At 37.9% G+C, this 144,179-nt stretch overlaps 4 protein-coding genes across 8 annotated transcripts; 2 read left to right on the forward strand and 2 right to left on the reverse strand.

Moving 5' to 3' along the window:
- Positions 1 to 5,185: 5,185 nt before the first annotated feature.
- LOC104593933 (cullin-associated and neddylation dissociated) lies at positions 5,186 to 84,408 on the reverse strand. Of its 4 annotated transcripts, none has more exons than XM_010254032.3 (30): positions 84,233 to 84,408; positions 83,239 to 83,388; positions 82,292 to 82,398; positions 82,006 to 82,175; positions 80,545 to 80,755; positions 74,744 to 74,909; positions 74,442 to 74,571; positions 67,575 to 67,689; positions 67,311 to 67,468; positions 67,093 to 67,216; positions 66,671 to 66,721; positions 66,502 to 66,584; positions 64,411 to 64,495; positions 64,229 to 64,330; positions 64,039 to 64,137; positions 60,409 to 60,519; positions 60,246 to 60,329; positions 60,036 to 60,176; positions 50,368 to 50,460; positions 50,119 to 50,240; positions 49,826 to 49,988; positions 49,510 to 49,749; positions 31,511 to 31,759; positions 31,250 to 31,435; positions 30,992 to 31,138; positions 30,716 to 30,832; positions 21,987 to 22,155; positions 11,203 to 11,280; positions 10,972 to 11,110; positions 5,186 to 5,763 (listed from the first exon to the last, which is right to left on the reverse strand). In XM_010254032.3, the coding sequence occupies exons 3-30, from the start codon at positions 82,325 to 82,327 to the stop codon at positions 5,667 to 5,669; spliced, it is 3,666 nt and encodes a 1,221-aa protein (XP_010252334.1). In that variant the 5' UTR covers positions 82,328 to 82,398; positions 83,239 to 83,388; positions 84,233 to 84,408; the 3' UTR covers positions 5,186 to 5,666. The 4 variants fall into 4 exon arrangements, with proteins under 4 accessions (XP_010252334.1, XP_010252335.1, XP_088743352.1 ...); XM_010254033.3 differs by having other exon boundaries at positions 84,238 to 84,378; XM_088887226.1 differs by having other exon boundaries at positions 83,239 to 83,343; positions 84,233 to 84,258.
- Positions 14,982 to 18,423, forward strand: LOC148791908 (glycerate dehydrogenase-like). Its single transcript, XM_088889063.1, has 3 exons — positions 14,982 to 15,538; positions 15,651 to 15,734; positions 15,851 to 18,423. Exons 1-3 carry the CDS (start codon positions 15,416 to 15,418, stop codon positions 16,004 to 16,006), a joined length of 363 nt encoding a protein of 120 aa, XP_088745189.1. The 5' UTR covers positions 14,982 to 15,415; the 3' UTR covers positions 16,007 to 18,423.
- A 34,576-nt stretch (positions 84,409 to 118,984) lies between the features above and the next one.
- Positions 118,985 to 121,276, forward strand: LOC104593932 (dehydrodolichyl diphosphate synthase CPT3-like). 2 transcript variants are annotated; one of them, XM_010254030.3, is made up of 3 exons: positions 118,985 to 119,181; positions 119,779 to 119,967; positions 120,093 to 121,276. In XM_010254030.3, exons 2-3 carry the CDS (start codon positions 119,965 to 119,967, stop codon positions 120,990 to 120,992), a joined length of 903 nt encoding a protein of 300 aa, XP_010252332.1. In that variant the 5' UTR covers positions 118,985 to 119,181; positions 119,779 to 119,964; the 3' UTR covers positions 120,993 to 121,276. The 2 variants fall into 2 exon arrangements, with proteins under 2 accessions (XP_010252332.1, XP_010252333.1); XM_010254031.2 differs by having other exon boundaries at positions 119,160 to 119,288.
- A 17,361-nt stretch (positions 121,277 to 138,637) lies between these two features.
- Positions 138,638 to 140,752, reverse strand: LOC148791909 (zinc finger BED domain-containing protein RICESLEEPER 2-like). The gene is made up of 3 exons (XM_088888324.1): positions 140,506 to 140,752; positions 139,668 to 139,767; positions 138,638 to 139,607 (listed from the first exon to the last, which is right to left on the reverse strand). The coding sequence occupies exons 1-3, from the start codon at positions 140,750 to 140,752 to the stop codon at positions 138,638 to 138,640; spliced, it is 1,317 nt and encodes a 438-aa protein (XP_088744450.1).
- Between the last annotated feature and the right edge of the window lie 3,427 nt (positions 140,753 to 144,179).

The raw sequence follows: 144,179 nt of genomic DNA on the forward strand, positions 1-144,179 counted from the left end.
GATGAACTGAAGCGAACAAAACAAGTAGATTTTTTATTAGAAAATCAAACTAAAAAGTTCTGTAATGGCTAATGGCTCTCATCCTAAACAAAACAAACATATCGCCATCTTCCTTTCTTTCTTTTTTCTAATATAACCAACTCTTTTAGTCATTTGTGAGTCAAAAGAAGATGTGCGTGGAGGCAGATATTGGTTTTTGTTTCTCTTAACCGATTCAATTCCTATAAATATAAATTAAAACTTTGAAAGATGTTGATGAAATGTTCAATTTTTTTTTTATCCGGTGACCGGTCCATAGCCGGGGATGCGAGCTCAGACGTTTAAGCTCTTGGATTCCATGGGTTAGGCCTATATCCCCCGTGGGATCTCCGCTTGAGGAAAACTCAAACTGGTCCTTGGGTGTGGCAAGAACAAAGGTGTAGTGATGATATTGGTACCGTATCACCACCACTAGCACTGCTTGGACGATGATGACCTCTAAACTCGTTCATATGGAAGTGAGGAATAAATAATGCCTTAACTTGTCTCACTAATATTGCTGAGTGGTAACAGATATCGATTGTTGGAGACTTGGAGTGGTAACAGTTAAAGAGAGCCCTTCTTGCTTCAGAGTTCAGATACCCAAGAGCTGACAACTCATTTTGCCCTCTTATTATTATAGTTGGGTTTTGTTTTGAAATTTTAAATAACAATAATAATAGAGGACAAAATTAATCATAAAAGGGTATTTTTGGAATTAAGAATTATATATAACGTGGCATCACATCCCAACAGATTGTAATTAGACATGTTCATGGGCCAGGCTTTCACTCTGTATTAACAGAATTTTCTAAGGCCCGAGCCTGGCCCTCATAAAAAGCCCGAAGCCCGGGCCTGGGCCCGAGCCCAAAATTTAGCCCATACTTACAGCGGCTGAATAGAGAGAGAGAGATTATAAAGAAAATAATAAAAAATGTATATATTATATTATTTATATATTTTATATAATATATAAAATATATAATGCTGAGTCAGACCGGGCTTTTTTGACAAATCCCAAGCCCGGCCCAAAACACAGTCAGACGTACTGTGTTAGGCCCGAGATCAGGCCCGCAGGCCTAATTACATGACCAAGCCCGACCAGGGTGCTGGCTGAGCCATCAGGCTACCCGGCCCGTGAACATTTCTATTTGTTAACTACACACTAATGGTGGCTGGTGGGGGAGGATTTTATTTGAGTCTGAATTTAGTGGACCCCTAGGTTTACGAGGGGACGCGTGAACCCTCAAATAGGAGGTGTACACGTCGACTTCTTTGAACCAACCTTAATATAACCGGCGTTTAACATTAACTTCTATCCATCCCATCCGGCATTAAACGATACTGAGAAGACCACCGGCGGCGTTCAAAACAGAGGCAACCCTGTTTTGACCACCGGCGCTAAAAGAAGAAAACGACAGTGAGAAGACCAACGCGTTGGCCACCTGTTCAAAATGAGGTTCAAACTGTTATATTTGCCTTTGTTTTTTATGTTTTAAAAGTTTTTTATGTACATCAAACTAGACAATCGATCAAAAAGCTAAAAGAAGAAAACGACGGTGGTCTTCTCACCGTCGAGGCCACCGGCGACGTTCAAATCTTCTTCTCATTATCGTTTTGAACAGGTGGCCAAATTAAAATTTCATCAATAAGGACAGATAATGAGGATGCTCTCATTGTAGAGAACACAACTGAAGCAGTCAGGACACCGGAGATAATGAGGGTGCTCCCATTTATATATTAATATATTATATTATTGTATTATAGTGAAATTCAATTTCATAAGGTTATAATATATAATATTTTATATATATTAATTAAATTCAGTTTTTAACTGAAATAAATAAGAACTGAATCGAAAATTTTGGTTTCGGTTATTTTGGTTTTTTTTTGTAATTCGGTTTCGGTTCGGTTTTCAATTTTTTATTTTGGTTTTTAAAATTTCGGTTTATTCGGTTCAGTTTTTAACCAAATAAGTTGAATGCTCACCCCTACTCCTGTCTCAATCTCATGTGCTATTGTCTCAAAAGAGTCTTCAGAGAATTTTCTATTTTTTTGTTGTAGTTTTTCACCCAATGTTCTATTGTATCTTGGAAATGAATTTACCAATAACCCAATAGCAAATTCGATAAATTGAACGAGGAAAAATAACATTTTAAATACAATGTCTTTATATTTGGCTTAGAGCTTCTATTTTTTTTGTTGGTTGAATGTTTCACCGCCAAAGGTCAGTGAATCAGTGAGGATGTCGTTGGTGTCCCTGGCTCGGGTAACAATGGGGGGAGAGAGGGAGTTCAAACGAAGGATTACTCTCAAGTCTCGAATGGTTTTTGTTTTCTTCCCGCCCAGTTGATCCCGTTAACGGGTACTTAACGTAACGGCGACGAGGGATTCGAGTTGAGTCTCGAAGGGACAATGTACACGCCTTCTATTGGAGGGTTCATGCGCCCCATGAACCCAAGGGACCACTGAATCCGGACTGGATTTTATCCATTGTCAAAAAACTAAAAGATGGTAATTCTCCATTTGCTGTAGTTTATGTATTTAACCCAAGAACACATCTCAATGACTAAGAACAAACAATCTTGGATCAAGGTTTTAAAACGACTAAGCATAGTCTATGTGTAGTGGCACAAGTGTAGCAAGGTGTAAAAAATTAGGAAAAATTAATTAAAAAATATAAATGATAAAAAATAACATATTATATACTAAGTTAGAAGTATAGAGGTACACATATCAATAAAATGGAAGTATAGAGGTACACATATCAATAAAATGGAAGTATAGCAAGCAGTTGTAGGGTTTTTGCATTCAAAAACATCGTAATTCACCAACTAATAATCATAAACCATTTACATTTCAAATTTCCAAAACCAAAGTTCTTAAGTTGTTAAACTGACCAATCATAATGTTTTAGTTTATAAAAAAATCTCCATCATCAAAATTGTTTTTACTAAGGCTCAGTTTGGAAGCAATACAAATGCAAATATGTACAGAGTAAATACACACAAAATAATATAAAATATAAGATTTTGCATTCTACATATTTGCATTTTGTACTCCTTCCAAATTCAGCCTAATGGGATTATAAGATGAATCACCGAAAGCAACTTTAGTTGATTTGATCTATGTAAAATAACAAAAACAATAAAAAAAATATAATGGTTAAGAAGAGAAAAAAGAAATAGAAAAAACAACAAAACTTGGAACGTCAGACTTCTAATTAACCAAAAGTTTAAAATAATGAAAGAAAAAAAAAGTCCCACTTCATTTCACCAAGAACCAAAAGAATATGTTCTTCCTCCTAATTAAGAAGTATGAACTTTATTTGAAAGAAAATTACCGAAGTACCCCTCATTTATTTTACAATATGGAACCTAAAGACATGAGATGTATGCCTTGTGGCAAGACAGAGAGATTTTGCCTTGAGACCAAGGCCTCGTGACTTTGATGTGATACTTAGACCCTTTCTCAGAAAGAGGTGTTTCTTGACGTATTGAAAGGTGGAAGCCTCAATAACTAAGGACCCTCCTCCTACCCAAGGTTTGATAGTATTGGCCCGTATCATTCGTATCATTCGATATGTATTGTATTGAGAGCTTCTTGATATATATTTACAAAGGATGTATCAGGGTTTTGACTGGTTCAGGGGGTGGACGGGACCTTAAACCGGCCCCTCTAAATTAGATTTGAAAAAAAAAAAAAAAACTATTGATACAGCCCGATACACCTTTACCGGCATAACAGGCATATCGATATTTTGAACCTTGCTCCTACCTGGCTACCTCCATTCTCTCGCATATAAAGTGGGATCATACCATTTTACTATTCACAAACAACAAAGGCAAGGTTAAATCTGAAGCAAAAGTAAACCAAAATTTACACTTTGCACTCCATTGTGTTTACACCGATGCAAATGAAAATTGCACTTCGACCAAAAGCAGCCTTGGTGCAGCTAGCCAAGTAACTGCAAGGTTTAAAAAACCACAATGTATCGGCTGATACGTATTATTCTAGGCTTCCAACAACATCCTAGTACACGGAGCGCTATAAATCCAATAGTTTTGTTCCTTGTCGTCTATCGGATCGATATGGACCCATGTCGGGTCATTTCGGGTCTGTATCAACCGATATAGGACCGATATTTTGAATGTATAAACCGATACATATTGTAATATTAATATTGGATTCTCTCTCTCTCTCTCACATAAAAAATCCTCTTTAATAATTTTGTCTCTCTAATAACTCCTAATCCCCTATAATTATTACCTCTCTCTTAATAACTTTGTTTCTCTCTTAATTAATAATTAATTACTATATTTATGACAATATTCAAATTCAAATTTTAATTTGACCCACCATTAAAGCAACAAATTCGAAGTTCACTTGTCTTTAAACCAACATATTTAAAATTACAAATAAGAAAGATACGAAGAATTGAACACTAATAATTTGATTGTAATAAACATAAACAAACCATTACACCATATTCATTTGTTGATTATAATTGTATGTATTATTATTCTCAAGCGAATATTTTTTTCTTAATAAGTGCCCATTAATTAATGTTAAAATTGATTATTAATTGTAAGTATTATTATTACTCTTAAACAAATTTTATATAAGCTATTGAAGTATGGGTTTGTATGTTTAACTAACTTATTTTCTTTATAAGTGTTTAAATAACCTTTTAAGGTCATATAAAATTTATATCTATTGTTATTAATATATTTTTTTAAGATTTATATAAATTTACTAATGTATCCATGCGTATCTTGATTTTTTGTTTGTATCCAAAACGCATCTTGAAACACTTCTTAAAAATATCTTTCCGCTACACCTTACATTTCCGAAATTTTGAACCTTGGTTAACCGTAAATCACAAAGACGGTAAAGAAAATATTTTTGGTGTAATTACTTTCAAAACAAGTAGTAAACAACTAGACAAGTAAATCACAAATTTAGCACAAGGCCCCTTGCTATTTTGCTATAAATGAAGGGTAAAGAAGTGGAAACGAGGAAAACGAAATCAAAACTAAAATCCATTAATAAAAAAACGAGCAATATCGGATGATTGGCCTGCAGCATCCATATCACAAGTAATTATAACAATGGATTAAATACTTTACAACGGAATGCCAAAACAAAATTCATGTAGCCAATCCCATTGGAACAAGCCAACATGGCTTAGATGATAAAATTGTTATTTGATGTGGCAATTAGCAACAATTATCCGAGACAATAAAAATATACAAACAAGAATTATTATCATGTCAAATACGTGCAAAAATAGTGCATTACAAAATCAGTTCAAATGAAAAATGGCAGGTTAAAAAGAAAAAGATCCAGCCATGTAGAGACAAAATTACACCAATAATTGTTGTACGACAAAACTAGGCTCTCATTTCTTGGTTCTTTCCATTGAAGCTGAATATCAATTTTACATTTTTCTTGTATGCTTATGTATATACCCGTAAGCTGTAACATGGATGAGCAGCAAGAGGCCTACACCAGTAAATTGTGAGCATTGTACAAACTCACACTGAAAAGAAGCCTCTCCGGAAAGCATTTAATTTCATAAAACAAAAGCACATTTTCTTTTCTTGCCAAGCAAAGCAAAGGTGACGGTCATAATCCAAAACGTCATCTCACTCATTGCGGATGGAATTGTACTTCTCTGAAAGCGTTGATGATTTCATTATTTCATTCATCAGGCTCTTGAACCTAAGGCTGCATTCTCCTCCACTGAAAACACAAATTTCAGGGTAAAAATTTCAGAAGAAATTAATAGATTACTACCATAAACCATCCTTTTTGACACCTACTTGATATAATCAACTAAAGGCATGCTTTTGATAAAGTGGCAAAACCAAACCAGGTTGTTACTGGACATTTAAAAGAGATGGATGTGAGGAGTTTTTGGATTATCAAATATTATTTCTGGGGGTGTGTTGGGAATGCGAAATTCTAATCCTCATATGGTATTTCTTTCGTTCAAAACTCTTTTTTTCCATGCAGGGTTCCCCCACCCTCCTGGTGCTTGGGCTTCGCAAGTAAAAGGCACCTTACTGCAAAGATGATTCTCCTTCCTACTCCTGTAGTTCTCCTTGGCTGATGTTGTGGAAGTGCCATTGCATCCCAAAGAAAGAAGTACCGAGGGAAGTCAATGGGTGTTCTCATGAATATCAATCTACAACGTTCAATTATTTATTTAATTTTTTGATACTCTGTTAGTGGTCATAGGGTCGATTGTAAGGCTTTCCAATGGCCTGGTTCATGGACCCATTAGCTTAAAAAATACTAACATATTAGCAAAACTTTAACAAAATAAAAACTTACAACATCCAACTAAAATTCAATGCAACAATATAAATAACAACTCCAGGCTTTAATTGAAAAGATACTTCAAATTCCTATCTAGATGAAATAACAGTAAAGTTTCTAATTCCTGCATTAACATAAACGTAGAAGAATATGTATTTTCACCATTACTCTAGAATTACATCCACCATTCCAACTCATCTAAGAAGGATTACATTCATATTATATGATCAGAACACATGAAATTCGTGTTAGAATAAAAGAGATATTCAATATTAGTAATATCTGGCATGTTATAGTCATGTTTTTCTCCTGAGAATGGAAGAAAAAAATATTAGAATCTTTGGAAGAATAATAATGGAGTACACATGAATGATGACTGGATGAGATGGTTGAGAGACTGACTAGTTTATTAGAGCTGTAACTTGGGCAGACCGCAGGCTCAGATTGAGTATTTGCTAAAATTTGAATGAGCCCAGTCTGATGCTGTGTCAATTCTTTTAGTCGGATACCTGACTTTCAGGTACCACCTATGATGGAAACCACCTGAGAAGTAGGGACAGTTGAGACTCAGCTGCACCACCTATTGTGCAAACCACCTGAGAAGTAGGGACAATTGAGATTCAGATGCACCACCTATTGTGCAAACCACCTGAGAAGTAAGGACAGTTGAGACTCAGTTGCACCACCTATGGTGCAAACCACCTCAGAAGTAGGGGCAAATTGAGACTCAGCTGCACCACCTATGATGCAAACCACCTGAGAAGCATGCTATTACAGCAAGTGGCTGGAGAAGTAGGGAGCCTAGGAAGCAAGGCAGTTTAGCCAGCCCACTTTGCGTTGCAACAGAACAAGCCAACAGACAAATAAGTAGACTGTGATGCATCTTTCCTTGATCAGCAAACAGAAGAGGCAATGGATCTTATTAGACAAGGTGGAACAAACAACCCCACCTAGATGGTCACCACTGCACCACTATAGATAACTATATAAAAGAATTGGTCAGGGTAAAGGCAAAATAATCAGGGTAATGACCTCTTTCTTCCTGGCCTGAACATAGTCAATATTATTCTCTCTTTTCAAGCAGCTTGGCAAAGATATTCATACACAATGACATCCTAAGAAGGCCAGGAAACTACTATTCTTGTTGTTATTGCTTTTGCACGAAGTGTCTACTCTTAGACTCAAACTAGCATTCTCATGCTTGTCATCCCTCAATTTTGGTGCCGTTTGGCAAGTCTTTTTCAGTGTTTTCAACCTTCCGTTGACCCAAATGGTTGAACCATTCGAACCATCACCCGGCCAAGATTCTGGGTACGGTTTGGGTTAAATCCAGGATTTGGTCAAAACCCGTTGACTTAGTCAAAAACCATCCAACCCAGGTGGTTGAACTATTGACCCATTCAACCTAGTCATCGGGTCATGGGATTCACAATCAATGTATGTGCAATTTTATGGAGGTCACAACTTTGCGCTCGGATACCCTTTCAACCCCGCTATTTTCGCCAAAAAAACCTTTTTTGGCCTCAAATTGCATTTTTATCACTTTTTACAAATAAAAAAAATTAACAACTGAATTAAAAAATATAAAATAATGCATACATACATAAATATATGTTACATCGACCTCTGGGTCAGTTTTTAAAACATTGGCTTCTTTAGGAGGATCTTCTAACAGAGACAGACTAGATGGCCAAAAGATGTAATGATCTACCTGTCTTTAAAGATCTAGACCATGTTTTGGGGTATTGTCTTTAAAGATCTAGACCGTTTGCTAAGTGTCCTAGTATATGATGATCCATAGAGCTGTTAAACGAAAAGATATTAGGTGCAGAAAGCTTCCAGATTTTTGGCCAATTTGGGCTTCCATGAGTTTTTAGAGCATAGGTCTGGCTTCCTGTCTTTCATTGCCAAATAGAGAAAGACCAAAATTTGGTCTTCCAAGCTTTGAAAAGCCTGAAACCACACAAAAGACTTGCCAAACGCCTCCTTTATCATTTCACCAAGCAATCTATACATAGTACATACACACATCCAATGTTTTAAAACCCGGACTGGATAAAACCAGAATGCTTCTCAGGTCACGGGTGAAACAGTTTGGTCGTGATTCACATATTTAATATAACTTTTTGAAAAATATAACACGTCTTACGCATGGGTAGGATGGTTATATACATAGTACATACATACATTTATTAATATATATATATATATTAGAAAAACAAATTCAAGTGCAAACAACAAGATGGATTAATGATAATAAGCTAACTTAGCTAAATGATAAGTTATGAGTTCGAATCTTGAGACTTGCATCTTAATTTTCAGCACATTTACCAACCCAGGCAGGCCATTAAAACCGGTTAAATCGTCAAAATCCGACCAGTTTTAAACGGTTCTGTTGGGTTTTGATCAGTTCTACTGGTTTTTCAGAAATTTATAATCCGGGGTTCTAAAAAGCTGGAATGGTCTCCGGTTCCCAGGTCTAACAGTCCAACCGTCTGGTCAGGTCTGGGTTTTAGAGCGTAGGTTTGCTAGTTAAGTAATTTAGTGAGCTTTCTTCTATGGCCTAGGTATCTTCCACATGGAAAAGTAATTTAGTGAGCTTTCCTCTATGGACTATGGGATTCTATACATGGAAGAGATTTGCCACCAAATTCCGCATTTGGTACTGGAGCTAAAATAGAGTTGGTGTAGGACATAGGAGAAAAGTCCAACTGGAGTTAATGTGGTGGGTAAAGCAAGGGAATTTATAAATGCTTGACAATTAACTTAGGGAATTGGTGGCTATAGGATGAGAAAAAAGTGATTTTTTAAGACATTTAATTAAGGGAATTGGCTGTGGTGCAATCTTCAGTAGCAAAAGGTGAAATATGAAATAGCTCTATAAGTTACAAAGTATAGCAGAGAGAAGCACAGGGTGTGATTACAGTACACCCTTATGATGTCTTATGATGTATTATTTATAAAGCTCTAGGAAGGTTAGCCCAGTGTTTTAAAAGCAAAAGGCACAAAAAAGCGGCAAGGGCCATTTTGCGCCTGAGGCGCAAGGAGCAAGGCGAGGTGCGCGCCTTTTTGAGGTGTGGCGCGTGCCCTTTTTGAGGCAAGGCACACAATTAAAAAAAAAAAAGCTAAAAAATCAAAACAAAATGTCAAAAAATTAAGAAAAATGCCAAAAAAATCATAAAAATGCAAAAAAATAAAAAAAATTATAAAACATAATATTAATTAAAATATAAACTTAAGTTTTCAAATAAATGTCTTAAAAAACCTATTATCTAGAATTAAAATACATAAACATAATATGTAAAGCATATTCAAATGAGAATTTAAAAATGAAATCAAACATATAAAACCCACAATCTCTTTTTCCCAATTACATTACTTCAAGTAGCTAATGTGACATATTATATTCCTAATTCTATGAGCTGCCTTTGTGCCACGCCCCTCGAGGCAAGCTCAAACAAGTCCATGTTAGGATCTTAAAATCTTAGTTTTCACACAAAAAAATAATGATTTTATAGTTTTATTTGCTTTTAAGAAGATATTTTATTAGGATGAATGAATGGACTTGTTTGGGCTGGCCTCGTGGGGCATGGCACGGGGGTCCGAGGGTAGAGCCCCCAGCCCAGCTGCTAGACTCAAGAAAAGGAAAAAGACATCAAAATTTCAAAAGGCACACACTTGGGCTAAGGTGCAAGGCGCACCAGGTGCACACCTAGGCGCACCAGGCGTGCGCCTTTTGAATGGGCTGCGCCTAGGACCTGGGCGAGGTGCCTACCCTAAAATGCGCCTAGGCGTGCCTTTTAAATCACTGGTTTAGCGCTAGGCTTTCCTTAACAAACTCAAATACCAAATGCTCAAAATATTCTAACCTCAAAAAACACTTTACAACAACTAATATCCACTAGCTTAATCAAAATAGTCAGAAATTACAAAAAATAGTAAATGATAATTTTACAATAAGTACTAAAGTAGTAAAATAATGCTAGGGAACTTTTCTTGGCAAAAAATTTTGATTACTTATCAAAAAATAGAAAAAGGACAGCTCAGTGCATGAGGTTCCTATTACTGTGGGGTTTGGGGAGGGACAAATATAGTTATATATAAATTACAAAATAGTTGCTTCTCCTATAATGTTTTGCATATACCCATAGACCTTATAATCTATATTTGTTTGGACTTACAAAAATTGATAAGTTGGCTAGTTAATTGAACCAATAATTAATGAATTGGGAACCTATCTGGGTCAACTATCAGTTTGTATTTATGACTACAGGACAAACTTCAAACAGTGTTGACACACACTTCTATAGATAGTGATTCAGGTAGATCAGTTCTGGATGAAAGCTCTCTGTGCAAGAGATAAGAAAGCCCATGGGTCTTTGTCCTGGTCAATCTGTGTTATGAGGAAAGCCCTTACAGTGTTGGCACACTCTTGGAAGTTGGAACAATCATAATTAGAACTTCTACCAATTGCATTAACTTCGGTCCTTGTCCTGGTCAATCTGTTTTATGAGGAAAGCCCTTGAGAGCAAGGGTAAGTAGGGTAGTTTGTGGTGCTTGTGTGTGTGTGTGTGTGAGAGAGAGAGAGAGAGAGAGAGGGAGGACAAAAAGAAATAAGAAGTATATGACCTTATACGGTTCAAGGAAGCAATTGCTCTAAGTGCACTTCGGATCATATCTTCATTGCGATCCACTTCTTGCTTCACAGCATCTTGCTTTGGCTTGTGATTAATTGTTTTTAGCAGGGGATCAACCAAAGAGTCCAACACTGTAATTGAAAAAATTCAATATAAATTGAAAACTGGATGCAATTGAGGACAATAATAAAATAAACATGAATTCTTAAAAAACTATACAAACCGGCAAGTACAGCAGAAGGACACTTGTCCGCAAGTTTTGAGAGGATAAGATGGCAAGGCATTTTTACATCATAGTGATCTGTAAGGAGCAGAAAGATCAAAATTATTTTGAATTTTATACTGGAAAATCATATATCATTAAATCCTTCACGAAACCTAATAGTTTGTGACAAACTGAAGAGCATTAAGAGTAATGTCTAATCAGTTAGTAACTAAATACCTATGCAAGAGATTGCAAATCACTTTCTAAGTTTATATCTCCACATAGAAAAACGTGTACAACATCCATTTTCAAAATTTTGTAATCTCATGCTGGGCAATTGATTGGTGACATTGCTGTAATCTCATGCTCATAAATGTAAAAAAAATGCATGCATGAGAGTGACCATTTCAGTGTTTTAAGAGCGCAAGGCGCAAAAAAGGCACAGGGGTCAATTTGTGCCTGAGGCGCATGGCAAGGCGCATGCCCTTTTAAGCAAGGCGCAAAAATAAAAACAAAGACTAAAAAAACAAAAAAAAAAGCCAAAAAAATTCAAAAAAGGCAAAAAAACAAAAAATTATTAAACATAATATTAATAAAAATATAAACTTTAATTTTGAAATATTTTTTTTTTAAAACCTATTATCTAATATTAAAATACATATATATAAAATGTAAAGCATATTCAAATGAGAATTTAAAAATAAAATCAAATATATAAAACATTTTCAAGTATATAAAACCCACACTCTCTTTTTCTCTAAATTGCATTACTTCAAGTAGCTAATGTGATGTAAAACATATTACATTCCTGATTCTACGAGCCGCCTTTGTACCACGCCCCTTTAGGCAAGCCCAAACAAGTTCACGTTAGGTCTTAAATTCTTAGTTCTCACACAAAAAATAATGATTTTATAGTTTTAATTGCTTTTTATGAAGACATTTTATTAGGATGAATGAATGAACAACATTGCCTTGACGGGCATGGCACGAGGGTCCAAGGGTGGCACCCCCAGCCCAGCCACTAGACACAAAAAAAAAGCAAAAAAAAACATCAAAGTTTCATAAGGCGCACGCATGGGCCGAGGCGCAAGGCACACCAGGCATGGGATGGCCAGCAACTGCACTTGCTAATGGCCTTATAGACACATCCCACTTTTGATAAAGGGAGCACACCTCCACTATGAGTACAATAAATACATGCTGTAAGAAGGCAGATACAACCTCGGGTATTCACTTTATCCTTATAAATCAGGGACAGGACTTGACAATCCATTGTAAATGGACAGTGTACCCCATTTACAAAAACGGAACATGCTTAAAATGACAAATAAACATCTTTCGTTGGGTGGGTAGGAGTTGACTAGAAATCCATCATAAACTGATTTCTAAATAAGAAACACATTAACAAGTGATCATATTTGAGTACAGAGACCACCGCTTGACCACATGCATACACAGAAGGGAGGTAAAACTGATGCCGTCAGACCTGGATTAGACGTGACAATCAAGGGCAGATGGGTGCGGGAGTATTTGTGTGTTTTTGTAGTAGGATTCCAAATTGTTGTTTTTGAGTTGCTTTGTTGACAGTTTTGGCCCAGGAGTATTTTCATCATTTATAATTCAGACTCTGGTCAAGGGCAGATGGGTGCACATCTGTTGGGTCTTTTTGCAACATAAGCTATATTTTGGGGGCTAATGTGAAGTTAGTTTTGTTCTTAAGGAGTTGCTTGTGAGAGGGAAACATTCTAGGGGTTTAGGTGTAAATATTTTAATTGGCCTCTCAAGCAAGCCATTGGGTCTTATAAAAGAAAAGGGGGCTGTTTCTGTAGGAGTCTTTTGGTTCTTTGTCTCTTGTTTGAGCTGTAGCTCAGCCCCAGTTAAGGTTTTCAAATATTGGGAGCTTGGATTTTGAGGAGTCAACCCATTTTAGCACCTTCCAATCCCTATATTGCTTCGCGTCCGCGCGGGAAGCCAACTTAGTGTCATTATTACTGTAGCAGAACAGTTCCAAGAGGAGTTCTACTCCAGGTTCAGGTTTGATATCCCTAAAAATCCAACTTGTTTTGGTGTTTTTAGCTTGATATTTCTTGTGCTTATTGCTATATATGTGAAGTACTGCATGTAATTTGTTTTGTTGTCCACATCAAGTGGTATTAGAGCAAGTTCTTTCCTTGGGTTTGCTTCAAATTTCGGTGGTAGAAGACCACAACATGTCAGTGTAGAGGTTTCCAAGAGACTATAAGGGGGCTAGGAAAAAATAGACAAGCTCCTAGAGTTATTAGTGAAGAAGACATTGAGCAACCTGAAGGTGATCAGCATGAAAGGAATAACTGTTAGACAGTGTATGCCCTTAGCTCCAATCAGATTGATGTACATTATAGCATTTATTGTAAATGAATAAAGTACATATTTGATTCATGTTATAGCGGTGTGTTTCTGTGTAATAGCCTTAAACTGGACACTTATGAGACTCGTGTTAGTTTAGAATGTTCACAGCCGTTGGATAAGTCTGGGGATATTTATCCTGCTAAGGCTGACACTGATGTGCCACCAAGTGTTGGGGTGACCTGTCTCAGCTGCTAGGGTGAGACCCGAGGTACATGCAGTGTAGATTTACTTGAAACCCTGAACCGGACCAGATTTCCAGCATTGCCCTGGACCTTGGTGACTAGTGGGCATAACTGGAAAGTTACACCTGACCCCAAGACTCTATTATGATACTGCACTAGGTGTCAGATTGGGCTGTCTTTGATATGCCAATCAGTGAGATCCTTAGCAGGGGTCAAAACCTGGGTATGTTGGGACAGTCCGAGAATTCATCTGAGTGGGTGATCATAGTGACAGGATCAGCCCCTTTGTCGGGCAAAGGTAATGATCGGGGATGCACTCTCTCTGATGGAAACCAAGACTGCAGGCAGCCGATTTCAATCGTTGAAATTTGTTTTGCAAAATATATTTTATATACGGATATAAAATATATATATATATATATATATATTATGGTTTCAAAATGTTTGCAAAAGGTTTTAATTCTCAGGATCCATGCGAGTAGAGAGTGCAGCACTGTTCTTGCAGCCGAGGGAGAGGTCATCTCTTGTCGGGCAGTGTTTGATCATTATGGGCTGAGAGGTTAAGCGTAAGACCATTGAGGGTAATACCTGATGGGCTAATCTTGCATCTGCCCACAGTCCCTGGGTTTTTATAAGATGGCTTGGCCCAGGGACCACTTAGTGTAAGTGTTGGGCCCATTAGGAGTCCATGTGATGGGCTTCAGGGGGTTCACTGTCTTTTCAGTGAATTCGGCCAGGCCTTGTAACAAAGGTTGGACTGAACCCATGTGGCTGATGTGTAGATCAATGTTTGGGTCCCACACCATACAAAGAAGCCCAACTGGGCAGCAGGTTGGAAGCAGTTTGAGCACTTAGACTTAATGGGCCTAAAGCCCATTTCGAACTGGCCTAATTTGATTAGTTAAACAAGGGGGCGGATCTATGAATAAATCAGCAGATAGGATAGGGTCTTACCCTATCCACTCAGAGAGTCCGGATCTGAATTCAGATCTAGAAACCTCCTAATGAGATTAGGAGAGAGCTGATCTAATCTGTAGATAAGATAAGGGCTTATCCTTATCTCTTAAAGAGAACTCCTTATCCAAATACAGATTTGGATTAGGAAACTCCTAATGAGATTAGGAGCTCTCTTTAAGGCTATAAAAGGAGGAGGGGGCGAACCATTCTAGCCATCCCAAGCATCCAGAGATCAGATCTCTAGTAGGGCTGTTCATAAGAAGGCCCAACCCAACCAAACCGACCAACCCGAATCGGTCGGGTTTTCATCAGCACCGATCGGTTTCGGGTTGGGAAAATTTATAAACCGAAATATCGGGTCGGTTTCGGTTTCCTTGTGTAAAAACCGAAACCGACCAGGACTTATTGTTCATCAACAGGAGCTATCTTATTAAATTTCTCTCAGACATGACTCAACAGTGATCATCAAAATAACGACAAAATGACTACTTGGTTTTTAACTTCTGCCATGAACTCTCTTCTACCACTGCTTGTATCTATCACAAAATCCCGTCTTTCAACTTGTCTCGGTAGCCCGTAGCGCATAGAGTCGAGCTTACTTTTGAGAAACGAAGTTTGAAATAGCTTGCTTCCTTAGCCAGTAGCAGCTTCTCACTTTCTCAGTGCTCCCAGTCCCACTCTCCAGTACTGAAACCGAGCTTTTCATGGCGACGCCAATTTCTATGGAGGTTTGGAACCCAAATGGAAAATACAGAGTCGCCAGCACCAAACCCATGCCTGGGACCCGGTGGATTCGTCTCTTGACCGATCAAGATTGTCGGGTGGAAGTAAGTAATCTACTTCCTCTTCGTGTCGGATGACTCGGATCAATAAATTTCATCAATCCATCTATTATTTTCCGATGCGACTTCTAATCTATTTATGTTATTGCTTCTATAGATATGCACCCAGAGGAAAACCATCTTGTCTGTGGATGACATTCTCGCTCTCATAGGTGACAAGTGCGACGGTGTGATCCGGCAGGTTAGTTTCCTTTTTTGTTTTCTAAGTCCTTTGTATCGACAGAAGAGGAGGGGTTTTTAAGAACTCTTTTGAGGTTTAAATTATTTGATTCTTCTGTTTATTGGTTTTGGTTTCAGTTGACAGAAGACTGGGGAGAGGTGTTATTCTCTGGACTTACCAGAGCAGGCGGGAGAGCTTTCGGTAACATGGTTGTTGGCTACAACAGCGTCGACGTTAATGCAGCCACTAAGTATGGCGTTGCCGTTGGCAACACTCCTGTAAGTTTTTCTTAATTTAATTCCTTTCTACTTTAGTCGAAACTCGGAAGGTTTATAAGATAACTGCATACTAGATTCAAAAAATTCAGTTTTAAGTCTCAGCAGAAACACGTTCACACAGATTTGTTGAACTTGCATGGCTGCTCTCTCAGATTCAATATCTAGTAGTTCGAAGAACCAAGCCTTTGTTTCTTTTTGGGAGATATGTTGATTTGTATACTTGAAATGAACAATAAATTCTGAACTTTTGGATCACCCCTCTTGTCTGTTTGCTAGGGTGTACTTACAGAGACAACAACAGACTGCTAGCTCTGTGCTGATGAAAATCGAAACCGACCCAACAGCAGACTTCCACCTCAAGTTTCAGAAATAAGGTTTGACTACAGGAGCAAAACCGAAACCGACCGAAACCAACCCAACCCGACTCAAACCGACCAGGTCGATTTTGCCTATCAGTGGGTCGGTTTCAATTTCCACCTCAGGTAACCCGACCAAGTCGGGTTGGTTGGGAAAACCCCAGTAAACCAACCCAACCCGACCCGTGTACAGCCCTAATCTCTAGAACACCCAGAGAGAAGACAACAACAGTGTGACTGCACCATCTTCTCCCTGCGTTTCCCCGAGTTGCCGCCACACTACCAGTTCGATCTCCATCCTTTGTAGGAGCGATCAAGAAGTGTCTTGATATCAGTCTTTGGAGAAAGGCTGATCAGAAGTCGTGCTCACTGCCTCCAGCAAGAATTCGGTTCGTTGGACGGACCCTGCTGATTCTGCTCCACCATTCACTGTGTCATCTTCAGTGGGAGCAATCTTTGGAGTCTTTCTTTGGGCGTGAACACCTTCGTTGGGAGATATTGCATCTTCGTATCAGGTATATCCCTCTCCTACTGTTTTGATTCAGATATGGTTCGGTTCTTGGTTCAATATTGATCCTTGAAAAATGCAGTTTTTATAAAACAGGGAATGTGATTCCCACATGGGAGAGAGAAATTTTTGAAATTTCGCCCTACCTTCCTCCAGGGTTCGGCCATCCATATGATGGATCTCTCATTCCTTCAATAACAACCAATGATGGGAAGACCGAATAGTACAAGCTTTACAATCGAATCGAGGTCATGGTGTTCAACTTCATATTAACGATTTTGATGGTGAGTTAGAACCTGAAGAGTTTCTAGATTGATTGGACAGCATTGAAAATTATTTTGATTGGAAGGAAATAAATGAAGAAAGAAAAGCGTAGCTTGTAAGAACAAAGATGTGTGGGACAGCCTTGGATTGGTGGAAAAGTTACCAAAGGGACAAAGAAAGGAAGGGGAAAAGAAAGGTTAGTTCTTGGGGAAGAATGAAAGAGAAGCTGAATTCACAATTCATACCACTAGATTATGTGCAAACTCTTTACCAAAAGTTGCAGAATTTAAGGCAATGGGAAAAGAATGTAGAGTACATGAAAGAGTTTAATAGGTTAACTCTTCGAAGTAGTATAACAGAAACTGAACAAAAAAAAGTTAGTAGATATATCAATGGTTTGAAGTTTCCAATACAAGATCAAGTCAGCCTACAATGCCCATATAAGGTAAATGAGGCAATATCAACTAGCTTTAAAGGTTGAAGCTGAATTGAGTCAGAGCTCAAGGTGGAAACTAAGTGCTGTCCAAGGTACATCTTCATCAATAGGTCGAAGTGTTGGGGCTAGTAGGTGTCATGTGATCAACCAAACACAACCTACAGTCTAAGGGACCTCAAATGCAAGAACAATCAAAGGCAGCCTACTGTTAGATCTTTCAGGCGTACGAAGTTGGGATATCATTCCAATGAATGTCCTAAGAGAAAGGATTGAAGGGAAAACACATCTGGTTGATGGTGTCATTGATAAACAACAAGATGATATAGGCCATGTTTAGGATAGACAAGTGGTTGAAACTACTGAAGCTAATGCTTTAGAGGAAGAAAACTTAGATGGGGACATTGTGGGTAAAGCTCTAGTGATACGGCACTCCATAGTTGCACCTCAAGAATCACTACCAAGGGACTGGTTGAGAAAGAACATCTTCAGAACACATTGTACAGCTGGTAGAAAGTTGCGTAACCTGATTATTGGCAGCGGGAGTAGTGAGAATCTTGTTTCTCAAGAAACGGTGGATAAGTTGCAGCTCAAGACTGAGCAACAAAGGAAATGAGGTAAGAGTTTCTTCTAAATGCTTAGATAATTTCTCTATTGATAATACATTTGAAGAATCGGTATAGTGTGATGTTGTCCCAATGGATATATGCCATTTTCTTTTTTGACGCTCATGGCAATATGACCGTAAGACTATTCATTATGAGGACAAGAACAGTAGAACACATACAACTTTGTTAAAGACAATAAGAAGATAACTCTTAAATCAATGCAACCTGAACCATTTCCAAAGAAGGATACCAAGTCCACCACTACTCTCTCTTCACCTCAAATAAATTGGCTCAAGAAGATGGAAAATTGGATGTTGCTTATGTTCTGGTTACAAAAGAAGTCAGCAAAGAAACACATGTTCCATAGATGGCGAAGAAGCTACTTCATGAGTATGCCGATGTTATGCTTGAGGAATTACCCAATGGCCTTCCTCCCCTAAGCAATGTACAATATCATATAGATTTAGTGTCGGGAGCAGCATTGCCTAACTTACCCCACTATAGAATGAACCCTAAGGAGCATGAGGAGTTCCAAAGACAAGTAATAGAGTTGTTGAAGAAGAGGCCGATCTGTGAGAGCCAATGTTTTAAAACGTGGAGGCGTGACGCGAGGCGTTCCACTACCTAGAGGCGTGAGGCGTAATTCAAAACGCAAGAGGCATAAGCCTTCTTAAGAGGAGGGGGTTAGGAGGATGAAAAGGAAGGGGGGATCTCATTTTTTCTTTATTTTTAATCAAAATCTTTTATATTAAGAAGAATAAAGATGCATAACAGTATTTCAAAGGGGGGGGGGGGTTCTTGTCGAAGCGAAGAAGCCCCCCAGCCGAAGGGGTAGGGAGCAAACCATTTTCTTTCCCCTTATCTTTTCTTCCCTTCCCTTTCCTTTTCTTTTCTTTTCTTTCCATTTCTCTTTTTTTCTTCTCTTTCCTTTCCTTTCCTTTCCTTTCCTTTTTTTCTTTTTTCTTTCTTTTTTCCTGTATTTTCATATCAGGCGTGCATGAGGTGCAAGAGGCGTACGCCTCTAGCACGCCTCATGAAAAAAGCGCAAGAGGCGTATACCTCTTGCACCTGAGGCGTACGCCTCAAAGGTATCAGCGCCTCTGGCATACGCCTCAGGGCGTTTTGGGAGCACCTTGCATGGCGCCTCCAAGCGTATGTCTCCCATGCCTTTTAAAACATTGGTGAGAGCTTAAGCCCATGTGTTGTACCAACTTTGTTCACGCCAAAGAAAGATGGTAGTTGGCATATGTGTGTTGACAACCGTGTTATTAACAACATTATAGTTAAATATAGGTTTCCCATACCTCGCCTTGATGACATGCTAGACACATGGCTGGCTCACAAATGTTTTCAAAGATAGATTTGAAGAGTGGGTACCATCAAATTCGTATATGAGAGGGGATTAGTGGAAGACTGCATTCAAGACTAAGGGAGGTCTTTATGAATGGCTGGTTATGCCATTCAGGTTGTCTAATGCTCCTAGTACCTTTATGAGGTTCATGAGCCAATTTCTAAAGCCATTTATGGGGAAGTTCGTGGTAGTTTGTTTTGATTACATACTCATCCACAACAAAGATCATGACAGCCACTTAGAACACTTGAGAGCAATCTTGCATGTCTTGAGGCAAAATCAACTATATATATGAAAAAGTGTAATTTTATGACAGATCAGTTGGTGTTTTTGAGGTATGTTGTTTCAGTCAAGGGGATTGAAGTAGATCAAGAAAAGGTTGAAGCTATTCAAAGAGTGGTCAACACCGTAAACCTTAACTGAAATTCGTAGTTTCCATGGGCTAGTAACATTTTATCGTCGATTTATAAAGAATTTCAGCACTATTGTGGCACCCATTACTAAATGCTTGAAAGGAAGTAGGTTTACTTGGACTCTCACAGTTGAGAAAAGCTTCCAAGAGCTAAATATGTTGATGACCAAGAAGAACTAAGGGTTGGGGTTGCTATGGACTGATATTACTATGGATTTTGTGTTGTGATTGCCAAAAACGACTAGGGGCAATGATTTTGTTTTTGTTGTGGTTGATCGTTTCTCTAAAATGGCCCATTTTATTGGTTGCCAAAAGACTTTTGATGCTTCTCATGTAGTACACTTGCTTTTCAAATAAGTTGTTTGGTTGCATGAATTGCTAAGATCTATCACATCAGGTCGTGGCACAAGATTCCTTAGCCACTTCTGGAGAACTTTATGGAAACGTATGATTACTACCCTACAATACAGCAGTACATTTCACCCACAAACAGATGAACAAACTAAAGTGGTTAACCGAAGCTTGGGCAACATGTCGAGGAGTTTAGTTGGAGACTACTTGAAGCAGTGGAATCTCATCCTACCGCAAACTAAGTCGCCTAAAGGTGTTGTTGATCTAGTCCCCATAACAAGGTTGCGGTGAATTATTGATGATGCCAAGGCTTTAGCTGACTCCATTCAAGAGGTTCAAGAAAATGTACGACAGAAATTGAAAGAAAGCAACCAAAGGTATAAAGAAGCTTAGGATAAGCATCATCAGGTGAAAGAGTTTCATGAGGGTGATCTAGTCATGGTTTATTTGTGGCTTGAGAGGTTTCCTGTTGGGACTTATCATAAGTTGAAACAGAAAAAGATTGGACCATGTCAAGTGTTGAGATGGTGTATGCACATGAAATTGAGACGCCAACAAATGGTCGGTCACCCATTTTTAATGTGGCAGGCCTCTTAGATTACCACGAAGAGCTAGAACCAACAACCAAGGTTGAGCAAGGACAAACACAAAGGGCCAAAAGTTCTAATGAGGTTTGAACAAGTAGGTGTAGAAGATGTTCGGGTCACCAACACTCGAAATGGGGCCTATTTTAGGTTCTTGGTCAAGTGGAAAGGGAAACCATCAATTGAGGACTCTTAGATTAGTGAAGAAGAGTTTATGAAGCTAAATAGAGACATGTGCAAGGCTGCTAAAATTGATGCTCGCATGGGGTTGAGCTCTTTTTAACCCGACAAAAATGACGAGGCCAAAAAAAGAAGAGAAAAAAGAAAAAAAAAATGTGAGTGTATTCTGTATAATATGTTTTTGTAATAGGATCCCAAATTGTTGTTTTTGAGTAGCTTTGTTGACAGTTTGTGTCCAGGGGCATTTTCGTCATTTTATAATTCAGATTCTGATCAAGGGCAGATGGGTGCACATGTGTTGTGTTTTGGTCTCTTGGGTCTTTTTGCAACAAAAGTTATCTTTTAGGGGTTCAGCCCCGACTAGTTTTGTTCTTAAGGAGTTGCTTGTGAGAGGGAACCATTCTAGGGGCTTATGTGTAAATATCTTAATTGGCTGGTTCAGCCCCGACTAGTTTTGTTCTTAAGGAGATGCTTGTGAGAGGGAACCATTCTAGGGCCTTGTGTGTAAATATCTTAATTGGCTTCTCTTGTTTGAGCTGTAGCCCAGCCCCAGTTAGGGTTTTGAGGAGTCAACCCATTTTGTCACATTCCAATCCCTCTATTGCTGCGTGTTCGCGCGGGAGGCCAATCTGATGCCATTGTTTTTAGCTTGATATTTCTTGTGCTTATTGCTGTACACTTGAAGATCTGCATGTAATTTGTTTTTCTATCCACATCAAGGATTAACAATATATATAAAGACCTAAAAGGTGTCAACACCATTGCTGTAACAGGTTGCAGTATTTGTCAACAGACATATCCACACACCTAAATAGACCTACAGATGTATCTTTATCTTTGAGGGAGGAATATATATAAAATAGCTTTCAGTGCATATGATAAAATGTTCAGATAAACAAGACGTTAAATGTCAAAATGAATCATTGGCTCACAGGTTTGAAAGCTTACCATCCAAGCCAGATTTAAGGTAAGGAACAATGAAAGATGAAGGGTTCACTTGATCAAGGCAACTATCCAGCAAAGTGTCTACACATTCAAAAGCTGCTTTTCTCAGCTCAAGGCCATCATCCACAACATGCTTGAAAGGACCAAGATCAACTGTCCTTATTAATTCTTGCTGCACCGGAAAAAAAGTAGCTATTAAAAAACATGGCCAACTGAGAGTAATGAACAAATATTCAAAAAATTAAATATGGTGTTATTGCACAAGATACTTATACAACTTCAAATTTATTTGTATGACATTTTTCTGTCATGTTACAGTAGCCACATTCAAATATCAAACTTTTGTCATAAAAGTTAAAGTCAGGCACATGTTACATCCTATTCAGGCTCTCCACAAATTCCTCTAAAGGCATGGATTTCACCTACCATTGACTCCACTGAGCTTAATATCAATGGATATTTACAGGGTAATTTGGTTCCATCAGGCGCTGGTGCTGTCTCCCGAGCAGTTGTACTCATCAGGCTTAGTGCACACTATATATATACCAAATTCAACGGTGGATACTGCACGCACATTTTTACAGTGTACTTTAAAGCACCAACACTACTTGTATTTTTTGATTGGTAACGCTTTTGATATATTCAAAATGGTACCTTTTCAAAAAAATCCTTTACGCATCATTCAATTAAATTTGGGAAGATAAAACTATTGAGCAATTATAACATATATGTATAATACCCATACCCGTAAATTTGGAAAGCATGATACAAGCATATTAAACAGGATACCCATACCCGTAACGGTGTGAATCATAGGAAATGGAGAGTCGTATCCCTGTTTCCTGCATTTGTGTCCATTCTAGTAACCATAACTAGGAATCGTAACTTCAGAGATTGTGAAGGGAGAATCATAAAAGTTAACTTTGGAACAGTTGGATAGGGGCTGAGGTTCTCAATAGCATTTATCTCTATTGAGAAGCCTTCAGTTGATACATGCTATAGTGTACCCCAAAGTTGAGATCAGGGGGATTCTCAGGTTCTGATCAGATAGATGGAGAAGGGCCAGAAGGGCCTTGGGTGTAACACCATTGTATCAGAGGCAAGATCATTTTGTGCCAGAGGGAAGATGTCATTCAACTCATGGTTTCAATGTTGGAAATGTCACAAGATCCACCTACAGAAACCTCGAGGTAAATTGTAAATTCCAAAAATGCAATAAATCAGTCAAATGCCACATTATTTTGGTTACTACCAAAAAAAGTTGGTATTAACACACTAAATGATAAAACATTTTGAGAAGGATGAAACATTATAAGAATAAAAAGGTTTCTTTATAACAGACAAGAATCAGCTTTCTTGTTATCATAAATCATAATTCCTTTTCATTTTCCTCAAACCGAAAGGGATTCTGCTAGAAGGGGAGATCCATGAATGAACTAGCTGACTGCCTTGCTAAAAGAGTGGAGAGGGGGGATACGAAAAGTGTCTTATGCTGGGGCTATAGCCTACCCAGACAGATATAGGGGGAGTATGACACAGCTACCAGCCTATGACTTTCTTTTTCTATTTCCTCTTTTGTACTTCCTAATGTCTGGTCCTCCCTATTTAAAAGAAAAAGATTGAATGGACTAGAAGAACTAGGGGAAGAACGAAAAGCACATGGGTTGAAGTAGTAGCAAATGACTTAAGTGCTCATAATTTAACAATGGGTATGCCACTGAACAGAGCAGAATGACAATCAGGATTCATGTAGCCAAGCTCACATAGTTGGACAAGGATTAGATGATGATGATTGATTGACTAATTGATTGCTACTAAAAAACATATCAAGATTCTAACTTAAAATTTCTCTGATTTTGATTAGCCCCAATACTCAGGATCAGCAGGACTTCTACACCTATAGGTCAGGAGATCCTCTCAAATACTTGATTTGATCCCCAGTAACATGTGCTACATGATAGCTCAGATACATATAGGTCAGAAGTTCTGAAACTTAAAATGCCTCACATCATAAATTGTTCACAAATGGATCAAATGAATAGGACTGCTAGAGCTTCTACTTGTAAGGTGTAAGAGATTCTCTTAAATCAAACATATAAAACATTTTCAAGCATGTAAACCCCACAATCTCTTTTTTACTTAAATTGCATTACTTCAAATAGCTAATGTGATGTAAAACATATTACATTCCTAATTCTACAAGTCGCCTTTATGCCACGCCCTTCGAGGCAAGCCCAAACAAGTCCATGTTAGGGTCTTTAGTTCTTAATTCTCACACAAAAATAATAATTTTATAATTTTATTTGCCTTTAAGAAGATATTTTATTAAGATGAATGAACGAACAACACTAGCAAACAAGTCCAGCCGCTAGGTTCAAAAAAAAGCAAAAAAGCGTACAATTTTCAAAAGGCACACGCCTGGGCCAAGGCACACCAGGCGTGCACCTTTTGAAAGTGTTGCGCCTAGGACCTGAGCAAGGTGCCTACCCTAAAATGTGCCTCACTTGTGTGAGGCGTGCCTTTTAAACCACTGATAAACACAAGGCCCTTGTATCAGCTAAAAGTCTCAATCATATGATGCAGACATGAAGCACCAACAATGAGAATCATAAACAAAAAGACAGATTGAGGCAAAGTAATAAAGTGTTGGAAATGTGATTTCTGTATGCTTATTTAAAATCATTCTAATGTAATTCTTTAAACTAGGTTACTTGAAGCTGCATCTCATGTCAATTTACCTCTATACTTTTAAACAAGATTATAAATATTAAAACTATTTCCTCTAAGAGACAATTTCTTATAATAATTGCATTTATTGTATGACTGGAAGATCCTCAGGTAATATTGAAAGGTACTAGGTGTTGAGTGAGACTCTACCAAAGGAGATAATAAAGACAGTTCCTCATAGTCTAGAAACACTGTAAAAGTGGGGCAAGATGACACATGTACATGCTTGGCACTTGGCACAAACATGGATACCATATATGGGGTTGTAAAACCACATAAATGGTCTGTGCAGGACATATACTGATATTATCAAACTGAATGGTTCATTGAAGCTCTCAAAGACATAGGGTTTATTTCAAACATTTTAATATATCAAAGCTGAAGTTACATTGAGCAATATTCTTGATAAGTTGAATGATTGGAAGCGATTCTAACTTCTAAGCTTCTAAGAATGCTCAAAAACAAATTCATACCATCAAAGAAGAGAAGAGTGTCACAACCACTAAAACTCCTGTATTTATTCTTCGAAAAGTAGAACGAGTGCAATAAGATTTACTATCTGCAATGAAACCCAGAACGTTTCCTATTTGACTAGGAAAGCTCATAGAAGTGCCCTGACATTATCAACACTCTAGGAGGGAACTTGTACAAAAATATTTTTCCCAAACATCCCAATGGTATAAAGATCCATACATAAAATCCATGCTATGGTGATTAAATCAGATGGTGATACCTAGTGGTTTGTTTTCTTTTTTTTTTTGATAAGTAAAAGATCATTAAATTTCATTTAAATCCATTATGATAGGCATCGTTACAAGAACCCCAAAGGGAGGCACGAGATGCAGCCTCATTGTTAGAACAGAGCTAGTACAGAATTACAATTGCGCCCAATACAACTGAACCCTAATTACCCCTTGCTTAGCTAATGAATCAGCCAATGCTTTAGCCTCCCTCCCCACCCATTGTATACATAGATTCATCTGCTGTGTTAACCACTGAAACTTTTTCATTTCATTTCTATAACACCAAATCATTGAGTCCAGATCTCTTAGCCAACCTACCACCACCTTGGAGCCCCCTTCAATTACCAGGTTCTCCAAGTTCAAGTCTTTTGCAATCTCAACACCTTGTAAGATTGCAAACAGTTCAGCCTTTAAAGAATCTTAAATCCCCACCGGTCCTGAATAAAGTGCTAGTATGATCCCTTCTTTATTTCTAATGACTCCTCCAATTCCCAAAGGACCCGGGTTGCCTTGACAGCTCCCAATCAGAGTATTGTCACATGGAAGGATTGAGTAGCCACTGAATTTTATACATGCAAGGGTTTTATATGACCTAGGAGTTTAATAGTAGCACTTATAGGAATCATAGTATAATTCATATTCATGTAGCCAACCCCATATAGTTGGGACAAGGTTTAGATGATGATGACTCTGATTCTAACCGTAGATCAGAGAAAACAGAATAAACATTCCAATCTGGGTGCTAAGATATAGTATAAAAAAAAAGGCCAATAACAAATGTTGGTCCCAGCTATCTGGAATCTTGGGAGGGGTAGATTTGATAAAATCCTAACCTTTTTCATAGCCCGAGATTGTACCATTATACCAAGTACTGGCCCCTAATTGGATGGAATATCTTAAGCTAAATCCTAACCCAATGTATATGGAAACTCTACTTGCATCTGACACCCCATGGGTGATTCAGTGTTTTAAAAGCGCAAGACGCAAGGGCCATTTTGTGCCTGAGGCGCAAAGCGAGGCACGCACCTTTTTGAGGCAAGGCGCACAATTTTAAAAAAAAAAAAACTAAAAATTCAAAAAAAAATTGCAAAAAAATCAAAAAAAATTATAAAACACAATATTAATAAAAATATAAACTCAAGATTTAAAATAAATGTTTTAAAAAACCTATTATCTAAAATTAAAATACATAAATATAATCTGTAAAGCATATTCAAATGAGAATTTAAAAATGAAATCAAACATATAAAACATTTTCAAGCATATAAAACCCACAATCTCTTTTTTTTCTCAATTGCATCACGTAGCTAATGTGACATATTACATTCCTAATTCTACGAGCTGCCTTTGTGCCACGCCCCTCGAGGCAAGCCCAAACAAGTCCATGTTAGGGTCTTAAATTCTTAGTTTTCACACAAAAAATAATGATTTTATAGTTTTATTTACTTTGAAGAAGATATTTTATTAGGATGAATGAATGGACCTATTTGGGCTGGCCTCAAGGGCGTGGCATGGGGGTCCGAGGGCAGAGCCCCCGGCCCAGCCGCCAAACTCAAAAAAAAAAAGGAAAAAGCGGCAAATTTTGAAAAGGCACACGCCTGGGCTAAGGCACAAGGCGCACCAGGCGCACGCCTAGGCGCACCAAGCATGCACCTTTTGAATGGGCTGCTCCTAGGACTTGGGCGAGGCGCCTACCCTAAAATGCGCCTCGCCTGTGCGCCTAGGCGCACCTTTTAAATCACTGGGGTGATTTGAGACTTTAAATAAAAAATTGCAGCCCCTTAAAATAACTTTTAATGAAGAAAGAAAATGCAAAACGCAAATCTATAAAGAACCTACCAAGTACTGATGAGACATTGCTTTGGGAGCTAAAGCTAAAAATTGCAAGGAAAAGTAGGACTACCAGGACAGTTCAAAGTTTGGTATTTCTGCATGAATATTGATTTTTCACGTCTGATTGAGTCATGAAATGGTACAATAAGCTGTACACATATGAGAAAATCTGCATAAAGTTAAAACAACACAAATATCATGGATATCTTGGCATGATGGTGCAAAACTAGTTTATTTTCTATTCTATTTTCTGGTCACCATCCTTGTACTATGTATTATAAAATACTTTTTTATTCTTTATTTTTTGACATTATAATTATAAAATAGGCACTATTAACTGGATGGCAAGGAGTGAAGTCTATGGTCATGGCACCACCCAATGAATGGCAAGGAGTGCCAGTGCCATATCCAACTGGATAGCACTTCTTCCATGTCACTCTCCTCATAACTTACCATGCCCAACAAAAGCAAGGCTTCAAACTAAAATAAGTCTTTTCGGTTGTTGAAAAATGGCTAATCATTCATATGCAGAAGTAAAATTCAGAGTAACCCCTTAACTTGTGTGGGAGCAAAGTGCCTTAATTCTAGACGAGTCTGCACTATGAACTTTGTGATACTTGATGGTCCCATTCAAAGGCAATGTTTCATGAGTCCCACCACATTCCCTTCAATATATCATCATCCCTCTTCTATTGATAGATAGACCTCAAACTTCTAAATCACAAATGCTAACAAAAAGTAAAAATGTAAAATCTCTTAAAAATAAGTAGCCATTACCCAGCAACCTCAAGATCACCACCTATATAGAAAAGCTCCCATCTATCTACAATTTTCAACTCATCCACGCCTGCAGTCATCAATGACAAGCTTATTATCTTACCATAGTTCTCTTGGATCCCCATCGCTGGCTTGTATCAAAATCAAAAGAAACTTCCTCATGCAATAAACAGTTACACTATCTAACATAAGCCAGGTACTTCACTGCACCAAACAACATATACTACAGAAAAAAAAAATAATAACTATCATGAATGTTGTCAAAGGCACATAGCCACATGCACAACATACACCATAGTGGCATGGCATGATGGGCTGCATGGATCAGGTGCCACTCTACACCTGTGGCAAGGTTTCATCTCATGACCGTACCCAGATGTCACTGTTTGCTTTGATGAGCAGAGGTGAGTTCCACCTTGAAAAATAATTACTTAATTTGTTTTTATACAAAAATTGTTTATGATGCAGTTTTGTTTTCGTTTCAGCAACAAGAATCAATTAACAATAAAATATAAAAATAAAAACAAAAACTCTTACATTCCATAACGAAAAGCAGGGCTTAAATTGACAGCTGATAAAACAAAAAAAAAAATAACGAAAAAACAAAACTAAGTAGAACAAAGCATCCACTTTCCAGACTGCTCTACGAATGCACCAAGCACCACATCCCCCATAGTATTGGTGCTTCCTCAAGTGAAACTGGTCCTTTAAATTAAAATAACATAATAGAAAAAAGAACAGGGCTCACACTGGATACATAATATAAGCTTTAGGGCGGAAACTAGACCCATTCATAGAAGATGTTACAAGTAACAGCAGAGGTTCTAGACCTGTGCCACATTGAAGATTTCAAAGTCAATTTGATCTGATTTGCCCCAAGGAATCAAGTTTGAGGTGGATCAGACAAGGAAGTCATAATTTTTTGGGGATAAAGCAGACAAGGAAGTCATATTTCAATGAGATTGAAATAGCTCAGAAGTTGTAGACAGGAGGGTGAAACAGAGAAGTTTATCCATGAGCAGATACAGAGAATCCCAATTTCTTTTAAATTTTTATTGATAATTTAATAAGCAGCTTCAGATGTTTCGTTTTGGGGTAATGGAAGGGCTAAACAGTAATTCATGATGTTAGAGCAGAGGGATCACAAAGAGAAGAATAAGGCAGAGGTTCTGCCAACTGGAGAACAACCTAGTGGTCGATTCCCAGATGAGAATTAAAGAGGAAATTAAAAATGATTGACGAACCTAACAAGAGAATCGAAAAGGAACAATGTACGGGATGGAATAAAGCAATGATCTAGAAGCTTAGTGGTATTGGATTCAAGCAGAAGCTCGTTGATTTAGGTGGTTTCCCTGCTGTGGGGAATGGGAGGTGGTTGATGGCTACTCATGGAGAATATTCACTCTTATATCCTTTTCCTTTTTCCTTTTTATTTTCCTTTGGGAAATATTGGCATTAAACAGAATGAAACAGAATGAAATGGCAAAACAGTATTCACGAAGCCGACCTATATAGTTGGGATAAGGCTTAGATGATGATTGGTTTTGTTTTTCCTTAATTCTCTCTTTCTTCTCTTGGAGCTATGGAGAAATCGGTATTTTGGTGATTGGTGAACATATAAGGATTTTTGGGGTCCAGGTATACCCAACAGAACAACGCTATCCTATATTAAGGTATTCATGAGGCCGATCTATATATAAAAACTCAAATACTTATATATTTGTATACACACACAATCAATTCAGATCTTAATCCAGTCAGAACCAGTTGACCCAATCCTGACATTTATAATCAGGATTCAATATACAAACCCAGATCCTATGTAATAGGTTGGATAGCTTTGGTCTTTTGGGTATACCTGGACCATTGACAAACAATGCTCCACTTAAAAAGATGTGCACCTTGCCCTCACCTAGGCACAAACCTTTTATAAGTTGCCCCGTTTTGTACTTTTTATACATTCTTTGTGATAGTATATTAACTTCTAAGACACATTTTATTGGTGTTATTGCACTAATATCTGGATAGGATCTCAGATAGCAAAATTTCCACTAAAGAAACAACAAAAAGACAATTAATCTCTGATCCATAAAACTAAAATAGAATGAACTGCAACCAAAATATAAAAAAACACCCTTAGACATACAAGCCAAAAATTTAGGTTTGGGGTGCTTCCCAAGAGCCCCCAACCTAAAAGGATTATGAATGGCAAGACATATCACACTAGCCACTTGAAGTAATGCAACTAGGATACAGATACGTCGACAGTTTTACATTATTGAATTGTCAAGTTCTTAAGTACCTTGGTACAGACCACATTTGTTTGCTTTTACAATTTTACTTTCACTTTGAATTTGTCATGAGTGTTATGCTTATGCATTTTGATTTCAGCCAATATGATTTTTAAAACATCTTTATGTTTTAATGTTTTTTTTTTCAATATTTTTTTAAAAACACGTGCCTTGCTTTGTCCAGGCACATGTCTCGTCTTGTACCAAGCACCTTAGGAACTACAAGTCTTGAATGTCCTTGTACTTTTTCTTGTGCAACTCGCTTTTAATAACACTGCATGCATCAGCAAGTAACAAGTTCATATCTACAATACGTAGGTCTAACTCTATGTAACATTGCAAGCTTTTCCTATACTTCTACCTTAACAACTGTTTGGTCATAAAGAAGTGGAAGTAACTCTGGGAGAAGCCCCTTGATGAGATTTGGCTTATTGTGAGCTGCTGTGCTCAAAGCTAGGACAGCTGCACGCCTAACATGCTGTAAAACAATCAAAGAAACAAAACAACGTATTAATAATACATAACAAGCAATGGAACACAGAAAATAAATACGAGAGAAATACAATTGTTAATGCCAGCCTATATGGGTTCCATAAGTACAAATAATTATCTTCAAAGCACTAAGAAGGCAACTTACCCGGTCATGATCCTTAATAAGCATAAGGAATGAGGAGATCTCCGGGTATATAATCTCATCTATCTGTTCTGGACGCTCAACAATTGAATATTTTACAGCAATGACAACAGTCGCCCTAGTGAAAGCAGCAGGACCGGTTGTCCTTATCTGCAATAATATAATCAAATAGAAGAATCATGTCAAGCAGCAGAGTATATTAGAAACCATAAATCAGCATTACAAATGCAAGAGATAAACTTGGATCCAACTGAAAGATACCTTAAGTGCAGGAACAAGCTTTGCAGGCTCTATAAGTGCAATTTTACCAAGACACTCTGCAACTACATTGCGAACACCCTCCTCCTCACTTTCACAGTGATTAAACAGTAATTTCAATATCTTCTCAACACTAGTATCCTGAAACTCAGCCTGACCAGCTTTGTTTAAAGACTGCCTTGCAATAACCTGCAACATGGAAAGTCAATCCGGAAAAAATAATAATAATCATTGAAACCAGACTTCTGCCTCTAGCATTCACACCTCTTTCAAAGAGTGAAGCAATAAATACTGCTTCTTCTGTTGGTTATCAATTTGATCCAGGATGAAAGGCAGGTACTTCGATAGATTTCCAACAGCTATATTTCCCAAAGCATAAGAGGCAGCAGATTTTATTTCCTCAAAAGGAGACTGGAAAGACTCAATGACAATGTTTTCTATGTGTGCATGTGAGCTGAGATCCTTCCTTCGTCCAATTTCCCCCAAACAAAGCAAGGCAAGGTGCTGTTTAGCCTAAGAAAACGAAATGACAAGTTTCAAATATGGAATTAAAGCATAACAATTATTTCATCAAAACAACAGAAAAGTAGTTGCACAAAATTTGTTCTGGTTGTAAAAACCACAACTAATGAGAGCAAACAAAGAAATGTGTTAACACGAGGTAAAAGGTGCAAGGATGTCACATCATAACACTTGAACCAAGATTCAACTTTAATTCAAACAACTACAAATCATTAGCTCTATAAAATCTGTAAATCATGCCAAATTAGTAAGGTTGTAGAGAAAGACCAACATTAAAGTCACCAATCTGTAACTAGCAGTATGCTAGTAAGTAGTAACCTATGTTATTTTCTTAGAGGTTGTAATTTTATAAATTGCTGCAGCAAAATCCTTAGTCTTGTTATCCTACAAAAACCTTTGAAATCTTTCCTGGAAAACAAAATAGTGATATTATAAATAGTAATTGTATTAAGATATGACAACAATCCTAAGTTGATGAAGGGAGAGTAATCTCTTTAAACTCAATTAGACTGATTTGCATCAACAAACAGGTTAAGTAATTCATCTTTCACAATTTACTTACTTTACATAGTTTTTGATTTGCAGTTGAAACCACGTAAAACAGCCCATATCCCTAAGAAACCAGTCCCATCTTAACCATCCGTGAAACTAGCATGGACTCTAATCAGGTTCCAAATTCTATCCTTACCCAAGTTCCTTAACTCGTCTTATAATAGATTGAATAAGAAGCTTATTAACAATGGAGCTCATTAACCTCTGTCTACTCTAGCTTCCATAAACCAAGTAACTTCAATAACTGCACACCCTGTTTTTGTGAAAGAAGATTGACTGACAAAATCACTTGATAAATGTTAACAAAGTGACTACTTATAAAAAAAAAAATGTTAACAAAGTGATAACCCTACTGTGACATTGTATTTGATCAGGATTTTGAAATATTTGTGTATTGTGTAACGTGACATTGCTCTTTCCATTGAAACTTGATTTGTGAATAACCCATCACAAAATACTTGAGTTGTGTACAAACCCAATTACAAAACAGTCTTATTGTGTGGCATAGCAACTATTGGTCCACTGTATATCTAAGGGAAATGATACATTAGCATGAAACATTTGTAAGTTTTTAGAAAAAAAGAAAAAAAAACATTGTATTAGTATGTGTCAGTGAGCAGCGTTGTTAGGTACAAAGCCCCATTAGTCACGACAGAAGACAATACAAAAACGTGATGCAAGCCAAGGCCCTCAAGCAGAGGTTCGTGGTATAAAAAGAAACCCTCAGATCAGTTTGAAAATTCCTGAAATAGATGACCCCAAAAATATCAACCACATAAAATACATCTAACAGAGATAACCTTTCAATAAGGTAACACTGTCTGCTAGGACCACTGGACCTATCCCTATTCCTCATCCATAGATCCACCCTATACGTCCACTCAATAAATAGCCTACATACTCAAGCCCCAAATTGCAAAAAGAGCTCAGCTCTTACTGAACCCATTATCCAACTGGACTACCACTGTTGCCATTTATGAAAATAGTTTCACTTCCACAGGAAGCTGGTTGCCTAGAGAACAAATCAACTAACTATAAGCACTGTTGTAAGACTTCAACCAGACACAGAACCGGAAAGCTTGCCAGGTCACGTGTCGAATGGTTTGCTATAAACAATTAAAGTATGGTTTTCATGTTTAAATAAATTAGTTAAAAACATATAAATTTTATGTTTATTGTTGTTAATATATTTTTTCTAAGGATTTATTAGGATTTCATAGCGTATTCATGTCATATCTTAATTTTTAGGATAAAATATAAAAACCTCCCCAAAGCTTTTGAAAAAATGAACAAATGCCTTCCCTCTGCTACTTTTCCTAATGGAAAATGTATTAATCTTTTAAAATACCAGTTATATATACCCTTATGAGGATTTTGTAAAACAACAGTAGTGGCGACCAGCGACTGAAGCACAACATCGAGAGTGATAACATGTCATGTTTCGACCTAGTTTTGACCTATGGAACAGTGGCTAGCGACGATCTAAGTCCCATATATAGAGGTTATCAACTACTGTTTAAAAAAGGGAGCTTTAGCTCAATGACAAACCAATTGAACCCTTTCGTCTGCTATTGTAATCGTAGCATACCAGTCTATTTTCATAAGAAACAAATGAAGAAACAGGAGAATGGGAAGAAGATGAAATTGGTTTGGGTATGGATGTTGATTTCTCATGGTAGATCCAGTGTTTTAAAAGTGCAAGGCGCAAAAAAATCGCAAGGGCCAAATGGAATCCAACATCCAACTCCAAGGATTTTTTTGATGAAGATGGTGTGGTGGTGCATGTAATAGGCTTGCCATTCCATCTATGGAAACAAGAAATAGCAGAGTCTATAGCTGTGTTGTGTGGAGGAATCTTGAAAGGTGCTTTCTGGGGCGATCTCTATTCAGTAGCAATCTTGCTAAGTGGTGTGAAGCCAGAAGAAATTCCACGAAAGGTAGAGGTACGAATAGAGGGGAGCTTTGTCTCTATGTGGTTAGCTTCCTCCATTGAAGCAGGGCTGTGGAAGGAGGCTCGGTTGGTAGGAGGGGAGAAGGAGGAAGAAGAAGCACTACGTGGACTAGTGAGATTGGGTAATTCAAATGGGAAGGGATGTTTCACTAAAAAGGGCCAACATATTCTGGGAAGCCAAAAAGCTTTGGGGCAGTTGGAAGGTCAAACCTGGAGAAAGCAAGAAGAGGGTATGACAAATGGCAGATCCTTTGCGCAGGTGGTGTCAGGGGAAAAAGACAAAAAGCTTCTACTGTCGAAAGGGAGAAGGCTGAACCAGCAATCTCAAACAGGGAAGGTTACTGGTTCGACCATTAAAATAGGGGGGCGTGACTCTTTAAATGGTCACGTGGGACGAAAAGAAGGACCCAATCGAGTGGATCCCTATTATGGTGGGCCAGAGAAGGCTTTTCAAAAAAAGGACTTAAAGTTGGGCTCCTATAGTCTTGAGCCCAAGGCCCATTATAAGACAGATGGGCCGAGGGACTTGTTAAGTAAGCACGTGACTAGGAGGAGGGATGAGTTGATAGACGAGATAAAGCGTCTATCTTCTTCAACCCCGAACCCTTCCTCTCGACCGAACAGTTCAGGCGCAAAAAAGTCTCAAGACTCGCAGTCTCAAGGCTCTCTACAGTGGGTCCCATCCAACCTGGCGACTCACAAGATAGGCGCAACCTGAGATACATGAAGCCTAGTGATGAGAATAGAACAGGGCTTGAAGATTGGTTGAGTGAACAAAAGAGTAACAACGATTCTGATAGAGACGAAACGCTAAATCTGGGAAGTTTATCTCCGAAAAGCAACAATGATCTTCTTGAAACAGAAAGTTTGCATACAGAGTTGTTCTTAGAGGAAGAGACTGAAGAGGCAGGAGGCGGGAAGACTAGGAATGGTGAAGAAATTAGTTCTAAAGCTGTGAAAACTCCTCCTCCCTTCGTCGAGGGAGCTGACCCTGAGTCCAATGAATTACAGGATGTTGGTGGAGAGGGACAAGAATCGGCCGTGAGGATGGATGCGGGTATTCCAATGTCGGAAACACAAAGAAAGGTTTTCCAAGTGGGTAGGTTGTCAGGAAGTGATTCTTTCACCATGTCTACTTCCCAACCTTGTCCAAAAAGGGGAAAGGCCTTAAAACCATGTGCCGCCTGTCAGCAAGTCATTTTCAGTGATTCTAGTCCTACCCCCGTTCTATCAGGTATGGGTGGCAATTCTGTTTTAGGTACTGACTTGTTTGCTATGCCTATAACAGATATCCCAGCTTCCCATCCAGGAGTTTCTGATGCAAGAGAGAGGGTGATAGTGGAAGGAGGAGAGAGGGTGTTGGAAGGAAGTAGTAAGGGGGAGGCGGATAGAATTTGGGAGTTGATCTGTACAATGATGGAGGAACAAAATAAAAAGGAAGGACTCGTAGAAAGATGTTGTAGCAAAAATAAGTGTGAGAAGGGTAAAATTCTTTCTCAAACATTGGCTAGAAAGGATGGAGAAATTGGGAAGGGGGGGAAAAGAGGAACAAATAAGAAAAAAAGATCTGAAGTGGAAACGCTAATCTCAGACATTGGGGGGGATTTAGAATTCAGTGGTAGAGGGGATAGGAGGAAGGGCCTAAAATGACGAGAATATGGCCTCTTTTTGGGTCCTTTGCTATTTTGTATCGATGAAAATTATTAGCTGGAATGTAAGAGGGTTTGGGAGTGCAAGAAAGAGAAGGGCGATCAAAGACCTACTCCGAAGGGAAAAACCTAATATTGTGTTGTTACAAGAATCCAAACTGATGGAATTAGATGGGAGAAGGGTGAGGAGTTTTTGGAGGTCTAGAGGTTTAGGTTGGAGCTCGTCTCCTTCTTGGGGAGCCTCGGGGGGGATTGTAACACTATGGAGGGAGGATGTGGTGGAAGTAGTGGAAGAATTGATAGGCAGATTCTCAGTTTCCATTAAGTGCAAGAATGTAGAAAATGGGTGTGTATGGGTCTTAACCAATGTTTATGGCCCTAATTCCTATAGAGAGAGGAATGAGATGTGGGAGGAACTATATGCAATTAAGGGGCTATGGGATGGTCCTTGGTGCCTGGGCGGGGATTTTAACGTCATTAGATTCTCTGATGAAACCAGTAATCCCCAACAGGTAATCTTAACAAGCATGAGGAAATTTAATGGTTTTATTGAAGATTGTGAACTGAAGGAAATACCTCTACTGCAAGCCAGTTACACTTGGTCCAACCTTCAGGAAACCCCTTTGTGCTCGAAGTTGGATAGATTCCTTTTTAACCTTGCCTGGGAGAATAGTTTGGAAAACTTGGTTGCTAGGGCATTACCCAGGGTCACCTCTGATCACTGTCCTATCCAAATAGGAACTGAGTCTTTTCCTATAGGACCCAAACCTTTTAGATTCGAAAATATGTGGCTTACCCATCCAGATTTTGTGAAAAAAGTGAAGGAGTGGTGGGGTGAGGAGGAGAGGGGGATAAGATGGAAAGGGATCAAGTTCCACAAGAAATTAAAAAGGTTGAGAGCCAAAATAAAAGAGTGGAATAGAGATCAGTTTGGTAGAATTGAGGAGCAAAAATTGGGCCTAATCTCTCGAATAGAGAATTTGGATGTAAAGGAATCTCACAATGGGCTGACCGAGAAGGACAAAGTGTTAAGGAGACAATTAAAAAAGGAGTTGGAAGAAGTGTTATTGAGGGAAGAAATCAGTTGGAGACAAAAATCTAGACACAAGTGGATTAAGGAAGGCAATGGGAACACTAGATTCTTCCATGATTTGGCCAATGGGAGACGAAGAAAGAATTTTGTGACCAAACTAGAGATAGGAGAGGAGGTGATTACAAACCAGGATGACATAGCCAGAAAATTTGTGGACCACTTCAAATCGATTTATAGAAGGCCTTTGAGTGAGAGAACAGTTATGGAAATGGTGGATTGGCCAAGGATTGATGAAGGAGTGGCAAGGTGGCTGGAAAGGGATTTCGAGGAAGAAGAGATTAAGAAAGTTGTCATTCTAATGGATAGATCCAAGGCTCCGGGTCCAGATGGCTTTACAATGGATTTTTATCAAGACTGTTGGGAGGTGTTGAAAGAGGATCTAGCTGAAGTCTTTAAGGAATTTGCAGACAATCACACTATGAGCCCTAGAATTAATGCCACCTTTTTGGCCTTGATACCTAAGAAGAATGATGCCAACCACCCAAAAGATTATAGACCTATTAGTCTGGTGACAAGCATCTATAAAATTCTTGCTAAAGTGCTCTCATTGAGAATCAAAACAATCCTCCCTACCATCATTAGTGAAACTCAGGGGGCTTTCATTCAAGGGCGACAAATAACAGATCAGATCTTAATTGCGAATGAGTGTGTGGAGGAAATGAAAAGGTCTAGTAGGAAAGGATTCATTTGTAAATTGGATCTTGAAAAGGCCTATGAATTGGTGGACTGGGAGTTTCTATTAGAGGTTATGCGGAATGGTGGTTTTGGGGACAAGTGGTGTAGTTGGATCTTAGGGTGTATCAATACTTGTCACTACTCTATTCTGGTAAATGGTACGGTGAGGGATTTTTTTCCAGCTTGCAGGGGTGTCAGGCAAGGGGATCCACTTTCACCATTCCTTTTTACCATAGTAGCTGATGTGATTAGTAGGATCATTACTAAGGCTGACAGCGAAGATGCCATCAGGGGTTGGAGAATAGGGAGACACCAAGTCCCCGTCACCCACCTTCAGTTTGCAGACGACCTAATGATTTTTTGTGAAGGAGGTCTTAGTGAAAAGGTAGCAAACCTAAAGGAGCTAATAAAAGGATTTGAAAGTGTCTCTAATTTGAGAATAAATCTGGAAAAGAGTTGCATAGCAGGTATAAATTTGGAGGTAGGGGAGGTCGAGGCTATTGCGGAGTGTCTTGAGTGTTCCACCTCTACTTGGCCTATGTCATATTTAGGGCTTCCTTTAGGGGCAAATCCTAGGGAGAGTAGATTTTGGACTCCAGTGTTAGAAAAATTTGAGAAGAGATTAGTCTCTTGGAAGAGGAACTATATCTCTTTAGGAGGAAGAATTACCCTAATAAGAGCTACCTTGGCTAACTTACCTACTTATTATTTGTCTGTCTTTAGGATACCAGTTAGGGAAGCTAGGAAGCTGGAGAAGTTGATGAGAGACTTCTTATGGGAGTCGGGACAAGAGAAAAATGATCACTTGGTTAATTGGGAAATTGTGTGCAGAAGTAAAGAAGAGGGGGGTTTGGGAATTGGGAGGGTAAATAAAAAGAATCAAGCTCTGTTAGGGAAATGGTTGTGGAGATGGCCTTTGGAAAGAGAGAGATTGTAGCATGAGGTGGTGGGAAGCACTCATGGGAGGTTAGAGAATTGATGGGATGCTGGTGTATCGAGGCAAGCTAACCTAGCAGCACCTTGGAAGGCTATTCACAACACCCTTCCTCAATTCCTCATTTTATCAGGTATGAAGTTTGTTCTGGCAACTCTATCCTTTTTTGGGAGGATATTTGGGTAGGAGACTCACCGTTAAAGGATTTGTTCCCCTCGCTTTTTTCTATTTCTTTGTACAAAAAAGAGGTGGTCTCAAAATTTGTCTCACCCTTGGGAACACCCTTAGATCCTACTTGGGATTTTGGTTTTCGTAGAGGACTTAGGGATGCTGAAATTGAGTCTTTCTTTTTTGCTTGGGTGTCTTAATAAGGTTTGTTTGGATCCCTCCAAGCCAGATAAGAGGGTTTGGACTCCTAGACCCAATGGAACCTTCACTTGTGCTTCTTTTTTCAAGTCCATCTCTCAACTTTCTACTCACCAACCCTTTCCGTCAAAAGAAATTTGGTGTAGGCCAATCTCCCCAAAAATTATGGCTTTTTGTTGGGAAGTTTTCCATGGGAAAGTAAACACTTTAGACAACCTACAAAAGAGAAAACCTTTTCTCTGTATTTCTCCTAATTGGTGTATCCTCTATAGAGCTCACGGTGAGGATTGTTACCATCTATTAGTATCTTGTCCCTTTTCTGCAGACCTTTGAGCTTGGCTACTTTCGTTGTTTGGGGATAGTTGGAGTCTACCAGCAGAAGTTCACATGCTCTTCAACCATTCTACCTTTTATTGGCCTACAAAAATAGGGAGAATTATGTGGAGATGTGCTCGTGTTGCCTTGACTTGGACTCTTTGGGAAGAAAGGAATCTCAGAATTTTTCAAGATAAGGAAAGGAACAGCCAAGATTTGAAAGACTGTGTGTTAAATAGGGCAATACATTGGCTGAAGACCTTGGAAATCTTTCGTCAATTCTCCTTTAATGACATTTGGAGAAATTGGTTAGCAGTAGCAAGGTGCTCATCTTTAAAGGCCAAATCAATTACAAGCTGGTCTCCTCCACCCGAAGGCTCAATTAAGTTGAACTTTGATGGAAGCAGCATGGGTAATCCAGGATTATCCGGAATGGGGGGTGCTTTGAGAAATGAGAAGGGAGAGATTTTGTTGCTCTACTCAGGTCCTTTGGAAATTGGGAATTCCATCAGGGCTGAACTTTTAGCTGTTGCACAAGGGGTCCAATTTGCAAACCAGCTGGGGGTACAACAACTAATAATCGAGGGGGATTCCAAAGTGGTGGTGGGTTGGTTGAAAAATTCTGAAGAGGCTATGTGGCAATACAAGAATGAAATGAAGAAATTTAGTTGGTTGACAAGGAATATGTTGGTCATTGTACAGTGGGTGGGGAGATCAGCAAATACCTTGTCAGATGTGTTAGCTAAGCAAGGGGTAAATAGGGAAGAACTATTTTGGGCTCAGTTGTGATTCTTGTTTTTCTTTCCTAGTTTACTTGTAAGTTTCAAGGAGGAGCTGCAGCTCACACCTCTCACTGGGATGATGTATGAACTCACTCTAATTTGCTTCTAAATCAATAAACTTATTATTATTCATCAAAAAAAAAAGCGCAAGGGCCAATTTGCGCCTGAGGCGCAAGGCACAAGGCGAGGCACGTGCCTTTTTAAGAAAGGAGCAAAATTACAAAAAAAAAAGTCAGAAAATTCAAAAAAAAAATTCAAAATTCAAAAGATATTAAACATAATGTTAATAAAAAATATAAACTTAAATTTTAAAATAAATTATTTAAAAGACCTAGTATCTAAAATTAAAATACATAAACATAACATGTAAAGTGTATTCAGATGAAAATTTAAAAATAAAAGCAAACATATAAAGCATTTTCAAGCATGTAAAACCCACAATCTCTTTTATTCCTTAATTGCATTGCTTCAAGCAGTTAATGTGATGTAAAACATATTGCATCCTTGTTTCTATGAGTCGCCTTTGCACCACGCCCCTCAAGGCAAGCCCGAACAAGCCTATGTTAGGGTCTGAAATTCTTATTTTTCACAAAAATAATGATTTTATAACTTTCATTGCCTTTTAAGAAGATATTTTATTGCAATGAATGAATGAACAACATTAGCAAATAGGGGGTTCTCAGAGCGCATGCCTGGGCTGAGGCGGAAGGCATATCAGGCGCACGCCTAGGCGCACCAGGCGCACACCTTTTGAAAGGGGTGTGCCTAGGACTTGGGCAAGGCACATACCCCAAAATGCGCCTCGCCAGTGTGCCTAGGCACACCTTTTAAATCACTGGGTAGATCTCTTACAAAGGCATATATGAGAGTTAACAAATCGAACCTTGTTGTCTGCTACTGTAATCGTAGCATACTAGACTATTTTGATAGGAAATGGATGTAAAAACAAGGGAACAGGAAGAAGATGAAGTTGGTTTAGGAATGGATGTCAGTTTCTCGTGGCAGATTTCTCCCATTGACATCTTTCGTTAAAATTCCTGTTCTCAAAACTCTAGAGATTAAAATAAAAACACACTAAATGGAGAATCCCAAGACCCCATAGTAGGAACATTATGAAATTAGATTGTACCAGAACTCATCTGCAATCCTTTCCTTATTTCTTGGACTCTCGTCTCCAAAACAAAAGAAAGGAAAACCCATTTTGCATTTTACAATCTCTGTTTTGAAGGAAAAATGAAGCTCTTGCAACTCCTTTCTCCTTGAAATAATTACAGATGGGAAGGAAGTACAAAAGACCTTCCTTGTTCAATGTCGTGAAAAATAAATTGTCACGGCACTCCGCTCACAGTGTCATCTTGGAACAAATGTGTTGAGCTTTTCAAATACCACATGAAGCAAAGTTGTTTTTGTGTACTATCAAATTCCATTTGACAATGATCCTGTGAATCAATAATTTGCAGATCTTGTAAAAGCCCAATTTATTTATTTCAAGCACGAGATTTGTATGCCCTGTGAGAGAGTGCGACAACTCATCAAGTTTGTGTTGCGAAATATAGAGGGAGAAAAGAAGAAGATTTTCTTTATTGATGATGAAAACATATTGAGCATACACCTTAAATAAGAAAAGATAGGAAAGACAAAACCCCTAGAATTTCTCTCAATCAGGATTGACTAAATCTTTCCCTTAATCCTAGGATATGACTTTCCTAAATTTATTCAAATCTAATCTTTTCTAAATTTATTCAAATCATATCTTTCTTAATTTGCCGCAAATCCTGTCTTTCTTAATTTGCCAACACTTCCCCTCAAGTTGGTGCAACGATATCTATCATGCCCAACTTGCTAACTTGAAGTTCAATTGGCTATCTCAACAAGCCCTTAGTCAAAACATCTGAAACTTGTTGCGTGGTTGGTACAAACGGAGTGCAGATTATTCCTTCTTCAAGCTTCTCCTTTATAAAGTGTCTGTCAATCTCAACATGTTTAGTCCTGTCATGTAGAACCGGATTATAAGCAATGCTGATAGCTGCCTTGTTATCACAATACATCGAAAAGCTCACTGGTATCTTAAGATCTGCTAGCACCCTCTTTAGCCAAAGAACCTCACACACTCCTTGAGCCATTGATCTGAATTCAGCCTCAGCACTACTTCTAGCAACTACACTTTGCTTCTTGCTTCTCCAAGTAACTAAATTGCCCCAAAGAAACGTGCAGTACCCCTAAGTTGATCTTCTATTGGAGATCAAGCCTACCTAGTCCGCATCTGTATACACCTCAACCCCTCTCTTCTCATTTTTCTTGAAGAAGAGTCCTTTTCCTGGTGTGCCTTTTAGGTACTTAAGAATTCGATACACAGCTTCAAGATGTGCTTCGTACGGGGAGTGCATAAATTGCCTAACCATACTCACAGCGAAGGCAATATCAGGACGTGTATGTGACAAGTAAATCAATCTTCCTACCAGCCTTTGGTATCTTCCTATATCTACTAGAACCCCATCTTTAACTTCTCCAAGTTTAGTATTAACTTCTATCGGAGTGTCTGAAGGTTTGCATCCACTCACTCCAGTTTCTTTCAAGAGATATAAAATATATTTTTGTTGCAAAACCACAATGCCCTTCTTTGATCTTGCCAATTCCATTCCAAGAAAGTACCTTAGCTGGCCTAAGTCTTTAATCGTGAATTCCTTGGCTAAGCTTTGCTTTAGTCTGCTCATCTCTACAATATCATCTCCAGTCAAGATTATGTCATCAACATAGACAATCAGAACCGAAACCTTATCTTTGGTGGATCTTTTTGTGAAAAGAGTATGATCAGATTGTGCTTGACTATATCCTTGACTTTTAACGAACCTTGTGAATCTTTCAAACCAGGCTCTAGGAGACTGTTTAAGTCCATATAGAGATTTTTTTAGCTTGCATACCTTAGTTCCAAACTTCTCAGTGAAACCAGGTGGAGGCTCCATATATACTTCTTCTTCCAAGTCTCCATTCAAAAAGGCATTCTTCACATCCAGCTGATTCAGTGGCCAGTCAAGATTAGCTGCAACAGATAAGAGTACTCGAACTGTATTTAGCTTCGCCACTAGAGAAAAGGTCTCAGAGTAGTCTACTCCATATGTCTGAGTAAAGCCTTTGGCTACTAAGCGAACCTTGTATCTCTCAAGGGATCCATCTGAGTTGTACTTCAGAGTGAACACCCATTTACAACCAACATCTGTCTTTCCATCTGGCAGGTCCACTTTCTCCCAAGTAGCATTCTTTTCCAAAGCTCTCATCTCCTAAAAAACAGCTTCTTTCCACTCGGGAACATTTAGAGCCTCCTGGATACTGTTAGGAATGAATACACTAGACACTTGTGAAATAAAGGCACAATATGAAGGTGAAATATTTTTGTAAGATACAAAATTTGACAGAGGATGTTTTGTACAAGACCTAACACCTTTCCTAAGAGCAATGGGAAGATCAAGCTGACTAGAAGAATTAGAATTACCTGGAGGAATATTTTCAGTGATTTTTGGAGAATTATCATGAATTTCATGATCCAACCTCAGATCAGATTCTTGTTGATGCTGCGGAATAGTGCTTCTCCTTTTCTGTGCTAGATATTCCCTTGAATAAACAAGGCCTTTACACTGTTTTGCACACATCTCTGTTGTTTCAGCTTTTTCATTTTAATCTGAGTCTGAAATTGTGTTTGAACCATGTTATAGAAATTTTTGAACACAGTTTCAGCTTCGGATTTCTCTTTTAAAAGGAAAACCCAAGTTACCCTAGTATGATCATCAATAAAAGTAATGAACCAACGTTTTCCAGAAAGAGTTGTTACTCTAGAAGGGCCCCAAACATCACTATGAATCATGGTAAATGGTTTTGATTTTTTATATGGTTGAGACTGAAAAACAGCACGATGATGTTTTAATAGTTCACAAGATTCACACTTGAAAACTGAATGATTTTTATTCATGAATAACTTGGGAAATAGATGTTTTAAATATTGAAAGCTAGGATGTCCTAATCGATAATGCCATAACAAAATTTCACTGTCACTAGAAACAGAGATAGAGCTGAAACAAGTCTGTCGGTCTTGCCTTCCAAAGGTAGATCATTTATTAAAGAGGTAGAGACCACCATCCTGTTTAGCACCCCAATCATCTTCCCTGAGGTTAAATCCTGAAATTCACAACAAGAAGACCAAAAATTAACTCGACAATAATGATCAAGGGTTAGTTTGCTGACTGATAAGAGATTGTATGATAGGTTAAGAACATGCAGAACATCTTTGAGGTTTAGAGAAGGAGAAATAGATATAGTTCTTTCCCAGCAACAGTAGCAAAGGAACCATCTGCAGTCTTAACCTTTTGATTCCCTGCACAGGGTGTATATGAAGAAAAGAATTGCGAAGTGCCGATCATATGATCAGTGACACCTGAATCTAGTATCCAGGAGCCATTAGATTTGGTACAAGCAATGGCAGCAGTGAAAAAATTACCTGATTGAGCTAGAGAACAAGATGGGTTAGAATTTCTTAACGATTGAGATTGAAACATTTTATATAAGTGTTCTATTTGTTCCTTTGTGAAAGGAAGAGACTCTAAGGATGATTGCTGCCCTGGATCCGAGTTGCTTACTTGAAGTGCGCAGACATCTCCCCCTGACTTGTTGTCACTGCTTGATTTTTTCTTCCAACCCACCGGTTTCCCGTGCAGCTTCCAGCAAGTTTTCCGAGTATGCCATGGCTTTTTACAATGATCACACCAAGGCCTCTGCTTTCCTCCTTGTTTCTCTCCATCCAAGTCTACACCTCGGGCCACAAGAGCGGACCCTTCATTCTCTGTTTTTATTTCACTAACATTCTTCAACATCACTTGCCACCATGCTTCTTCTCTACGCACTTCTGAAAAAACCTCTCTTATAGTAGGCAAGGGCTTTCGTCCTAAGATACGTCCCCGAACCTCATCAAGTTCTTTGTTCAAACCAGCCAAGAAGACAAAAACTCGGCCTCTTTCTATCTTCTTTTTGTATCGAGCACCGTCACTGGGACTTTCCCATTCTTCTTCTTCAAATAAATCCAACTCCTGCCAAACAGCCATCATCTCATTATAATAAGTTGTTACTTCACGGTCACCTTGTTGCATCTTCCACATTCGGGTATTCAGTTCGAACAGTTGTGAACGATTGTCCAAATCTAAATAGGTTTCCCTAACAGCTTCCCACACATCACGAGCCGTCGACAGAAACATGAATGGTTTTCCAACCACAGGATCCATAGAGTTGATCAACCAGGCGGTAACCATAGAATTTTCAGAACGCCACTGCCTGTACTTTGGATCATCAGTGACTGGCGGTTTCACTTCGCCATTCAAATAGCCGAGTTTCCCTTTGTCGTCAATCACCAACCGCACGGACTAAGACCACTCAAGATAAATTTTTTCATTCAATTTGTGAATGGTAATCTTAAGGTAATTCTCAGAAAAAGAAATAGCAGCTGGCTGAATACCTCCCTCCGAAGACGTCACACCACTGGTAGCATCCGAAGATGCTGAACCTGAGCCAACCATGGCGGCTTTAAAGTTCATGGTCGAACCCTAAAGCTCTGATACCATGTTGCGAAATATAGAGGGAGAAAAGAAGAAGATTTTCTTTATTGATGATGAAAACATATTGAGCATACACCTTAAATAAGAAAAGATAGGAAAGACAAAACCCCTAGAATTTCTCTCAATCAGAGATTGACTAAATCTTTCCCTTAATCCTAGGATATGACTTTCCTAAATTTATTCAAATCTAATCTTTCCTAAATTTATTCAAATCAAATCATATCTTTCTTAATTTGCCGTAAATCTTGTCTTTCCTAATTTGCCGACAATTTGAGCTCAGACATGTACGTAAGCCTCACCACAACAACCACACTATGGAGAGGCAACTATGCAGTATGCACATCAGCTTATGCTTGTATTTGGAGAGCCACTGCTCACCCAAGAGATTGCAGTGGCAATTCATCCAAATCCGAAGGAGTTTAAACCAATTAGCTTGGTAAACAGCTTGTAATAAAATCATTGCTAAGGTGCTCTAGAGGAGATTCAGAATTGTTCTCACTCACATCATTTCACAAAATCAAGGAGCTTTTGTAAGGGATAGGCAGATAACTGACCAGATCTTAATTGCCAATGAGAGTGTGGAAGATTTGAGAATAAGTGGAAGGAAATGCTTGGTGTGTAAACTGGACTTGGAGAAGACCTATGATTTGGTGGATTGGTCCTTATTGTTGCAGGTAATGGAGAGCTTTGGTTTTGGGGCAAAGTGGTGCAAATGGATAAAGGGTTGCTTAGTAACTTGCCACTACCCCATTCTGGTTAATGGGGCAGTGGTAGATCATTTCCCCACATCTAGAGGGATTAGACAAGGAGACCCCCTCTCTCCTTTCTTGTTTACCCTAATAGTTGAAGTGTTGGCTCTAAGAACCTAGTGAGGGTAGGTAGAATTAGGGTCCCACTCACTCACTTACAGTTTGTTGATGATACAATTTTGTTCTGTGAGGGTGAGGAGATTAGTTGGGTTAGGAATTTAAAGTTGGTGATTCGACTCTTTGAAAAAAATGTCCAACTTAAGAGTAAGCCTTGACAAGTGTTGTGTGGTGGGGATCAATAGGGAGAAGGCAGAAAGGGTGGAAATTTTGGGTTGTATAATTTCCGAATGGCCTCTTAGCTACTTGGACCTAGATTGGGTGAAATTTTGGGAACATAATTGGGTGGGGGATATCTGTTTGAAAGAGGAATTCCCCTCTTTGTATTCCCTGTATTCCTTTAAAGATGAGTCGGTGTCCACTTTTCTTGTTCCTTCAGATTCTGGCTCTGGGTTTGATTGGAACTTGGGTTTTAGAAGGGACCTTAGGGATTCTAAAATCCTTTCTGCCTCAACTCTAACTCAGACCTTGGGTGGGTTTTTTTTGGATCCAGGACGGGGGGGCGGGGGGAGGGGGGGTTAATAGGATTTGGACTTTGACCTCCTCTAGGATGTTTTCTTGTGCCTTTTTCAAAGCCTTAAATGCAGCCTTTTGATAGCCTAGGGGTTAACTTTCCTGTTCTTGAAGTTTGGGGTAAACCGACTCCTAGGATTGGGGCTTTTTGTTGGGAAGCCTTTCTGGGCAGGTGTAACACTTGTGACTTGCTCCAAAGAAAAAGGCCTAATTGGTGCTTATCCCCCAACTGTTGTGTCCTCTGTAAGGCTAATGGTGAAAACTGCTATCACCTATTAATTTCCTACCCTTTTGTTTCAGATATTTGGCTTTGGTTTTTCTCCTTGTTTGATTGCTGATGGACGCCCCCTCGGGATGTACGAAGCTTATTTTGCCTCGTCTTTTTTCAGATGGCCAAAGAAGAGGGATATGACTCTATGGAGATGTGTTAAGGCTGCCATTTGTTGGACTGTTTGGGAAGAAAGGAATTCAAGAATATTCTCTAATAAGGAAAGGAGTAAGGAAGTTGTCATTGAGGCAGTCACTATTAGAGTGGTACAGTGGGTGCAGTCCCTGAAATTGTTTGAAGGTATCTCCGCCAACATGATAAGAAGGAATTGGAACGAGGGGGTAGATTCAGCCCCAGCAAAGACCAGAATTGTTTCCCTTTGGTCTCCACCAGCCAATGGGTTTGTCAACCACTCAAACTGAGTTTGGATGGCAGTAGTGAAGGTAATCCAAGGCCTTCGGGCATAGGTGGAGACCTTTAGGGATGAAGAAGGAAAAGTCATTGCTTTATATTCTGGTCCTATTGGTGTTGGAGACTCTCTCTGGGCTGAGGTCTTGGCAGTGATGGAAGGCATGAAGAAGGCTAAGGATCTGAACTCGCAATCATATTGTTGAAGGGGATTCAAATCCGGTTATTGGATGGCTGCAAAAAGAAGATAGTGGTCTATGGAAGTTTGCAAATGAAAAAAGATTGTTTAATCAGTTAGCACAAGGCTTGGAACTTCAGATAAAATTGGTAAAGAGAAGTGCCAATTCCTTTGCGGATACTGTTGTACTTATTTCCCTAGGGGAGGGTGGGAAGGGATCAATTGTTTTGGGCTATGTTGTAATTTGTTTGTTGTTTTCCCTAGGGGAGGGTTAAGAGATTTTACCTCTCCCCATCTTCTTTGTACTTATTTCTCTAATCTTTAAAGAAAGTTCTATGTTATTCATCAAAAAAAAAGGTTTCTAGAAGAGATTGCATTACGGCTCTTTTGCACTGTTCTTTCTTTTTCTAATTGAGTGAATGATTTTTTGTTGTATAGATACCTCCTAAGCTATTTAGGTCTTCTGCACCAACACGGGACTGTTCATACTCGCTAGTGCCATGGAATAAGAGAAAGAGGGAAAGAAGAGATGGGGAAAAATGGGCAAAGAAAAGAAAAATGGAGTAATTTAACAATGAAAGAGCAATTTATTAACTTCAACGTTTCTGTTAGTGGAAATTTGAAAAAAGGGAGGTATTTATATCTTTTTTCAAAAGTTTAGGGGAGATTTTTATTAGGGTCAAAACACAGGGGAGGTTTATAAGATTGTCAGAAAATTCAGGGAGACTTTTATATTTTACCCTAATTTTTGTGTATCAACACATATCCAAAGCGTATCCCGATACATCTCTTAAAATTGCCTTTCCAATACACCTTGCATTTCCAATATTTTGAACTTTGATAAATAATAAACTCTGTTATTTATATCACGTCTAAGAGGCAAAGAGATGTTTAAGGTGCAGTTTTTTTATACAACTGTCTAGGCTCAAGTCTTGCAAAATGAGCACAAAAGGTGACATGGACTAATGGTATCATAGTAACAGCAATGTTTTAAAACACGGAGGCGTGACATGAGGCGTTCTGCTACCTGGAGTCGTGAGGTGTAGTTCAGAATGTAAGAGGCGTAAGCCTCCCAAACACAAGGAGGGGGAAGAGGAGGAAGAAGAAGGAGGATCTGCCTCCCTCCCTCCTTCTCTATGAAAGATGTCTTGTACTAAGAAGAACAAAGACGCATAACAATATCCCCCAAACTTTCTTTCCCCTTCTCTTTCTCTTTCCTTCCCTTTCCTTTTCTTTCTTTTTTCTTTGACCAATTTGACCAGATATCTGGGAATCTGGAAAACTGGGTTTTAAAAAACCAGAATGGCCTCTGGTTCCCAGGTCTGATGGTCTGACTGGCCAGTCTGGTTCAACTTTTACAACACTTACTGAAGTATTAGGCTCAGTGAGATTTCCACTAAAATTGGCTAGAAATATAAACAAGCTTACTTCTGAAAGAAAGTAATCAACTTTTTATTCTTAAGCAAGAGGCTTTTTTCCTTAACCAAATGCACTTATTTAGCAAGTTAGGATATAAAACAGTATCTTAGCATTCTATCATAACCATAAATACCCTTAAAGTGAAAGAAACAAGCGATTTAGAAGGAAGTCATACCGAATTGGTACTACTATCATCCCTCAAGATTCTTGTCAGCATTTCTACAGTAGATGCACATTTCTGATCACCCGCAGCAAGGCAGAGAACAGCTACACATTGTGCAACAGAATACAAGGCCTGCTTTGCAAGACCACCAGACTGGGGAGATGGTTTAGCACTTGAAAGAAGAGAATCTAGTAAGTCATCAAAGCTTGTATTTGCTGAATGGACTAAGGCAGCAAAAAAGTTCTGCAGGGCCTGCATTATTCAGAAAAATATTTTCAATAATACACTCTAAATTAATATACAAAGTGAACAAGGTTGAGGACAGTACCTGGAGGGCTTGTCCCTGCAACAATGAGCTCTTGATTAATGTTAAAGCTTGAGGAAGAACCTTGCTTCTGACAGTTAATCCAACATTTGGAATTGACTTCCTGTCTGCCATCAATGTGCAGCAAAGTTCTAATGCCAGAGCAGTCATATGCAAATCTGAATCACTGAAAAATAGAAAATTTCATAAAAACAAAGTCTTTATAACCATACTATACAAAGCTATATTCAACCATAAGTTGATTATACGAGGGAAGAACTAAATAAATAAGCATTGCACAAGTCGGAAGGATGAACCTTATGAGAGTTGAAAGTTCCACAATAATAACTTCATAAGCGGATGACCCAATTCGATCACCATATGCAACAATTAGGGAATTCAGTGTTCCCAGTGTTGCCTGCCTTAATGCCCGGTTGGCCTATATGGCAGGGAAACAAACCGAAGAAGAATATTTTCAGATAATGCACTCCAAGTTACCAATTAGGAAAATAAACCACAGTAGTTCAAGAGTCTTTTCATTAAATGGGAAAATGTGATGCATATACCTTCCGCAAGAAAGCTGTTAATTCTGCAATAACATGACCCAGAACACATGACAGATCTATCTTCAGTGGAGAAGCAGCAATGACAGCAAATGCCTGGAAGCCACCACTTAAACTTTAAAAAAGGTTTAAGTGAAAGGTTGAAACAACAAAAAGCAGAACCATCCATGACATGATATTCAGTATCCATGTGGAAACATAATGGTCATTTCTTCATGCCATAGAAAGAGTGCAACAGCCATAAAATCTTTTTTTTTTTTTGAAAGTACAGCCATAGAACCATAATAACTGCACAGTTCATAGACGAACGCATGCTCTCAACAAACTTCCTACTTTTTTGGCAGGTAACCATAAATGTTGTTAATAGAGAGGAAAAACAAGAAATACACATATGAACATCATAGACATTATGAAATTAACCTATGTGACAAGGTGGATGGTTTATGCATTTGGGATCAAAAAAGACTGTTGAAGACCACAAGGGAATCAACCAAATAGCTGCTCACCTACTATATAAAATTGAAAGCACAGCTTCAACTTGAACAGAACAACAGCAATCAATGAGGTAACAGGAGCTCTGCTCCTTTTTTATAACTTGTTGCTTCTTTCTCTTGGACTGAAACATTTTTCCAGTTATTTTTTCACTTACTCTATTTCTTTTTCTTGGACTGAAACAGGAGCTGCACACCCCCCCCCTTCTTTGATTCTGCATTTTTATCATCTAGTACTACTACTACTAACTCTGTTTTCATCATTCTTGAAGTAGAAACATGCTGAAATAGCAATAAAACATGTAAGGGACTGAGAGGTGAGCCATAAGGAAAACTAGAGAAAAGAATTGCATGAGTGACAGTGAGAAACTTTTGCATAAATCTGATTATGTTTAGTGTTTATGCATCAGTTAGGAAAATTTCCACGAAAATTGCATTTAATTTGCTTATATAATACTATTAATTTGCAATTTTTGCATGAATACGTTTATTGATTTGATTCTTTTACCTATTCTTTCCTTGATATTTTTTAATTGCTTTCTTTACATTTTTTCATTTGCTATGTAAAAAAAATTAAGTACAATATATTTGACATTTTTGCACAATTAAAAATTACATGGTTCTTTTTTAATTAGTAACTGCAGATTTCATTAATACTAAGATTGAAAGAGAGTACAAAAAAGAGAGTCAATGAGAGATAACCTCTCTCATCTCTCCACAAATATCTGGTTCTTCCCTACCCCTTGTTTATCTAGAACATCTGCCATGGCGTTTTTACTCCTTTTGACCCATTATATCCTTACTTCCATGTCCTTTTATATTTCAACAACTTTGCCTCTTCATTTTGTAATCATGCAACAGCCAATTTGGAATCGCCTTCAATAATCATCTTTCTAATGTTCAAGTTTTTGCCCTTTGCACCCTTGCTTACAACAGCTACTATACTGTCCATGTTTGTAGTATTTGGCATAAAAAATTCTTCTATTCCTCTCCTTCCAGATGTTCCAACAAATTGCAAATGGAATGCAGATCCAAATCACCTTAGCCTTCTTAGAACATCTTAAATTTGGCCAAGCAGAAAAATTTTCTGAAGCTGAGTTTGGAAGAAAATCAGATACTCCAAACATTTTGGTGAACAGACTCCAAAGGAAGTCAGCAAACTTGCAGTTGAAAAACAGATGTCTGACATTCTCCTCCTATTCCTCACATAGACAGCATCTGTTAGCCATACTGAAACCTCTTGATTTTAGATGATCCACTGTTGGAATACTGTCCACCACTAGCTAAGCAAAAGCTTCTACCCTTGGGGGAACCAGATTTCCCCAAACTCCTAACTGATTTGATTGATTCTGAAATACTTCTGCTGAGAGCTAGATGACAGGATTTCACTGAGAATTTTCTGTTTGGACATTCCTTCCACCAAAGTTCATCCCTCATTTGAGAAGAGATCTTCACCTCCTCTACCTTCCCTAACAGCAATAGTACATTCTTCCACCTCAATATCCAGCAAAGGTCTCCTGAATTTTGAACTCCAAACCAACTGTTCTATTCTTTCATAGGAGTATCCAGCAAAGGTCTCCTGAATTTTGAACTCCAAACCAACTGTTCTATTCTTTCATAGGAGCTACTGATAGTAATTTCAGCCTCAGCCAGCTTATACAGTCTTGGGCATATAACTCCTTCAACTTGCCAACCCCACTCCAATTATCCTCCAAAAACCTGATTCTTGATCCATCTCCTACTGAAAAGCTTGTTAGGCTTCTGAATCCCCTACTAAAAAACTCATGATCCCCTTTCACACACTCACCCCATATGAAGACTTTACTTCTCTAGGCTCCCAACCAAACCTTACCACCCCATACTTCCCCATCACCACCCTCTTCCACAAAGAATCCTCCTCTCCCTAGCCCAAACCTCCATAACCACTTCCCCAACAAGGCCCTGTTAAAAACTTTCACTCTTCTAATCCCTAGCCCTCCTTTCTTTGGTCTGAAAACTCTTATTCCTGATGGTCCCGGATTCCATAAACTACTTCCACCGAAATTTAATTTCATAAATTCTGCAGTTCTTAGATGTTTAAAATTTTAATTTTGATTAATGGAGGGGAGCTCTAATCTATGCTATTTGGAATTTTCATGCACTCTTTTCTAGTAAAATATCAATGGAGGAATAAAAAGAATAAACATTTAGAGATGCTATTAAATGCCATAAAACAAGTACAAGTGATTTACAAGGAGATGTAAAAGCACATGCAAAAGAATAAGAGCAAAAAGAAGGAAAAAAACATAAGGTGAATTTCAGTTGAAGACAAGTACTGTGGGAAAGATTATTTCTAAAAGGAAGTCTCAGAATCAAATAACCCACCTATGGAAATAGATGGTTTCAATTCAAAGTGATAGAAGTACCCCAACTTCAAATCCTCTTTTTCACACGCAAAAAAAAAAAAAGTAAGGAAAGCATTAAAGAATCCAAGGGTACTTTTGCACGACCATGTCCAGAAAAAGTTATGTAAGCAAGGCATAGGGGGAAGTTCGTACAAACAAGTACAGAGAGCTGATTAAAAAAGGATGAAAGGAAAAAAATATATAAATGAATATGTAGCAAAATGATTTTTTTCAAGCTGAGATAGCCTTCTAAACTATGCTTTTTATAGGGTTTTATAAGAATGTAGAATTGTTATCTTAATTGCACAACCAACTGTGGAAGTTTAAAACTAGGTTGATGATGATGATGAAAACTTTGCAATGTGTTACCTTTATAATACAATATGCGCAAATGCAATAGAGAAAATAAAATAAGATTTAGGTGAGAATGAGATTATTTTAGTGAGAACGACGAATATGAAGTAACATCCATATCACCTAGCTAGTTTTTTTTTCTCAATCTAGCCATATTATTATAAAACTAAAGCCAAATAAAAAGCATCAGTTGAAAAGTCTGAAATAGGCTTTTATTCAGTGCATGGAGAGGATGGTCAGTGATAGTGACCTTCAAGACAAAATCCCTCATCAAATGGAGCAGTATAAGCACACTTCGAGTGCTTTCTCTAAAGAATTGACATTTTTTCTATTTTGATAATTAAAAATGATTTCATTAATCAAGAGAAATAAAACTTTACAAGAATCCCTTGGAGAGGCATGAGATGCAGCCTCCCCTAAACATTACAAGAGATAAGAAATAAAGATTACAATGCTGCCCAAAATAAGCGATCCCTAGTAGACCCCAGTTTAGCAAGATAATCAGCCAAGGCATTTGCCTCCCTACCCACCCACTGTTATCTACATGTTATGTGCCTTGTTAAACATTTAACTTTTTTGATAAGATCCCCATGACTCCAAACAACTGAGTCTCGATTTGACAGCCAGCCCACAATCACCTATGATCTCCTTCAATTAATAGGTTCTCCACTCCTAGTTGATTAGCAATCTGAACTCTTGTAGAGTCCCATATCCCTACCGGGCCTAAAAATAAGGATATGATGTTGTCATTCTCATTCCTCAATACTCCTCCAATGCCAAATGGTCTTGGGTTACCTTGACTGCTTCCATCAAAATTCAGTTTAAAAAATCCATCTGGAGGAGTTACCCAAACTGTAGTGGCTCTGGCTTTCCCAACCGAAGTGTGTGCAACTATGGCCCAATCCCTCCAAATGTCATCAAATGAAAAAGAACTGAAAGTAGCCAAGGATTTCAGTAAATGGATAGCCCCAGTTAAGATACATTCCTTCACTTCTATAAAGGACCAGTCTTTATCTTGGAAGATTCTAGCATATCTTTCTTCCCAAATTGTCCATAAGGTGGCAGCTCTGAAACATCTCCACATACTCCTCCCGCTTTCTACTGGGCAAGCAAAGGTAGTCAATGAGAATTAAAATTTTACCTCTACTAGTTGATTTTACCTACATCCAAACAAAACAAACATCCAATCCCAAAGAGTTGCAATAAAGAAACAAGTAACCAGTAAGTGGTAACAGTCCTCACTATGAGATTTGCACAAGCAGCACAACACACCAGTTTGGGGATAAACAAATGAAAGGCTTTTTCTTTTGTAAGTTCTCCAAAGTATTAATCTTCCAAGGTACACTTCCCAACAAAAGACAATAATTTTGGGGGGCACAGGCTTTGTCCACACTTCTTTCACTAGGAAAGGCTCATGTGAAGTACTCAAACAAAGGGACTTGAAGAAAGATGCACAAGTGAAGGAACCTGTTGGGATAGGGGTCCACACCCTTTTATCAGGAGAAGAGGGGTCCAAACAAACACCCTCTAAAATGGATAGAAGTTCAGTAACAGAAGCAAGCTCATCCTCCCTTAAGCACCTACGAAAACCAAAGTCCCAGTTCAAGGATAAAGGTAAAACTAGAGGGGGAAGAAAGACGGAGATAACCTCCTTTTTATAAAGAGAAAAAGCATACAGAAAAGGAAATAGGTCTTTTAGAGGTTGATTACCCACCCAAGTGTCTTCCCAAAACAGAACCAAATTTCCGGAGCAAGTGTCATACCTTACAAATTGAAGGAAATTGGAGAAGACGCCATGTATTGCCTTACAAGATGTTGTTTGCGTAGCCTAATGAGATACCCCAACATCCCAACCAGAGACAGAACAGCCATGAATACTAAGCACAACCCTATGCCACTAACTTTCTCTTTCCAGAGCCCATCTCCATAGCCACTTCCCCAATAAAGCTTCATTTTTGAGGACCAAATTCCCTAATCCTAGAGCCCCTGCCTCTTTACTTCGACAAATTATCTCCCAATTAACTAAGTGATCCTTTTTCTCCTCCCCTGGGTCTGAAAAAAAAATCTCTCATCAATTTTTCTAATTTCCAAGCCTCCCTACAGGGGATCCTAGACACAGAGAGATAATAGACTAGTAAATTGGCAAGTGTAGCCTTAATCAAGGTTACCCTTCCACCCATAGTGATATTATTCTTTTTCCAACCTGTCGATTTGCTTTCAAATTTCTCAACAACTGGGTACCAAAATCTGCTTTCCCTAGGATTCTCACTTCCCTCACAAAAAAAAATGATAATGTCATCGCAAACTGGAGATGAGTTACAGAGACATTATTCCTTCCAATCTTCCAACCATCTATTATTCCCTCCCTATCTGCTTTTGATATGAATCTACTCAGCACATCCGCCACCAAAGTAAACAGAAAAGGAGAAAGAAAATCACCCTATCTTAACCCTCTGTGGACTGGAAAGAAATCCTTTACCATTCCATTCACTAGCATAGAGTAATGAACAAAAGTGAGGCAACCAATCATCCACGAGCACCAACTTTACCCAAACCCACAAGTCCTAAGTATCTCCAAGAGGAAACTCCAGTCCACCATATTGCACGCCTTCTCAAGGTCTAGTTTACAACCAAAGCCTTGGCCTCCTAATTTCCTCATTCGTCCACACCGCCTCCAAAACATAGGTGTATTGTGCTACGCTTTTTTTTTGTTATCTTACAATGTTATGCATATCAACTCACACATGTATGTCTTCTTTTGCTTTCAGAATGTAAACAATGATTATGAGATTGCTAAATGGAAAAAACAGCACAGACTGTTTCGAAGCGTCCTTGCAAGACACATTTCCATGGTGTGGGGGTAAAAGAATATTTGCAACCAATATTCTTTTAGCCAAAAAAAGAAGCAAGGGACTATGTAGTGAAATGTTTGGTGTGGAGGAAACTCCCATACATCCCTGGCTGTTTTTCATACACATCCAAAGTTCGCCAATCATAAGACACTCAATGATCTTACCGTTCTTCAAGACAATCAATGATTCAATGTCCTGAAGTGAGGTTATTGACAAGACATGCAAACCCTAGAAGATATGACCTGATCTACTTTGATGAATTAGATGAGAGTAGAAAATGGTTGACTGGGAAAGACCCATCAGATAGCATGGTTCATAGAGGGAGTGATCTTATATGGAGTCAAGTTAATTTAGCATTAGGGGAATCTGAAATCCATGAAGAGTCTAATAGGTCAAGGAGAAGTTTATATGGATGTAGTGCCACAGTGGTTGTGGTGCAAACAGAGTTAGAGGTCACCATGAAAGAGGCAATGCTGGAAAGCAAAAATGTTGTGCAAGAAGAAGATTAAAACACAATGTCAAACAAAAATATTGAGGAAAATGAGATAAAGTAGAATTTGATGTTCCAGATGATGATGAAAATGTTGATTGTGGTGATTATGTAGGTGCATTTAGTGGAGGGGTTGCTGCCGCTTCTTAAGCCTTTGAAGTAAATTAGAGAATTCTTGTTTAATTAAATGATGGTTTGTATTGGATTCTTTCATATTTTATATCCTTTTTATTTTTTGTAGAGTGTAGGCATGTTTTATTATACATTAATTAGTTCGTAACTTTGTATCAAGTATTAGATAAATCGATTCTTTTCATGTCAAACTACTGGCTTCATTTGGAACCTCTTTAAAGCAATCTTTGAAGTTGGAACCTTCCAACCAAGATCATCTGCAGAGATTTTTTCATTATGGCCAAGAATAATAGGTGGTAAGTTGGCCAATATAATCTGGAGGTGTCTTCCATTTGCCATTTGCTGGAATATATGGAAGAAAAAAAATAGAAGACTTTTTGAAGACAAGGAATGGAAATTGGACAAGTTAGTGGTGGCTGTTGGCAAATCAGTGGCATATTGGGTTTTAATATGCCTGAATTTTCTCAAGTCAAGAAAAAATCAAGCTTTGATAGGGAAATGGTTGTGGTGAAGGCCATCGGAAAGTGAGAGGCTGTGGCATGAGGTGGTAGGAAGCATTCATGGGAGACCAGAGAATGGATGGGATGCTGGTGTATCAAGGCAGGCTAACCTGGCAGCACCCTGGAAGGCCATTCACAACACCCTTCCTCAATTTCTCAATTTTATCAGGTATGAAGTTTGTTCTGGCAACACTGTTCGCTTTTGGGAGGATATTTGGGTAGGAGACACCTCTCTAAAGGACCTTTTCCCTCTGCTATTTTCTGTTTCTTTGTATAAAAAAGAGGTGGTCTCAAAATTTGTCTCACCATTGGGAACACCCTTGGCTCCTAATTAGGATTTTGGGTTTCGCAGGGGACTAAGGGATGATGAAATTGAATCTCTCTGACTTGCTATGTTGCCTTAATCAGGTTTGCTTGGATCCCTCCAAGCCAAATAAAAGAGTGTGGACTCCTAGACCCAAAGGAACCTTTACTTGTGCTTCTTACTTCAAGTCCATCTCTCGGCTTTCTGCTCATCAACCTTTGCCGTCAAAGAAAATTTGGTGTAGGCCAGTTCCCCCAAAGATTATGGCGTTTTGTTGGGAAATTCTATGGGAAAGTAAACACTCTAGATAACCTACAAAAGAGAAGACCTTTCCTCTGTACTTCTCCCAATTGGTGTATCCCATGTAGAGCTCACAAGGAGGATTGTTACCATCTACTAATATCTTGTCCTTTTTCTACAGACCTTTGGGCTACTTTCATTGTTTGGGAGTAGTTGGAGTCTACTAGCAGAAGTTCGCATGATCTTTAACCATTCTACTTTCTCTTGGCCTACAAAAAGAGGGAGAATTATGTGGAGATGTGCTCACGCTGCCCTGATTTGGACTCTTTGGGAAGAAATGAATGCTAGAATCCTTCAAGAAAAGGAAAGGAGCAGTCAGGAATTGAAAGACTATCTGTTGCATAGGGCAATACTTTGGCTGAAGACTTTGGAAATCTTTCATCAATTCTCTTTTAATGACCTTTGGAGAAACTGGTCAGCAGTAGCGAGGTGTTCACCTTTAAAGGACAAGTCAATTACAAGCTGGTCTCCTCCATCTCAATGCTCACTGAAGCTGAACTTTGATGGAAGTAGCATGGGTAATCCAGGATTATCCGGAATGGGGGGTGTCTTGAGAAATGAGAAGGGATGTTAGCCAAGCAAATACTAAAGATGGTTGAAAAATCCTAAAGATGCTATATGGCGTTACAAGAATGAAATGAAGAAATTCAGTTGGTTGACAAGGAATATGTTGGTCTCTTTGCAGTGGGTGAGGAGATCAGCAAATACTTTGTCCGATTTGTTAGCCAAGCAAGGGGTAAATAGGGAAGAATTGTTTTGGGCTCAGCGGTGATTCCTATATTTCTTTCTTAGTTTACTTGTAAGATTCAAGGAGGGGCTGCAGCTCGCGCCACTCCCTGTTTTGGGCTCAGCTGTGATTCCTGTATTTCTTTATTTCTTATTCATCAAAAAAAAAATTCTCAAGTCAAGAGAGAGGATTTAGGGGAAAGTTTATGGGAGGTATTGGGTGTTCAAAATTGTATAATGAATATATGATGATGATTAGTATTGTTCCCCACTATGTTTATGTTTTTCTGTTGTTAGGTGTTTTTCTTTTATCAGTAACAAAATGCTTTATTAAATAATAAGAATTGTGTAACTTTAAGTACAAGAAAGGGGAGGTAAACTATCTTAACTCCCCCACAACAAAGGAACAAATAAGAAAGCTAAACATTAGCCCAAAACATAGATTCCTTAAGCACCCCTTGCTTGGCTAACCCATCAGCCATTGAGTTAGCGCTTCTCTTCACCCAGTCTGTTGTTAGGTGTTGCCCTAACACCTATTCAGATTGTACTTCTTTTTCCATTTTAATGAAATTTTTACTTTTACTTATCAAAAGAAAGTTAGATGAATCAGTATCAGCAACCATTTTAGAGCTTTTTTATTATAGATTCATGTCATTGATTCTAACATTATATGCCTAGGTATGTGCTAAAATCCTAATAGGATTGAACTCATATTCATTAATCATTATTGTTTTTTAATGTTTGTTCTAATGCTCACATTTATTTGTTTAATTCATCATACATTCTTTTAATTCTTGTTTAAGGCAAATTCAAACAGCAAAAGGATATTTTTAGGAAATGGATCATTATATTGTTGTATGAATGACCACCTTCAATCTCAAAGGGCATGTACAGCACAAAAGCAAGCCAACTGGAATGCATATGCTGAATCCAGGCAGAGAAGCAACCACTCAGCTCAGGATAAAATTACTTGTAGGAAACCCAATGACCTAATGGAGAATTTCAACGGAACTCTAACAAATATAAAAGCATGATAATATAATAAAGAAAATAAAGGATGTAAACTGACATCATCTTTAAGCCATTTCTTTTATCAGTAACTGTATTCATTAAGCAAATGTGTTTAGTGTATACAAACCTTCACAGCTGTAAGTCGGGTTATCTCATTCCCCATCCGGTCAACAAGTACAGGTAGACATGCGGGCAATTCTACACGGAGGTTATCACCAAATGTTGAAATGACAAGCCCCATGCAAGAAATCGCACACTCTTTAACCTCCTGAACAAAGAGTCTTGTAAGACACAATGAATATGAAGAAAGAAAATTCCAGTTAGGAGTTCAACCAACCTGATCTTGATCTTGGTTTGCAAGGCGTGTCAATATTGCATTATAAATTGGATGAACATAAGGTTTAAAATCAAAACCACAAACCTATACCAGGAAACAATTTCAGTAAAAGAAAATTGACAAAGGATTGAAAAAATAATAATGAAGTCAAGGATGCTTTCACCTCAAAACTTGGACGAACAACCCGGACAAGCTCCCCACAAACTCTTAATGCCTCAGCAGTGACTTTGTAATAACGCTCACTAACAGCAGATAATACAGGACTAGATAAAGCCTGCAGAAACACCAGTTGTAAACCTTCATCTAAGGATCTAATAATAACATATAGCACAACATACTAATTAGATAGGCTGACAAAAGTTTGAAATGATGAGGTCAATCAGGGGTGAGCCAGTGATGGTCTGGTGTGGCAAAATTCATGGCCACATTGCAGATCAGATTCATCAGAACTGCTCATATTGAAGCATCTTGTCTTAATAGGTCATCCATAAAATTTTAGACCAATTGGACATCAGCACATCATCCAAAATTTCATGTTGCTTTTGCAAAAATTTTAGGGACAGAAACGGTTTGTCAATACATGGCTAACAGGAATGGATTAATTCTCATTAAAATGGGGGAGGGGGATCTGGAGAAAGATCTTTGAGGCCAATAGTTAGCAACAGTGTGATGGCTTTATCAAAGGGGTCTCTTATGCCAGCATAAAAACCTAGAAATTCCTGCTGGCATAAGAGACTCCCTAAAGAAGAGGTAATGGCTGTTATGGAAAGGACTCAAAGGGCAAGACAAATAAATGTGCAAAGGCTGGTTATGCTTACATGAATGAAACTAAGAAATTTTGGGTGGTTTACTAGGGGCATGGAATCATAGTTTTCAAGGTGCAAGGTGAGACTAGGCAACCATGGGGAACCGAGGCACCTAGGCCTCGCCTAGGCAATGGAGTATAAAAATAAGAAGCCTATAGATTTCTGCCCCTCCTGAACTAGTTTTTTGGTTTTTATATTAATCTACAAACCATTGAACTAACTTTTGTGCTTGTGGTTCTTGCAGTCTTCAAGTAGGCAAAACATAATATTAGAGTTACAACATACAAGTTAGAACATAAAACAAGAACTAAAGGAAGGGTTTACCCCAGTTTCAGACCAAGAAAATCTAGGGAACAAATACTAAAATAAAAAATAAAAAAAAAATTAAGAAGATAGGAAGTTTCCATACCTGTTTGAGACACCAATGATGAGGAAATAAATGGAGAAAAATGCAAGAAAATTAAATACAAAAGAAGGGGGTGAAGCCCCTGTTTAATTCCAATAAAAATGATTCAAAAAGCTTGGGGAAAAGATACAAAAAAGAAGAGAAAGAAAATGGGGCATAGCCATTGTTTTAAACCAATAAAAAGAAAGGAAGCAAAACATAAGATGAAAAAGGGATGTTGCAATGATTTAAAAGGCTTGCCTAGGCGCACAGACGAGGCACATTTTAGGGTAGGTACCTCGCCCAGGTCCTAGGCACAGCACTTTCAAAAGGCGCATGTCTAGTGCGCCTGATGCGCCTTGCGCCTTGGCCTAGGCGTGTGCCTTTTGAAAGTTGTACGCTTTTTTGCTTTTCTTTTTTTTTGAACTTAGAACCTTTTGAAAATTCCGAGAACCCCCTATTTGCTAATTTTGTTCATTCATTCATCTTTTTTTGTTGATAAAGTTGTTCATTCATTCATCTTAATAAAATATCTAAAAGGCAAATAAAATTATAAAATCATTATTTCTGTGTGAGAATTAAGAATTTAAGACCCTAACATGGACTTGTTTGGGCTTGCCTCGAGGGGTGTGGCACAAAGGCGACTCGTAGAATTAGGAACTTAATATGTTTTACATCACATTAGCTACTTGGAGTAATGCAATTGAAGAAAAAAAAAAAAGAGAGATTGTGGGCTTTACATGCTTGAAAATGTTTTATATGTTTGATTTTATTTTTAAATTTTCATTTAAATATGTTTTACATGTTATGTTTATGTATTTTTATTTTAGATAATAGGTTTTTTAAAACCATTAATTTTAAAAATTAAGTTTATATTTCTTATTAATATTATGTTTAATATTTTTATTTTTTTGCGTCTTTTTAATTTTTTGGCATTTTTTGAATTTTCTGACTTTTTTATTTTTCAGCAATTTTTTGGATTTTTGCGCCTTGCTTCAAAAAGGCACATGTTTACATGCTTGAAAATGTTTTATATGTTTGATTTTATTTTTAAATTTTCATTTGAATATGTTTTACATGTTATGTTTATGTATTTTTATTTTAGATAATAGGTTTTTTAAAACCATTAATTTTAAAAATTAAGTTTATATTTCTTATTAATATTATGTTTAATATTTTTATTTTTTTGCGTTTTTTTAATTTTTGGCATTTTTTGAATTTTCTAACTTTTTTATTTTTCGGCAATTTTTTGGATTTTTGCGCCTTGCTTCAAAAAGGCACATGCCTCACCTTGTGCCTCTCACCCCAGGCGCAAATTGGCCCTTGCACTTTTAAAACACTGGGATCTTGTGTAGGGAACAAAGGAGGCCTCTTTTTCTTTCTTCCTCTGTTCAGTTCTCCTATCAAAGTGAAACCCTCGAAGACAAAGTTTGTTTTTTACTTTCCTCACAACAAAAAACATGATGACATGCAAGAGGTTCTATTATAAAAACTGAAACCAACCAATAAAATATTGTATATTTTATATTTGTTTCTAGGCACCCACCTAGGTGTGGGTGTGTGCCTAATTCCCTGGGTGTGCGCCTAACACTATTTTTTCCTGCCATTTGGGCAAAGCACTCCTTGAAAAGTGCCTAGTTACCTAGGCAAATATACAACTATGGGTACAATGGATGCAAAGGGAAGTAAATTGTACTGCCAATAGTTGGGGATTCTTAAAATGTGGAATTCCAAGCTCTTTTACAGGGAGTACAAATTGCTAGAGAGCTGAACTACAAGAGGTTGCTAAAAGGTATTTCTAAAGTGATAATTGGGTGGCTGAAGGAACCAGAGACAGTAACTTGGTCATAAAGAGAAGCTATAAGAAAATTAAATGGCTTACTGCAAACATGTGAGTATGAGAGTTAGAATTATGTGGGAAAGAAGGCCGGCTAGTGGGATGGCAGATGTTTTTTAGCTAAGGGGAGCATAAGGATCATTTATTTTTGGGTTCAATTATAATTTTGTTGTTTGTTTTGAGGCTGCATCTTGCGCCTTTGTTTGGGAAGCCTCTATAACTTTGAGTTGTATGGGTGTGTCGAAAGTGATGACACTACCTGACTACCCACAAAACTGATTTATATATTAGCTTTAGACAAGAATGAGAACGGACCATTCTGTCCTCCTGGACTTCCTCTTACAAAAGCATATACAGAAAAGTATATTTATTATCTAGTATACACAATGTAGTATAACTGTACACCCAGACCCAAAAAGGCCATAAATACACCAGTATACACAATCATCTTTTCATCATCCAAAGTTTTGAAGCACAATTAAGAATATTAAAAAAGAAATAGCAAACCCCTTATCCCAGTCAATTTGTGGTTTATCAAGTCATCCAAGCAAGATAAAGCCTAATCCGATAACAGAACAGATTTAACACAGATAAAATGCTGAAGATCCAGTTCTAAACTGTTACACTGAAACCTAGAAAGTCCACAAATAAAATCAAAAAGAAAAGAAAAGAAAATAAACAATAAAATGTCTATAACTTGGTAACCCAGACGCAGCAGCAAAAACCACAAGAAGCAAACAATTCTAGAGAGATGTTAAGTTCTACCTGGATATATGGGTGGAAAACAGAAGGTGAATGTGAAGCCATAACCAATCTTGTAAAAATGAGAGCCTCTATTTTCAAGTTTGAGGTAGAGGATTTGTCCTGAGAAAGATGCAATGAAATAGAGCTTGATATCAGCCAATGTAGAACAGAAATCAGCCCATCATTCACATCTTGAATAAACTTAGCTTACATTCAATGCTTTTTCAATTCCAGAAACAAGTGACCCAATGTGATCAGCAAGGCAGTCTGGTAAAACAACCACAAGTTCTTTTAACACTGAAAAAGCACCAACCTGCACACAAATCGAAGGATGAAAGGAAAGGGAAAAGAATGTACAATGGACCAGCAAAATACTAGTTATCCTATTCCTACCTTTGTCTTGATTGACTTTTCACGGAGCTGCTTGTTTATAGATTTCACAATTTTTGGAACTTCTTGCTTCAATAACCACCGTGGACTGCAACTTTGTAAAATCTAAAATCAGGTTCAACTAATCGATTTCTTCCAATCAGATATTAAGGTGAACAAATCTGGGAGACGATAATGTCAAATCTGACTAGGGGGGAAATAAAGCATGCAACTATAGAATAAAAGTAACTAAGAATGCACAGAAAAAAAGAAAAAGAAGACATATAATCTTACATTACAAGTAACTAAATGTAAACAATTGGTTCATTCACATTGGTAGATAAAGGAAGTTTCAGCCCGTTACCACTCAACTCTTATATATTTTCAGTAGGTTAACAAATCAATATGACTTGGAAGCAAGGAGGTGTGTCTGCAAAAAAGGGAGTGGCAAATGGCAATAGCAGCTCCCCTAAAACAATCCTTATATATCCATTATACCGTTTAATTGGATAGTCTAGGTAGTCCAATAATAAATTATAAGCCAAATTCATTACCTTGCAGCAGGTTGACCTCTCAAGAAAATGCCCTATGTCTAAAAGAATCAGGGAAACTTCATACTTTCTTGTATAGGAAACTAGAATCCATGGATCTAGATAAAACAGTAACAAAAATTTAGAAGTGAATAAACTAAACACCACTAACAACCAAATCCTACATTCAGAGACAGATGAATTGGATGAACTTATTTGTTTATCAGTTTGTCCTTAGTGTATAGAGCTAAATTATGAAATATCAAATGTATTACCCCAACAAGCAATTCAGCAACTTAGAAGCTTGCCCCCTAGTTAATTACTTATTCACTAAAAAAGGGTAAGTAATTTAGTTCATCCAACCCAGCAGTCAGCAAATGGCCTTGAAAGATCCATCCTGAAACGGAAATTCCAGGAGATTCATGACCACTTATGAGATAGGATGTCAATGACAAAAAAGAGGTACTGAAGGAATTTCCCTAATCAGAACAAATTGGATTCCAGAACCATTGCTAAAATCACAGTAAGGAGCAAAGTATGTAAGCGTTTAACATAGGGGTCCCAATTGTTTCTACTCATTGCATATTCAGGAGGAGGTCCAATGGTGTATGTTGTTTGCTGATCACATGATGCTATTTGATGAAACTAGAGAAGGAACATATGCAAAATAAGATTTATGGACATATGATGTAGAAACAATAAGTTTGAAATAAGTAGGACTTAAACAGAATGTATATAATGTAAATTTAGTAATTTACCAAAATGGGATTGGAAATCAACGTACAATTAGATTGAAGACCAAGAGAGATCTTTATGTGGCCTCTTTCTTTATTTTGGCACAACAATCCATAACAAGGGAAAGATGCAGGGATGTCACCCATAGAATTAGAAGCAGGATGTACAAAATAAGGTGTGCATCCAGAGTCCTATGTACTAGAAGAATACCACTTAGGCTAAAATTTACAAAGCCTAAAAGGAAAATTGATAAAATAATTATGATGTCAGCAAATGCTGTATGGAGTACAGTCTTGGCCAATTGACAACATGTCCAAAATATGAGTGTAAAAGAAGTTCCAATTTGGGATTGATAAGTGGGAAAAGCAGAAGGAATATGAAAACATGAACATTATTCGTAAGAACCAAAAACAAAAACCCTAATAGGTGATAAATTGACGGAAAGTATAGCAAAAGGGTTTGGACATTAGAAAAGATCATCCACAGCCAATAATAAATAGGAAGAGAATGACTTCGTCCGTAGGTAGTAATTGACCAAAGTTCAGCATAAAATTGGCAGCAAGGGGTATTGAAGTGGTCAGGACCAGACACAGCCCAAAGCCAGGACTAACATATAACCCCAGAATGTACCTGACACAGGCTGGGGCTTGGCCACCAGTCATACAAGCTCAATTACAAGGCCACAAATATTTGTTCAGGATTACACTGATAAAGCAATACGCATTTAATATTACAAAGATTTTCTAATGTAAAAAATACAAAATGAGAAAGTTGAACCTAGGGCACATCCCAGGAAGTAAAGATAAAAAACCAAAAATGAACACGGGAATATAGTTAGAGATCTGCTTGCCTCATCTGATTCATGCCAATCTGCCCCTTAGTAACATTACCAGTTTGATGTAGTAACTCAATGAAGGTATTAAATACATCCATCTGCAAAAAAAAAATATAATATCAGACAATTAACTTTTAGGAGGAAACAATATCCAAATTCCAAAAAAGGGATAATTTAGACTTGCCTTGACATTTTCTTCCCTTTCTTTAAACCTCTCTATCAACTTAGGGCATGCCTGCAAGACAGTTCAAACATGTACATTAGATGTACAGCATGTAATAGCTTCCTAACAGGAACTATTCACCCAGAAGACATTCATCAAAAAACTATTCACCCAGAAGACATACAGATTGACAACAATTTTAGCAAACTCTGTATTTTTTTTATCATAAAACCCTTCAAGTTTGTATAGTGATCTAAAGCCTACCTAGTATAAATATTAAAATCCAAAACAAAAATTGTCCTCAGAAGGCTAAAGTACAGCTGTACAGTTGATAAAAGTTGGACAAATTACACTCCAAAAGAGAGACCAGAAGTAAAATGAAAAGTGTTATTAATGAAACCAAAACAATATATATATAAGAGACCATTTCCTTTACTGAGTACCTCCTCATATAGCTTTGAGAGCATTTCAGGACGAGAAACAATAATTGCTGCCAGACATTTCGCAGCTGCTCTTCGAACTTTCCAGCTAGCATCCTCATCATCTGTATATTCATTTGCACTCTCACTACAATAAAAGGTAATGGAATTAAACAACCAATGATAGGAGTTAGCAAGGACACATAATTGATGCATCACTTTTAAATAAGCCAAGAACATACTCATCCTCCTCTTCCTCATGACTCTCATCATCAGTATCTTCCTCCATGTTATCAGTGAAGTTTGGATCATAGCTTAAAAATTCCAGACAAAGATGTAAAATCCCATCACAATACAATGATATATCCCTAGGGCATCGAAGTAAAAAGCTCTCTAGTGCCTGCAATCAAAATCAGAATCCAACACGTATGATAAGAAATGAAACGTTGCCATCATTTTCCAAAATGGAGCAAGGGCCTACCAGAAAAGAAATTGAGGAAAAATACCTGCAAGCTGTACTCACGAAGTTCTTCATCATTTTCCGAAGCACTTGTGCAGTAATTAATTAGCACAGGAACAGTATCTCCAAGATGTGGTCCAAAACGATATCCAACAGCACGACTAAACAACCAAAATGATGTAGCTTGTTACCAGTATGACAGTGAAGATATTCACCAGAACCAAACCTAATAACATATTAAAATATCTATACAAGCAACTAGAATTAGATTTACAAATTCTCAATACCAATGACAAATCTCAAAATACCAACCCAACAAGATGAAGACTGCATAGTCACACTACTAACTATCATACATAGCTTTTTTCTTATAAATAATTATCATAGATAAAGTCATGCATATTGCACATTTAAAATTGTAAATTGATCAAAGAAGATAATGCAAGTAAAAAATTCTTCCATAACATGGAAAATGGAAGAATAAGGGAAAACCTGAGTTTGAGATGGTCACATAGTGACACTTAGTTTGGGATCCTGACAACATTGATGACATTCTTATAGATAGTTAAAGTATTGCATTGAAACTATATTAAAACTGTACGAAAATGAAAACTAAGCATCCAAAGCCTATACAGTGACGCACTGTACAAGAAACCATTGCTACCTTTAGATGCATATAAAAATATCAACAATGATCAAAACAAGAACCCAAAGATGAAAAGGTAGACAAAGGGACAGCACTAATTCTCTTTTGAAACTGGCATGCTAATAAATGCCACACCTTTCCAAATTAGTTCATCCTCCTGGGACACTTTATTATCAAAAATCCCACCATTGCTCCTCCATACTACTGCAAGAGCAATATTCCCCTAAATTAAGCTTTTAGGATGGTTTCAACATTTATCAATTCTCTAGACAAATTTTTGCAGATATTCATGTAGCTCCAGTGGAATCTAGAAGATAGGGATAAAGTACAAGGGACAGAATACTTATCAAAAAAAAGTACAAGGTACGGAATTTCAGAAAGGATGACTTAACTTGCAAATGAGAGGACAATCCAGTAAAGAAAAGATAAATGAACAGAAGTCAAATTTGATGGAATATGACAATCCCTTTCCCATGGAGATTACTTGCACTTGGAGAAAACAGAGCCTTACAAGTTTGCCACTCTTAATGATGTTTTAAAAATAGGAAAATCACAAGAAAATGTTGTTCATTCATTGATATCAGATCAAGGGTACGCAAGTCACCAGAACAGACTAAGGGTTTAAAAGAATCAATAATTGGGTACGTTGAGGTTCATGTAAGCAGATTGGGCGTGGATTCAGAAGACTAGACAGATTTCTTTTCACAGGGGACTGGGTGGAGTATGTGGTGGAAGTAGTACAAGAGGCATTGACAGTGAGCATGTTGGACCATAAACCTTTATTTTTAAGGAACTTTGTCGTTGTGGATGGGGCTAAACCTTTTTTATTCAAAAACATTTAGCTACGTGAACCAAACTTCTTGGAGTGGGTAAAGGAGAAATGGCGAAATCTTCAGGTGGAAGGTTCTTCTGGCTTCAGGTTGGCTAGAAAACTGCAGTGGTTAAAAGAAGAGATTAAGAATAGGAGGAATTTGGTTGAAAGAGGGAGACAGAAACACAGCTTACTTCCATTCTGGTTGCTAATGCCAGGAGAAGGGATTTTATTACAAGAATTCAGGTGGGGGAGGAGTTCATGGATACTTGGGAGGAAATTCAATGCAAAGTTCTGCATTTCTATATGAACCTCAACCTCTATTCAGCTAGGGGCTGTAGTTGGGATACTTTAGGAGGTTTGGTCCATTTGGAGCTAAAGAAGCTGAGTGAAATATCTGCTATCTGGTTGGAAAGGGAGATGGAGTGAGAGGAAGCCAAAAAATCCTTCAAGAGTATAAATGGGGATAAAGCCCCAGGCCCGGATGGATTTAATTTTAATTTCATCAAGATTGGATGGAGTGTTCTGGAAGAGGACTTTGTTCAGATTGTTAAGGAGTTCTGTACCTCAAGAGTTTTAACAGGAGATTTAATGCAACTTTCATCACGTTGATCCAAAAGAAGGATGGGGCGGTGAACATTAAAAGAGGTCAGACCCATAAGTCTAATCAGCAGTCAATATAAAATAATGGCTACACTGCTGTCCAGGAGGTTAAAGGGAGTGCTTTAGGAGGTAGTGGGAGAAGCTCAAATGGCCTTTGTCAGGGGAGGCAGATTTCAGATGGGGTGCTGATAGATAGTGAGTGTGTTGGCTCGATGTTGAGAAGTGGGAGACTGGGTTGGTGTATAAGCTTAATGATCATGTGGAGTGGGGTTTTTTGGAGGAGGTGCAAAGATTGATGGGTTTTGGGGAAAAGTGGAGGAGATGGATGTTTTCATGTGTCTCACCTGTTTCCTCCTCTCTAGTCCTCAATGGAGTCTTTATGGAATTTTTCCAAGCCTCTAGGGGTTTGCAGCAAGGGGTGGATTGAATTTCCCCTTTGTTATTTGTTTTAGTTGTGGAAATTCTGAATTTGCTCAAGGAGAAGGGTGCACAGTTGGGTTGGATTTAAGGTTTTAGAGTGGGTATTGAAGGTCCCTATTTGGCTGTATCACACATCTCCAGTATGCAGATGATACCCTCATATTCTAAGATTGCTTCGGTGGAACAGGTTTTCAGAACTGATAAAAAAACATGTGTTGATCTAAGGGCCTTACTAGCTAATTTTGAAATGTTGACAGGCTTGAATGCTGATCTGAATAAAAGTCAGCTGCTTGGTGTGGCAGAAGTAGGAAGGGAGAAGTTGGAGCGCTTGGCTGCTGTTTTCAATTTCAGTATTGGGCATTTACCTTTCCTTTACTTGGGTTTACCAGTGGGGAACAAGGTTTCTACAGCTGAAAGTTGGAGGCCAATTGTAGAAAGAGTGGAAAAGAGATTGAAGAGGTGAAAGGTAAAATATCTTTCTTTTGGGGGCAGGAATGCCATCATTAGAAGTGTTCTCCCGAGTTCGCCGACTTACTACCTATCATTACTGAAAAATTCCAGCTAGGGTGGCTGAGAAAGTTGAGAAATTGCAAGGGATTTTCTATGGGAAGGGGTGGGGATGGTGAATTTACTGTCAAATCCCTTGCCTCTAAAATTTGCCATGTGGATCTCACTGATTTTCCTGCTTCACAGATCTGGAATCCTATAAGTCCATCAAAAGCCAACTTTCTGATTTGGACGATGGCCCTTGACAAATGTCTTTCCAGAGTTAATCTGGTGAGGCAGGGCATCCAGGTTATGGATCTTTCCTGTAGTCTTTGAGGGCACCAAGCTGAATCGACAGATCATTTGTGTATTCATTGTCCATTTTCCTCTCAGATTTGGGGACACTTTCTCAAAGCCTTGGACTTCAGTTGGATAATGCCTAGATCGGCTAAGGAGCTTCTCTGTTGTTGGAATGTGAAAGGCTTAAGCAAGAAAGGGAGCCTAGTATGGAGGACTATTTCTGCTGCTGTCTTATGGTCCATTTGGGCTGAGAGGAATAGTAGAATTTTCTGTAATAAAGCTAAAAGTCCTGAAGATATCACTCAGAGAGCTGTGGGCAAGCTGATTTCTTGGGTGTCTGTATCTGAGGAATTCAAAAGTCTGAAATTGTCTTCTTTCCCTTGCTCTAATTCCTAGTGGAGAATGTAACTGCTGTGGTTTTCAGGCTGCCTTTTGGGTCTGAACCCAGCTTGTATGTGCTTTTTGATTTGAATAAAATCACCTTACCTTTTCCAAAAAAATGGGAAGGGGTGGAGATCCTAAGAAATTTCACCTAGTAAAATGAGGTAAAGTGTGCAGACGTAAAGAAAATAGTGGACTGGGTTTTATGAAAATAAGAGTATTTAACAAGGCAAATGGTTGTGGAGGTTTGGGTCTAAGAGGGAAAGGGATTTCCTTTGGTCAAGGGTGGTAGTTGGGAAGTATGGGTGATGAGGTTTGGGTGAAAGACAGGGAAGTCTCAAATTCTTATGGGCTAAGTGTCTGGAAAGGGATTATGTGGTTTAGTCAGAATTTTGGAGACTTAGTCAGCTTCAAGGTGGGAGATGGATCAAGGGTAAGATTCTGGGAGGATGATTGGTTTGGGATAGGGAAATTGTGTGAGATATGCCCAAGTCTATACAGGTTGGCAGACCATCGAATTCCGGTTAGTCATTGTTTTGAGGTACTCAGGTAAGGGGTGAACAGGTTGTGTGGAGCCCTAGAAGACCCCTGCTGGATCAGGAACTGGAAGGGTGCATTCAGCTTCTGGAAAAGTTACAACAGTCAGAGGTGTCAGCTTCTTCAAGAGATGGACTATGGTGGAAAGAATCTAGAAATGAAAAGTTGACAGTAAAATCTTTCTATTTGTCCCTAGCTAAAGACCAGTTCGTCTCCGATCAGGTAAAAACAGTAAGGGGGAACCCAGTGCCACCTAGAGTGGAAGCTTTTGCATGGTTGGTAGCCTTGGACAACATTCTGACTTCAGACCACTTAAAGAACAGGGGCCTCAAGCTATTGCTAGGGCTGTTCATCAAACCGATGAAACCAACCAAACCGACCAACTCGACCCAATCCTACCCGATTTGGTTGGTTTTCTAATTACTTTGGTCCATTTCAGTTTAGTTTTTATGCCAACCTGAGAGGTCAGGTCAGTTTTGGTTTGATTGTTTTTAAACCGACCAAAACCGAACAGACCCAATATATAATAATATTTATATTTTTTAATATGGGAAAGTGAGAAAATTCCCATATTTCCTAGTTTAAAATATTTTATATTGTAATTTTTTAATTTACTTTTTAATAATATCATTACTATTTACAATTATTTAAATTTAAATTTAGCTTCTAAGTTTAATTTTTTTGAACCAACCAACTAAACCAAAAACCGACCCAAACCGATACAACCCGAGTTGGCCAGTTTTCATCATTGGTTGGTCGGTTTCAGGTGACCAACTCCTCAACCCGACCAAATCGGTTCAATTGGCCAAATAGCCTGGAACTGAACCAAACTGACCCATGAACACCCCTAGCTATTGCTATCTATTTTGCTCAGAAGAGGAGTCAGTTCACCACCTGTTTTACTCATGGTTTTCAAAACCGGACCAGACCGGAAAAACCGGGAACCGGTCACCTGACCGGTTCCATTTACCCCCAAAACCGTTGATTTTGGTCAAGCAAACCGCTGAACCGGCCAGTTAACCGTTCGAACGGTTTTGACCGTTTTTCAGTTTTTTTATTTTTTTAAATTTTTTTTATTTTTTTGTCAGAATGGGTCGACCGTTCAGGTCAAACAGCCGGACCATTCGAACCGGTAACCGGACCCCTGACTGGTTCGGTTTTAAAAACCATGGTTTTACTCTTGTAAGATTGCAAATTTTTTCTACTTGACCCTCTTTTAAGTATGTACCTTCCAGCCAAGGTCTTCAGCTAAGTTGTTGTCTTCCTGACCAAAGATTAGAGGGAGCAAAAAAACAAGAATAGTCTGGAGTTGTATCCCTTTTTGCTGTGTGCCAGGTTATTTGGAATGAGCGGAACAGGAGATTCATTGAAAACAAGTCCAAAAATATTGAGGTGCTGGTGGCCTTAGTAGGGCATTATGTCTCAGATTGGGTTCTGGTGCTCCCTGAGTTTGAACAGATTAGTAGATCAGATTTGAGGGAGAACTTTTGGAATGTGCTTGAAATTCAGACCTGTAACAGTCATTAGTATGCATTTGTTGGTCATTAGATGTTGCTTATGGATGAGGACCATGAGGTGCCATCTTGTCACCTCTTTTTTGTAACCTTTCTCTTTATTACTCTTCAAAAAAAATGCAGAAGCTATAACACAGCTTTTCTGCTTTTGGTGATGATGTTAAGGGTAAGGGATCTTCTTCTGTGATAGATGAAACTAAGATGCCAAAGGAGACAAATGGTTGTGTAGGTAGAAGAATTTGAGGTGTAAAAAACCATAGATTAATTTATGTCGCTAAGTTTTTTTCTCATCTGAAAAATGGCTTATGTGGTTTAGGACCCTGTAAAAGTTTCAAAAAGGTTTCTAAAAGAAGGGGCATTAACTGCCAGAAAACCAGATCGATCGCTGATAGGCTGAGAGGAGGAGGCAGGGAGCGACATCTGAAGCAATGTTGGAACTGATATAGATGAGATTTGATTGCTAGAGAAACACAATAGCAGGACTTTATTGTCAAAAGACGAGTCTGATCACTAGGATGGAGACCTCAGCAGTCAGCAGGAGGTATGAGACTTACATGCAAATATTATTCAGGGTGAAATGTTCGACAAAGAGTTAGTAAATCAAAAGGAAGATGATATTTTACTGAAGAAGGTTAGGAGGCTGAAAAGAAACCAGGGACAGAGCTGGGGCATGATTGAATCTGAAGTCTTGGGAGTAAGAAAGTTTATTATAGATTGACTGGAGAGGGTGTGTAAGTTATTTGTAAGGGGATGGATGTGGGGTGGGTGTTGATTGGAGAAAATGGTCAAGGATATGATGTTGGGGGAGTTCAAGTCTATTGATTTATTAAGATGGTGTGTTATAGGGAGGAGAGGAAACTCTGTTTTGGACTATTGTGGGTTTAGGGTGATATCTTATGACCTCTTTTATTAATAGCTTTTTGACAACAGGGCTAAATCTGTGACTGAGGTGGTTAGGTGGGTCATAGCAACTTCTCATCTTAATTGCCAGGTGATACCAGAAGCAAACAAAGAAAAGAGGAAGAAGCAGAATATCTTAAAAGCAAGAAAGTCAACAAAGCCTGCAAAAATGAGAACATCAAGAGAAACCACCCACGTTTTTTTCCCAAACTCTTACTCAGTTTACATTCTGCCAAAAAAGAAAAAGAAAGAAAATCAACATGATAAAATTAGAAAAATAAGGCATCAGACTGCAAAGATGATCTTATGGCTTACCTTAGTGCTCCAATCATCTGAATGTTTGTCCTTGTCATTTCAGGCTTTAGGCCCTTACTTTTTAAAAGCCGAACAACTTCTATTGTTTCCTTTGCCAATAGATCATCTGACAAGCATGAAGAAAGCGAGGCTGGGAAGGGAAGGAGTCTGTCAGATTCTTTTCACAGTCCCTCATCGCCACAATTATCAGACCAACTTAAAATTATTGCAGCATGCTTTTTGAAGGAGGGCTGCTAGGGCATTTTGTTTGGAATCATTACCAAATAACAATATAAGGTAGTATTAAACTTATTTAAGCTTACCTATGCATGATACAGACTTCTTTCTGATGGTAGCATGATTGGAACTCAACTGGGATAACAATGCACCTACCAGCATCTCATGGTCAGCCGCCATGAGATTCCCAAATCTATGAAGAACATCACAGAGAATATCAAGACACTCGCATTTAATTTCAGTACTCATTCCCTGGAAACAGGCAGCAGAAAAGCCAAGGAGCTCTAATAAATACATTGGGGAATATAAGTTAAGCACAAAAGAAATTTCTGACATACAGTTTGAATATATAAGACCCAAGTGTGAAAATAAAATCCAAGAAAGGCATATACAGTGAAGATTAAGATGAAAGCATTCACATGCACTTTTCTATTAGCAACATTAACGAAATTTTATCATACAAATAGATAGAAAGATCTTTAATCCAAAACGTTAGAATAAAGAAATATACAAAAAAGCTTAAACACCAACAAAGATGCAATATCATCAAAAATATTTGACCTGGACACCAAATTGAACAAAACATTTATTTATTTATGAAAAAATGAACAAAACACTTGCTGTGAAACTCAATATTAAACAGATAAATGGAACGCACATCCCTAACAGACAGAAAATTAATTACAATATGAGGTGCCTGGAACATCCATCAAAGCATCAACAAGAATTTCCAAATTCTTCCTAACAATAACACTTTGTATTGCAAATACTACATGAATACATGACAGCACATGTTTTGATAAATAAACCCTTTCCCTGCTTTGTCCTGGTTGCTTCATCAATGCAACTGCACAAAGACATACTTACATAGGAACAGGTTTTCTACTTATATGTTTAATTGAAGCAGTTTAAACAACCCAGGAAAGGGCAAGCTAGTGCCCATTTGCGAGGGCTTTCCTGCAGCGGCTTCCAGCATTGTACGGTACACCCAGTGTTTTAAAAGGTGTGCCTAGTTGCAGAGCCGAGGCACATTTAAGGGTAGATGCCTACTGGTGACCCGGTCCCGGTTTTAGAAAACCGGCCAGTTTTTTAACTTATAAGCACATAAACGCAAACTTCTAAAGGCCATATCTTTGCGCTTGGATCCCCAATTGGGGTGATCTTTATTTTTATTTTGGTTAACTTTTCGAGATTTGCGTGTTCCCAAGGAGCAAAAGGCACCTTGCCCCACTATTTTTACTAAAAAATGCCTTCTTTACCTCAAAAAAAAATGTTACAGAAGAACATAATTATATATTTTGAATATATGCCTATAAATAATATATATTAAAATCATTGATAAAAAACCGTATCATTCTAACTTTTATGGACCATAATTATAATATATTAAAATCATTTTCTTTTATTTTTTCAACTTTTATGTCTTCTAAACCCAAAAAAACCTACAAATGTATCAAAGGAAGGAAAACCAGTCAACTTGTCCGAGTGTGAGATTCAGGGGGAAAGTCCATTCATTGGTTAAGGTATTTTCTTCCTTCCTTCCCTTTTTTTTTGTTTCTTCTTCTTCTTTTCTTTCTTTTTTCATTTACTCCCTCATTTTAGTGCCAAAACAGGGGCTCTGTCCCACTTACATTCCGTTCTTTCTCATCAAAAAATTCTTACAAAACAGGGGCCCCACCCAATTCTTATTTTTCAATATATTCTATATGCTTTTACCCCCAAAATAGGGGTGGGCAACACCCCATTGTCATTCAACATTTTTTTTTTAAATATAAAAGAAAATGTTGACTGACCTCAAAAACAGGGATTCTGCCCCAATATTCTTCAGCCATTTTTCTGGGTGAGAGATTTCCTTCTCTTTTTGATCTTTCCAGGTTTAAGAGTAGACCTATTTCTGACTTCTTAGGTCAGCACCCCCATCCTTCAGGGCTGAACTGAAACTTTGGCTTTAACAGGAACTTAGAGAATCTGAAACTCCTAGTGCATCCGAGTTCTTAGGCTTTCTGAACTCAATGTTTCTGGGAGAAGGTGGCTCAGATTCTAAGGTTTGGGGCCTTAATTCTGATGGATTGTTTTCTTGCAAATCTTTCCTTGATTCCTTGGTAGCCACCTCTCCTTCTCCTTATTTCCCAGTCAAGGAAGTTTGGTGCTTTCCTATTCCCCCTAAAATCAGTCTTTCTATTGGGGGGAAGTGTTTCATGGTTGTATTAATACCCTTGGCTTGCTTCAAAGAAAAAGACCAACTTGGTGTTTGTCCCCCAGTTGGTGTATCTTGTATAAGTTAAATTGTGAAACTGCATTCCATCTTCTAATTTCTCGTCCTTTTGTTAGCTTTATTTGGAATTGGTTTGCTTCCCTCTTTGGGTGTAGATGGTCTTCCCTGATAGGTTGGAAGAATTGTTTGGCTCTACTGGCTTTAGCTGCACTAAAAAGAGGGCTACGATCTTGGGGAGGTGGACTAGAGCAGTGGTGCTTTGGACTGTTTGGGTGGAAAGAAACTCAAGAATATTTGAAGAAATCAAAAAAGAGAAAGAAGCAACGAACCCTTGGTAGAAATCATAACTTTGAGAGTGGCACACTAGGCAAAAAGCCTGAAACTGCTTTCAGATTTTAAGGTTGAAAACTTTTTCAGGGCTTGGGGTATTATTGCTGCCACATCATCTAGAAGACAGAAATCTGCTAAGAAGTGGTCACCCCCAATAGGTGGCCGGAAGAAACTGAATTTTGATGGGAGTTGTCTGGGTAATCTGGGCCCCTCAGGCATAGGGGGTCATTAGAGATGAAGGACACATTATAACTTTATTCTCGGGATCTGCTGAACAAGGTGATGTTGCAAGATCAGAACTATTGACTGCAGCATATGGAGTCAAAAAGGCAAAAGAGTTGGGTATTGATAGACTGATCATTGAGGAAGACTTGAAAACTGTTGTTAAAATGGTTGAAGAAGGGGGAGGGGTGAAATGGAATTTGAGGAATGAATTCAGGCGATTTAAATGGCCATCAAAGGACATGACAATCCAAGTCAAATGGGCGAGGAGAACTGCCAACAGCTTGGCAGATGGTCTAGCTAAGCAAGGGGTATAAAGAACTCATCTGTATTGGGCTCAGTTGTAATTTTGGGGTTGGGTCAGCTTTTCTAAAGCTGTGTTCATTTTCACAACCTCTTGTTGTAACCATGTTTTCTTCTTATTAATGAAATCATTTGTGTTGCTGATCAAAAAATAAATAAATTCTTCAGCCATTTTTTCTCACTGAATTTAAGTTGAAAACAGGGGTTCTGCCCCAATATTCCTCAGGCATTAATTCTCACTTTTTTTACATCAAAAACAGGGGTTCTTCCCCATTAATCTTCAGCATTTTATTTTTTTGTACCTCCAAAGCAGTGGTTCCGCCCTATTCTTGTTTTTTTCAATGTATCATATATGTTTTTACTCCAAAAATAGCAGTGTAGCCCCATTGTTGTTCAACTTTTTTCTCAATGTTTTTACGTAAAATCAGGGGCTCCACCCCATTGTTATTCTATTATTCTTTTACAATATATAATACATGTTTTTACCACAAAAACAGGGGTGAAGCCCCATAGTAACTATCCGTTAACTTCTTTTATATTTGTATTCTTGTTTCTTATTTATAATATTAAATACTTTATAATTTGTATGCAAATTGCAGATGTCATCTCTCACATTTTATTAGCATATAATATCATGAATAATTTGAATTATTGATACAATGTTTTTTAATTATTTAATTGGTTAGAACATTAGATGCATTGGCATATCTTAAATGCATGAACTAAACATACAACCAATTGAACTAATAGTCTAAATTATCTAATAGGCCTCATAAATCAATTAATTTCATTTGAAATTTTGAATTTCAAGATTATCTTTTTAATAAGTATAGATAATACTTTTGTAATTTTTCTGAATTTTCTATTTTTTTTTGATAAATATAGATAAAAAATTTTTAATTTTTATATGTATTTTTACATTTTTCTATTTTTTTATTTTTTCAAAAAAACTATGCACCTTTTACAAAAAGGCACATGCCTCACCTTGTGCCTTGCACCTCAAGCGCATATAGACTCTTGTGATTTTTGTGCACCTCTCACTGTTAAAACACTGGTAGGCTCCACATGGAAATCTAGGAAGCTATGTTTGATGAAAACCCTGGAAAGTCGAAAAAAACTATTGTTGAGATGAGAACTCAACTTTTTTAAACATACTCGGAAAGGAACAGATTTTCTAATTAAATATTTAAGTGAAGCAGCCTAAACAACCCAGGAAAGGGCAAGTTAGTGCCCATTTGGGAAATTGGGAGGGCTTTCCCATAGCGGCTTCCAACATTGTAACTTGTAAGGTAGGCGCCACACAAAAAGCCAGAAGCTGTGTTTGGTGAAAACCCCAGAAAATAAAAAAAAAAATAAAAAAAAAAAATATGTCATTGAACTGAGAACTAGACTTACTGGTGAAGCTAGTTATGGTAGCTGTTAGCCATGTGCCCTAAAACCAAATACTGACACTATTAAAAGGGGCATGCTTGTACTATTCACATTTACCATTAATAAATGGGCATTTTTCATTGATGTCTTTTTGTTACAATTTACATAAATAATCCAAAGCATCTATGACAAGAAAGTGTATTCTCAAGTCTGCTAAGAATTTTAGATATGCTTATCATGGTACAAGATACTTAAATAATTCCTAGTCAGAGGTTTTTTTTTGGAAGAATCAAATAAAAATTCATGAGGTGATAAGATATCACCAGAAGCAAGTGCATCCTCAGAAAATCCAAAAATGATCCCAATAAAACCACAACTTGAAAGAAAAGAATACCCAAACAATTTTGGAAAAAAAAAAAAGATCATGGTACAGACCCAATACAAAAACCCCCAAAAAAGCTCAAGCCCCCCCCCCCAATCTAAACAGAAGCAAGAACCCTTCCAGATGCCCACACAAGTCTTCATCTGTGAACTCATCCTCTTGATTCGAGAATTCCTCATCCCATTCCTTGTTTCTTTTTTGCTGTGCTTTTTTCTTCAAATTTTCTTCCTCCTTTTTTCTTTCAAATTCTTCGAAAGCCCTCCTAGCAAATTCCTCCCCACCCTAGAACACCAGACCCAAGCTTTTCCCAACTGTGACCTCTCTATCCACCAATTTTTGTCTATCTACCTTACCTAAAACTTCATCAACATCATCATTTTCCAGCCTTAGCTGTATCGGACCAGATTCAGAGTCGAACCCATTCACCTTGTTTTTCTGTTGTTCCTTAAACAAAAGGGTGTCCTGTGACTGAGCTTGCACTGTTACCTCCATATGATCAGTGCCAGTTATCCCAATATCTCTCACCTTTTTCCATCTCTACACCCATTTATATTTTTTTGTAGGTCCTGTCCCTGCCAAGCCGAGTTTTAACCTTGAGAAGATCTTTGTCACATGCACAATATTGTGAGTTCTCACATTCTGTGATTTCTTGCTGAGTAACCCACTAGGCTGATCTTTTTCCTTCTCTTCTGTTTTGCTCCCTCGACCCAGATCAACACCCAGCGTACCAATCTCAGCCTCCTCAAAAATCAAGTCTTCTTCGACCTAATTTTCAACCTGTCCATCAGAAAACTCACCTCCATCTGTGTCTTCCTTTCCTCCAGCCTTACCTCCATCATGGTTTTCAGCTCCTGGCTTAGCCCCTACATTAACCTCCTTTTCCGGAATTGTCACCTTCCTCTCTTCCATTTTCTCAGTTCCAGCAGAGTTTAGATCTTCTGAACTCAGAGAAGTTGAAAAGCTTAAGCTTCATTAAGCTGTTTGATCCACCAGTTCCCTAACTTATATGTTCAGACAAAAAAAGGGAAAGCTGGAAAAAAAAGGTTATGCAGATAGGAACTTACAGCACCAGTGATACCCTTTATTAACTGTGGAGAAAGAGATACAAGAACACGCTGTGCAACAGTTGCACTAGTGACTTCAGAAACAATTGTCTTAAGGGCTATACTGACAATGTCACGATGCTGATCCTTTCCATTCAGCAATTTATCACAGAGCTTCTCTGTCATGTCTAAAACTCTTTGCTCACTGATCTTCTTCACCAAAGGTGCCAGACTGCAAGAAGAAAAGAAGAAAATAATGTGAAGCACATCCAACAAGAAGCATATAAATGTATAACTTTAGATGAACAGAAAACTAAAAGATGAAGCTATTCCACCACAAAAGCTTAGAAGTGACAAACATGTAGAGGAAATTTCAGTTCAACACCATGTCTTTGGCATTTAATTTTTAACAGAAACAAGTATAACTGGACTGTTAGTTAACACTATGTAACATGGTTCTCCACTTTTTTTCCTTTCAGCAAATGCATCTCACAGGGCACACTTCATGAACAAAATAACAGAAATAGGGTACATCATCATTATCATCCAAGTCTTACCCCAACTATATAGGGTCGGCAACATGAATCCTGTTTCACCATTCCATTATGCCATATCCATCGTTAACAGATAGGATTGAAACTGATAATTAAAGTTAATATGAAAGAAAACTGAAACATGCACTCAACCACATCCCCTCTTAGTCATACTGCCAGACAAGACTGCCAAGCTTTTTAATTTTCTAAAATAAGTTGATATATTTTATATTTTAATTCCAAAGCCTTCAACACTTCAAAATAAAAACAAAAAATAAAACTCAATTGAAACAGTGCAAAGATTCCAGCATTAATTCGGGGCTTCTATTTTGTTTTTAACCATAACTGAAATTGATGTTAAAGCAGATATTGAAAAAATGGACATAAACAACCATTGGTCTCAGGCCCAGCAATGTATTGGCCAGGATGCAAGAGAGAAGTTCATGAACTCAATCAATGCTAAAGATCTCCCCAGTAAACAAAAGCATAAAAAATGCAATTCAAATAACCCAAACACTCGGTTAAAATGTTTCATTCATATGTTGTAATGGGAGAAAGTAATTAAAGACAGCCCAATTTTTAAAACAAAGGAGTTGCAAAGATTCATTACAAGATCATGAAAAATACTTTGTTCTACATACTTTCAAAAGATATAAGTACCAAATATTAACATCCTGCCTGAACCATTTCAATGATTGTATCCAGTGCAATGGTTAAATGAAGAGCATGTATTGCATCAACTAATCAACATTAGCCGAGTTCATGACAAGAGAGGGATGGGGGAGGAGTTACAGCAATGAACTGAGATTATATATTACAGTAGCAGTTATCACAGAACTTATTTTTGACAACTAGACATTTTAAATGACATTTGAACAAGAAACAGAAACTCCAAATAGCAAAACATGCTTTGGTCAACAGAAGTGCAATCAAGTGAAAATTTCCAAACCATTTGACGGCCAATCCAGAAACATCGCCAGCTGCATCGTCAAGCTGTTGTAAGACGATATTTGACACTTTGAGCTCCAAATCAGCATCAGCTTTAAACCCCTCTTTGTTTAATTCATTCAGCAAATCAGAAGTTGCCATATATCTGTAATCTTTATCCTTACCCGTCATCTGGAAATAAAATGAAGGAATCAAAACACAACCACTATAATTCTTCTTTCTGCAGTTATAAAAAGAGCATTTGAGAGAGAGAGAGAGAGAGAGAGTTCTCAGTGACTTGTCCATACCTTTTCCAGTATACCATTTATAGCTATGTTTGCCATTTTTACGTGACTTTGAGGGGAAAATGCCTATATGTAACACCACCCTGGTATGCTATGTTATATCACCAGACCTGAATGGGAAAAAGAAAGTGATTAATAATGTAAAAGTGAAGCACGCATTAACAAGCAATTAGCCAGTTACCAAAAAAATTAACAAGCAATTAGCAGCAGAAATCAATGAAAATTGTAAAAGGCAATGTAATGATATGATCAATAAACAAGCACTGCACAACCAACACTTTAACAGGTATAAGACAAAATTCTAGCTTAACTTTCATCCTTGGAAAAACAGTGACAATATGTAAAAACAAGAAATGAGAAGACACAAGATACTAATGTGAAAAATTATAGAAATGAGAAGCTTAAGGAATAAAATTCAGGATAAAATCCATGCAATATATCATTGAACGAGATCAAAGATATATAAATTGAAGATGCATATAATGCAATAGATGTACAGCAATCAATTTTTTTCTAATTTTGTAAATAATAGAAAATGCATACAATGATATAAATGTTAAGGGATCAAATATATAAGTTAAAAGATGGCCTATTAGCTCAGTCTGTAGAGTATCCTGCCATGAAAGTTGCTGGTTCAAGTCCCCTGTAGGCCACTAATTATATGTGTTCATAAGAATTGAAGAATCATACATAAAACATTAGATAATTTACATTTATAAGTAGGCTTAAGTATTCTTCCAACTGAGCTAATAGGCATGAAAATTTATGATATCCATAACTTACTCTGAGTCTAGATTATGCCAATTATAAGAAATCAAAAGACTAAGAAGATACTTAGTCTATACCATAAGAATACAAAGACCAGAACAAAATTAACAAGCAAAGACCCACAATCCCGTAAAACTATCAAAAAAGAAGATCTTAACTTAGAGTTAGAAAGATAAGCATACCTGGATAGTGAATGCTACAGTTACCAACGTAGCAGCCTGCACCACACCTAAAACACAACCTTTAGACACACTCAATCCAGCAGTACCGCGCCACTTAACCACTCTCTGAGAACATGAAAGAACCAGAAAAATGACTATTTCAAATCGTCCCTGTAATTGAACACATAAGAGAGCTTGAGATGGCTGCAACTTTTTTATCTCTAAAAGATCTAATATGTAAAAAAAAGGTATCTAAAAAATGATAGCTTTACCAGTAACACTGACATTATTTATCAATAAAAATATCTGAATAACACTATGCTTTTTTCCACCACTTAATGATGACTTCTAGCTACTTAGACTAGAGTGGGTCCTCCTCCCATAAAAAAGGAAGAAGATCAATGTTGCAAAAACATGCACATTGAGAAGTACGAGCATCGAAACCTCCTATTTCTCCTAATTAGCAACCAAATGCAGACGCAACTCATGACGGATGAGTTCTTTTGAAAGAGTTCTGTTTTATCCAATTTATTTTTCAGAAAACAAAAATATTACAAAGAATAAAAACAACTGCAAGTGAATTATTCCCTACGGTATGTTAAACTTAATTACGGTCTAGCTAGTTTAGCTGAAATTGCATTTGCTATTTCTGTTCAACATTTTTACGAATAGGCAGCTAATGTGACACAATGTTGTTTTCCCTAGTGCCATAGGACCCATAGAAAAAAAATATATATTTCCTGTATTGGCGAGAAAGCAGACAACCTGGATTTAATCCCTTCCCGATAAAACACTGATTTAAGATTAAAATGACAACGACAAGAAGAAGGCTTTGCTTGCGTCTCAGAGAAGAGAAAGAAGGTGGAGCGAAGCCCCTCTTTCTGCCTCGAAGAAGAAGATGAAAAAGAAGGGAGTGAATCCCCTGGAGAATGAATTCTGTGTTTCTGTTTCAAATAAGTGGAAATAGGTGAAAGAGGAGGAGGAGGAGGAGGAGGAGGAAGAGGAAATATCATACCAGACCTTACTCAGACCTCGAAGCCATCAACAGCACCACAATGGCAGGAGGTAGGGCTTCAGTGTTCTTTCCTTTTCCCTTGTCTCTCTCTCCTTTTTCAGGGATGCTAAGCTTACACGCCCTAAAGAGAGTGGCCTTTACAGCTCTTCTGAATACGACACTTGTCCTGAGTAAAAGGAACCGCAGCAGGTTGATGGCCTGCTATATATCTCATAGGCTGTCAATGGGTCGGGTCAACCCAAAAGGCTCACACCGAATTACCCGCTTATATGCAGTATTAGTGGGGACTGATAAGGGAAAGTGAAATAATCAAATTTTATAATGAAGGAATATAATGCTGTTTAAAATAATTAAATTTTTATTTTAATAATTTATTATTAAAATATTTTATAGCATAGATAAGAAATTGGGTAGTAACAAATCATACCCTAACAAAGTAGTTGTTCTACATTATGGACAAAAATGTGGGGACTAATCCACACCACACCTTCATGGGCATTATGCAATGTATGGTATATTTCAGTCATACCAACTACAACATTTGAGATAATCTATATTGTTGATCATCAAAAAACAATATATTATTTTTAGTAATATACACAATAGAAAAATATTAGTAAATTGCTAAGAATTTTAATAGTTAATAAAAATAATATTAATAATAATTAATAATATTAAATAACAAATATGATATTAATATTAATTACAAACGAATAGTAATATTAATGATAATTGGTAATATTAACTACAACTTTAATAATATTTAGTAGTAATTAATAATATCAATAACAATTAATATTAATAAAAGTAATATTTGAATCTTAATAATTAACAAAATTATATTAATACTAATTAATAAACATGAGTAGCAGTGGCACGTGGATCAAATAGATAAGAGTAATATAGCATGAGAATAAATGTGATGAATAGTTACTAGTTACCACCGATGATCCGATGTAGAAGTGGTCGGAGGAGGAGTGGTGAGTGGTTCAAACTAGGTTTGTTAATGATACACGGAAATCAAAGGTCCGATCCGACTATCTTGGATTCAGGTGATATGTTTATGTAATTTGATCAAATTCAAATGTTACAATCTACACCCGATTAATAATTGGATTGAATTCGAATTTGACCCCATCCGATCCGATCAAAATATGAAACCAATTATTATAATATTTATTAATTTTAATATATAATTATAAAAATATATTCTATATATTATATTATATATGCATTTGTAATATAATTGATGCAGCACAATCTGGGCACTCCTAGCTGGCTGAGAGTTAGCTCCTACTTGTGACGGACAGCACCTGAGAGGAAGAAGAATGTGAAGGGTTCTCGGGGAGCTCTCCCGACGGAAACTCAAAGAAGACTCAGAGAGTTAAGAGTGTTGAAAGTGCTAGCTTCAATACCTTTGCTTTGTGAGGGTCGGGGTCCTTTTATACCGGAGCTCGGTCACATCAGGCGTAACCGCCACTACCCTAGTCGTTATTGCCAGGGCCAAGGTGGTAGGTGCAGGCTGCTACTACAGGCTGCTACTGCAGGGTACGGACTCGTCAGGCGTGCCATGCTTTTCAGAGATGGCAAGCAGAACGCCGCCTGGCAAGGGATGCTAGCACTGCCACCGGATCCGACAGGTACGAATGTCAGGCAGATCTCCCAGCAGTCTGCCGAGCTACTGTACACCAAACCACCTAGGGCAGGTTTGTCTTGCATCGAGGTGTCGAGGTACACCGAGGTACCCGCATTGGAGGCGAGCCTTAAGCAAGTTCGAACAGGAGTCTCGACGGTTTTTGTCCTGAGGTGTTTCTCCCTCGGGACACTTAGCCAAAAGCTGGGGTGCTCTCTTCTTAGGAAGGGAGAGCTCGGGTCCCTTTGCATGGGGAAGCTCAAGATGCTCCACCCTCAGGTTCGGGGCAACCTGGGCCTTGCTTCTCGGCGAACTGTCACACCCGTCGAGTCGTCTGGCCGGGCCTCGGCGAGCTCACTACGCCGAGTTGTGGCCAGGCTATCGCGCTGAGTTGTCACTTATGCCAGGTCATATACACGCGTCCCCGTACTACGAGGTCGGGCCAAATCACCCTACATCAATTGCCCCCCACTCCCCGTGCTAGGGGTTCTGACCCAGCGCGGGGAGTCTGCGGTCTGCCGGGTGGATTTGGCTCGAGTCCTGAGCTTTCGTATCTGCCAGCTCATTGGTTGGACCAGTTCTCTGCTGGGTTCTACCAGGCGCAGCTCGGGTCGCATACGGTCTACGCGCGGACGTCACGCGACTTATGGACTCCGCGGACATCAAGAAATGCACTAAACCAATTTTGCCTCGAAGGTCGCGCAACTGGTTTTCACGAGGACCGTCAGATCATTCCGATCTCAACCGTTGATGCCCACATATAGTGGCTCTAAATAGTGAGGTCCTGGTCATTTTCCTTTGCCACAAATGCTCAACCGTAGTCTTGAGCTCGCGTCCAAAGCCTCCAGCTCGAGTCAACTCTTCCAAGTCCGGTCCATCTCTCTTTGGTGAGTCACCCTAGCTCTTCTTCAGTTTCATTATGTCTTCCTTTGATAGCCAATTAGATGAGCCCGAGGTGCCCAAGGTGGGTACCTCTGCTTAGGATAACCCTACCGGAGTCCAGTCCCCCGAGGTGCGGGAGGCCTCGGGTAAATTGGTGTCCACCTCTCACCGAGGTAGGATGCCGGACAGGTTCGGACCCTCCACCATGACTCTGGAGAGGCTCTGCCACCTTATACAGCAGTACAATCTGCCCAGGGAATACACCTATAGTATTCCTGCGGGCAACTTCCCATGGGAGCACGGCCCTGATGAGGTCGTAATCTTCCGAGAGTAGCTCATAGCCGGGCTGCGCCTTCCCTTCCATCCACTCATAGTGGAGGTCCTAAACCTGAACTCGGTCCGTAACGTGGTCGGGACTATCTCCCTCTGCTACGAGTATGTCCTCCCTCTTAACTTGGACATATTATGTTCTATCCTCACCATCAAGAAGAACGTTTCATGCGTTCTCCCCGAGCACAGGAGGGCTTACTACTTGTCCCCTCGCCCGGGGTTCAACTTGATGCATAAGCTTCCTAGTAAGATCCCAGCCTGGAAGCAGGACTATTTCATAGTTCGGAACCTTGCGGGGTGGCCCTTATCTACTTACTAGAGGGAGGCTATCCAAGACCCCGAAATCATCCTCAACACGAAGACCAAGGAGACATTCCAATGGTGGGCTGAGGTCGGTTGTAGTTTCAAGGACATCATCACCGAGAGTATGCTCATCCAGGCCAGCTTGAGTCCAGGTAGGTAGGTAGTACCTTAGTCATTTGGCCTGCTTCTTTCTTTTACTCGAGTACTAGACCTGTTCATGGGCCGGGCCGGACCGGGCTCGGGCCGGGATTTTAGTCTTCATTAACGGAAAAATGATAGGCCCGAGCCCGAGCCCGGCCCTGACAAAAAACCGGAAGCCCAAGACCGAGCCCGAAGCCCGACGTTTCTGAGTCTCCTGACATTTCTGTTTCAAGCACTAACAAGTTCTCAGTTCTCACCCCATCCCTCTTTTATGGCTTACAAGTTACAACATTTCTCTTATTTTGTTGTTTAATATTATTTGATTATTTCTGTATATTAATTGTTCCTAGACAAAGAGAAGAAACAAGCCACTTCTGTGGTTCTGCCTTGTTCTTTTCAGCAGGACCAATAGTTATAAAAACAGTAAACACTAAAGATTGTTATAGAATAAAATGGTAAAGAGGACTCATCGCCGCCGCCGGTGATTGTATTTGCCGGAGAGTTCGTAGTGAATCGGTGACTGTGGTCTGTGAGCTGCGAGCTTGACCTGCGATTTTGACAAAGAGAGATCACCGCCGCTGCCGGAGTTGTTGCACCGGTGAACGCTCGCCGCCTCGCTGGTTGTGGCTGCCTGAGAGTGTGAGGATGAGAACTGTGTAGTGTGGAGGATGTGGAGAACTAGAGATTGGAGATGAAGGGTCGGCTGAAAAAAAGAATGGGAAGAGACATCGATGTCTCGACTAGGGGTTTTATTTAGGTTTAAGTATAGGTCGGGCCGGGCCGGGCTATTTTGGCAAATCCTGAGCCCGACTCAAATTTATTGCGGGCTGGGTTTTTGGCTCGAGGTTAAGCCCGCGGGCCCATATACTTGTTCAAGCCCGTCCGGGGGCCGGCCCATCGAGCCACCCGGCCAATGAACAGGTCTATCGAGTACTAATGCTGAGCTCTGTTGCAGGTCCCATGGAGGTAGACAAACTTAAGGGAGATCGGCTCTTCAAGTACATGAAGGGGAGTAAGAAGCGGGCTGCTAAGAGAGCCCGTATTGAGTCACTACCAGCCCCCACTCCCGAAACCAAGCTTCCGCCGGCTCCGACCTCCGAGCCCGAGCTCCCTGGGGCTCCTCCGATTATTGACTTGGAGGAGGAAATACCACCTAGGGAGCCCGAGACTTCGGCCGAGCCCACTATGAGGGCGGCAACTGAGCCAGAGGTTGCCATCGGGGCTGTTGACGTAGCAGCCGAAGTCTTCTCCGAACCCATTTGTACAGCTGAGATGGCAGTCTCCAGCTCGGGGAGCCCGGATGGGGGCCGAAGTATCTTGGTCCCCTAGTGCGGCCTTCGAAAAAGCAAAGGGGCTGTTTACAAAGAGGAAATCTTGGTTTGGGCCGATATGCTTAACCCTGCTCAGCTCGGAGCCCGGGCTGCCACCCACACTATGGTGGTAAGTTCTCTTCATTTTTCCTTTCATTTTCTTTTATATATATACTTTTCTTCGGTACTAACTAACTTCCTTTGTTAGGCGAACTCCGCCGTGCACGCTCTTGCTCTTCAGTCCGAGAGGAACTTGAAGCGGGCTCTGACCGCCGAGGAATCTTCCCACGCTGCCCATACCGATATGTGGGCAGCTCGTGAGCAAATCCACCGGTTGGAGAGCGGCGCCAGGGGCCAGAGGGATATTATTACGGCGCTGACGACGGAGAGAGACGAGCTAGCATGCGAGAAGGACATGTTGAGGGGCGAGGTGCAGTCCCTCAAGGCAGAGTTGGCACACGAGAAGGGTGTGCTGAGGGGCGAGCTGGACGCTCTCAGGGTAGAGGCGGAAGGCCTTAAGGAGAATAAGAAGGCCCTCCTGCATGAGGTAGAGTTCCTCAAGGCGGACCTTGAAGAGAAGACCGAGATCTTCACTCAAGTGATAGAGGAGACGAAGGTCAAGGCTGTCGTGGAGTACATCCAGTCTAATAAATTTGATGTCGTTTTGGGGGAGGCTTACCGCAAGGGGTTCAAGCTCAGCATGTGGCTAATAAGGCATACGTACCCCGAGCTTGACACAAGTGCCATCACCACCTCGAGAATCACGGATGGAATAACTCGTCAAGCCACAAAGGATCCGGATTCAGAAGAGGAGGATGGTGACAAAGAAGCGGACGCCCCTAACCAGCCCGAAGCTCCTGTGGAGGTCTCACGCGGAGACGAAGAGCCCCCGAAGTGATTGTCCTTGTATTCCGAGCCTGCAAGCTCATTCTTTGTAGTAGTTTTTTTTTTTTCTTTTGGCAAGCTCACTATACAAAACTTACTTGTTAATGAAACTGATCTTTCTTTCCCAAGTGTTGTTTTATCCGAGCTATCATGGTTAAGTATGCGAGGGGATTGACATAGTAGGGCATAGTAAGGCACATGCCCGAACTATCTTGTGGTGTGCACCGAGGTGATTGACAGCAAGGCATAGTAAGGCATGTGCCCGAACTGTCCTCTGGCGTACACCGAAGTGATTGACAGTAAGGCATAGTAAGGCATGTGCCCGAACTATCCTTTGGCATAAACCGAGGTGATTGATAATAAGGCATAGTAAGGATGTGCCTGAACTGTCTTCTGGTCATATGCCGAGGTGAGCTAAGCGTCGCGGAGTTTGCTAGTCTGCTTGTGCCCTCGATGCATCATGTATTGTGGTGCCGAGCTCCTTGGTCAGCTTGGTGTCTTAGCCCCTTAGAATTTGTTCGCATCATAGGGGTGGCTATGTTATTATGCTAGAGTCTGTTAGTTCGGCATTTTGGCCCTCGAGCCATGAGAGGCTCGTGGCCTACTCTCGGTGTTCACCCATGGCATAGGAGCGATTGGGTTTTATTGCGCCGAGGTCTCTGTTAGCTTGGCGTTTTGGCCCTTAAGCCCTGAGAGTGACTCGTGGTTCACTCAGTTATTTATAGGTAATACTACCTTAGGTTGACAATATTCCATGCTCGAGGTACTTGTTCCCCTTCCAGGGTTTCGAGCTCATACGTTCCTTCCCCGAGTACTCGCTTTACTCAGTAAGGTCCTTCCCAGTTTGGCCCGATCTTGCCAACACCGGGCTCAGGCACCATAACATTACGAAGAACCAGGTCGCCAACGTGGAGAGTTCGCTTTTTGACCCTGGTGTTATAGTGCCGAGCTACCCTTTGCTGGTAGGTCGCGGTCTTGATGTGTGCAAGGTCTCGTACTTCTTCAAGCAAGTCGAGATTGGTGTGTAGCTCGTCTTCATTTGCCCTGTCATGAAGGTGAGGTTAAAGAGGGTTTCTCTTGTGGCGGTCTTTTTTGTGGTATGATAGGCCCATAATACGCTGGGCAGCTCGTCTTCTCATAGTCCCTTAGCTCGGTCTAGTCACACCTTTAGTCCGCGAAGAATAGCTTTGTTCGTGTCTTCCGTCTGACCATTTGCCTGAGGGTGCACCACCGAGGTGAAGTTCTACTAAATTCCCATGTCTCGGCACTAGTTTCGGAATTTGATGTTTTTGAACTGTTTACCATTGTCGGAGATCAGTACTCGAGATAACCCGAAACGACACACTATGTTCTTCCAAAAGAAGTTATGCACATTCCGGGTTGTGATTGTTGCGAGAGGTTCAGCTTCGACCCACTTCTGCCACCACTAGGAACCTCCTTTGTCCTGTAGCTGGTGGGAATGGCCTGAGTAAGTCAATCCCCCATTGTGTGAATGGTCACGGGCTAGTGAAGTACTTTAGGTCGGCGGCAGGTCGGTGGTGGATGTTGGCGTACTTTTGACACTTGTCGCATCTTTTGACGTGCTCGGTCGGATCTGCCTTCATCGTTGGTCAGTAATACCCCTGTCGAAGTGCTTTCTGAGTGAGGGCTCTGCCCCCCAAGTGTCCACCGCACAGGCACTCATGAGTATCACGGAGGACGAGCTCGGCTTTAGAGGGTCGCAGGCAGCGTAGGTAGGGGAGCGTGTAGGATCTTCGGTACAGCCGTCCGTCTATCATGACGTATTTGGCTGTCTGACGCTCTACCCTCCTGGTGGCATTACGATCTGCGGGGAGGGTCTCTTATAGCAGGAAGCCCGTGAGCGGATCAATCTAGCTCGGCTCTGCTTGAACGACGAGAGACACCTCCTCTCTCGCCCTGAGAATGCTATGCCGAGGCAAGTTCTCTATATACACAGTCCTCATGGTGTTATCACCAGTGCTGTCTAACCGGGATAGAGCATCGGCCTCAGCGTTCTCTGACCTCGGGATTTACTGGATGAAGTGTGACCGGAAGTTGAGCAGAGCTCCTCTCACTTTAGCTAAGTATGCTACCATGGTTGGCTCGTGAGCTTCGTACTCACCCATAACCTGATTGACCACGAGCTGGGAATTGTTGCAGACGACAATGTGTTTGGCTTTCACATTCTTTGCCAGGTCCAGCCCGGCTAGTAGCGTCTCATACTCTGCTTCGTTGTTGGATGCCGCGAACTTGAAGCGTAGTGCGTACTCTAGTTTCACACCACTTGGCCCGTACAGAACGACCCCAGCTCCGCTGCCCTGCCAGTTTGACGAGCCATTGACATGAAGGATCCAGGGTTCCTCATCCCAGCTCGCGCTTGGCCTAACTAGGAGAGATGCCGCGCTGGTCGCTACTTCACGGCGCTTGAGTTCAACCAGCCTGGGAACCCCAAGCTCTCCCGTAATGGGGGCCTCGTGTTCCACCGGCCTGGGGACTTCGGAGCTAAAGGTGCATTCTGCGACGAAATCTGTCAAGGCTTGGGCCTTGATAGCAATTCGCGGTTTATACTGGAGTTCGTACTCGCTGAGCTCGATGGCCCACTTTGTCAACCTTCCCGTGACCTCGGGCTTGAGCAAAACTTGCCTCAGAGGTTTGTTGGTAAGGACCACGATGGTGTGATCTTGGAAGTACGGGCGGAGCTTTCGAGCTGCTATAACCAGTGCATAGGCTAACTTTTCTATCTATGGGTACCTTGTCTCTGCTCCCTGCAACACTTTACTAACATAATAGACGGGTTGTTGGACCCGATCTACTTCTCTTATTAGTACCGAGTTGACCACCTCGTCACTTGCCGAGAGGTATAGCTCTAAAACATCACCCACTTCGCGTCGGGTTAAGACTGGGATGCTGGCGAGGTGCCTTTTGAGCTCGTTGAACGCGAGCTGGCACTCTTTAGTCCATTCAAAGCCTTTTCCTTTTATGGCCTTAAAGAAGGGCAGGCAGCGATCTGCTGACTTGGACATAAAGCGGCTCAGAGCGGCTAAACGACCGTTCAGCTTCTGGACCTCCTTTAATTTCTAGGGTGGTCTCATTTCTAGGATGGCTTTGATTTTGTCTGGGTTGGCCTCAATGCCTCACCAGTTAACGATATACCTGAGGAATTTACTCGATGTGACAGCAAAGACACACTTGTTGGGGTTTAGCTTCATGTTAAATCTACGCAAAGTTTCGAAAACCGAATGCAAATCTTGTATTAATTCATGTGAAAATTGGGTTTTGACGACCATATCGTCTACATAACACTACTTTTTTGCCAATTAGTGGCTCAAACAGTTTGTTTATAAGTCTTTGAAAAGTGTCCCCAACGTTTTTCAACCCGAAGGGCATGACCTTGTAACAGTACAGGCCGAATTCGGTTATGAAAGCAGTTTTCTCTTCATCAGCTGGGTCCATCCTAATCTGATTGTAGCCCGAATAGGCATCCAGGAAGCTCAGCAAATCGTGCCCCGAGGTTGTGTCCATTAGACGGTCGATCCTGGGAAGTGGGAAGCAGTCCTTTGGGCAAGCTCGGTTCAGGTCGGTTCAATCGACGCACATGCGCCATTTACCATTGGCCTTTTTCACCAGAACGAGTTGGCCACCCAACTCGGGTAATGTACCTCCCTGACAAAATCGGCTGCAAGGAGCTTCCCGACCTCCTCGTCGACTGCCCTCCATCGCTCTAGGGCTAGGTTGCGTTTCTTCTGTCTAACAGGCCTAACTACAGGATCAGTGTTGAGCCTATGAGTTATAATGTTGGGGTCTATGTTGGGCATTTCTGCCGCTGACCATGCAAAAGCATCTAAATTTTCAAGTAAGAAATTTACCAGTTAAGACCGCAGGGGTTCCTCAATAGAAGAGCCGATCTGAAGTACCCGAGTTGGGTCCTCCGCCGAAGCCGGGATGGGGATGGTCTCTTCGGTAGGCGCGGCTCGCTCCGCGGGTCACTCTAGCTCGAGGTCGTTTGCTACCTTGGCCTTTCCTTTGAGGACGGCTACGTAGAACTTGCGAGACTCGAGTTGATTGCCTCGCATCACTCTGACTCCAAAGTCTGTAGGGAACTTCATCGCCAGATGGTAGGTGGAGACTACTGCTCGTAAGGCATGGGTGATTAGACCTGTTCATGGGCCGGGCGGCCCGGCCCCCGGACGGGCTTGAACAAGTATATGGGCCCACGGGCCTAACCTCGGGCCAAAAAGCCCGGCCCGCAATAAATTTGAGCCGGGCTCAGGATTTGCCAAAATAGTCCGGCCCGAGCCCTGCCCGGCTCGGCCCGACCTATACTTTAACCTAAATAAAACCCCTAGTCGAGACATCTATGTCTCTTCCCATTCTTTTTTTCAGCCGACCCTTCATCTCCAATCTCCAGTTCTCCACATCCTCCACACTACACAATTCTCATCCTCACACTCTCAGGCAGCCACCACCGGCGAGGCGGCGAACGTTCACCGGCGCAACAACTCCGACAACGGCGATGATATCTCTCTCTCTCTCCCTCTTTCTTTCTCATACCCGAACTGATCAAGTGGTCATTGTCAAAATCGCAGGTCAAGCTCGCAACTCACAGACCACAGTCACCGATTCACTGCGAACTCTCCGGCGAATACAATCACCGGCGGCGGCGATGAGTCCTCTTTACCATTTTATTCTATTACAATCTTTAGTGTTTACTGTTTTTATAACTATTGGTCCTGTTGAAAAGAACAAGGCAGAACCGTAGAAGTGGCTTGTTTCTTCTCTTTGTCTATGAACAATTAATATACAGAAATAATCAAATAATATTAAACAACAAAATAAGAGAAATGTTGTAACTTGTAAGCCATAAAAGAGGGATGGGGTGAGAACTGAGAACTTGTTAGTGCTTGAAGCAGAAACGTCAGGAGACTCAGAAACGTCGGGCTTCGGGCTCGGGCTCGGGCCTATCATTTTTCCGTTAATGAAGACTAAAATCCCGGCCCGAGCCCGGCCCGGCCCGGCCCATGAACAGGTCTATGGGTGATGGGCCGACCTACTATTCCAACGTGGAGGGGGTTGCGACTACCAGGAACTCGTGGCTGAGCCTTACCACACTAGGCCAGGTGCCGACCTCCACGGGTATAGTGACTCTCCCTAAAGGTCTGACCTCCTCATCGCTGAATCCCACGAGTGGAGTGTTTGCGGGGGCTTCAGGTCGCCTTCCTAGAGCTGAAGCTGATCGAAGGCTGCCTTGAAGAGAATATCTGCCGAGCTGCCTGAATCGACTAGGACGCGCCTGACCTCAAAGTCATTGATCTTAATCTTTATGATGAGTGCGTCGTCATGGGGGTAATAGACCCCTCGCGCATCGTCTTCAATGAAGAAGATCGGTTCTTCCATCTTTGGTCGCTTTGGAGGGTTAAGCTCTTTCCTGGTGGCCTCTCGGGCTGATGACCGAGCTGCTGCCGAGGTGCAGCCTGCGACAATTGATCATCTGACAATTACATGGATGGTCCCCCGGACTGGTCTCTCATCGGGAGGCTGCCTCTATGGCTGTTCTGCTTGTCTGCTGAAATCGGGAGCTTCTTTACTCTGCTCCCTGTGCCGACCTGCTTTATTATTATTTTTATGTTGTACAAAATTTCTTAGATATCCACGACGGATGAGTTCTTCTATCTCGCCATGAAGGTTCTTACAGTTTTCGGTACTATGACTGTGATCTCTATGAAAGCTACAATACAAGTTTTTATTCTTAACATTGGGATCGACCTTAAGTTGAGGTGGCCACTTCACATATGGGGTGTCCTTGATCGCCATGAGGATCTCGGCCCGCTTTATGTTGAGGGGCGTATAATCCCTTTCTGCTACCGGAGCTCGGAAAGGCTTAATTGGCTTTGCCCCCTAAGCTTGGTCCTTCTTCTTCTTGCTGTCACTTGGAGTTGGGGGCTTCGGTTCCCTTTTTCTTTTTTCAAGGGCTTGCTCGCCCTTATGGTTGATCTCCTCCTCTGTCCCTATGAACTGATCTGCCAGTTCGAGAAACTCGGTCACGATCTTGGGTTGGTTGACCACCATGTGCCATCTGAACTCCTTGTGGGTAATGCTCTGCTTGGCCACAGTGAGCCGAACTGCAGGGTCTAGGTCGGGTATCTAGAGGCAAGCATCATTAAACCGCTTGATGTAGTTCCGGATGGACTCTCCTTCCGTCTGGACTATGCTAAGGAGGCTTTCTTGGGTCCTCGGGCGCCTTTTACTGGTGACGAAGTGGGAGGTGAAGACCTACACGAACTGCGCCCAACCCCTTATTGAACCTGGCGCGAGGTTTTGGTACCAAGTGCGGGCTACTCCTTTGAATGTGGTGGAGAAGGCCACACACATGCAAGACTCACTCGCTCTGGCTAGATGCATCTGGGACTGGAAGGCGTCCACGTGGTCATTGGGATCGAAGGACCCATCGTACTTGTCCAGCGGGGGGAGCTTGAAGTCCCTTGGCAAGGGGACAGAAAAGAGCTCTGGTGACAGGGGGAGGGAACTGAAAGAAGCAGTGTAGCTTTTACCTCGCCCGAACTTACCTCTATCTTGCCTCTGAGCTTGGGCAGGTCGTGTGTGGCAGTTCGGCGAGCTCGGCGACGCCTTCGCTGTTTCTTAGCCGGCTTGGCATTAGTGCTGTTGGCCTCGGTATTACTAAGCTCGATGGGCCCAGGGAAAAGCTCGAACGGTTGTCGGTAGTTGCGAACAGAGGGACCTTGTTCCAGGTTGTCGGCTAGCACTTCAAACTGATTTTCGGAAAGCGGAGGTTCGAACTGCGAGCGCTGAGGTGACACTGGCCTAACCGGTTGGGAGGCCCCCGACCTTACTGCTGGCCGCGAGGCGGGGGTAGGGGGTCTTTCCTTCCTTCCATGGGATGATACTGAGGTCTCTCCTCGGCAGGAAGGAAGTTCACTCCGACGGTGAGGCTTGGTTGGCTGCGCAGCTGGATGCCAAGGAGGGAGTTAAGGAAACTGTTGCTGATACTGATGTTGGGAAACTTGGTGCAACACTTGTTGTTAGTAGAACTGGAGTTGCTGGAACTGTTGCATCTGAGCCTGCATGGCTCGCATGCACTGCACCAGATCCTCAAGCTGACCTTGGCTGGCCACTAGGGGGAGGATGGTGGGTTCAGCGAAGGTTTTTCCGACTGCAGAAGGCAGTGGAACAATCACGGGTGCTACCGTCTGAGGCACGTTCAGACTTGGAATCCCGTCCATAGAGAGGGGGACGGTGAACTACCCGATGCAGACGGCGGGTAACTGGGGTTGTTCCTCAGGTGTGTTTCGACGTCCGGCGTTGCTGGAGGAAGCCATAGGTGTTGCTGATGAGTTATTGGGAGAAAGTTTCGCAGAAGTTAGAGGAAGGCCTTTTGAAGCGTTTCCCATAGACGACGCCAAATGATGCAACACAATCTGGGCACTCCTAGCTATGACGGACGACACCTGAGAGAAAGAGGAAGGTGAAGGGTTCCCGGGGAGCTCTCCCGACGGGAACACTTCGATGGCTAAGTTAGAACTCTGAGGAAACTCAAAGAAGACTCAGAGAGTTAAGAGTGCTGAAAGTGCTAGCTTCAATACCCTTGCTTTGTGAGGGTCGGGGTCCTTTTATACCGGAGCTCGGTCACATCAGGCGTAATCGCCACTGCCCTAGCCGTTACTACCAGGGCCGAGGTGGCAGGTGCAGGCTGCTGCTACAGGCTGCTACTGCAGGGTACGGACTCGTCAGGCGTGCCATGCTTTTCAGAGACGGCAGGCAGAACGCCGCCTGGCAAGGGATGCAAGCACTGCCACCGGATCTGGCAGGTACGGATGTCAGGCAGATCCCTGCAATTTGCCGAGCTACTGTACAACGAACCACCTGAGGTAGGTTTGTCTTGCACCGAGGTACGCCGAGGTGCCCGCACTAGAGGCGAGTCTTAAGCAAGTTCGAACAGGAGTCTCGACGGTGCTGTCCCGAGGTGTTTCTCCCTCGGGACACTTAGCCAAAAGTTGGGGTGCTCTCTTCTTAGGAAGGGAGTGCTCGGAGTCCCTTAGGAGGAGCTCGGGATGCTCCACCCTCAGGTTCGGGGCGAGTTGGGCCTTGCTTCTCGGCGAGCTGTCACACCCGTCGAGTCGTCTGGCCGGGCCTCGGCGAGCTCACTACGCCGAGTTGTGGCCAGACTGTCGTGCTGAGTTGTCACTTATGCCAGGTCATATAAACATGTCCCCGTACTATGAGGTCGAGCCAAATCACCCTACATAAATAATGATTTAGTATGTTATAATTATATTAATTTTTTATACATAAAAGTTGAAAAATAAATATTTTTTGGTATTTTATAAAATTTATGGTAGAGTCGGATTAAATCCGAATCCGTTTGGATTCGAATTCAAATCCAACCCAATCGGATTCAGATGTAGGTTCTCAATAATTGGATTGAATGTGGGTTTTGTTGCATCCGATCCGAGTCCGATCCCCAATTATAGATATAGTTCAAATAGAGAATAGTAGCAATGACAAGTATAGAAGAATAGTAACGTCGAGCTCACAAAAAAGTTTTATATTAAGGTTAAACATCCATGTGAAGTATGGGATCGTTATTCCATATGCAAACAGTGCAGTGTAGATGCTTTCACAAGATAAACCCGTTGATGAGAAAATGGACTGTGGTGTCGACCAATCCACGAGATAGCATGGATCAGTCTACACCACAGCCAACCGAACGCATGGCACAGAGGTGGTATGGATTGAAACTAAATATATCGTGGCCAATCCACACCACCTTAACAATTTAGATTAATAATTCATTATATTTTATTTGTTTTACTTTATTAATGATTAAATTTGTCTTTAGAATCGTGGACATTTATTGATTAAACATTTTGTACTTGAGTTGTTTGGAAAACCGAGAAAAGCAATGATGAACATGTTTATTGACACTTAGGCACCACATTAGCAAAACAGTGAACAAATGCTTAGTCATTGGGGGAAGTGCAAAATTGAAGCTTCCCCTAATGGTAGGTGGTTCGCACATAAACTAAAGTCTACTTTTGCAAGTCCCTATGCGTACGGGTTCACATAATGGGAGAAATGCTAAAGTGGCGCCTATGTGGGAGCGCTTATTTAATAAACACCCTCTAAATGTTACAATTTTTTTTTTGTAAATATCACTTAAATATTAATAAATATATAAAATTAAGCTATAGTCATAATTAAATTAATCAACAATTAGCTTTTTAGTCATAACTAAATTAATCTAAGCCCGAAAAGGCTCAAGACTTTGGATTAGGCTTGGACCGATCCTCATCCTAACCCAATCCACCCAAGTAGTATGCACTATAACATTCATAATTGGACTAAACCAAATCGAGTACAACCCATGCATGCATTATTTTTTTGGGTTTTATTTTAGTTGTTTTTATATGATATTGAAGTTGAATGAACTATGGGGAAGTGCTACCCCCATTATGTATTGTGTAGCCCAATGAACCAAAAAATAAAAGATCTTGGGCCAAACTTTGGTAGTGTATTAAGTACTAGCGAGAAGCTCGTGCAATGCATGAAAGAGAGACAAAAATGATAAAGTTAACAAATGAAACAAAATCAAATTTATTATATTTAAATTAATAAATGAAATATTTAAATAAATGTTTTTAGAGTTCAGTCCCCTCGAAATTGTTTTATTGGTTTTCCAAATGTTTTTACGCCCACCCCTATGAAAACCATCCCCATGAAATAAATTAAATTAGGAATGCCAAAGAAATTATCATCAAATGAACATTATCACAAAAACTAAAAACACCACACCGGTGCATGAATCAGTGTAGACCTTGTAGCAAATTGGATTAGACCACAATGAATAAATTGGTGCATTGACCGCCTCAAGAAAGATCAACACTTACATTAACCTCCAATTACAAACAAGGTGATAAAGGAAAAATAGATCCCTACAAAAAAAGAAAAAAAACATTAATAGGTAGAAAAACAAAGTTTTGTTAGGAGACAAATTTTCTATTATATTAAAATACGTTCTTTTGGAATTGAATAACTTGTCAAAATTTTTAACAATAAGGAAAGAATAAGGGAACAAATAAAATGAAAAGGGGGGAAAGTAACCAGCTTTATAATTCACTTTGAAACAATAAAGGGTAGTCAGTGACTCCATGAACAATGAAAAAAAGATACAAAACTTATTGTGATGGTCGATCTAGCAAGTTCCGTGTATCAATAGTTACTTTGAGCTAATAAAAGAGTAGTCACCATTTTCACTAAAAAAAAGAGTAAGCATTGATCCTGATAGAAGGAATAGTAGATAAAAAATTATAATATTCAAAAGGTTAAAAAAGAATTAGATTTGAATTAGATTTGAATAAGGCTATATATGAATCCGATCGGATCTGATAAACACGAATTTGAATTTGAATCTGATGAGGCAGTTGGACCTTCGGATCTAATCTGATCCGATTTGATTTTCAAAATAAATAAATAAATTATTAAAAGAAAAATAAATATAACAATTTAAACAATGAAAAACGAAAAATACAAGTACCTTTCCAGCTATTTTGATTATATATATATATATATGTGTTTTTATAAAAAATGAATAATTTAATGAATTTACAAAAATGCAATATGAATAATATATTTATAAATAAATAACATATATATGTGCGCGTGTGTATCTTATATCTGATCCGTAGATCCAAAGTGGGGCTATCGAAATTTGAGAAAACAAAATAAATAAAATATAACAATTTAAATAAAGAAAAATAAAAAATACAAGTATCTTTTCAACTATTTTGATCAAATATATACATGTTTTTTATAAAATAAATAATATAACAAATTTACAAAAATATAATATAAATAATATATTTATAGGTATGTGTGTGTGTTATATTTATATAAACAAATAACATATATATCGGATCGAATCTTCTCGGATTGGATAAGGGTGATCCGAATTCAATATGCATTTTGATTGGATCATATTATCCAATCCAATCCGTAGATCCGAAGTTGGGCTATCCAAATCCGAGAATATACAATCAAACTTCAAAGTGGATCCGATCCATTTGCACCCCTAGAGAGAGGGAGAGAGAGCGGGGGGACTCTTGAGAAGACGAATGAAGAGGGTGAGACATAAAAGACTAGACTCTTCCAAAATGTAGGTGGTGGGAATTAGTTTTTTTTTTGTCAAATTTAAGTGATTAAATAAGATGGATTAAAGTGAAACTAATGGTAATTAATTAAGTGATTAGTTAGGTGAGTATGGTGTAACGTAATTTGAATTTAAGTGATTAAATAAGATGGATTAAAGTGAAACTAATGGTAATTAATTAACTGATTAATTAGGTGAGTATGGTGTAACGTATAGAGAATAATTTAGGTTTTTCTTTGTCAAATTTAAATTTGAAATTAGGTGATTAAGTAAGAAGATTAACTAATGGGTTGTGGGAATATGGTGCAACATATAGAGGATTTAGTTATTTTTTCGTCAAACTAAAATTTGAATTTAGGAGATTGAATATGATGGATTAAAGTAAAAATAATGGTTTTGGGAATTAAATAGGATGGTGTGCTAAAGTGTACCGGGAGAAGAAGTAATTATGATTTTTAATATTTTATTTTTATCTTTTGAGGCCACACGTGCGTTGTAAGGTAATTATGGTGAGAGATTCCTTACCTCCTCTCTTTCCTCTTAGTTGACTAAGTTTGAAAATATATAGGTCTAGCCCGATTGAGCTAAGTTATAAATAATTTGTTATTTTATTATTATTATTATTATTATTTATCCTATCAATATTTATTAATTTCATAACTTTTAATAATTTATAGATAAACCCTAGTAAAATAGTTGCTTGCATTATTAATCCCTAATACCTACTAGCCACATTATGTGTTGGGTTGATGTAGATATGAGCTAAACATAGCTTAATTAAAAGCAAATAGTTAGCTTGACTGGGCTAAGTTATAAATGATCATACCTAAGTAGGAGTCTTATGACATTTCTAATTGGATCATTATTTTTCATAATTTTTTATTTTTATCATTAATTTTAATTATCATATTAATATTATCTTTAAATATAGTTACATTGTATTTTAGTTTTTGAGAATACTATTTTTTTATTGTTTTTTATTAATTATAGAATACTTATGAGGGGTAATTTGGTTCTCCAATGATATCACGTCACATGGCATTGCAAAACAATAGAGTGACACCTCAACACCACGTAAGCAGACCCCAAGAGCACCTCAGACACTTCACAATTGCATTGATGACCTCGGTACCACCCCAATATGCCGAACTATGAACAGGTAGGCAAGACCTCATGTCGGTGTAAGAGTTGTCCTACTTCTACCAATCTGACTTGACTCTGGTTAGTGACATGCCTGACGTACTGAGTGACCTCCACCTTAAGTGGACTATTGTCTCTAAATTCCCCGGGGTCATGACGTCATGTTGGAAGACCTCGTTATCACCCCACTTGCTTTGGATGGGATTGAATAAACATGACCTACTTACATAGAGTTCACCTCCAGGTGTGAAAACCACCTCCGAACCAGACAGGTCAGAGATCCCAAACGTGTTTTGTGAGGCTCACGTCAACTCGCCTATATAAGGGCCTCACCTCCAACCTCATGAGGTACACATGATTTAGCACTCAACCTGTCTACTTCTCTTTTGCTTTATAGCTCTTTAAAAACTCCAATTCATTAACTTAAGCATCGGAGTGCCCACACTAGGTAAAGTAGCTTGGGTACTTTGATCTTTTATCTCTTTCCTTACAGATCAACCAAGTGACCAATCTAGTCTGACATCCAAGCTGTCCTCTAGTAGGGAGCTACCAGATCGTGCACCATCAATTGGCGCTTTTTGTGGGAAACACTACACAAAAGCCGTACTTTCACACTTCCTTTTCCAAGTACGTATTCAATAGCATCTTCCAGCAACAAACTAGTCAACAACCCTGTTAACAACAACAACTCGGTCACAGGGCGGCAAGACCAACTCGCTATGCATCCCAAGATCCCCTATGTGACTATTGGGCAAATCATCATGCCCATGACCCTACCAGGCATCCCCGTCATGTAGAATCTCAACTTTCCTCTGCCCAACGTGAACACGTCTCTCCCGCCGGTCGAGTCCTCAGCAGTTCTTGTCGAGATCGATGCACGATAGGTAAATGAGTTGATGCAATCTACGGGATAAACCTGCAAATGAGGACATGGGAAGGATGTTTTTCCGCCCTAGCAGGGATGCAACAACAACAACAACAACAGTAGGATCAACAAAGTTGACGATATCAGGCTGTTGTGTAGAATGTCGGCCAGAACTAGAACTAGCAACCCGGTGATTACCGATTGGGACCGAAGCCACCAGCTCGACCAAAATGTCATGGAGAAGGCATCGCAAACGCACACGTTGCGGCCTAAGAAGAAGTTGCCTCCCCCAAATGACAATGAGGTGGCTGAGAAAAAAGAAGAAAAGGAAGCCACCTTATCAACACAGTCAATGTTCCAAACTTGACCACTGGATGATGAGATCCTCATGGCCCCATGGCCGAAAGACTTCGAAGCCCCTAGCCTAGAATCCTATGATATGACAATCAATTCGGTCGACCACCTCGACAGCTTCCAGGCCCTGATGCAGCTACACGGGGCAAACGATGCAAGCCTTTGCATGGCCTCCACAACCACCTTCCAGGGCACAACTCAAATGTGGTATTCAGGGCTGGTCGCGGGATCCATCAAAAGTTGTAACCAATTTGCCGACTTGTTTATTACACACTTCGCTACAAGTAAGCGATGCCTAAAGTTTGTGACTTGCCTGCTCAATGTCATCCAATGACCTGACAAGAAGCTTCGGGACTACATCAAACGATTCAACCTGGAGCGATTTCAGATACCCAATCTTGACCCAGTTGTCAAGCTCACTGAAGTGGTCAATGGCGTCCGGCACCCGACCTACGCTAGGTGGTCGAGTTGAACCCTCCATCCTTTATGGAGGAGTTCCTCAACCAAGCGGTCAAGTTTATGAAGACCGAAGAAGCGCTTGGATCCCGATTGGAGTTGAGCAACAAACATAAGAGGTTAGAAGATGAGCTGGGGGGCATCAAACAGTAGCGAAAGAGCAAGTCACTAAGGCGCAGCAGGTCCCCCCCCGCACAACCGTCACAACAAATCGTCGCGGAGAAGAAGCAAGTCTCCACATCGAAGCAACTGATCCTCGAGTCATTCTTGCACCCCTCGTCCAGAACCGTAACTACATCATGTTGAACGCAAAGAGGGGGGAAATTCTAATGCAGATCAAGACAACCAAGTACGTCCGATAACCACCTTGGATAAGAGGAGACTCCGCCAATAGGAATCCGAACAAATATTGCCACTTTCATCATGACATTTTCCACAACACTAAGAATTGCCATAACCCCAAGGACGAAATTGAGGAGTTGATCCACCACGGTTATTTGAAGCAGTTCATCAAGTGGGAGGACCGTAACCGACTTGTCGAGCAGCCAAGGGAAGTGTCATAGTTGAGCAAGGACCATAATAGAGACCAGTCTCCCTGAGACCCACCACCAGCAGAGTGGCGCATCCATGGTGTTATTAACATGATCATGGGAGGGTCCATAGTGGTAGGATGCAACACTGCGGCGGGAACAAACTCAATTCGGGAGCTCGGGCATGAGGACGAGAACCTGCCGAAGTGCCCTCATGTGGAGGAAGTGATTTAATTCACCAATGATGATGCTCATGAGATCCAGTATTTGCACGACGACACCCTCATAGTCAAGTTAGTCATAAACAACTTCGAGCTAAAGCGGATTCTAGTTGACTCCAGAAGCTCGGCTGATATCATCTTCTTGGAGGCATTCAGAGAAGTGGTCTGGACCCTTGGCCAAGTGAGAGTGTTAGTAATAGCGGGATCGACATCGAACTCAGTACACTTTGATCACGACTTTCTAGTGGTCGTGACCCCCTCGTCCTACTACGTCATTCTAGGTCGGCCTATCTTTCATGCTCTCCGAGTAGTAGTGTTGACCTATTACCTGTCGATGAAGTTTTCGACAAATTATGGAGTAGGAGTGGTGCAAGGTGATCAGCTTGAGTTTTGAAAGTGCTACATGGCCGCACTGAAAGGCAAAGGAAAGCAAGTTGTTGAAATTGACTTAGAGCCGCCTCCGGAGAACGACGACAAGAGAGCTCGCCCCATGGAGGACACCGTTCTGGTGCTGGTCTTAGATACCAACCCCAAGAAGATGGTGTAGATCGGAGCTTGCCTCATGAAATCACTACGCTCTAACCTGGTAAGTTTTTAATTAAAATGTAAATGTTTTTGTTTGATCGGCAATGGAAATGCCCGGCATAGACCCCTCTGTCATAACTCATAGGCTAAATGTTGACCCTTTAGTTAGACCAGTCCGACAGAGGAAGAGGAACCTCACCAAGGAGCAATGGTGGATAGTAAACGAGGAGGTTGGGAAGCTCCTCACAACAGACTTTGTTAGAGAGGTCCAATACACGAGTTGGATTGCCAACCCCGTGCTCGTGAATAAAGCTAACAGCAAGTGGTGCAAGTACATAGACTACACCAACCTCAATTGAGCCTATCCAAAGGATAGCTTCCCACTCCCTATGATTGACTACCTAGTAGATGCGACCTCAATGTTCGAGTTGTTGAGATTCATGGATGCATACTCTGGCTACAACCAAATCCAAATGAATCGGTTAATGAAGAAAAACTGTTTTTGTAACTAAAAAGGGATTGTATTGTTATAAAGTTATGACATTTGATTTAAAAAACACTAGAGCGACCTTCCAGTGCCTTGTAAATAAAGTTTTTTTTCTTGATTTAATTGGAAATAAAATTAAGGTTTATGTTGATGATATGGTTGTAAAAACACAGTTTTCAAACTCTTTAATTTATGGTCTTAATTGTGTTTTTGACATTATAAGAAAATACAACATGAAACTCAACCCAAACAAGTGTGTCTTCACGGTCACGTCGGACAAGTTTCTCGGGTACATAGTGAACCGACATGGCGTCGAAACCACTTGGATAAAATCCAAGTTGTCCTAGATATAAGACCCCCTAGGTCGATTAAAGAAGTTCAAAGGCCAACATAAGCCAGTAGCAAGGATTATTGAAGGAGGGAAATTCAACAAGAAGAAACACGAGGGCAATAATAGGCTTCAGAAGAAGGCTGACAAACTAAAGAAATTAGAAAGAGACAAGTCATCAGATGAGTGTCACTTCTGCAAGTAGATTGGGCATTAGAAGAGGAATTGTCCTTAGTATATAGATCTCTCAAGAAGAAGAAAAATAAAGGTAATTTGGAAACTTTGGTCATACATACCAAAATGTTGGTCACTTTTGCAACTTGATGTATTGACTCCAAGATTCAAGTCATGCATGTAACACTTTGCAGGGGTTCAAGAAAAGCAAAAGTTTGATTGATAATGAGGTTGTGCTCTACATGATACTTCTATACCAATTGCAGCCCAAGGATTGAAATATTATTACAATACGTCTGATACGAGGCATATTGTATCGGTTTCGTTGGTGTTTGGCACGGGATACACTATGACTGGAGGTGTATCTTGTGAGTCATGTGTATCAAGTTGATACAGGTGTGTATCGGTTTGTATTGCATTGCATTGACTGATATGCGAAACACGAATGCTCATATGTATGCCCTTATACTAAAAAAAAGAGTACTGTGGTGATTCGAAATTAAGCCAAGAATTGTGTGAGTGCTTAATGTCTATGCTCTTAAGCCACTAAGGTACTCAATCTCTTGTATTAATAAGAAAAATAAAATAACTTTTATTTCTTTATTATCTAAATGCAATCTTAATAAATACTACATATTTATATTTAACAACTCCAACTAAAAATTAAAAGAATTATAATTAATATTTTGAAAAATAAATGAATAAATAATATATCAAATCCACATTTATATCAAAAGATAATTTAAATCTCAAGAAATTTATACATTAAATAACAATATATTTATTATTTACAAAAATAAAAAATTGTTTAGAAAATATTCAAGAATATAATATTAAATTGAATCTATATCAAATCTACTAGTCTACATTCATATAAAAAAGATTTTTAACTTTAAAAATGATAGAAAAAATAAATATTAAAGTGGAATAATCAGTTTAGTAATTAAAAATTATGAATTTGCATATGATATGCATCTTAGAAATTTTAATAGATTTGATATAAATAATATTTAAAATTAGTATTTTATAAAATAAGGGGATAACTAATATATCAAATTCACATTTATATCAATAGATTATTTGAATCTCAAAAAAGTTATATGAATAAAATATTAATAATATAATAATTATTTTAGTACTTAAAATTTATAAATTTGCATATGATATGTGTTTTAAAATTTATATATATATATATATATATATTAAACTATTAATTAATATTTTAATTTACATTAAATAACAATGTAAGTATTATTTACCAAAAAAATTGTTTACAAAATATTCAAGAATATAGTATTGAATTGAATCTATCAACTCTACTAATCTACCTCTATACCAAAAAAGATTTTTTTAATAGAAATAAACATATTAATAATGGAATAATCATTGTAGTAGTTAAAAATTATGAATTTGCATAAGATATGTGTCTTAGGAACTTTAATAGATTTGATATATTTTAAATTAAGATTATATGTTTTATAAATTATTAATTATTATTTAAATTTACATTTGAGAATTTAATATTCGGTTGACTTCTTTATTAATGTAAAAAAGTAATTGAAAATAATTTATATCATAATTAAAATATAATAGGAAAACAAGTTTTGCATTTTTGGCTATTGATTGATACATTATCAATAAAATTGTTTGATATGTATTCATCTTATTATACTAGTTGTAATATATTTTTTCATATACACCATTAAAATATACTTTTTCTATGTATTTTATAAATTATTTGTGGTTGTTTAACCTTAAATTTAATGTTATTAATGTATTATGGATTTTTTTCTATATATTCTCTATCGTATCTAAGTGTTTCCATATTTTTCGTTCATATCTATTTGTTTCCAAAGCATATTGGTATTTGTATTTGTTGCTACCAAGGATGGGCTGAGGGCAACAAGGTAAATTCACTTCCTTAGATGAGGGCCGATCTGTCCAACCTGTGAAGAAGAGAGCACGTCAGAGGCCCCTATTTGTTATCCCAGGGGCGGAGTCTTTGACAGTCATGTTAGTCAAGTACGCTATAGGGGTCGAATGAGGCTTGAAGAGAGAGCCAAACGAGGGCACTTGAGTGCTAGAGAACTTAAGAGCAGGAATGAGCCAAGTGACCTTACCTACTGGATTTGTTATCCCAGGGGCGGAGTCTTTGACAATCAAGTTAGTCAAGTACGCTATAGGGGTCGAATGAGGCTTGAAGAGAGAGCTCAAACGAGGGCACTCGAGTGCTAGAGAACTTAAGAGCAGGAATGAGCCAAGTGACCTTACCTACTGGAGGGACACCCTTATTTATACTTTAACTCGCCTGGGATTGGTTGGAGGTTGTTAGCAACGGATGGCTAGGATGTGGTGCCATCCCGACCTTGCCATATTCGCCTACATTAGTATCCATATCCAAGTTGTCCAATACCGATATTTTAATCATTGGTTACATCTATTTCTATTCGAATAATACTTTTAGTTTTTAGGGAATTAATCATTAATCTTAAAGATTGTCTTTATGTTCCACAACTTAAAAGATGGTTATTCCATTTTATTTAGTAATAAGGTTACAGTTAAATTGAATAAAAAATTTCTTACCCATGGAGAACTTGAATGTGACCGGGACAACTTTGGAAAACTACCACATGGAAAGAACACAAGAAACATACCGCACCTTCGTGTGGCATTAACTACTTGGCCATATAAATATAGAGTGAATCACAAATTCGTGATGAACGATCATTTGGATTTCTTATAGTAGAAAGTTTATCAATTTTTGAACCTTGCCTTGAAGGCAAAATGATTAAAAGGCCATCTATAGGCAAGCCTGAAAGAAGTATAAACACACTTGACCTTATATACACAAATGTATGTAGTCACTTGAATGTTAGGACACATAATTTACATTTACACTTTATAACCTTTACCGATGACTTTTCTCGGCATGGGTATGTGTACATAATTAATTTAAGGGATTATGTCACAGTTGTCACAATTTAAGGACTATTTAAAGAACAATGAGATTATGTCATAATTGTCTCCTCTTGCTATGTCACAACTAAATGATGTATCATAGTGCCCTACGCTAGAATCGGTGATCACGCTATCCAACAAAGACTTTGGACGAGAATAGGTAACATAGTGCCCTACGCACTCTTGATAATCATACCACACCAAGGAACACAGATGCACTTGAAAATCTCGGGTGTTAGCCTCTTTGACAGAGCACCATACACCCGGGAAATAGGGAAACATAACCAAGTACACCATGACACTTAGTTATTTAAGGGCACTCCCATTGAGGTATCCTCTCTCTCTCTCCCATCCTTCTCGACCTTGCTCGGTTCAGACTAGATCGCCCTCAAACCTTAATCGCTTGACCTGGCTAACCTCTTCATCTCCCACTGACTTGAGCGTTGAAGTGCCTTTTCCAAGGACCTTTGACTTTTGTCTTATTGTAGGTCCTACTTGATGCACTACTTTGTTCTTCTAATTTGGCTCGTCCAAGCTGACGAGACCTTATCTATTGTTCGTCCACCTTAGTTTTAACTTTATCAAAATCAATGGGCAGTGAGAAGGATCCCTTGACTTATATAGAATCTACGTTAGACATAAATTCTTTCGAGTAGGAAGATGCCATGAAAGCCGAGATGGACCCAATGAACACCAACAATATCTAGACTCTTGTAAACCTAACCCCTGAGGTAAAAGTAATTAGTTGTGAATGTAATTACAAGATAAAGAATGGCCCTAATGGAAATGTTGAGACGTACAAAGCTCGACTTGTGGCAAAAGGTTATACTCATAAAGAATGAATCGATTATGATGAAACCTTCTTGGCCATGGCCATGCTTAAGTCCATTAGGATATTGTTGCCAAGGGTCAGGAAACATAGTGTGTAAGCTCAACAGATCAATGTATAGATTAAAACAAACTTTAAGAAGTTGGAATATTTGGTTTGACTCAATGGTTAAACAAATTGATTTTGAGCAAAATCTGAATGTGTTGGGTGAAGACTGAATTGGGGATTGCAAAATCTAAGTCATGTAGGCAGATTGAGTTAGAGATCTTTGTATTCATGCTAGACCTTGCATTATGACATATATCAGTATCTCCTGTCTTGTAGTAAATATACACATGCCAGCTATGAATTTTTCCAAACTAACTCCCTCAATGATCATGTGAAACTAGAGATTGTATTGTAAGGCTAGTGGATGTGGTGATTTGTACCATAAAGTCCGAGGAATTGGTTAGATGTCTGAACTGGGAATGGGGAAAGAAGAAGAGGATGAAGAGAGAAAGTGGTCGGATCCTTGGAAGGTTGCCTATATACCATTCAATGAGGGATCCGACCTTCTAGAGTTCGATGGAGGAGAAAGATGGTGGACGACCACATGGAAGGAGAATTATTGAGATGAAGAAGATAAAGGAGAGCAATGGCGGTTCAAAGGGTGGAGAATGAGGTTTAAAAGTCCCATGAAATGGGTCAGGATCATCTATTTATAGGTTTTGGGGCCATATTCTAAAAACTTCTGAAGTTGTAAATTTGTAATGCTTTCCCCATTTTACCTCTTGTTCCCAAACATTCTCTTTACATTTAAAATAGGTGATTAAATATCTTTTTGGACTTTTCCTATTATTGTTATTCCCTATTTTACCCTTTGTTCTATAACATCCTTTGTTTAGTAATTTAAGCCACATGTTTATTTTCATTATAGATTATGTTTACTTGTGGGTCAACTGAATCTACACACTTTTGTGATGCCATCCTCTTACAGTAAGCCCGCGAAGAAAAGGCGTTAGAGGCCTATGGTGTGGTTCTAGGGCTGGGAACTTCGATGGTCAAGTCAATTGACGACTCAAGGAAGTTGAGGTGGTAAAAACTCAAGAGCAGTTAAGTGAATAAGAAAGTGTAGGAAGATTACCTGAGGCCTAGAATCCATACTCATAATTGAAGCCTCCCCTTGTGTGGGCATTAATACGAAGACAAAAGGACAAGGATGCCCCTAGGGCCTATGAGATGACAAGATTACCCTTTTGGGCATGCCACGTGTCCTCATATGGTGGCAAGGGTGAATTTGGCTATATCAATCTTAGAGATAAAAAAAAACTTAATTTAATTTTATAATCAAAATTACAAAAAATGTTTGTAAAATTTTATTGTGTATATCTTAATATATTATACCATACATACATATATACCATATATACATTTTATATAAAGGTAAATCTCTTAAATTACCCCTACTGTTAATGAAATTGACAAACTGTACCCTTATTATTTACATATTGTCTTAGGATATTCTTAAGTTTTCTGAGCCTGTAAACACCAATAGAAAAAAAAATGAAATATCGAATTTGCCCTTCTCTATTCATTAAAATTTCAAAATAAAACCCAATTGATGAAAAACCCCTGATTTCCAATTTTTTCTAAATGCAACCTCCAAAACCCAAAACCGTATTTGAGACATCTGTATTGACTTCCAAATTTTCAAAATAAATCCGTCGTTGCAAGTGGTGTACTAAACCATCCATTTTGCATTCAAAGTGTTTACTTTTATTCCATTAATATTTATCAGAAATTTGATAGTCTACAAAAAAAAAAACCCACATTTAATAAATTCCGACGTCTGTTTGGGTGCAGGTAGGGAGTAGCTAGCTCTATTCTGTTTTGACTGTTTGAGCTAAGTTTTTTTGTTCATAATTTTCATATTCAGGGAAATTAATTAAAGGATGATCCAAGAAACCTCCTGGGCATCAAAATATAATAACCGTCTAACTGAAAAGATTGAGATCATTAGATATAAATTAGTCGTGGGAGGTACCTCAATATGCTTCTTTGCCACGACTGAATGAAGGATGGTGTTGCTGTCATGATTGTTCCTATTCCGAAACTCATCTTTCTGTATTGGCTCCTCATGCTTCACTAGTAGCTTTTGCGCCTCAAAACGATTATGTTTCATGCATAGGTGTAGAGTAGACATGTTCATGGGCCGGCCCGGCCCCCGAACAGGCTTGAACACGCATATGGGCCCGCAGGCTTAACCTCGGGCCAAAAAGCCCGGCCCGCAATAAATTCGAGCTGGGCTCGAGATTTATCAAAATACCCCGGCTCGACCTATAACTAAACCTAAAAACCCTAGTCGAAGACCCCCTCTTTTTTCACCTCTTTGCCTCTTTCCTTTCTTTTTCCAGCCGAACCATTCTTCTCCAATCTCTACATCCTCAACAGTTCTCATCCTCACACTCTCAAGCAGTCACACAACTGGCGAGGTGGCGAATGTTCACCGGCGCAACAACTCCGGCGGTGAGTCCTCACTCCTCTCCTTCTCTCTCTCTCTCTCTCTCTCTCTCACACACACACACACAGACGCAAACTAATCACTGTTAAACTTAAAATCACAGGTCGCAGCTCACAGATCACAGTCACCGCAAACTCAGTTCCGACGAACACAATCATCGGCGAACACAATCGAGCTTCGAGCCTTTTATCTGGGTCGGGCTCGGGCCCAAGTTGTAGGCCCGTTGGTCGGGCCGGGCTTGGGCTCGGGCCTAACAAATTTTCATTAATGAAGAGTAAAAGCCCAGCCCGGCCCATGAACAGGTCAACTCGGAAGTTGCCTGCGACGACAATACCAAAATCCGCCACCGTTGCAACTTCCAATAACGACGGTGAATAATAAGGGTATTTTAGGAATTTTAAAATAATTACCACTCACATGATGTTACCTGTGAACAGAGAGTGACGGAAAATTAACGGCAAGGGAGGTTTTAGACAATTGTCAAAAAACTTAAGGGTAGCTTAAGACAATATGTAAACAGTAAGAGTACAATTTGTCAATTTTGTGAATAGTAAGGGTAGTTTAAGAGGTTTACCCTTTATATAAACATATGTTGGTAAAATTTTATACCATGCCCATCCCTAGCCTACATTGTGTATGGGCTTGATGCAAGTTCAAATGTTCTTTCATTCATTTTTACTCAAGGATTAAAGTATCGGTATCGAGTATCGTGTCGAACAACTTGGATACGGATACGGATACAAATACATGTTAGAAACACATGGATACGGATGTAAGATTTTAATACGCTAAGAAAACACATACAAATTCTATAATCAAATATTCTAATAACACCAAATTTAAAATCAAATAACCACAAATAATGCATAAATACCTAGGAAATGTATATTTTAATAGTATATATGAAAAAATATATTACAATTAATATGTCAAGATGCATAAATATCATACAATTTTATAGATAATGTATCAATCAAGAGTACAAGACACATAAAATATGCACATATTTGTATTTTAATTATTATATCAATTATTTTCTATTTTACTATTTCTTACTTTTTTACAATAACTAAAAAAGTCAACCAAATATTTAATTCTCAAATATAAATTAAAATATCAATTAATAATTTATAAAAATATATAATTTCAAATTAAAATATATCAAATGTGTTAAAATTTCTAAGATATATATAGCAATTAAAAATTCTATTATATATATGCTGCAAATTTTTAATTGCTATTATAATTATTACATTATTAGTATTTTTGTTTCTATAGTTTTTCTAAAATTAAAACCCATTTTTGGTATAAATTTTAATTGGTAGAGTTTATAGATTCTATTTAATATTATATTCTCAAATATTTTGCAAACATTTTTTATAAATATTTAATATGTTGTTATTTAATGTGAGGTAAATTAAAATATTAATTAATAATCGATATATATTAATTTTAAATGCTAAAATAGTTATTCTATTATTAATATTTTTATTTGCATAAATTTTTGAAATCAAAATCATTTTTTGATTTTAATGTGAATTTGATAAGTTATTTATTCAGTTATTCTATAAGTTTATAAAATAACAATTTTGAATACTATTCTTTTAATTTTTAGTAGGAATTTTTAAACACAAAGATGTGTTATTTATTTGGGTTACATGTAGTATGTACATAGAATATTTAATAAAAGTTATTTTATTTCACTAATTAACACAAGAGTCAAGTTGGATTAGTGGTTGATTTAAAATACAATCCCCTTCCATGTTGGGAGATTCAGTTTCGAATTATCCCTGACGATACCGATATGATACACCCATATATTTAAATCCTTGTTTTTACTATGTATATTATTTTTTTTTATGAAATACATTCAAAAGTATTTATGGGTTTACCAAGTATTAGAAATGGGTATCTACATTAAATATAATGGATACCCTATGGTCATAACAAAACTCACACCACTCCCAAACCATATAGCATTTTAATAAAAAATACAAAAATATTGCATTCCCCTTCACACCCAAATCATGTGAACGGATCCATGCTACAATAAATTCAATCATTATTATAATATACTAATATGCAAATGTATTAACCATTTATCATATTTAACTTTTATAATAGATTATAATAAAGGACAGGATATAATATTAAAAAAGGTCATTTATTAAAACACCCCCTCTGGTTTCATGGATTTATTAAAACCTATCATGTAATTTGCATTTTACTGAAATACCGCTTCTAGTTTGCATTCGATTTACTTAATCAACCTTTCATTTGAATAAATTTAACTAAAATAAGTTAAAAATGGAAATAACATTTTTGCCACTATTGAGACACAATCAACTATTTTATTTGGCTAATTTTGTTTTTTATACAAAGAAGTGTTAGGGGTACTTTTGAAATAAATAATTATGGTCCCATGTCCTTGAATATTTTCTACTAATTCAAGTGATCACGATACTATTTTTAGGCTATGTTTGGTGATTAAGGTTGCATTTGATAATACTTTTCAGACATTTGAAATCTGAAAATGTTGTTTTTTCAGATGCCACCTATGTTTGGGTTGAGTCTGACGTGAAATGCATTTTCATATATGAATTTGTAAGAAGTAGGCCAATGATTTAATGTGCTTAGACGTTTTTCAGACAACATTAAAAGACAAAAATGCCCATCCTCAATTTCCCTCACCCACACCCTCACTCTCTCCCCTTTGTCTTCTAGCCACCGCCACTGTAACTCTCAACAATGACATTTCCCTCTTTCTCTCCCTCTCCCCTTGTATTCTCGCCACCGCTAGTTGCAACGGCGTTTGATTTCCCCCACCCTCTCTCTCCCTCTCTCCCCTTGTCTTCCCGCCACCACTGCTGCAACTATTAGTAGTGGCGTTTCCCTCTCCCTCTCCTCCTCCCTCCCTCCCTCCCTCCCTCTCTCTCTCTCTCTCTCTCTCTCCCCCTCTCTCTCCCCTGTCTTCCCACCACTGCCGCTATAAAAGAGTTGTTGTGGCATTCAATTTCCCACACCCTCTCCCTCTTCCTCTCTCTCTCTCTCACACACACACACACACACACACATTCTTTATGGGATTTGAGTTCAGCTAGAGATTCTTGCTTGTCAAAACGAATCATGGGGAATAGGGAGAGAAAGGAAGAAGCAAAAACTCATTTCAATGTGTTATTTTAGGGATTCTGCCATTAAAATCCTGCAACGTCCGTCCTGGTTCTTGAGAACAAGAAACTGGTTGAACCTTCTAATGATGCTAATTAATGTGTTTATTTCGCTCCTGCTGGTGCTTTTTAGGGGACGGAAGCAAAGCATTTCGTCGGCAGAGAAATTGTCCAAGGAAGAAAAGCAAGAAATCAGTAGGAAGGTTTCGGCCTTGAGAGTTCCAATAGCGGTGGCTCCTTGGAGGAGTACTTTGTCGGTGATAGGGGATCGAGAAGCAACAACAAGGAGAGCGCTTGATGTCAAGATGGTGAGGGATCAATAATTAATAATAATTATTAATTACAAATTATTTTTACTAATTATTAGTTATTAATTATTTTATTTTTTATTAAGTATTAATTATTTTATTATTTTTATTAAACATTAATTATTTTTTATTAATTTTAATTGTGTTATTTATTATTTATTAATTAGTAATTTTTAATTATTTCATTAATTTTTAAAAATTATTTTAATTTTTATTTGTGTAAATTATTAATTATTTTAATATTTTTATAGTCATTAATTATTTTTTAATTTTAATTGTGTAATTTATTAATTAGTAATTAGTAATTTTAATTATTATTTTATTGTTTTTTATTCATATTGTTTCAATATTATTTTGAAGTTGAAAATTATTTTTATGAGATAATGTGAATTGAACTCAACATTTCCAAATAGTATGTTCTAGGGGTAAAACAGTAAAATTAGAGAATTTTGGATGGTAAAGAGTTGATCCAACACAAACAAATTTATTGATTCAGAGCCTCTAAAAATTAGAAAAGCACCTATGCTTCTTTTTAGATTTCAGACAAATAATATCTTTTTAACTTTTCAGATTTATCAAACGCCACCTAAGTGGTTGTTAAAAGAAGTACTTGTTGCACAAATACTTTTTAGAAGTGCTTATTTTAACAACCACTTTAGGCTATTTGGTGACTCACTTGCCAAATCACTTATTATTATTATTATTATTGTTATTATTATTATTATAACAACAACAACATCACCACCACCAACATCAACAACAAATAATAAATATTATTGATAAATAATAATAATAAAATATCATAAATAATAGTAATAATAACAAATAATGACAAATGATAAATAATAATAATAAAAATATAATAAATAATAATAGTAAGAACAATTTAACAAACACCACCAATATCCTATTTTAAAAAATAAAATAGGATAATATTAACTATACATATTAATGATAAACCAACATATTAATAAAAAACACAAATATCAATGAGAGTTTAAAAAAAAGTAAAATAGGAAAATTTGGCTTATTCAAAAAAATATTAAAATGTGAACAAAAAATCATGAAAAAAATACAATGTGAATTTAACATCATCAAATGATATTTACTAACAAAGATTCACCATTACACTTAAGAAGTAAAAATGCAATGACAAGTTTTCAAAAAATAATTCAAACATTTAACTAATTATTAATCATAATAACATATACGAAGCATAACAAATATTCATATAACAAATAAAGAAAAATGCAATCATAAATCAAGAATACATGTAAACATTTAACTAAATATTAATCACAACAAAATATAAAAAACATCACAACTATACATATCAAAAATAAAGAAAAATGCAATCACAAATCAAGAAAAATATAAACATTTAACTAATTATTCATACAAAAAATCAAGAAAAAAATCTGTAACCCACATATTTCAGCATATGTTTTGCATCATTTTTAACAAAAGAACACAAAAAAAAAACTACTCATGCATAGGAATCATGACATAGTCAATGCAAAAAAAAAAGCAAATATTTTGGATTTCTCACTAGAGAAATATGAAAAAATGAATCCAAACAAATATTCACCCAAAAAAAAGCAAGAAAATAACATCAAACATGGAGCGGGGGGGGGGGGGGGGGGGAGTTTGGGCGAACTCACCTTCTTTCACCGACGACTAGATGGTTGGGTGTCGTCGGTAAACTTGCCCAATCACAGAACGAATAGAGAGAAGACTGCCTTTTCAGGCGTTAAAAAACTCAAGAAAAATGCTTCAAATCGAATGAAATAAGCAAAAAAAAAAAGAAATAAAGAAATAAAGGGAAAAATGGCAAGTCTGTCGTCTGTATTTTCGCACCGTCAATCATCACTGGTGGATTTGCAACTGGAGCCGCCACCCTCTGCTTACTATGTTCGAATAGGAGGAGAGGAAAGAAAACCCTCGCGTAGGGGCAAAATGAATATTAAATAAATTATTTAGGGACTGAATCGTCCCATACATTTTGAAAAAGCACTTTCCAAGTGGTATTGAAAAAAAAGCCAATCTCATGTCACTTTTTCTATAAGTATTTCTTTTTTTTTTTAAAAAAAAACCCTTATTGGTGACTTTTTTACCAAACACACATAAGTACTTTTTTACCACTTAATGTATGGTCCAAACACTTAAAAGAAGTACTTGTTAAAAGAAGTACTTTTTAGAAGTGAAGTCAAACATGGCCTTAAGATAACAAAACAAACACTTATTAATGAAAAATTGATTAAGTAAATAGCAATGTTTTTGAATTGTCGTTGACCCGAACGGTAAGACCGTTCGGCCCAAAAATCGTCCAAGCAACTGGTTCCATTTCACCCTTAACTCGTTCTTGGGTCAAAAATCGTTGACTTCATCAGAAAATTGTTGACCCGGGCAGTCGAACCGTCAACTCGTTTAACCTAGCCAGCGGTTTGCAATATAAAGTTGTAGAGAGGAGAGCTCAGATCTGAGATCCAGTCTAAGACACAAACTCAGATATGGGATCTAGCACAAAGAGAAGAAGAAGAAGAAGAAGACTAAGTCTTTTAGAGAAATTGATCTCAGATTGAGATCCAAGAACTCGGATCTCAGATTTGCATCTGTTGCCACTGCCTCGCCGTCGCCGCTATCCTCCTCCTCCTCCTCTTCCTTCTTCTTCCCTCCTTCTCTCCTTCATTCTTCTTATTTCTTTTTTTTTCTTTTTCACCATCTGGCTTTCTCAACCGACATCTCTTTTTTTTTTTTCCTTTCTCAAATCTGAAATCTCATAAAATTTGCCCTAATATACAAACCGTCCAAATCGTTCGACCCAGGCGATTGAATTGCTAACCTAAAAACTGGTAGATAGAACGGTTCCGTTTCTGGATCGATTTTTAAAACGTTGGTAAATAAATAGGTTGCAAGTGTTTTAGTAAAATGAGTAGGTTAAAGTAAATAGGGGGTGCTCTAGTAAATTACCCAATTAAAAACTTTGATGATAATGCAACAACCTACTACAGTGCAAAAGCACGAGTGTGGTGCGATTAAAATCATGTGATCTCATGATTGATTCGCTCAAATCATGTGATTTCTTTCTTTTAATTCGCTCAAACCATGTGATTTCTTTCTTTTAATTCGCTCAAACCATGTGATTTTCAACAACGTGGGGCCAGTATATTCTAACGCACCGCATTTTATGAACGTCGCAGTACCGAATACTTGGTCAAGAGAGCACTAACCCGGTATAAATCTTTAGTATGTTCTGACCCGATCTGCCACACGAGTTGAATAGGAGACGGGTCGAGGTAGAATTTTCTCTGTCTCGACGCCTCAGCGGTCATCACTTGTGTCTCTTTCTGCAGTGAAGTTAGATTTGCCGTCCTGATACAATATCCAATATTCCTCTTGCACTGAACGCCAGGAGAGTAGGCCAGGGGCAAGTTTTAGGCTTTTAGCTTCCAAAAACGACTGGTAAGTGGTAACTCTTCTCTCTCTCTCTCTCTGCCGCATCTGATTTTCATGTCGTTCTGCACTTTCAGTTATTCAATCCGGTTTCTTATTCTCATGCTCAGTCCAAGGTAAGAAGAACGAAAGTGATGGGAATCCAGAATCGACTTGGTTTTACTATTTGGTCTTTTCAATTTGGGTTTAACGTGCTGTATTTTGTTGTGTTGTCTCTCTTTGGGAAAAAAAGGATTGATGAACAATGGTGATGGGGTTCCACAATTCTTTTAGTCCTGATCGTTGTTAATAACTTGTTATTTTGGATTTAGACTTGGACCGTTCTGGTTTCAAATTTTCAATCCTAATTTAAGCTTGTTCTTGTTAGGAGATGTAGAAACCGTTGCTTGCACATATCGCAGGTTTTGAACCTGTTATGTGGTCATTATATGAATATTGTGGGTTGGGTTTGATTTGTAGAGACAAAAAGATTTTATTTTTCCTATGTCTTCTGCGTTTTCTTTCTTTCTTTCTTTCTTTATTGTTTCAAATGTCTACTTGATATCTGTTAGAGTTTTACACATTTCCCTGTTTTCATACGTTATCTGACGGTCACCCTTTCATTAGGTAACCAGCAGGTCCGAATGCAGATAGGAGTTGTTGTTGCACACTAGATGTTTGGGTTATTGCAAAAGTGAATATTAATGAGCTAAGAGGTAGAGCAAACATAACCCTATGTCCGCCTCAAGCCTGGGCCTGGGCTGCTAATGCTGGCTCTCCGAACTGCAAGTCAAAGTTGGTTCGAAGGACAGAATGGTATGTTATGATTTCCGACCTTATGATCGGTTGCCTATTGCCTGTGTGGTACATACAGCAAGACCAACATCTCCTGATTCTTTTTTATCTGTTGTACTTTTTGTCTGCTTTGTGTTTTTGTGTAGGATTTTAACATGGAGAATGGAATTGGAAAATTTCTTCGGTTGATGTATCATAAGTTCGTATCTTTCATGGATAGTACCCTGCAAAAGTTGTTTTTTGCACTTCTATGTGTAGGTCCAATCCCATATCACATTGCCTTCATCATGGATGGGAATCGTAGATATGCCAAATCCCGGAAATTGGCACCTGGTGCTGGTCACAGAGCTGGGTTTTCTTCTTTGATTCAGATCCTTGAATGTTGTTACAAGATAGGTGTAAGGTATGTAACTGTATACGCTTTCAGCATTGACAATTTCAAGCGGGATCCTAGTGAAGTTAAGTATATCATGGATTTAATGATGGAAAAGATTGATGAGTTGCTCAAGGAAGAGAGCATTGTGAATAGTCATGGGGTTAGAATTAATTTCTCTGGGGATTTGAAGCTCTTGCATGAGCCTGTCAGACTAGCAGCTGAGAAGGCAATGAGAGCTACTGCCAAGAACACCAATGTAGTACTATCGGTTTGTGTTGCCTATACATCTGCAAATGAGATTGTGCATGCTGTTGAAGAATCATGTAAAGAAAAATTAACCCAAGCTCAGGAAGCAAATTCAAATTTCAATGGAAAAAAAGTAGATATTCTTGGTGGATACAACAACCCTTTATTGGAGGAAGAATCTTGTATTGCTTTGGCAGATCTGGAGAGACACATGTATCTATCTGAATGTCCAGATCCTGATATATTGATTCGGACTTCTGGTGAGACACGGCTGAGCAATTTCCTTCTCTGGCAGACGACTTTCTGCTATTTGCATGTCCTAAATGCATCTTGGCCGGAGATGTCTCCTTGGTGGCTGGGCTGGGTGATCTTGCATTACCAAAGGTCAAAGTCTTACATAGATAAGAAAAAGAAGCAGTCATAAGTCTTCACTCCATCAAATATTTACATTTGTAGATTGTACTATGAAGCCCAAACCACATATATCTTCTTTATAAGTTTGAAATCTAGTTGAGGTTATTTATCAAAGAAAAAAAAAGCTACTTGAGGTTTTTAATTTCTTGTTCCCCTACTCTCAAGGAAATTGTTTTTCTTGTCTTTTGCCTTTTCTTTTTCTTTTTTTGTTCAGTAGAATTCTATGTTACATGTTTATGAGTATGTATGTATGTATGTGACAAGAACTTGAACAAAGTTATTGAGTTTACCAAAGTGTAGAAGGCCACTACCTAATGCTGATCCTGACAATGATTTGTGGGAGGGGTGGACTGGATTTGGACCTAATCTGTGGCATTTTTTGCTCAATCTCACGCTTGAGCTTTTCTTGAGATTCACTGAGCATCACTATCTCTTTCCTCATACAGAAAATAAACATCCTGTACTTGGTGTGGTTTGTCTTATGGTATCTCTGCAAATTATATCCTGAAACTTTTTCTGTAGATGCCATTCCTTGGTGCGATAGTAAAATACTGGGCTGATAAGCATGACAATGTGGGGTTCAAGTTCGAGAGAATCCACTTTCTGCAAGAAAATGCTAAAGGTTAGGTTCACATCCAGTTTCCTTTGTCTGCTTTCTGCAGGGACCAACATTGGGCAATGGGCGTTTTCTGTACTGGATGGAATAGTTGAAACCAAGTTTTTGGTTTTATAATGTATAGTATGTAAAGTGAATGGACTGCAACAATTTCTTCTTGTAGGTGAACTTCCAACCATGAGTATTTTTGAGTTTTCCTAAAGGAAACCATTTACTATTAGACTGCACTATTTTCTTCTGGTGGTTCTGGAAAGCAGAAAGGGGTTTAAAACTGCAACATACAGCTATTAGAATTCTACAGTCGTATTATTGGAGGATATCTAGCTCAGCATGGTTGCTGGTGTCATCTCATCTGGCAAGACTGTGTTTCCAGTGAACCAGCACAAGTGCCATATAGTCTTTGTACAAATCCTTAAATTGGCTTTTTTACTTCACAGGAAAATGACAGTCTTATGTGGAAAGGAAAGCTCTACATTAATATTGGAAAATAGTATGCCTTATGATGTAAATTGCTTTCTCTGGATGGATTTTGGTTCATTTATCCACATGCTACATCCTTAGAAGTGATAAATTCATGAGACTTCTGACAAGATCCATAAGATAGGATCTATCAAATATTAACTTTTGTTTTCTTCATTTATAGTTTGTCAATTTGTTACACAAGTAACATAACTTCTGAGGTTTTCCTCCTAGTTTCTTTTTTGGTTAAAGGAATCAGTTAATTCTTGATGAACATGATAATTACAACTTTAATTACTAATTTCACTGGGATGGATATGAATTGCAATGAGTCTCAATGTGAACTTTTGTTCAGTTAGACAAAGGAATTGCTATGGATACTGTTCTTTTGAGTTCAATGGCCGGTTATACCTTTACTGATAAAAAATAGCAAGTTACATTTTTTAATCATATTGCTGCAATTTATTCAATGCAGAATAGATTGTTTACTGGGATGGATATGAACTGCAATAAGTCTCAATATGAATTTATGTTCAGCTAGACAAAGGAATTCTTTGGAGTTCAATGACCAGTTATATCTTTGCTGATAAAAGACAGCAAGTTATGTTTTTTTTATCATATTGCTGCAATTTATTTAATGCCGAATAGATTGTCCCCCCCAGCCAACGCACACACACACACACACGTTCCCTTGTGTGTGGAGAAACAACAAATGAATCACTTCTTAGGTTGTGTGTTGTTGCAGTGACATTTAAAAAAATGAAGCTTATGTATTAAATTTGGTCCTTTTTTACTTTTTTTTTCCATCTTCTTCTGGCCTAATTTTGAGTACAGTTGAGGCAAAAAGCTGCTCTGTCTTTGAAATCATGTGGCTAGACCATCCAGACTTCTTGGAATGGGTGAAAAGGAAAAGGGAAGCAATGCAGATAGGTGGTTCAGCTGGGTTTAATTTCTCATTTATAAAGGCAGGTTGGAGTACTATTGAGAAGACCTCAAATGATTAAAGAGTTTCAAAAGGAAAAAAAATTGGAGAAAATGGAAAATGCTACATTTCTATCATTAATGCCAAAGAAGGACGGGCGATGGACTTAAAAGAGATCAGATCAATTAGCCTTATTATCAGTCCTTACAAGTTATTGGCAGTGGTATTATCAAAGAGGCTTAAAAAGTGATTCATGAAGTGGTGGGGGAGACTCAAATGGCCTTTGTGGAAGGAAGACGGATATTAGATGGAGTTTTGGTGGCTACTGAATGCATTGATTCAAGAATTAGAAGTGGGAGAGCCGGCTTGGTATGCAAAATCGATATTGAAAAAGCGTATGATCATGTGGAATTGGGCTTCTTAGAGGATATTCAAAGATTAATGGGGTTTGTATGCATGTCAACCGTCTCTTAGAGGATATTGAAAAAGCGTATGATCAGGTGGAGAAGCTGGATATTTGCATGCATGTCAACCGTCTCTTACTCTTGAATGGTGTGTCTTCTGAATTTTTCTAACCTTCGAGAGGTTTAAGACAAGGGGATCCAATATCCCCACTCCTTTTTGTCTAATCATGGAGGTGCTGAACCTGTTGCTGGAAAAAAACTGTACAACGGGGGTTAATTGAAGATTTTAGAGTAGGGGAGGAGGGGCCTGTTATTTCTAATCATGGAGGTACTGAACCTGTTATTTCTCATTTAAGCTAAGAGTGTTCTGATTGGGGTTGGAGAGATAAGGAGAGAAGAGTTGGAGGAGTATGCTGAAGCTTTTAAGTGCATAACCAGAGAACTACCGTTTACATATTTGGGTTTACCGGTTGGGGGCAATTCTGCTTCCATTACAATCTGGAAGTCAGCCATTGAAAGAATAGAGAGGAGACTGGATGGATGGAAAGCAAGATACTTTTTGTTGGGGCGAAGGATTACCCTTAATTAAAAGTCTGATATCAAGTCTGCCTACCTACCATTTATCATTGCTGAGGGTGCCACCATAGATTGAAGAGAGGATGGAGAAGATCCAAAGGGACTTCTTATGGGAGGGGGTTGGGAGAGGGAAGGGTAAAAGGCTCCATCTGGTCAAATGGGATAAGGTGTTTAGACCCAAGGAGGGAGGGGGTTCGGGGTTTAGAAGGGTTAGATTATTCAGTAAAGCCTTGCTTGGGAAATAGTTATGGAGATTTGGGTTGAGTAAGGGGGAAAGCTCCTTATGGAGGAGGGTGGTGGTTAGTATATATGGTGTTACATGATTTGAGTGGGAATCAAGGGGAGTTAGTTCATCATATGGGGCGAGTGTATGGAAAGGAATAATGAGTTTTAATCAGGAGTTTGGATCTCTAACATGCTTTGCAATTGGGGATGGAGCTAGAATAAGATTTTGGGAGGATGGTTAGAGTAGAGTGGGAAGATTGTGTGAGGTTTTCCCAAGTTTATTCAGGCTGTTGGAACTGGGAGTGACTATTTCCAGTTATGAAAGAATTGGGGAGCAGATAGTTTGGTGCCTGAGATTCAGAAGGCCGCTCCTCAAAAGGGAGATTGAGGAGTGTTTAAGTCTGCTGCTGGAGAAGTTGGAGAAGGTGAAGATCTCAACCCAATCTAGGGATGAGATATGGTGGAAAGAATACTCAAATGGAAGTTTACAGTCAAGTCTTGTTATTCAGCCTTGTGCAGGAACCAAATGGACTTTGATTCATTGGGAGGGTCTGGGGTAACCCAATACCCCTAGGTGGGAAGCTTTTGCTTGGCTGGTGGCTATGGACAGCGTGTTGACAGTGGATCATTTGAAGGCAAGAGGGTTCAGTTTAGCCAGCATTTGTTTTATGTGCAATGAAGAAGAGGAACCAGTCAGCCATCTCTTCTTTGAATGCAAAATTTCTGGTTTCTTATGGAATCTCTTCGCGATACTCTTTGGGGTTGGGACTTTCCAGCCAAGGACACCTGCTGATCTTTTCTACTTGGCGAAGAATTAGGGGAGAAAAAAAGGCTAAAATAATTTGGAGCTGTATTCCATTTTCCATTTGCTGGAACTTTTGGAAAGAAAGGAATAGAAGAATCTTTGAAGATAAGGAGTGGAAGCTAGACAGATTGGTGGGGGCTGCAGATTGGGTGTTGATATTGCCAGAGTTGTCTTAGTTTAAGAGAGAAGATTTAGGAGAAAGTTTGTGGGAGGTCGACCGGTTTACAGAATTATGAAGGAATATGTACTATTTTTTTTTATTTATTTATTTTTTGTTGATCCTTTGGATGTTAGGTGCTATCTTATCACCTATCCAGATTGTACTCTTTTTATTTTATTTTAATGAAAGCTTTCTTTTACTTATAAAAGAAAGCTGCCCTGTTGAAGAAGTTACCAGAAGGATGCTTGGGGCTGTGTACTCATGGCTGGTTGTATCAGAGTTACTTAAGAATACTTCCCATCAAAATTTAGTCTATTACTTTTGTTTATGTGATGCAGCACAGACTAGACTTCAGCCTGCTTACATTTTTCTACCTTGATTGCAATTAATATGTAGATAGATGATTTTTCTAACTTTTCTGAACTTAATGATAAATCTATTAAGAAGAATCTATTGCTTTCTTGTTTCTCTAAAAAAAATTGCAACTGACTTTAGGACTTGGTATCTCTTTGTCAGAGAGCAGTTATTCTTTAGGCTTTGACAATTTCTCAAGCATACAATGATCCATTGTGGGAGATTTTCTTGTTTTTCTTGCTTTCTTGTTTCAGTTCCTGTTCAGTATTGGTAATGGGGTGTAATAATAGACTAAAAGGAATTACCTCACCCTTTTGGTCCTGCCAAATTCTTAACCATCTTATGGTGGTTTTGATCTTCGGCATTCAGCATTTAACACCCTCATTGGTTTTGGGGAATATGGGTCTGATAAGCTTTCTATTGTGAATGAAGGGTGTATTTTCTCACACATTCAACACTTCAGCAGAAATTTGCTGCTGTAGCCACCACCTGGCAACACCTTAATTTACTATCCCCAAATTGATATGCTTAAGCAACATATAGGTAGAGAAGTATAACCCTCTTATCAAAACTGTCTTGTAATATTTTCTGTTGAACGCTTGAACCTCTCACTAGTTCTAAACCAAATAGTTGAAGCTAATCTGCGATTTCCATTAATTTCTTCTAGGGACAGATTACTGGAAAAAATGAATATAGTACCCGCTAAGTATCTTCTTTCTTTTTGTTCTCTTACCATTCAAAAGATTCTTTCATTCTGAAGATTTCTTCTGTTTTTTTTCCCTGTTTTGTTTTATCTTTTCCTTTTCGCAGGAATATATGTGCCTTCATCCAATAGATTCTTTATCTTTTCATTTGCAAAGAAAGTATGTTACACTTAGAGATGCAAGGAGGAACCATGTAATTTTGCTTTAATCACAAATGCTCTCTCCTGTGAAGCGATGCAACTCCCAACCCAACCCGAAAATTCAGGTTTGGATCGGGTCAGGTTGGCCAAAGCCTCAACCTTAACCTAAGCTGAAGTTAATTGTGTTTTTCAGCCCTCATCCCAACTCAAAATTCAACACAACACAACACAACCAGTTTTTTTTTTTTTTTATTATCAAGATTGGGTTGAGATTGGTTTGGGTTAACCCAGCCGAGGTTGCAGCCCTAACTGTAACAATCAAGTAGGTCTGTTTAACTTGTATGTAGTTTTAGTGCCAATTAGCAGAGACATCCAGCTGAGTATGTTGGGAAAATTGGGCATTAAATATCTACGTTCAGCTTGAGGGGAGTATCAAATTACATATATGCCCAAATGAGGGCAACTTTGTAATTTTAGATTACATTGAATTATATGCTTGTAGCCTGGTAGTTGACTGGGAGAGTAAATCGGGAGACGATAACCCAACCTTCGCTCCTTTTCATCTCCTACTTGCTACGTCTCTCCACTTAACCATCACTCAAATCCAGCAAGATAAAATCCGGCAACTTTGTATAGGGGTGAAAAAACAAACTGAAAAATCGAATCGATTGAAAAAACGATCGAAACTGAATAAAAAAATTAGTTAATCAAATTGGTCCGTTCAGTGTTTTTAAAAAATCGAAAGTATTAGTTCAATTTTGGTTAATTAATATAGAAAAATCGACGGTTAACCAAAACAATCGGTATATATATTTGTATATATTATATATTTTTTATATTATAAATTAATAAATATGCATTATATATATAAATATACATATATATTTATAATATATGATATATTATTTATTATTTAAAATATAATATTTTATATATGTTTATAATTTTTATTATATATATATATTATAATTATAAAAATTAAAAACCGAAAAACTGAACGGCTCAACTGATTATCTGATTGGTTTCGATTCAGTTTCAGTTACTGGTTTTCCAAAAACCAGTAATATCGGTTCGGTTACAAAAAACGCTCACGCCCAATGTTATATTACATGAACTTCCCTATTGCCGCCGATGGTACAAGAAACACAACATTTCCTGACCTCTAATCTGCAATTTCCAATGTTGTGCTGTCCGTAAAATATGAACAAATAATAGAAATAGTATTCTATAAAGGTAGAGTTCAGTATTATTTCTACTTTCTTATGTCCTCTATTTTTTCTTGGGTTTAATCAATTAAACTTGGGGACAGACCAAAATGAATGATATTATACAATTAAACTTGAATCCGAAACGAATTCAGATTGCCATATGATAATAGACAATTAAATGATCAAAAAAGTTATACAGTAATGAACTAAAAATGAATGATATTATACAAGAACCATGTTTGGTCCTAAAATGCTACAAGAATTTCCCACTCAGAGTTGGGTATTACAAAAGTTTAAAAGTAACTTAGAAATGACTATTTTATAGACTGTGAATGGGGGCATTCAGTTCTCTCAACTTTTGCTCTGAATTTGCATAGTCCACATGCTTATATCCCTCATTGATCAGACATTGCCAGTCATACGCAGCAAGTTTGTTTTCATGCAGACCAGCAAATAAGCTGTGAATGATAAAGCTTGAGGGAAATGGGAACATATCCCCATGAATAATAAATACAAATACGGGAGATGTAATCGATGTGTGGCTGAGGATATGCTGTGTTGGAGTGAGATGCGCCGCTCTATGAAGAACAGATCCAGACTCAGCTTAAGGGCCCAAGGCCGAGGCTGTCTTCCCAATTGGTTAGATTTGAAATTGGCTTCGTTGCTCACAAGACGTGCACAGTCCTTGCAGTGAGTGTTGCATTCCCCATAAAAAAAGCATACAAGTACAGAGGTATTCCCAATGCAAAACTGTGAAAGGCTATGCCAACGGTGTGAATACGTCTTAGCACTGAAGCCAATCTCATTAGGTTTTAGTTCTTCATCAGTTTTAAAAATAATTCCATTAAAACTTAACAATCTCCGTTGTACTCAGACTACATTTGGCATTATATATCAAAGAGTTTTGACCAATTAAAACCCACCCATAAATTCGTTACTATGTTTATGATTCGAACCAGAAGACTGCATGGGGCATTATAAGTCTTTAAAATAAAGAAAGCCAAATGCAGCCTAAATGGATTTCAATGCAATCCATATGCCCTAAGAGACCAGGGCATTCACGCACCCTTATTTGTTCAGTTATGACTGGTTCTTTTCTTTTTCTCATGGAGATGGATATTCAAGCCTCAAGGTTTTCGCTTTTCTTTAAACAGCTGACCATGTCAAAATCTCCAAATAGTACACGAAAGTGCAAGACAAGAGAGAGACAGATATCACAAAATCTGTACCATTTCTAATCTACACATAATTAAAGATTTGTATCAAGGGACTTTTACAGTGTCAAATCCGGCTAAAGTTTCATTTAATTTGTTTCTTTCTATCATGACAGAAAAACTGAAAAACAATAATCTCTTACAGTCCATAGGGGTTTTAAGAATTCACTGCGTTTGCATCCTGCTTTCTGCCTTTTCTTCTTCTTCCGTGTTCTTTCTATCAATTTCTAGCAAGTCTTCCCCTTCTCACCTTCATTGACCACCCTCAAATTCCTCCACAGGTATCTCCCGCTAGCCATGTCCACGAAGACCCAGAATGCATTTCGAATAGCCTGCACGCAGCAAAAAGAAAGCCTAATTAGGAATCAATTCTCATTAAATGCAGTAATGCTACGATGAAAAAGAAAAAACAAAAAAAAAACACAAAGGAAACAAAGCAAAGCAAAGCGATCGTACCCGTTTAAGATTGAATTCTTGATCTTTCTTGGAAGATACCTTTTCTGAGTTTATTGAATCGCCGTGGATCATGTCGTCAATGTCAGAAGAAGAAGATCGGACGGTCTTCCAGGCAAAATATCCGGCCAAAGTCGCCGAGAGGAAAACCAGAATGATCCTGAGAGGACACATCTTCTAGAGTAGAAGAGATGGTTCTAGAAGAAGATACCCCTGCCCGGAAAATGGAACCAATTTCTGCAACACCTGGCTTACCGACGGCGGCTAGATATGCCGGAACAGAGAAAATTATAGTAGTATACGGGCTTTCGTTCCCTTGGTAGTTGAAAGCGTAAGGCTACAAAGAAAGGAAATTCTGAGAGAGAGAGAATATATGTATATAAATTGGGAATAGCGCGTAATGCTCCACGGGGAATTTCATGGTTTTTCTGAAATAGAAAACGTCAATGGATTTGGTTTGGGTTTTACGCAGTTGATGGCGGCGCCAACTACTGCTATTACCATTCACATCACATCAGTGTCAGTGATCACAGTTGACAGCTGATCCCCCTCTCTTTGTGGATTATTGTTATCCTTTTTATTAGTTGCCACGTGGCAATTTTGAAGGGTTTATTTGCATTGGTGCAGAATAAAGGAAGTGCAAAGGAAAATATAGTGAAAGTCAAAATAAAAGTGGACCAGAATTTATATTTTTCTCATTTGCATCCTGACGCATTTGTAACAGTGCAAATTAAATTGCACGGCAAACAAAACGGAGCCTAATGATGATTAAATTTCGCCAAGATCCCGCTGATGTTGGTATGATTATGCATATTCCCATATCTGCTACTAATAGAGTAGCAGACTTGGTCGCAAAGAAAGCTCAACTAAGCTCATTTTCTTTTCTCTGTAACTGACCTATGACTTAATTAAACTCATTTTCAGGGTGGGTTCCGAGAATTACATGTAAACCTTGTCCTGCCTTATCTCATTTTAGGGTAAAAATATTTTCCTCATCCCCGTCCCATCCCATTAAGATTAAAGGGAAAACCCGCCCCATTGAGGGCGAGGCAAAGTGGGGCTCCAGTTTTATGAGAAAAATTGCCATCCCTAGTTGATAGTGAGTATTGAATTTCTTTTTCTTTTTAATTAAGGTCTCCTTATTAAGGTCTGAATAGTTGCACTTGATGGCTGTATTAGGGGCTGTTTAGGCAATAATAACACCTCAAGTCAGCATCAAATATATATGCACTACTGACTTCTCCATTCTCTCGAGATCGGATTTGCTCTTCACACCAACCTTACAACACATCACAGCCGTGCATTGAGAATATGTCCCGAACTTGATATGCGAAGATGTTTCCAATTAACGGCTGCAATGCATTGTAAGGTTGTTGTGAGGTGTGCTCTGAGGTGCAAATCCAAATTCCAATTTCTCATTTCATGCAAGTTTGGCGTGGGGCATTATTATTGTCCCTAACACAGCTATCAAGTGCAGTAATCCAAATTCTGCTTACAAAACAATTTTCTTCTTCTTGAGATTTTATATGCAAATAACTGAAAAAATACAGAAGAGAGGGATAATGAAGAAAGAGACATTTTTTTTTGGGATTTGACTATGATACTAGAAAAACATGATGTTCAAAAAATTTGTGACCAATATCAATTAGTATCAAAAACATGTTAACCAATCATGTGGAGTTTACCAAAATTCACGGGTGGGTTTTGATTATTCTAAACTCTTCTTTTATCATGTCTTTCCAACATCATAGATTTTTTCTTTTTTTGACCCCAATATTTAAATTGTCATAGATCTATCCGATTTCATTACCATTATTGAAATTTTAGATTTATTTTTCTATTCATGTGTAAGATGAATAGAATTTTAGAATACTTACTATTGGGGAAAACGTAAAAAATGATGTTTCCTCCAATGATGGTTGTTGTATAATTCGAGAACAACATTTTATTCACAAATGACTTAACCAAACAAAATTTTAGAATCCATTGGGGGGAAGCGCCTATTTGGCATCAAGTTGGCGTTGATTTTTTAATAAATGACAATGGAACAAAACACCATCTAGCTGAGGTGATAAATGCAGCTACATCAATGTCTTATGCCAATAATAAGTTTCAAGTGGGTTTCCGGGTTAGCAGTTCGACCGTCTGGGTCAAATGGTTCGAACAGTTTAAATATTGTAACTAGTGATATGTCATTTTACCCATTAGATTGGAATATTAGGGTAAGATGCATATAAATACAAGAGAAAAAATGTTTGAGTGTTTGAGAATGAGAGAGATGTGAGAAGCTGTTGATGGCTGAGAGAGTTTAGATTTTAGAAGAAAGGAAGAGGAGGAGGAAGTCACTTGTAGGCTGCAGCGACGACGATGATGGCGACTTACAATGACAATAGTGACGACGACAACAACGAAAGTAGATATGAGATTTCTCTTAATCTCTCCCTCTCTCTCCCTCTCTCTCTCTCTCTCTCTCACACACACACACACACAGATATGTCATCTAGACTATAGTAGATCTTAGATCTCTCAGATCTCTAGCCTACTCTCCCAGATTCCTCAGATCTCTCTCACTGTCTCAAACATCCCTCAACTGATCTCTCTCTCTCTCTCTAGTAGATCTCAGATATGAGAGTTCTTCACTTCTTCTCTTTTCATTCTTGATCTAAACTGCAAACCGTTCTCCGGGTTGAACGGTTCAATGGTCAAACTATTCGGATCAATGGTTTGTTGACTAATTCAACAGTTTTTGACCGAGTCTGGGTTTGGGGTAAAATGGAACTGGTCGCTTGAATGGTTTTCAGTCCAAACCGTCCGACCGTCCAGGTCAACGATGGTTCGAAAACATTGACTAATATGTTGCTATAATATAATAAAATAGTATCTATGTCTATATCTATACAACTATAAAAGTGCGAATGTCTTAATTTTTTGGATTGTTTGCTAAAGTACCACTATTTTTGAATTTAGCCCCTTTCTATTATGAGGGTAGAAAATATAACTTGGATGGTCATTTTCAATTCATCTTACTCCCTTTCATTATGACCTTATTTGAGATATTTACTCTCATTCTCTCAATGAATTCTACAATTGAAGGAATTTTCGTTTCTAACCATTGAATTCCATTGATTTCAAACAAAAAGTAATAGTATATATGTATGCTTTTGAACCTATAATTTTAATGGTATAAAAAACCTATATTTTTGAACATAACAAGAAATGAAACATTTTATCATTTACGTTGTAGGCTAGTAATTCAACCATCTGAATCAAATGGGTCAAACCTTGATGCTGTAATTGAATAAACATTAAAAAATAGATAAAAATACTGATGTAGCTTAAAAAAGAAGAATAAGATGGAGGAAATTGCTCAAAAAGAAGTGAGAGCGAAAGGAAAAGTAGATGGACCTTCATTAATCAAAGATGAATTATATGAAAATGACAAAGTTTGGGGACTCACTCACCTACGAAGGTTGGGATTCACTCACCCAAGGGAGAGCTTTCATAACTCTAAGCGAAGGCTCTTGGCTTTTATAAAGAAAAGTAGAAATTTGAGCATCAATGTTTGAGCTCACATGGCTAAATATGGAGAGGAACAAAATATAACTATTGGAACATTTAGTCTAAATTTAGCCATTAAAAGTCCACTAACAAACTAGCTAGCTCTTAGAAGTCCACTGATAAACTAATTGTTAGAACCACACTAACTCTCTAAGCATTTGAACATGATTTTTGTGCTCATTGGAGCATGATTAAATGCTGCATCAATCTCCTATTATTGGAAAGAATCCATCATTGTTTTTGACTCAGATATTAATTTTCATATTTCTTCGTTAATATTCTTGAAATTTTCTTTACTTACCTAAGCAATTTCAATTTCAAGCTTGTCCTTTCAATGAATCAAATGCCATGTATAGGTATCTCATAGCCATTGAGCATGTATCAAGGATATAAATAATCTTATAAAATGATTCTCAAATCATTAATAACTTGTGGAAACTAAGTTGGATCTTCATGAAATGGGTATAAATTGACAATCTTGAATATTGAGCTGATTTCTATTTCATGTAGTAATTCAATTTGATAAGCATTGGTCTAATTTCTTTCAAGATGTGATAAGGACCAATCTTCTTATATTTGAGCTTTGATAGATACCAGTTGGAAATGTTTTCTTCCTTAGATATGCTATTCTTGAAATTCTTGAGATTAATGATAAATTTTTATAGTTTCTTTAAAACGCTCATTACTCTTTTAAGATTGGCTTTGACTTGATCTTGAATCTTATAGATGTGCTTGGCATATTCTTCAAATTCTATATTACTTCTGCTTAGGTGGGAATTGATACTCTTTCTAAGACTTGACTTGGATTCCTTCCATACACCATTTTAAATGGACTCTTTTGAGTAGATTGTCACATGGAATTGTGTAAGAAAATTCAACTTAAAACAAAATAAAGTTGCATTAATAAGGAGTAATTACTTGATATATATTGAAATAAATTACCAAAAAAACAAATCATTACTTTAGTTTGGTCATCAATTTATGAATGATATACTTGAGAATTGAAGTTGGGTGAACACAAGCTTCCATAAAATATAACAGAAGTGATTTATGAATTGTTCATCTTAATAGGATGTATGATCTTGGTACACTATACAATTGAATGAGTTTTTTTTTTTTTTAAATAATGTGAGCAATGTGAGAAACATTTGTAGGGTTATTACATGCAAAAAAAAAAATCAATTTTGAAAGCTTGTCAACTATTACAAAAATTGAAATGTAGATCATTAAATTCTTAACAACCATAGTACAAAATGTGTACTTATATCCCTATAGATGAGTTGGAACAAGAAAAAGGTTGGTAAAGTTCATAATTTTTAGTTTTACCTTTAGTTCTTAACATGTCATGCATTGATGAACAATTCACTTTACATATTGGTTTAATTTGGGTTAAAGGTAACATTCAAAAATTATGGCAATGGTTTATCTTAGGGATGTTCACGGGTCGAGTTAGCTTGGTTTCAAGGACTTTGTTCAATTAACCTGACATGGTTGGGTTGCTTGTTCACCAAATCGAAACCAACCAACATTAAGATAAAATCGACCTAAACATGAAGGGTTGGTTTCTTGGTTTAGTGAGTCTATTTGGAATTTACCTAAGATATGTGCTTTAGGCCAAAAAATCTAAAAAGGCAATGAATTAAAAATATAGGAATTTTACCTTAACCATAGATGGCAGGCTATGCTTTAGGCATTTTTTAACTTAGCCATAGGGATTCATTTCCTCTTTTTGTCTTTTGTTGATTCAAAAAAGGCATTGAATTAAAAATTTCTAATATTTTAATCCCTCTCTTAGACTGAGTAAGTGAGTAGACTTCCACAGTCCCAAGTTTCCTATTTTGTATTTTTGTTTTTGATGTAAACTTTCAAACCCCAAGAAACCAACAAAAAAAGAGAAAACTATAGTTTTTGAATGACTACAAAGTTAAGACAAAAAAACTAATTAAAAGAAAGATAATTATTAATTATATAAAAAATATTACAGGATATAAGTGTGTATTTGGTTCAGTTCAATTTCAATTTTAAGTGTGAAAACAACAATCGAACTAACCTCTCGGTTTATTTTAGTTCAGGAACCGAACCGACTGGCATCTTTGAAAAATTGACCAAATCGGGTTGGACGGGCCAGTTTAGTCAGTTTGGTTCTCATTATGAACACCCTTGGTTTATTTATTCCAAAATGATCACTACTGCTGGCCCTATTTGTTTTGATAATAACAGTCTCATTGAGAGTACTAATGAATGATGTTAATTATGAAACTATATCCATTTAGTTAAATGTATTTAAAAAATTAATATGTGGAGTAAAGCTTGAATGAAATGCACTAGAATTTGTAAATCAATTTGAATCCCTCTAAAAAAGAAGTTTACTATTAAGAGTTGAAATGAAAGAAACATCAAAGTCTATTGGTTTATAGTGTGTCATGTTTTAGGACTAGATGTAAATCATTTGCATGAGATGCACATTATGCACTTAAACTTGACCAATCTCTTGAAACCTAACCTTAAAGACCAATGGCTAGTATTAAATATGGTTCATATGTGTTTTTATACTAAAAAGTAATTAATTTATGCTTGGATCCTAAAGAAACAACCTGTGGATCTTTAGAATGGAAATTTATAAGTTTCTAAAGTTGTGAATTATGAGCAACTGAATATTCTTGATAGCCGATGCAAGTGTTGTGTAGACACAATTCAATAGTCGATTGCTCATAAACCTATAGTTAACTGTTATTGGCAATTGAAGCCAGAATTGAATAGGCACTATTTAATAGTTGACTATAGCAAATTATGAATTGAATGTGTCATAATTGACACTAAGATTAAGGCCATATTTGGTGGTACTTCATGCTTTGTACTTTCAATAGCATCAAAGTACAAAGTACATGGTATACTTTTGGTTTCATACTTTTGTTTGAAAAACCATTTAGATGAATATTTTTTAAAAACATATTTTTCAAAGTAAAAATAAATAATGTCGTTTAGATACAACAAAATGTTTTATATGTGCACATGTCATATGACATCATATATGAATGCCCTGTGTCATTTGAATATAAATAAAAAATATGTGGATACCATGCGGCATTTAAATGTAAATCAATAAAATGTGAGTGCCATGTGTCATTATATATAAATGTTACACAAAATTTAAAAGTCAATGATATTACATGACACATGACAACATATATGAATGTCACGTGGCATATAATTGTCACGAATCATGTTTAGATGACACATGGCATCCATATGTGCCACGTGACAACATATATGAATGTGATAGAGCATCTGAATGTTTGATTAATGACATGTGGATGCTACATAGCAGTATAGATGAATGCCATGTGACATTTGAAAGTAAGTTAACAATATTATATGTTACGTGGTATTTCACGTGTCACGGAATGCATTAGTATTTATACTTCAATGTGACATTCATATATGCTACCACATGGTGGGGTGTATAAGTATCGCACGTGTGATTGATGCACATGTTTTAGAAAGTATAAAGTATGTAAATAGGAATAAAAGGACAAAGTATCAAAAGCTGACTTCGGGCTTTTCGTGTTTTTTATACATTTATTTCGTATTTTTTAAAAATAAAAAACATCTCAAACAAACATATTTTGATACTTTTTATACTTTAAAACTTTTAAAAGTACCCTTAAACAAGACCTAAGTTACTAGTCGAATATGAGAAATGAACAATCAATTGGTAGAGAAAAAAATATTCATTCTTATGAGTGAAAATTGATAATAAACTTGTGCTTGTTGATTATTTGTAGAAAAAATTGACATTTTGAATGTATAATAACTATTATCTCTTTTGGTATACTTTCTATCTTGTTGGGAACTTTGAACATTTCCAAATGTAAGATACTCCCCTTGGAATGGATCTATAATGGTAATATGCTTTTTATCACTATAAATCATTGATTTTGGTTTGAAGAAAATCAAGAACTTGATGAGTATTTATTAAGAAAAAGTGAGCATTTTTAAACAAGAGTTTTTGTAGAATGGACTTTTGTGCTAAATTAGTTCATAGTAAGAAAAACTGAGTAGTATTATTGGTTTAATTATTTTTTGTTAAAATTTATTGAATTTCTTCAAGGGAGCTCAAGCTTATTACATTGTTCATACTCTTGTATTAATCTAGTTTGTAATGTATTTATTATTATGAACTTGAGTTATTTATTTTTTGTAAAGATTTATTAACTTTTTTCAAGAGAGCTTAAGCTTACTTTGCTGTAATGCTCATTTATTGATGTAGTTTCTATTGTATTTATTATTATGAATTTATTTTAGAGGAATTTGTTGCATTTGAATTCACATTATTATATTATTTTTGTATGTAGGGTATTGAAGAGAGGAACACCTTTGTAGGTGTGGTTGACACTTGTAAGGCAACTGTACAAGTTTGGTTGACACTTATATGTTTAATCAATTCAGGTCTTGTATGTACATAGAAGCCTTATTTGTTATAAAGTTTGACTGATTCATGAAAGTTTAGTCAATTACAGTGAAAATTTTATGAGATTGTTAAAGGTGTAAAGTGTATCATGTCGTGCCGATATATAGGCCTGGGTAGGCAGTGCTTGTCTGACTTAAAACCCTTCAAATGTTATGCTTAACATTGCCCCTAGCACGAGCCTAGAAGGGTTGGGCGGGTTGGGTCATAAGAGGCATATTACTTTTAAAAAATTCAAAAAATAATGAAAGATTTAAAATAAATTAACAAAATAATCAAGAAATTGAAAAAATCTTAAAATTTTATTCTATTTGAATTTTGAAGTATACAATTATTTATATATAAAATAATAAAGTGAAATTAAAAAGATTACAATACAATTGGAATTGTATTATGTGTTGCTATGTAGCTATGTTGTGCTGGGTTATGGGTCCACGTTAAAACAACCCATTTGTTCGAGCTATGCTATGATGGCCCCGTGGGCTTTAAAATCCATGTTTGCTGATGGATTGTATTCTAGGTGTGTTGGTGCAACCCACTTTACAGCTCTAGAAGTTGTTTAAGGAGAGGACATAGATCGGCGTTTGGTCGAACATCTATAAAAATCATTGTTATATATACTTTTGCAATAATTTATTTTACTTATTTTTATTTGATTATTCAATTATAGGGGTGTTCACGGGTCGGGTTGGGTCGGTTTGGGTCGGTTTCGGTTTTGCTCCTGTACAAAGCCGAATAAAATCTGAATTAGTTGATAATTTGGTATTCAAGAGTCCAAGATAAATCTAAATTTAATTCAGGTAAAGAATAAAATCAATAAATTCTTCATGTAAAAACAAGTGTCAAGTAAGAAATAAAAACAATCATAAATTGAACATCATTTCAGCCATCTCCTATGATAAAATTTAAATGAAAAGTTAATCACAAAAGTTCATTAATCACTAAAAGTTGCTTGCAGCCATTCAAAAATGTGGCCTAATGGGATTTGGAACTTCATGTTTGAAGAAGAAATGCGGCCATGCTAATGACTCAATTGTCAAAAAACAAACAAGAAAAGTTTGTTTTAGATTGTCACATTACTTGGAAAATAAAATTGTAAATTGTAAAAAAAATAATTACATTTGTAAAGATTATTAAGTCTTACCAAAATAGTGAAAACACCAATCATCACCACTTAATTACACTTGTTCCGTTGTTCCTGACAATTCTAAAACAAAGAAACAAATATTAGTATGTAACCCAAAAAATTATATAAGTTATAAACAATATCATGAAATATAGTTTATTCACAAGATAGCAAATATTACCTAATGCAATTTCTTCATATTTTTCCATTTCATCTATAGCTTCTCAAACATCAATTGGGATTGGTTTGGACCGTAACCAATCTTAACCACATATAAGAGCCTCCACCATTTTTGGAGATAGTGAACTCTTAAATGGATCAAGTAAACGCCCACTTGTGCTGAATGCCGATTCGGAAGCATCTGTAGAAATTGGTATGGCTAAGACATCTCTTGCTATTTGAGAAAGTATATGATACTTTTGACAATTCATTTTCCACCAAATCAAAATGTCAAATGAATCACTTGGCTTTTCACAACTCTCTAACAAATACCTTGCAACCTCAGATTTACTTTCTACACTTTCTAAGTGTTTTACAAATTGAGATGTTAAGAATTTCAATGTATCATTTTCATTATCATCGAAATTAATCTCATTAGAAGCTTTACTTGAACTTAATGCTTCATGTCCAACATTAAAATTTGAATTGCATTTATGATCATGATAATGGTAATATAAACGATTAAGAGTTTCCTCTACTCTCTCAGTCATTTCTCTAGCCCTCAAACTATCATATATTTGACCAAAACAAAATTTCATATATTTTAATTTGTAACAAGGATCCAAAACAATGGCAATATATAACAAGAAATTCAGATTTTTAAGGTTCTCCCAATATTTATCAAACTTCATTTTCATGCGCTCTGCCATAGAACTCAAGAGATTGTCTCCACTTCTACATAAATGAACCAACCTAGTTTGCAATGCCACAAGTTCATGTAAAAATGCATTCGATGTGACATAAAGAGATCCTGTAAACCGCAATGTTACATTATTGAAAAGCTTTAGAAACTTCACAAAACATCTGACATTGTCCCAATCATCATAATTAGGAGGCCCGACATGCTTATTCCCTCTCTCTTTTCCTCTCTTATTCCCACCTCCACTCTCTTCATTTTCATCATCATCATTGCCTTCAAAGTATAAGAAATATCTTGGGTCATCCTCACTTAGCCGGTTAAAAGCTCTTTCAAAATTTTCAGCAACCTCCAACATCAAATAGGTAGAATTCCACCTAGTTTCAACATCAAGGCATACAAGATTCTTATTTTCTATTTTTTCCTTCTCAACACACCTTTTGAAAGTTTGAAACCTAGATGGAGATGATCTCACATATCTTACAGCATTTTGGATTTTGAGAATAGACTCATGTAAGTCTTCCAATCTTTCTTTCACTATCAAATTCACAATATGAGTAGAATATCTTAAATGCATGAATTTATGTTCTAAGATGGTGCATTTTCAATCCCTAGTTCTTCTTTTTAAAAATCTTATTGCACCATCATTAGAACTTGCATTATCAACAGTAATTGTAAAATTTCAATCAATGCCCCATTCTAGTAAACAATCCTCAATAGTCTTATCGATTGTTTCTCCCTTGTGATTAAGAACTTGACAAAAGTTTAAAATTTTTTTGTTCAAATTCCATTCACTATCAATCCAATGTGCTATCAAGCACATATAATTTAAATTTTGGATTGATGACCAAGTATCAATGGTAATACATATACGTTGATTTTTTATCACTTTTTGCAGTTTCATCTTCTCCTCAAGAAAAATTTTCATGCAATCTCTAGAAACTGTGATAAGGGATGGGATTGTAAATTTAGGTTGTAAAGCTTGAGAATATTTCTTAAATCCTTCCCCATCCACATTCCTAAAAGGTAATTTATCAATTATAACCATTTTGACAAGCTCCTTTCTAACTTCCTCATCACTAAAAGTCACTGCTTTTAGCTTACGAGTAATGAGACCATCTTCTCCTCCTTCATTTTTAGGCTCAAAAGATAATATCTTTTGCCTTTTATCAACCCTATAGGGATATTTCATGCACTACTGTTGCAAATGACTCCACATGTTACTAGTGCCATGATTTTTTGTGTCACATGCATAGTCTTTACCACAATAATTACACGCAGCCCTACATTCATCCTTATCCTCCATTTTAGTGAAATGGTCCCAAATTTTTGATTTTAATCTAGAACCTTGCCTTTTGTTTTGCTTAGTGGGCTGTGTCCTAGTAATTTTACGAGGAGCAAGAGGATTTTTTACCGAATTTGTAGCCTTAGAATCTTGTTGCTTTGAGCCCATTGCTACTGAATCTTCAACTGAATCAACTCCATCATTCCCTTGCACATTTTCATTTATTTTAGGATCCATCTGAAAACAAAATATCATTATAAATTTATAATTATTATTGAGTTTCTCAAGTGACATTCCTAATGTAACAAATTAAGAAAAAAACAACTGATTGGTTATAATTAAAAACAATATATGTTATTTTTTTATCTAACATCAATAAAACTGAAATATATAAAATAATAAAAACATGTTTCAGAATATATATAATAAATTTTTGAAAATATATATATCTGATATGTTTCAGTAAAAATATATAGTTTTTGCGCAAATTATGAAATTACTATAAATATCTATTACTATATTTCAAATATATAAATATATATATATATATATGAAAAATGTATATTCCGAAATATATCAGATATATATTTATGGAAATATATATATATATATATTATATTTCAGATATAATATATTTCTATATTTTAGTTTCAGAATATATTTTCTGGAATATATTTAACAATTAAAGCTGAAATATATAATAATATAAAAATACATAGTATATATATATATATATTTCTGAAATACACATATTATTTATAATGTTTAAAAGTATATTTTCTGAAAATATATCTGATATATTTCAGAATATGTACTTTTTAGATAGATTTTTTCAGATAATTCGGTTTTTATGCAAAACCGAAATATCTTTATTTAACAGTTTTAAATATAAAATATATTTAAATTAAAACCAAAATATATATTTAAATAAATTAGGTATTTCATAAAAACTGAAAAAACTGAAGTTTTTATTTTTTAAGATATTTTCTGGAAATATATTTAAAACTGAAATATATATTTTAAAAACAATATATATATAAACAAAAATATACATACAAATAAAATATATTGGAAAATTGGAGTACATATTTTCTGAAAATATATATCTCATATATTTCAGAATATATATTTTTTAGATATAAAATTTTTCAGATGTTTCGGTTTTTATGTAAAACTGAAATATCTTTATTTAATAGTTTTAAATATAAAATATATTTAAATTTAAATCGAAATATATACTTAAAATTTTAAATAGATTAGGTTTTTCATACAAAACTGAAGTTTTTTGTGCAAATATATCATCATTAACTGGATTTTTTTCAAAGCTTAAACTTAAACAAAACACAAATAAAATATATCAACTTGTAACATGCATTAAATTAAAAAAAAAATACTAACCTTTGAATGACTAAAGTTGAGATTTTGAGAATGAAACTTGAGCAGAGAGTAGTTGAGCTTGAGGGGGGTGGACCAACCAAGTTAGAGAATAGAAGATTTTTAGAGAAGACAAAAGTGGTCAATAAAATAAAAAATTAGAAACCTTCTAAATTCAAATCTAGGTAAAAAACTAAAAAAGGACACCTAATTGAATTCTAATTGTAATTGTCTAATGGGCCTTCTAGTTCTAGTAGAAGTCTAGAAGTAGAAGACTAGTAGGAATTAGGAAACTACTCAAACTAGGAAGTAGGAACTACCAAACTAGTAGAAGACTAGTTCGGCTATCGGTTTATGTATGTGCCCAACCCAAAACCGACCGGTACAGATGAAAACCCGACCGACTCGGGTTGGGTCGGTTTGGCCGGGTTGGGCATTCTTATGAAAAACCCTATTCAATTATACCTTCATCTTATATTCCTTATCTTAAAAGACTTTAATTGGGGGAAATACTTTTTGTACTTGATTCACCCATTTTCATGTATACGTGCATTCATTTCATATTTTGTAAAAAAAAAAATCAATATTATAATTTTTGGGTAAATAATCAAACTCATTATTTTAAAGATAAGGTTTTTTAAAGATAGACTTTTTGATTAATCATATTAGCAATATTTTTCTTAATATACAACTTATGATGAATTAAGAATATATACTTTTAGAAGTAAGAATTCAATTAACATACTTTACAATTAACTTATTTTGGTTACATAGTAAGTGAATGACAACAAAAGCAAATTATATTATGAATTTGTTAAGGTGTTGTGGAATTATTTTGGCATCGTGAACAATATATGGGTGTTTGGTTTTTACCAAACCAAAATCCTATTTGATTGGGTTGATTAAGTGTGATAATTTGTATTAATTATTCTTATTTTGTCTTATATGAAAGTAACTTTTAGAGAAAATACCACTTTGATTTTTTTTTTCTATAGGGGTATTTGTACTTTGGGTATCCTATGTGCTTTAATATAACATTTATGTGTTATAAATGAAACAAATAATTATACATTGTAAATCATACAAAATACTTTATTTTTGAATTTACAATTATTAAGGTGTTTTTGATATCGTAGTGTTGTGTAACCAAAGTTCAAAATTTTGATATGATACACTTTATATCGGGCGTATTATATTATATCGAGCACTTTATGATACACCTATTTATACGTGTTTCCGGAACCAACCTTAGTTTAATGAAAAATATAATTAAAAATAGGCCTATAGATGAAACTTTGAAAAAAGTTAAAAAAATTATAAAAGCGTGCCATTTAAAGTATCGATAATGTAAAGTTTTATTGTCGATCCATAGGGGTTTAGAAATATTTTGAACCTTGTGTATGATATTATAAAACCGTTTTATTGGCACATAAACATTTTTTACTTAAATAAACCAAAATTCTATTTGGCTAGTTGATGAAGTACAAACATTTTGTCATTTTCTTTTTCTTAGATTGTATGAATATAATGATATGAATACACTTATAATTGAAGTATAAATACATTTCAATAGGAAAATGATATTAAGAACAAACTTAAAATTTGTTTGGGATTATAGCTGATAAGGGCAACTTTTGGGCCCTAATGTCAATAAAAGTAATAATTTTAATAAAATTGCAAAAAGGAGGTTAACTTTTTAAAATAATAATATCAAATAAGGGCAAAAATACTATTTATCTCCTCTTGCAGATTATTCATTAGCGTTGCTGCCCACTACTAGACCTGTTCATGGGCCGGGCTTTCACTCTGTATTAACAGATTTTTCTAAGTTCTGAGCCCGAGCCCGGCCCGACCATCGGGCCTACAACTTGGGCCCAAGCCCGACCCCGGCCCGACCATCGGGCCTACAACTTGGGCCCAAGCCCGACCCTCATAAAAAGCCTGAAGCCCGAGCCCAAAATTTTACCCATGCTGTTACTACTGCTGAAGCGACTGAATAGAGAGAGGGAGAGTGTGAGAGAAAAATTATAGAGAAAAAAATAAAAAATGTATATATAAAATTGTAAATATATATATTTCAATAAATATTATATTATTTATATATTTTATATAATATATAAAATACATATTATGTATTTTATAAAATATATAATGATGAGTCGGACTGGGCTGGGATTTTTTGACAAATTCCGAGCCCGGCCCGAAACACAGTCGGACTTACTGTGTTAGGCTCGAGGTTAGGCCCACGAGCCTAATTACATGACCAAGCCCGACCGGGGTGCGGGGCGGG

This window comes from Nelumbo nucifera, chromosome 5, assembly GCF_055504915.1.
Source record: "Nelumbo nucifera cultivar China Antique chromosome 5, China Antique-T2T, whole genome shotgun sequence".
NCBI classification, from domain to species: Eukaryota; Viridiplantae; Streptophyta; class Magnoliopsida; order Proteales; family Nelumbonaceae; genus Nelumbo; species Nelumbo nucifera.

Excerpts from the sequence above, each read along its gene's own strand:
- LOC148791908 (XM_088889063.1), top strand. The coding sequence starts at position 15,416 with ATGGCGACGCCAATTTCTATGGAGGTTTGGAACCCAAATGGAAAATAC. Across the intron at positions 15,539-15,650 it reads ATCAAGATTGTCGGGTGGAA|ATATGCACCCAGAGGAAAAC; the intron begins GTAAGTAATCTA and ends TTGCTTCTATAG. Across the intron at positions 15,735-15,850 it reads GCGACGGTGTGATCCGGCAG|TTGACAGAAGACTGGGGAGA; the intron begins GTTAGTTTCCTT and ends TTTTGGTTTCAG.
- LOC104593933 (XM_010254032.3), bottom strand. The coding sequence starts at position 82,327 with ATGGCAAACATAGCTATAAATGGTATACTGGAAAAG. Across the intron at positions 60,330-60,408 it reads TTGTTCGTCCAAGTTTTGAG|GTTTGTGGTTTTGATTTTAA; the intron begins GTGAAAGCATCC and ends TTCCTGGTATAG. Across the intron at positions 49,750-49,825 it reads TGCAGGGACAAGCCCTCCAG|GCCCTGCAGAACTTTTTTGC; the intron begins GTACTGTCCTCA and ends TGAATAATGCAG.
- LOC148791909 (XM_088888324.1), bottom strand. The coding sequence starts at position 140,752 with ATGGATCCTAAAATAAATGAAAATGTGCAAGGGAATGATGGAGTTGAT. Across the intron at positions 139,768-140,505 it reads GGATGAATGTAGGGCTGCGT|TGAAAGAAAGATTGGAAGAC; the intron begins GTAATTATTGTG and ends TGAATTTGATAG. Across the intron at positions 139,608-139,667 it reads AGGTTTCAAACTTTCAAAAG|GTGGAATTCTACCTATTTGA; the intron begins GTGTGTTGAGAA and ends TGTTGAAACTAG.